We start from the raw sequence: 144179 nt of genomic DNA, 5'->3' as shown, positions 1-144179 counted from the left end.
CTTGACAACGTCTATGAAGCAAAACTGGTTTTGTACATCAAGCTAAAATGAAATGTATTTTTTAAAAAATATTTTGGTCAATTAGCTTCAGTGGTTTTCTATTATTCTTCTATTTCCGTGATATTTCACCATATTTCTTTTTCTTCCATCTTTTCAAAAAGCAAAAGATGATCCGATGCATAAATTTAAAGTATAGATATGGGGCTGATATAAAGTTCAGCCACAGCATGAAATGTGCAAAAATGTAGCTATCGTAGTAATCAAGGCCCCCATCAGACCACCACGCAGGTCCCCCTTCATACCCGCACGGGCTGAGACGGAACTCTTGACTCACCCAGTTCCCAGTAAGGTAACCACTCCTAGTCCACTCACCTTCCTCACCTACAGAAAAAAGCCCAGAGCTCACTTGCTACCTCGGGCCCGTCCCTCCCTCCTTCTTCTCCCCCTCCCTCTAGGTCCTAATCTAGGGTCCGCAGATGCTTTCCTAGATCGCTCTGGAGCTGTGGGAAACGGAGCAGGCAACTCTGTCTGCCCTCTTAGGTCTAAGTCATGAAATCACAGAAATGCTGCAGGGCCTTTTCAGTGAGGCGCTCTGTCCCTCTCTTTTCCTGAAGAGTGAGAGACAAGGCCTTTCTGCTCTCGAGCCCTTAAATCTCAGAGGAAGTTCTCTCATGTTCAGCCCTGGACTCATTGCCTCCGGACACCGCCACGGGTGGGGAAAATGTGCAGGGCTGCCCCGCCTCTGACTTGCCAAGTTCCTCTCCGTGCTCTCTTCCCTCCCTCCCAGCCCCAGCGCTAAGAGGCAGAGAAACCTGCTCAGATTGAACTTCCTCAAAGCTTCTTGTTTTAATGCCCAAACCTAAATTTCCAAATGTTCAAAAAAGAGATGTATATTAGTTTCAAGAATCTCTTTCAAAACTCACAAAGGCAGTGAAGGTGGGACTTTTTACTTATTTGGAAGAATGGAGGAAGCCAAGACATATAAATTTAGTAATATAAAGGAAACAAAATCTCTCTAATATCTCAGAATTATTATCCTGCTACAACTGTTTTCTGAGATTCATAAATATATATAAAAAAAGATTATTCAATCTTCAAAGAAGTTTCACTTAAATATATTTAAAGCATTAAAAGATGTGAAAATTTTCCTAAGTGGCTTTTGATTTGCTTACTTTCCTAATGGTGACTTACAACTATTAATGCAGCTAAGCTTTTATATCTTTGTACAAGACAATATCTGTCTTGTTAGGTATTTACTCAGAAAGAAATAAAAGTATTTCAGAATGTCCAAAGTAATTAAAAATTATTAGGATAAATTTTATTACTACAGGAAGGCTAAAACCCCTAAAAGAAACTAAATTTATGTCACATGATATATAGTATTTCAGAATAGGAAATGCAGATATATTTTAATTATATAGAATGTCTTTTGGTTTCCCCCATTTTATTATAATTACCAGTGTTGGGTCTACAAATATCACATTGATCCGTTCAGTTGCTTTAAAAGTTAATTTAAAAACCCAGTCAAACCAATTGTAAGTCAAAATCATCTCTCATCTCCATTGACATTAGTTCACTGACACCCCAAATATATAAAAGTACCTAAGTATTTTTGCTTTGATGCAGAATCCTCTTTTTTTCAATGAGGCATGTTGACTTGATAACAATGAGTAGAATAAGATTTTAGAAATGTGTTCTATAATATGCCAAGTCCTAAGTCTTACTCGGCAATCTCATCTTTTACATGTTACTTCTCAGGTCTTTCATTAGTCACACTGTTTTACATTTTAAAAATGGGGTGGGGGGACGCCTGAGTGGCTCAGTCGGTTAAGTGTCTGCCTTTGGCTCAGGTCATGATCCCAGGGTCCTGGGATCGAGTCCCTCATCGGGCTCCTTGCTCAGGGGGGAGCCTGCATCTCCCTCTCCCTCTGCCTGCCGCTACCCCTGCTTGCACGCTCTCTCTCTCTCTGACAAATAAATAAATAAAATTCAAAAAAAATAAAAATGGGGTGGGTATGCAAAGACAGCAAAAGGGAAAAAAGAAAAGAAAGGAATTAGAAAGAAAAAGAAAAAAAATATTTTTATTTGGCCCCTGATACTTTGGATCATAAAAAGTAACCATTTCTACATCTTTTGGTTGATCCTTCTCTTCTACACCTATCCAGAGGGTTGCTTCTTCATCTTTGAAAGAAGGGGTGACAGAGAGGATCTAGGATTCCAGAAAGAAGTATTCCAAACTGCTGACAAACCACAGGCCAAAGAAAACAGTCAATATCACAATAAAAAATAAAACATTTCCAAAAACATAATTGTTTACTTGTAAGATATGTTAATTGTCTCAGGGCTAAGAAATATTCCAGAGCAGATATAACTTATTATCCAATAAAGAAACATCCATAGCAAGTATGGCTTAATTCTTTTTTTTTTTAAGATTTTATTTATTTATTTGATAGAGACACAGTGAGAGAGGGAACACAAGCAGGGGGAGTGGGAGAGGGAGAAGCAGGCTTCCCGCGGAGCAGGGAGCCCGATGCCGGGCTCGATCCCAGGACCCTGGGATCATGACCTGAGCCGAAGGGAGACACTTAAGGACTGAGCCACCCAGGCATCCCGAAAGTCTGGCTTAATTCTTATTTAAACTTCCTAAATATACATAAAGATTGATCCTATACTTAAATGCTTCCCCAAATGGTTTTAAATTCCCCAAATCATTATTATTTGTCATGGATTACTGATACTGTTATAACTTTCTGACAGTAATAGCAGAGACAGGGTTGGTCTTTCTGTTAGTTCTTAAAAGGATGTTGGCAGTGCTCGCTCTCCTATATCTAGGCAATAAATACAAATATGGGTTGGTCACCTAATAAAGTGACAAATTCTGTAGGAGGATATCAAAATATACAATCATCAGAAAAGAGGTAAAGAAAATAAGATATACATGATCATTATAAAGGAGAAACTGAATAAAGGTCAGTAAAGACAAAATTTTACATGCACTCAAAGAAGGACACATAAATTTTGCCTAAAGGGCATGAAGGTGATGTTAAAATGCAGGTTAAAATGCAGTTCATCGGGCTCTCATGATGGTTAGCATGTGAGTAAGTGGAGCAAAGCAGGCCATTTCCAGCACAGAGAACTGACGAGGAGGGAGAGTGATTGTCTAGAACACACAAAATTCCCTAAATCACAAAATCCTCAAATGCTGACAAATCCTGCAAAGACTGTGGCAAGGGAGGTCCTTCTTAAAATGCAAATGAAATATGTAAGCATCCGGCCTCAATCATTTAAAATACAAGCCAACAAAACATAAACCTTTCCTAAGTTTCTGAGAAATAATTCATGTTCATCTTAACATGAACACAATAAAATGGACTAAAGTCAGTAGACTCAGTTCTGATTTGAATTCTGCCATCCATTTGCTGAGTGACTCAAGGAAAGTTACTTGACTCTCTGGGTCTCACCTGGACAGGGGAGATCATGAAACCTGGCCTCCCAACAAAATGAAGCTCTGTCCTCCCTCCATCAAACACGAGAAAGCCCGCCGTAACCAGGGTTCTGGATCCGCATTTTAGTTAAAGTTCTGTTGCTCTATAAACAGGGGCCACCAGACCCCCAATCCACAGGAGGCAACTGTGTGTGTGTTTCCTACTTCTTTGCAGCCTTGAGAAAACAAAGGATTCATTTCATTTCAGCCATCAATGAATTATGAATTAGTGTGCAGGATTGATGTGTGTTATGTGACATGAGGGGCACATCTGGAACATTCCTCACTCTGTATCACATTTCAAAAAGTATTGTTTAAATCATCATGTAATATAGTAGGCATGAAATTATTTGAATAATGCAAAGCACTATCTAGCTAGATGGTATTACTAACTTGTAGAATCCTCCAAAGAAGAAAAGCCTCTCTCTTTAAAGACTAAAAAATACAAGCATACAAATGCTGCATCATTGGCTCAATAATTAAAAGAAAATCATCTGATAATGAGAAATTAATGTGCACAGGATGGTCACATACTACTCTTAATTAAACGAATGGCATGATTGTTTCTTATTGAATAATTACTTTGTGTGTCAAGATGGATATTAACAAAGAAAGTTTTCTAAACACTCACTTTTTTCTCCTTTGCTTTTTTTCATCTCCACGCTTTAATTAGGTGAATTTTTGAAGAAGAAAAAAAAATAGCCCCTCCTCATTTGGACACATGGATCCGCGGTTGCACTATGAAATCCTGTGGTAACAGGGATGTTAATTTTCCTCCCCCCAAAGAACCATCTCTCCTAACATCTCCAAACGCCACCATTGCAGGCCAGCTCTTCATCAGCTGGACCACTGTGACAGAAGACAATGTGCAGCATCATCTGTTCTGCCACATCTGCTTGGTCTCTCACATATTTAACTAAGCTTTCATCTCTGAAGTGCAAAGATAATTATTTCCAGAAGTCACCGAAAAGAGCAGGACCAGTGGAGGACACGGGTGCTGGGGATTTGCTTGACTTTCAACAGTAAGAGAAGGTGAAAATCTCTGAAGAGAAGGATTTGTGAGATTCTCCAGGAAGGATGCGTTTTACAGTTCAGTTTTGTGTTAGAGAAGGAGAAATCTACTACACCTCATTGCAGGGGTGCAGAGAGCCAGAGAGGGAGGGCAAGGCCAGCGTCAGGACTGACAAGACAGGAGTGGTCAGGTTCTGGCTTAGGCAGAGAGCTGCCCACAAGCCCCATAGGAACAAGACAAGGTGACCTTAACAAAGAAATGTCAATTTAAACATTTCCATAAGCAATGTTAAGATCTCATTATTCTGCTAAAATGTATCATGTGATTATTGAATTTCTTTTTTATCACTTAAGCAAATAACCATAGTTCTTGATTGGCTTAGGATTTTGCAGGTGCTGTTTATTTTGTCTGTATCACATCGTAACATTCAGAAATTGCCTATTTTCTTCTTTTTACCTATTCTAGGTGACCTAGTGATGAAAAGATGAAAAAAAAATACTATGAGTAAGTTCTTTGTTTGTGACAAATAATGAAAGTTATATCTGACTCAAAATGGGGTAAAATTCATAAATAGCAGGTACATACTTGATGTTATCCTGTTAAAAATCATAACTTGTAAAAGTTAAAACATTGATTTTTTTTTCAAGTTTTTATTTAAATTCTAGTTAGTTAACATATAGTGTAATATTGGTTTCAGGAATAGAATTTAATGATTCATCACCTACCTATAACACCCAGTGTTCATCACAACAAGTGCTCTCCTTAATCCCCATCACCCATTTAACCCATCCCCCCATCTCCCCTCCAGCAACCCTCAGCTTGTTCTCTACCATTAAAACTTTCTTATGGTTTGCCTCTTCCCCTGACCAATGTTAATCTGTTTTGTTTCTTAAATTCCACATATGAGTGAAATCATATATTTGTCTTTCACTCTAGTTCCATCCACTGTCATTGCAAATGGCAAGATTCCATTCTTTTTGATGACTCAGTAATATTCCATTGGATATACATATACCACCTCTTGTTTATCAATTCATCAGTTGATGGGCATTTGGGTTCTTTCCACAATTTGTCTATTGTTGATAATGCTGCTATAAACATTGGGGTGCATGTGCCCCTTCAAATGAGTATTTTTGTATCCTTTGGGTAAACACCTAGTAGAGCAATTGCTGGGTCGTAGGGCAGCTCTATTTTCATCTTTTTGAGGAACCTCCATACTGTTTTCCAGAGTGCCTGCACCAGCTTGCATTCCTACCAACAGTGTAGGAAGGTTCCCCTTTCTCCACATTCTCGCCAACACTTGTTTCCTGTGTTGTCAATTTTAGCCATTCTGACCAGTGTGAGGTGGTATCTCATTATGGTTTTGATTTGTATTTCCCTGATGCCGAGTGATGTTGAGCATCTTTTCATGTGTCAGTTAGCCATCTGGATGTCTTCTTTGGAGAAATATCTATTCATGTCTTCTGTCCGTTTCTTAACTGGACATTTTTTTTGTTTTTTGGGTGTTGAGTTTGATAATAGAACATTGATTTTGAAGATGATATACTTACATCAGTATTTCACCATTTTCATGATGCTCATCATTACTCTGTGAAGATTACCATTACGGTAATTTATTTAATGCATACTATGTGCTAAACATTGTGCTAAGACCTTCACTTGCATTATCTTTTATCTTTTTAAACTTTTTTTATGGAAGTTTTCAATATATATAAAAATAAAGCTGTATTATGAACCCCATGCACCTCATAACACATCCTCTACAATTATAAACTCATGGCCAATTTACTTATTTCCACACCTCATCATCTGAGTCCTCATACCTATACTATTTTAAAGTAAATCCTAAACTTTATATGATTTCATCCATAAATATTTCACTATACCTTGTCTAAAAGATAAGGATATTTTTAAAGCAGCATCATTTTATATAATACTCAAAACAACCTTATGAATTTCGTCCCATCAATACCCCCATTTCCCAGATGAGAACACCAGAGTTCTGAGAAGTAGAGCATCTTGTCTAAAGTGCCCTGATAGTGCGTGGCCTCCTACGGATTCAAATACAGCTCAGTCTGAACCCAAAGTCAAGGCTCCCAAACTTTACATTGGCTCTCTAATGTAAGATAATTTCATGCTCTAGAATTTTTTTAATATCTCAATACTGACTGGTACTTTATGGTGACAACAACAAGGATGTAGAAATGCTCTTCAACACTTCGAGAACTGAGAACTTTACTCAGGGCACTAGATAACATGAATTTCTAAAAACCAAGGTGGTCACAGACATCACTTTATGCCTTTTTCTCTATTACCTTAAGTTCATCACAACCTGTGATTTAGAGATACAGACTTCTGAGAGTGGCTATAACATGAGAAAAGCATCTGGTCATCGGGGCTCTGAGGTGCTAAAGGCAGAGAGAGCTACAGCCAGCTCTGACATACAGCCAGGCAGGCCAGGGAGAAGGCTGACCATGACATGGGTAAGTCCCAGGAGGTAACACTTGCTACAACTTAACATTGTCCCACAGCACTGTGCACAGTCTGGTGATGCACGTAGGTGCCTCTGGCTGGTGACAGTTTTAGTGGTTGTTTCTTTTTAATGTTGCCACTCCACAAAGTTCTTTATTCCAATAGAATATACCCTTTAAAGATTTTATTTATTTATTTGACAGAGACACAGAGAGAGAGGGAACACAAGCAGGGGGAGTGGGAGAGGGAGAAGCAGGCTTCCCACCGAGCTGGGAGCCTGATGCGGAGCTCGATCCCAGGACCCCGGGATCATGACCTGAGCTGAAGGCAGACACTTAATGACTGAGCCACCCAGGCGTCCCTAGAATATACCTTTTAAAATAATTTTCAAGCCTCAATATTTTTCCCTAAGGTGAGTTGCTTTGTTGCCGTCCTATCGTAAAGCCAGCAGAGAGTAACTTTCAGGTTCAGCTACTGTGAATAATAACAACTATTACATAACATGGAATTTCTCAGTTGAAATAGGGCCATATAATCACTTTCCATGCAAATTATCCTAGACATTATTCTAGCCTAGAGAAACCTAACCTGCCACTTACAATTGCCAGATCACAAAGAAGTAATCATCATAGAGGCAGGCCCTTGGAAGAGTCAAGGATTCAGCAAAAAGAGTGGTTGGTTTGGGGATGTGATGATGTGTGAGGAGGCTGAACTGAAAGAAAAAAAAAAACCTGACAAATCTTTGCTTGGGATTTCTAACGGTAAATTTACATCCTTTCTATATTACACAGAATCTCTTCCCTTTCAGCACATTTGGACCTTACACAAACAAGTCAAAAATACATGGTGATTTTCCATTTTCCATTTGGTTCATTAGCCTACTTCTTTGTAGGATTTGATTCCATAAACAAGCACTATATGTGTACACAGTAGATACAAATATGGGTAAGTCAGACTTGCCATTACAATCTGGTAGAGAGACGTACACTGATGACTATGATACATTGTAGTATAAGATGTCTCTCCTATAAGAGGGAAGAAAATGTAAGTACAGTGCTACTGGGTTGGAGATGAGGGTCCAAAGGCAGGATTGGTATTATTCAACTGGGATGGAATTAAAAAAATCATGGCGTCTAGGCATTAGACCTTAGGATTCCTCCTATCTGCTTGTTTCATTCCTACTATTGCTAAGTCTCAAAGTGTCACCTTTTCTATTAATGCCTTTTTTGGTGATTCTAAAATGATGCTGCTAAATCACAGTATCTCCTACTACAGGGGTTCTTGGAATTCAGGGTCATTGCTTTATTCATCTTTGTATCATTTTTATAATCCTGGCACACAGTAGGTGTTCAAAACTTGGTTAAATCAATGAATCATGCTAAGTAAGATTTAAACTGGACTACACTTCAAAGGAGAGGTAATATTAGAGGTATAGATTGGGAAATCACCAGCGTAAGGGTACTGGTTGTAGAATTTAAAGTGGATGAGCTCCCCAAGGAATGTGGTACAGAGGACAAAGAGATGAGCTTTTGGTGGACTATCTTCCCAATGAGGCCTATTTTTATTGAATACGACCCACTTCCTGCTTTCAGTCTTCTGTACCCCCACTCACCCTCAGGATGCCCCTTATCCTGATTGAATTTTCTTTCTTTCTATTGACTTTTAAGATATTACATAATTTTTTACCTTATATATCATATTTACTGTTGCCGAAATCCCCTTGCTAGAATGTAAGTTCATGAAGTTTGGGATCTTTGATCCACTTCACTAATGCAGCCTAAACACTTAAAACAGTAAGCACTCAATAAATTTTTGTTGAATTAATGAACACCTTTGTATATTTAGGACAGTAAATAGTGAAGAAGAGAAATGCCAGAAAGAGCAATCATAACATGGGAAGATAAACACAAGATCACTTTATATGGTAGAAACAAAAGAAGAAAAGAAATAAGTTATGAGTAGGTAGGAATTGACATAGCCATTAGGTGTTTTAGGAAGGAGTCTGAGAAGAGATTTTTGGATTGAGTAAATCCAGATCATTGATAATGACAGAACAATTTCAGTGGTGATGAGTGAAGAAATCAGATAACAAAAGTTTGAAAATGAAGCCAATGTTGAGAGGGAGAAGGGCATCTAGCATAGACCACCCTTTTAAGAAATTTAGTCGTGATTAACAAGAGGAGTAAAAAAGAAGTTTGAGGTAGTAATAGGAATAAAAAATTGTACATAGTTTTAAAACAAGGGACAAATGACCATTTGGTAGAATGCAGGGGAAAATGCTAAAAATTAAGAGATAGATGTAAAATAATATTGGGGGAAAACCCCAGAGGAAGCAGGCAGTGATGATAATAAGAGCTTAGGTAAGTTTAACCTCTCCAAGTAGTCAGCAAACATTTTCCTCCAAAACATAATCAAGGGGATAAGGAAAGTTCTCTACCAACAAATTATTTAAGGGGAGTAAAGAGAATACAAAGGAGATCATGTTGTATGGTGCAGTTTTCTGTATCAGCTCATGTCCATACATACTAACTCTGTCCATACACAACTATCATCAACAATATTGATCATGAGCCTGGATCACAACATAATCCATTTAGCTACTTTCTACCTGTATGGATGCCAAAGATGCAATACAGCAAATTTGTTTGCTCAAAAGTTTTTGTGAGCTATCTACTATGGACCTATTCCTGTTCTAGGCACTGGGGTTACATCAGTGCACACAATAGACAAAACTCCCTGCTAGAGGAAACAATAAACAAGATAAATAAATTATATATTTGATAACTTAATGATGCATGCTTAGAAGAAAAACACCGAAGAAGAAGAAGAAGAAGAAGAATGAGGAGGAGGAGGAGAGGACAAGGAGGGGAAAAAGAAAAAGAGGAGGGGGAGAAGGTGGGAGGAGGAGGAGGAATAAGAAGAGGAAGAGAAAGAAGAGGAAGAGGAAGAAGAGGAAGGGGGAGGGGAGAGGGAGGAGGAGGAAAAGAAGGAGGGGAGGGAGGAGAAGGAGGAGGAGAAGAAGAAAAACAAACCAGGAAAGTGGTAGGAAGGGTAGTATCAAGAGCAAAGGGTCTGAGAATTTACCCTATTTGCAAGCTAACAATTAACCTGCAATAGTTTCCTGGGTGTTAGCAGAAGACACAGACTCCTGGGTCAGAGACGAAGGACTTTATTACTCAGAGTAAGCAGTAGCCAGAGTATCACTTGCACACTTCCTCACAGCTGAATTCCCACAGGGTGATAAGAAAGAAGGCCAGATAATGTCTGCACATGTAGTGGGTTACATTATAGGAAAGGAACTCTGAGCTTAGGGAAGCCAAATCTTTTAAAACAGTAGTGAGCCTGCCTGATCTTTTCTCCAAAGGAAACATTACCTTTTTTATATTGGAAGCAATTATGCCTTTTTGTTTGTTTGTTTTACAAGGCAAAACTCTTTCTATATTCCAGGGATATTAGCCATACAAACATTCTTTAAAAAATAGTCCAGATTAAACAGCTTTCAGTATTTGACTCACAGGATGCACAGAAATGTGAGAGACACATGGAGAGTTGTCTCCCAGAAATATCAGCTGCTCATTTCTACCAAATATGTTCAATCAGTTTCATACAGCATTTTTATTAAGGCTACGACCAACAGAATGCCAAGAAGCAGGATGAGGCCAATCTTGATCTCAACCATGCCACACAGGATCCAAGACCCAACCATATGAACAAATCCCATAAACAATCAGGGTCTACCAAGAAAGTCAGGTGATTTTCTCCCAAAGTTTTTTTGTCCTCTCACCTTCGCTCAAGGAATCAATCCAGGTACAAAAAGAAGTCTAAGGGCAGTCCTACCTTGATAAGCACCTTGATAATCTGAGGGCTAGTTAATCTATGGATGGTATTTCTCTAAACCCTGGAAGGTCATTTATGATCATCCTGATGAAGAAACTTACCATTTTAGGGAAAAAGAAGCAAGTTAATGCCTGGCTTCCTCACAATGGGTATAGCTCCCGGGGGTGCATGTGGTACCCCTGGAAAGGAAGTATTGCTGGCAATTGTTAAAGGTCTCTAAGTGGGATCTACATGCCTGACAAAGCACAGGATGACAGTGCCTCAAGTCAGCCTTCCAACATGGAGGGCATGTAGATAAAGTGAAGGGAAAGACAGAAGTTGGAATAAAGACCTGAAAAATGTAATATTGGAAGAAGCTTTGTGGATATCTGGAGTTGAATCATTCTCTTTTATTCATACAAAAACACAGTGAATAAAACATTGCTAAAGAATACTTGACCAAGTAGTAGGAAACTTGAATTAGAAGGCCAGCCTTCCTCCTGACTATTGTGTAAATAGAGTAAAATCAACTGGAATTTTGTGTTCTCAATCTTGTCTACAACATCAAGGGGTTAGACAAAGATTTTTCTGCCTTTGTGATTCTATGTTGATCTATGCCTATGTGGAAGAGTAAATCTTTAGACCTTTATCATCAATAACATTCCATACTTGAGAATCTACTCTAAGATCACTCCCTTGGATAAAATGGTCAATTCTCACCAACACTACCTCATCAAAGGCTATTATCCCACACGGATTTATTATTTCTCATTGTACTTATGGCAATCTGAAAAAATATATATATTTTTTATTATTTCCCTCAGTAGAATGTAGGCTTCACGAGGGCAAGAATTTTGTGTCTTTTTCACTTGCACATTTCTAGCAACCAACAATAGTGCCTCACAGATAGTAGGCTCAAACTTGTTGAATGTTATTGTTTAATTATGAAGACACTTGATATGTCAGCTTTCCTACTGAGATGCATGCCTACCTACTTAGAACCCATTTTCAAGTCAAGTAGATTCTAAGAACATTTCTTACTTGTAATTTAAATATCATCCATATCCTGATTTAGAGGCATTTTGTTAAGACAATGTCATTTTAATCACGTTTCTCACTAAAAGAAAAAAAGAATAAAATAAATTAGTTATGTTATTGTACTGCTCTCATTGCTTCAAACTATTTTTAAAGGCTCTTTTCTTTTTAAACAAAGATTCATTTATTTATTTGAGAGAGAGAGAACAAACAGGGGGAGGGACAGAGGGAGAAAATCTCAAGCAGACTCCCTGCTGAGCTTGAAGACCAACTCAGGGCTCAATCTCACCACCCTGAGATCATGACCTGAACAGAAATCAAAAGTCTGACGCTTAACCTACTGAGCTACCCAGGGTCCCCTCAAACTATTTTTTTAAATTTGCTAATCTTAAAAAAAAATGTATCTATTTAAATGAGTTGACATGAGGTGGAAAACCAGGTTGAATATCCTTGATAATCTAATGAAATAATATATTATTTGGGGGGATGTTTAAGATAGTGAATAAAGAATTGCTTTTAACCATCTACTTATATTCACATTTTTCTTCCCTCAGGGAAACACCAGTTTATTGATTTTGATAATTAATCTGAATTAACAGATGTCTTCTTCATTAATTGTAATAACATTATCATTTTTTAATATGTCCTCAGCTGTTGAAATGGAATCGATTTTTTAAACTTTCCAACAGCATGATCAAAAAACTAAATAAAATAGAAGTATACAAACAAAAATAAAAATTGGGGCAGACAATAGAGTTTATGGTCAAGCATATAAGTTCTGAACTGTGTAATTTGAATCCAGTTCTGACACTAACTCATGATCTTAGATGAGTTGTTTAACTACTAGGAACTTCACTTTTGCCACATGTAAAAACTGGGTTAATAGTAGTACCAACCATTTGGACTATTAAAAGCTAAAAGAGATAACAGTTGGAAAGCATTTATCACAGTATCTGGCAGGCAGTAAATTTTCACTAAATCTTTGCTATTATTACCATTTTAAACTTCAATTGGCTAAACATCTTTATCAAAGTATCTTTTGGTAAGTGTAAGTCTTTTAATCAATATCCCACATGGGTTTACCAAGAATCTACTAAGCTAGCAATATCATAAATATTCATTATGTTGCTGATATAGCCTATCTTAGGGTCATTCCCTAGAAACAGAGTCCAGGCAAAAGCAGATGTGCTAATGCTTTATTGAGGAATGCTATCCAGAAACATAGGCATGAGGGAAAAAGGGTGGGAGATCAAATACAAGTGATGCTGGACAGTTTCCTGATGAGCTGATTGCTCATTTTCACAAGATATCTTCAGTATGCATTTATGAAGCTACTTAGTCTCTAAACAGGCTTTTTATGATAGAGGAAGAGAGTAAAATTTATCTACAAGCCCTTTCATTGTTCAGAACTTGCCCCAAGGGCATTATTAACACTTGTAAGTTGCACATGCTTGGGTTCCCAGTGGATACCTTAGTATCTTGCTCCTCAGATAGAGAAGCCACAGGCTAGAGCAAGAGGTGTTCAGTGAGGAGGGTGAGCTGATGTTTTAGGGGCGTGCCCCTCAACAACATGAGGAAATAGGGAGCAGCTACCACAGTAAGCCTATAGAAGCAGGGACGCCTCCCATTAGACATCAAGGCAAGTGCATGGAATTGGAACGGTGAATAAACTGACTCTGATATACACTGCAGCTGAAGGAGCTCAGAGTTCAGGGAAATAGGACTGAGAATTCCTAGACAAATCAAATCATATCTCTTTCTCTTCTAAATTAGCTGGGTCTGGGGTATATCAAGTGTCTCTGAATATCTAAAGCACTCACAAACAAACTCTATATAAGCATCTCTATTAGACTCCAAGAAACCTGGTACTGTAATTGATCTTCAGGTTTTTTCAAATGCCATTCATTCTCTGGTGAGTAAATGAGCAAAAAAGTCAAACACGAACCAAAAAAAAAAAAAAAAAAAATTAACCGAAACAATAACAGTGCAGTTGAAAGACATGCTACACATGAAGAAAAGAACCTCATCAATTGTTTTCAAAAGCTATGCTAAACATTGCTCATATTAAATAATTTGTAGACAAAAGTTTATTTACGGCTCCTGTACAAGTTAATATTTGGCATATATTTTATCCAGATACTATGACCTCAAGATACAAACCAGAGCGATTTGGGGGTACATCATATAACTAAAAATTATTTACTCTACCTCAAAGAAAATGTAAAATAATGGGAAAGCTTTGAGAAGTATTCTGGTTAACTTTGAATGAAAAAAGAAGTTGGGGTGAAAAATATGAAGATTTTTAGAAGATGATGCTTAGCCCAGAGGGATTCTGCCTTAATCTGTTAGATCAGCTTCAACCAAAGGTAGATAAGTTGCCACTGTAGTAAGGTAAGTTTGACCATAAAATAGACAAAAATAACATCAGTTTTAGAAATTAGAAAGACTTAAAGGGACAGTGATAGACTAGGTCATTTGGAGTAGTTCTCTGCTATGTATTAGAAAAGGTGAACAAAACGTATAAAACATCTTCTTTAAGGCATAGGGGAACTAACCTATTAGTGAAAAGTTGCTAGTTTGGGATCTTGAGGTACAAAAGAGAACCAGAAAAGTGTGCCCAGCTTTGTAACCACTTTTCACCTTTTTTTTTTTTTTAATTTGAAAGAGGAAGAATGAGAGAGTGAGTGGTGCCTTTGATAGAACAGAAACAGTCCAGAGTCTGCCAAAGGGAGTTCCCAGTTCAATCCCTTACCTTGGGCTGGAACTCTGGAGGACTGTACATTCAGATGATAAGGGTGAAGGACAAGGATAAGAATGAAGTGTAGTGCACAGCACTTGAGGGAACTACAGCTCAGCTTAAAATCATCTCAATACATGAAGGTGGATTAAGATGATCCCCAATCTCGCTCATGCTCTCAGATGCTTGGAAATCCTCTCTGGAAATTATAACACTGTATTCTTTTCTAGAATATTTTTAAGGGAAATCTGTAAACACATTATCTGGGGGTGAAGGTTCGGGGGAAAGCAGACATAGAAAAGTAATGCTACTGAAAAATAGCAAAAACAAACAGTAGAAACAGACAAACAGGAACTCCAAATTTGGAGTTAATAACTCTGCTCAAGGACATAAAAGATAAGGGTTTAAACTTTAGCAAAGAGCTGAAATCTATTTCTTAAAATAGAAATTCCAGAACAATCAAAAAACTAATTACCAAAACTAAAATCTCAATGAACAGGTCTTACAATAAATTAAAAATACTTGAAGAGAGAATTAGCAAACAGATACAGGTCAGAAGAAAAAGTTCAGAATGAAGCATGTTGAGACCAAAGAATGAAAAATACAGGAAAGAAAATAAGAATTTTACAAAGATATAGTGTAAAAGCCTAACATAGAGATGCTTGGGTGGCTCAATCAGTTAAGCGTCTGACTTGATTTCGGCTCAGGTCATGATCTCAGGGTTGCGAGATTGAGCCCTGCCTCGGGCTCTGCACTAAGCATGGAGCCTGCAAAAGATTCTGTCTCTCCCTCACCCTCTGTTTCTCTCCCCTTCCCCTCCCACTGCTCACATATGCACGCCCTCTCTCTCTTTCTCAAAAAAAAAAAGCCTAACATAAATATAATGGGGATCCCAAAAGAACAGAAAGAAAATGGAATAGCAGTTATATTTAAAGAGAAAATGGCTAAGGGCTTAAGGGCGCCTGGGTGGCAGAGTCGGTTAAGTGTCTGACTCTTGGTTTCAGCTCAGGTTGTGATCTCAGGGTCATAAGATCAAGTCCCATGTCAGGCTCTGCTTAAGGGGAGTCTGCTTAAGAGTCTCTTCTCCATCTGCCCCTCCCCCACCATGCAGTGCTCTCTCTAAAATAAGTAAATAAATCTTTTTAAAAAAATAAAGAGAAAATGGCTGAGAATGAAACCAAATTGATGGAAAAAAGCCACATACTCAAGAAGACATATAAAGCACAAGTAGAAAAGACTAAAAAGAGATCAACACCTGCTCACATTATGGTTACACTGATGTTGAAAACCATGCTGAAAACCAATCCAAAGAGAAAATCAACAGCAATTAACAGAAAAAAGATCAGAATACTTTCATACAGACAATAGTTAGACTGACATCTGACTCCTCAACACAAACAACATAAGCAAAAATTAAAACAAAACCCAAAAAAGATCCAGAAAGCTATATATATTTAAAGCTATATTGAAAGTATTTAAATAAAATAATGATTTAAGTTAGAATTATATGCATAGCAAAAATATCCTCCAAAAACCAAGTCGAAATTAATATATTTTTTCAGAGAAAAATAAACTGAGAAAATTCACCTCCAGCAGACTTGCATTTAAAATATTTTGGGGGTTGAATGAAATTTATCCCTAAGGGAACTCAGAAATTTAAGAAATAATAAAAAATATGGTAGATATGTGTGTGAATCTAAATAAATAAAGTATCTGATAAAAGACTTCTACAGCGAAGGTCTCTGTGATGTTGCTATCCAAGGACTGGAACATAAAGGTATATATCAATTTCAAATGTGCCTCCAAGCTAGCATGCCATAATTATAAGTTCAGCTTTCTCACTTTATAGCTCTGCTGTATAATATGGTAGCCACTAGCCACATGTGGCTATTGAGCAGTGGAAATATGGTTAGTTTAAATTAAGATATGTTGTAAATATGAAGGACACATTGGATTTAAGGAACTTAATTTTTTTAAATATATAAATATTTTATTAATACTTCCTACTGATTAAATATTAGAATAATATTATGGATGTATTGGGTTAAGTAAAATCATATTAAAATTAATTTCATCTGCTTTTTTTTTTTACTTGTCCTAATGTAGCTATTAGACTACTACAAATTTAAAAATTACATATAGGGCTCTCGTTCTATTTTTATTGGATGGTGCTCCCTTAGAGCATGAATTCCATTACCTCAAAATGGAAAGTTCCATGTTTGATATCCACCCTCTGAAATCACTGAATCACTGAAATCATATAGAGTTTATTAACAGCAGAAACAATAGTAATTCACTAACACTACGTCTTCTTCTCTTTAAGATGGTTTCTTAAATTTAATTATCTCTTTGAGAGTTACGTCTGTCCTTCAAACAAAAGTCCTTTAAAAACTAGACCTACTTTTAAGGATATAGTTGGACATTAAAATGCAGATTTTCAATGGTAGGAGCAGCCTTGCACTCCACACATTCTCACCATGGAATCACCTTCCTGGTACAAGTTCGTCATGTCAGTGCAAGTGGAAGTTCAAGTACCTCTGGAATTATAAAACATTCAATTACCAGAAAAGGCAGTTATGGCATAGAGATGGTTCATGTTTGTTATTTATTACAGTACCTCGGTAAATACTTCAAGGTTTTGACTCGTGACCGGCACTGTGAACGGCACATGGGAAATGAAATGACACACAAAGACCAGCCCATACACTGTGAATGTGAATGTCCACGTGCACACATACATGATGATACCACAGAGCACAGAGAGATGCTAGGCAGAAAGCATGACGTGTATGTACATCGGTATATGTAATATGTATATGCCGAATTCTCCCCCTCTTGAGCCCAAAGGGACATTTACCGTGCTCTTCCTCCAGAATATTCAGTAACCAGATATCTGGAAGACAAAATTTGTTCTGTGACATTATCTTTTATCTTCGTTCCAGTTCCTGGTACCTTGTGGGTCAGTGTGCCTGAGATAAAGAAGTGATGCTATAGAAACTTTACCAACTATTTGTGAGAACAAAGTAATTCAACACTTCTTTCTCCTCCCAAACATGAAGCCAAGAATAGGATCCAGTTGGTACACTGCCACCAAACCTGGTACAGGAAGATGTGGCGAGGGGATAAATACTTGAGAAAATACTTTTAAGGTGTCCACAAATTAACCCCTTGAAGTATTCCAACGTCATTTCTTCAGATTATCAGCCCTAATATTTATGCTTCTATTTTGCATATTAAGGTCCTTCACACCCTCACCCATGCCAGCCATTCCAGCATCATCTCACGCTACTCTCACGCATGCCCTTCGCACTCCAGAAAGACCAACTTTCTTATACTTTCCTCAACATGCCGTCTTCTTTCCCACTTACACTTCTTCCCACATGCTTTCACTTCTATCTGGAGGGTTCTTCCTCACTTCCTCTGGTTGCTTAATTCTATTTATTCTTTATAACCAAGCTTATATGTCACACCTCAGTGAACCTTCGCTTCCTAAAAAAATGATTTGTGAAATCCAGTTTAAAACATTTTCAGACCAGTCTGTGAAAAACATGAGAAAATAATGTAATTTAATCTAGAGCAATTTCAAGGATTTCATCAACAATTACTCACATGTAACGATTGTGTAAAAACTTAGACTCTACACACACATACATATCTGTGAAGAGATAACGTACTTTTGTAACTGCCATCTGCAGATGGTATGAGGAATTCTACATACGTAGGTGCACATCAATATATGCACATGCAATATTTATATTAACCAAAAAGAAAATGTTGCCACTGTATTTGCAATGTTTTGGAAACAAAATCATCTTTTAATAGTAACTGGAGATACATGAACCGGTATTTTGTTGTTAGAGTATTTCCTCACCGAAATGACTAAAAAATGTTAGCTTATGATGAAAAAATAAACTACACGATATGCAAAGGAATACCAAATTACAATTTCAACTTCAGTCAAGACAACAAAAACATGTTTCTCTTCAAATTTAATTTCCACGAGAAACTATTCTAAATTAAAACCTTCCAGTGCAATGTCCTTCCATTTTTTGCATTTTTACTACCTAAAGATCAAACAGTTTGACACAGCAAAAATTCTGGTAAGTTAGGAAGAAATGCTGATTGGTTTGTTGGCTGGTGGCCGGGGGAATGTTATGACCGAGTAATTATGTGTTCTGGACAGATGCATTAACCAGGCTTGGGGCTGGAGCCACTGGATATTATTTTAGTCATGAGGCTAGAGGAACTGAATCATTTTCAAAGCGTTGGCTGGCTGACATTGCCTTACTGATGCCTGTTCCAATGACTCTTTGGCAGTAACTTCCAACGCTGCACTTATGACATGGTAAACAAAAACTACATTAAAGGTTTGCTTTTTAATCATGACGGAGTTCAACATTTCCACTAAGCTCTCTTGCTATTCATCAAGTCACATTGAAGGCTATTGCAGATTTTCATAGTCCCGTCTTACGACGGATGAATTGTAGCAACCTAACAGGCAGAGAGGCTTGATTTTTTTTTACAGCGATGAAAAGGCACATGATCAAAAATCAAAATGACAATACATCTTTACAATTGCTCTTAACTAGCAAATAAACTGAAAGTTGACAGTGCCTCTTACCTTTTACTGAGGACTTATTTCAATTCATAAAATGCCATGCTTTATAAAGTATGCATGTTTAATGATCAGATAAAAATACACATAATAATAAAATAATACAGTCGGCAAGATGGCTTTTGTCCAGGAAGACAGTAAGTTGCATAATAATCAATTGGTTAGCTTCAGGTAACTTTTCCTTTTGTGCCATTTAGACTTGAAGTTTTACTTTGACATCCGGTATTAATCATAAATTTAATAATAATTTAATTGGAACCATGCTTAGTTATTGCAAATATTTTTATACTGGTTATTAAAAAACCTAAATAATCATTTTAATATGGTTTAAAATAAAAGCATTCTTACTCTTGTAATGCTTTTGAACTATGAGGGTACAGTGACATTTCTCGCAAATGTAGCACTGTTAAAGTTAAATGCAAATAATAAAGTCAAGCTTCAGGACATGGAAGACTTGAATAGTTTTTTCATAACAGCAAAGGATTGATTTTGATGGCTACCAAGGTAGATGATGGAAAGATATGAAATTTCCAAGAAAAATACTTTATGAGATGATTATAAATTAGTAATGAAATACGTTAATATGATCGTTAAAATCATTACAACTGTCTTACTATTTTTATTAACAAAGCTCACTATTTTAAAAAATTTAAAAAAAGAATTTTTAATGAGCTCTAAATGCTATTCCCTTGTAGTAAAGAGTTACCGAAAGTCTGAAGGGGTCAGTTAATTGGAAGGCACTTAATGAACTTGTTAGGAAATATGTGGAAAAACTCCCTCCTAAACCATCAAGCAGCTCCTAAAACAATAGAAACTGACACTTTATGCAATGTCAAAGAACAATCTACTGAGAGGAAACCTTAAAATATATCTGAAAAGCAAAAGCTTAATAAATGAGACCACAATGGTAAAAATGATGGAAAATGTCTTTCCCAGACAATGAGGAATGCAGAAACAGGAGAAAATCAGGGGGAAAAGGAGGCAGAACAGAAATAACAATTTACTCGTCTTCAGGCAACATTGTATCATGTTTTAAGAAGTGGTTGTTTATGATTCCACAATACAGGATATATTGAAATTCACTATGTTAAGAATTGTTAACCAATCTAAATAGATCAAAATATTGAAATATATAATAAAATATATTGATACTATATTATAATTATACTGTAATGAAACATTTTAGCCCATTAGAATTTAACACATAAACTCTAACAGAAAGCTTTGACAGGAAAAGTATGTGCTGTATTTCAACACTGAGGACACACTGTAAAAACCTCTCATTTTAAATTTATCTTTTTTCCTTTGCACTTGGGACTCAGATATTTTCACAAAATAATTTTTTTCTTACTTTAATCATTTTAACAAACTTACTTTGCTCTAAATCGTTACTAATTCCACTAATAGCATTCCCTGGTAGAACTAATTTATTGCCATTTAAGCCAACGGATAAATGAATGGAATACGAATTCATGCTATTTCATCCTATGTGGTGTATTTAATTCCTTTCTGAAAAACAAGAAATTACAATAGTTGATAGTGTTTTTTAGATTGTAAAATTAAAATATTTAATGCAACATCTGCCAATAACGTATTTACAAAATATCATGACGAAATAAATTTTTTCTAAATAAATGGATTTGTTTTTGTTTACAAATTCTAGCATTCAGTATTCGTTTCACTCCCTTATCTTCCCCCATGCATTGTTTTCATTCAGTATATATATATATATATATATATCAGTTATAATAATTCCCTGTTTAAATGTAAGAAATTCTAGGACTCATTTTCTCCAAATGTTTTCATAATATGCATTTTGATTTTTGAAAATAATTCTATTCAATCAGATGTTCATTTTACTGAAGTACCAAAAAAAAAAAAAAAAAAGGGGAAGGGAAAAAAAAAGTCTTTGAATGAGAAAAGTGTAAAATAAGGTGAAAATATTGAAAGGTATTTTGTTACCATAAGGTGTAGTAAATGTGAATTTAGCATGGAGTGGCCTACATTAAATACAGACACGTGTACAATATTTTCAATGATGGACCTAATGAGAATACATTTCAAGCAAGCTTAAAAACAAGAGTACAAACAAAAGAATGCAGGTTAATGTGAAATGATCCTCCACTAATGATTTTCTTAAAAAAAAAAGAAGAAGAAACTTTCTATAAACCCTGAACAAGGCAGAAAAGACACACAGACACACATCTGTCAAATGTTTGCGGCTTTATAGTTACTGCTTTAAGAAAGGATGTGAGTTATGAAGTGAGTCCTTTTGTAAACATTCTAATAAAGTCTGGGTAAGATATACAAGACATCAGAGCCCTTCAAGCTGCTGCTCTCTAAATAATACTAAGAACTATGAGAGTCTCCAAGTTCCTTGTATAAATTGCTACACCGACTCAAAACGCTAGGCTGCTTTGCCATTTTGTAAGTCCTTTTAGAAAAACCTCTGTTACTCCTACACTTTGCAGAGAGGTGGGGAATCTATATTCTGTAAGATACCCATGCTTTTTGGGAGGAAGGAGCCAGTACATTCAACTGATGAGCCCTGATTTTGTTTTTCCTCCTGAAATCTCAAATCATTAGCTCCATGAGGGTACCAAGGATGGCATGAGCAAGAGCACATTCTAAGCGTTTATTCTTAAGAAAGACATCGGTGAAGGGGACACAGAAAAGCCAATTCACCTCTGGTCACTTTATCAACTGTTATCTTTAAAATCTAAAATGAAGACAATAGATTTTAGCAGAAAATCGTAGAACAAACAGTAGGATGTCTCCTCTTGTTCTCCCCTGTCTTTTCTCCTAAATATTTTTGAATCCAATCATTTAAATACTTTGTGATTAACTTCCACAAAGACTGTTTAAATAACTTAAATTCCTTCCTGTCTTCAGACTGTAGCATTGCTACTTCGACCCTACTCCTAGGGAATCCTCCTGACTTTTAATAGCTTATTTTCATTATTCCATTCTAAACTGAAACCAACTCCTGAAAAGGGAAATGTTAAAAATCCTAGAAATCTATTCCACTGGTTAAAGAAAAAAATATTTTTGCTTGGTTTCTAAAGATACTTAAATAGAAGAAAAATGTTACTATCGTGCGAAAATCTGAAGCTAAGTAAAAAAATAAACCTAACTCAAATTAACAAGTTGCTGTCAGAGTACTGATTGTTACCAAGCTTTAATTGTTTAATGACTATTTACAGTGTTACCAGTTGGGAGCAACAAAGAAATACAAACAAAATGACAGAAAAAAATAAATTAAAACCCAAAACCTAACAGTATAGATTATGTGCATTGGCTCATGTAGAGTGCGGAACTATAATCAACTTCTTAAGACTCTCTGATTAGTGTTTATTATTATCTCCTAAGGATTTATGTCCCTTAAATTTAATATTAAATTTAGTCTGTGAATCTAACATCAGGAATTTATTTATTTTTCTACAATACGAATCACTTAAGGACAAGAGTGGCTACTGCAAAATCAGATGTGAAAAAAAGAAAAATAGAGCAAAGCGTTTGAGATAATAAAAGTTAAAAAGATATTTTAATTCTTACTTGCCTCTCTCCTTACAACACCCAGCAAACCCTGGGACTCTCACCCTCTCTAACTGATGCTATATAATATTTATGCATGCATGACAACAAAATATGTTTCAATAAAAATATATTTGAACTAGCAGAGCAAAATTGCTTTAAGCTTTTGATCTGTCTCATAGCTCACATCTCTGAAAGTCTTTTCCTTTCAACAGTTACATTCAAAAAGTCAAAGATATACAGCTGACGATTCAAGCTGAATGACACCACGATAAACTATGGTTTCTCCTGAAGATAAAATACATCATAAATCGGCGCAACACTTACCTCATTTTAAATATTACTGTCTCCTTTTATCAGGTAACACTAGATGACCTCCTCTTACCTCCCTTCTTCCCATATTTTACATGGGATTTTAATTCTATACAATGATCACAACCAGAATTTTTTTTTTAATTAAAATTGGATATATGGCTTTAAAGGCTTAGGTTATCTGATAGATTTAATTTAAGAAAAATAATGAGGACAGACTGACTTCTGATGCCCTGTATAACATGGCAATAATGGAATTATATCTATTTTTAAACTGCAATAACTTTTTATACTTAGCTGCAGTTTATCACATGATATAAAATGATAGGCAACACGGTTTCATAAAAATGGAAATGCATTCACAACTAAATGGCACAGAGATATTTTCCAGGGAGTGTATGACAACATAATGTGTAGCTTTTACTCATTAAAATATCTATGCATGAACTACAGCAGCCCCCATCAACACTGTATTTCCAGTGAACTGCTTGATTTATACCGCCCAGCATCTAGCCAGAAGTTATTCTTTTTCTGGATACTCAAATCTGGATTACACTCCCCAAACTATTAAACACGTTAAATGTCCTAGTATAAATCCTGATTATCATCCGCACAGCTTTGGTTGCCTAGCCTTCATCTTCCCTGGCCTGTTGAGAGGCAGGCTTTCTTCTTTGGCTGAAGTAAAGAGGAAGAAGGGGTTCGCTGGTCAGGGGAGCAGATGTCAGGGAGGCGCCCCCGGGGCAGCAGACGGCCAGTAACCTGGCTGCCTGTCTGTCCTTTTCCTTCGAGGTCTGCCCCAGAGCCAACACCGGTGTGGCCCTTCCAGATACATCAGTCTTGTCTATCACTGGGGAACATCAGTCACCAAGGCTTTTTCCCATTTCACAGTTGCTTTTCTCGGAAACTGAGGCTCGGAATAGAAACCTGTGGACTCAGTCTCCTGACTCGGGCCCCCAAATCACTCCATCTTCTGAGTTCTTATCCTTCCAAGACACCTCAGACAGAAGCCACCTAATGCACTCCAAACCCTATCCTTTCATTGGCGGCGGGGGGGGGGGGGGGGCATTGCCACCATACTGTGACAATTATATCTCGCAAATTTAGGGAGGTTCCCAAGCCAGCTGAAAATCTCTTTATGGACTCAATCCAACCTTTTAAAAAATTATTCTTTTTTACTATACCAGGACTGCCTACTATGTGAGAGGTTTACAGACATGAGTAAATAATAGAACTTATTTTCATATAATATGAGAAAAGAAATAAAATGCCTCTTATACAATCCTATTGATTTTAAAAGTTCCCACTTAGGGCATGTTTTGTGAGCGTTTTCAATTAGTGGTAAAAGATTTGTGCTGACATATACCAAACCATTTCACCACCCCAGGCTCTGTGGAAGTACGCCTTCCATTCACCAGACCTCTGCCTTGAGTTGACATGGGGTTAATAGTGCGGTCTAGAACCCTGAAACAGAATGAAGCCAGTTCATCTCAGCATACTCCCCCAATGGCAATTCCAAACCCATATTCCTGAAGCTCTGACTATACTCAAAGGGTGAAGTACCCAGGCTTGAATACTGTCTGCTTTCTTCCTCCCAACCTCTAAACAATATTCCCTCTATACTACAGTTTTCTTTTCTCCCTTCTTGCCACAAAAAAAAACATGTCCTCTTTTCCACAAGTAAACTTCTCCACCTGGGCTTCATTCCCTCTCCTTTCACCTCCCCAAGGACTTTGCCTCATCAATTACCTGCTCTTGTCCTCATCATGGACTCTTTCCAATCTGCCTTCAAAGACACATGGATCCAGTTGGAAAAAAAAAAGAAAAAAATCACTTCATGTGTCCCTACCACTTTCTTCCAGCTATTTTTCCATTTCTATCCTTCTTTTCATTGCTGTAAACATCCCCAGCACCCAGGCCTCTCCTTCTGTGACACATAAGCCACTCATCTTAATTTCCTGTTTCATGTTTATATTCACAAGAGATCTATAAAGCCCATAGAGGCAGAGATTAAGTCGTCTTATTCCAGACTGTATCCTCAATGCCTAATACATTTGCTGACACATCGTAAACATTCAAACAATACTGATTATACAGGATTATTTAATTTTAATAAGTGTTTCCTTTTTTCTTACCACTTTCACCATTACTCGTACCCCTCTATTCTCACGAAAATGTACACTCATCAAAGATATATGGTCTATACTTTCTCAATAACTACTTACAAATCAGTAAATAAAATAACATTTCCTTAGCCCTCATTCTTAAGAATCAGATGCTGATGAGGACACTCTCTTTGGGGACCCTCTGGCTCTCTCCTCTCTCCTCACACTCCAATCACTGTGACTTTGTCCCAGTCTCTTTGCTCTGACCTTTACAAACTAACCCCAACACTTACACCCCAGCCTCCTTGCCTGGAATGTTATATTAGACTCCAATATCTCCCATCTCAGTTCACACAAAACATAAATCAGAGACCTGTTCAAAAAATGTCCAAAGCTTTTTGCTGTTTATATTATTAAGTCTAAGCTCCTCATCCTGGCAGTCAAGGACCTTCATAATCTGCACCTTAATCTCTCACCATAGTCTGCCCGATCTACCTACTAAGACCACAAGAGTCTTACATTTTCCACCTCAGGGCTTCTGCTTAATGGAATGCTTCTTCCTCATTTCAGTCTATTCAAATAGTATCCATCTATTAATATGCAGGCCAGATTACTCTTTCTTCATTAAGGCCCAACAAAAAATTCCAAGTATAATGGTGTCCACTTGAACCATTATTTCAGGAATTGACCATGAGCTTACTTACTTTCTTTTATTTTGTTAGTTTTGATACAGTTTTGTAATACATTCTTGGTGTTCAAAAAGCAAGGGGTGCAAAAGCATATTTAAAAAAAAGATGTCTCTCTCCCAACCCCATCCTTCAGCCAGCTAGGTTCCCTCTTGGAAACAACCACTGTTATCAGCTTCTTGTGTATCCTTCTAGAGATATTTTATTAGAAGCAAGTAAAATGTACTGCCTTTTAATATGCTTAGCATTTTGTACCAAGCAAATATGTAGCTATTTCTCTCCTTTATAGTTATTTAACATTTTAAGTACTTACATATTCTCTTCCCACTTATGGAGACTGTGTGCCTTGGCTTCTTTATAGCAATGTCTGTCACACAAACATTCCTTGATTGATTGTGCAATTCTTTCTTTCAAGTTTAGGATAGACTATTCAACGGTAAGACTGGATCTCCACCACCTTCCTCCTCAATTAAGAAGGATAAAAAAGTAAGAAGTGGGTTTTTTCAAACACTTCCTCCCCAAACACAGCCATTAAAGGAAAATTAAAGCATGACTAATCACATATGCAGATGTGCATTGTTTTACTGCAAAAGTTTAATGTGTTCCAGATACAAGCACATATTACCATATTTCCTTTGGTTCTGATACATCTGCTGATACAAAGATTAACAGAATCACTGATTTGTAATGGATGATTCTGTTTCATTTTAGAAATCTCCCATTCCTACAGCATTCCAAGTTCACTGAAGGTACGTTTGCACTCAAATTTTTGTTTCATCATTGCATCCACCCCATTTCACGTTGCACATATTAGAAATGACAAAAGAGCCCACCCACCTTGTTACTGCTTTCTAAATGCCCTACAGCTCCTATTATTTTCAACATGTATACCAAACTGGGAAAAAAATAAAGTCCCCGAATACTTTCTATATAAAGCTATAAAATAATACTTAGGGGTCAAGGACTGGATTCAAAGTAAGTTTCATTCATAACTAAACATTATACTTAGCAATACTAAGTCACAGCATTACCCAGTACATAATAGAGTACATATTTCTAATCAAATGGTTTACTGGGTCAGTAGAGAGCCAAAGCAGATAAGGAAGGATCCTTCAAAATCTATTAAAGGGTCTTAACTATCAAACTGGCTGGATCAAACTAATTAGGTAGGTGCCACGTATCCCCCTTAGTTCACACTATACAAAACAGAACTTTAATGTATACTCCACACATACTCCTTCAATTGGCATATTTCTAACTAATCTTGTATTTAAATCAATGTTCAAGGTTTAAATATTAATTATAAAGGCCCAAATCTTCTTAGGAAATAGTATCTTGAACCAATAAGTAAAATTCTAGTTTTAAAAAGTTTATCTAAATTATTTTATCCATATCAGCACCGATGCTTTTAAAAATCTGCATTGCTTTCCTCAGAACGCTCTGGAAAATACTAGTATTTTAGGCTTAAGAATTCAGTAACTCATTAAATCACCAGAACTGCAATAGAGTCCTGGTGTATGCTATTTTTCTCAATGGCATATTTCCTTCCCAACTAAACATACACATACAAAGTTATCATAAGCTTACTTTTATTTCTATGGGCCTCTCAGCTAGAAGAGTTTCACAAGTATAAAATTTGTAGCAAGTTACAAAATCTTCAAGAGTGAGGGAGCTTAAATGGGATTCAATAATTCTGATTCATCACAAAGATGGATTTTATTCTTTATCCTCAATTTTGGTAAATTTTGTTTTGGATTTTATTTCAGACTGTGGGTATATATTATCACCAATGGTTTGAAAATTTACCAGCGAAGAAATTCAGTAAAATGTAACAGTCAAACCTACTGCTCAAGTGAAATGGGAAGACACTGTTAAGGTAGGTTGGAAGCACTTAGTTTTGATAGGCATGATATATAGCTAGGGAAGTAGGTGTACCCAAATAATTATGCTGTCTTTGAAAGAGTGGTCTATTTATAGGTGGACTAGCCAATGAGACTGAGGTAGCAGTTGTCAGATTTCCAGGAAGTAATTAAAGAAGCAGAGATTCTCTCCTTTTTACTGGCTGTTTCTGGATTACATAGAGATTATGAGGAAAGACAAGAAAGGTGACAGGGCAGCCCGAACAGCCTGTCAAACTCTCTACTACGAAAATTGTTTTTCTCCAAGAATAAACTTCCTCATTAACAAACACTTATTGTTTTCATTTTGTACTCTGTGATGGCACTTTTGCACACAAAAATATTTGATTTCTACATTTTAGCCCAAACCCAGGGATGTGTATTCATTCCTCAAAGGACTGGTTCCGTGTTTCACCAGCATTTTGTAATCCTCTTCATCCCCAATTCCTTTGGTTGGTTGCCATCTGGCATTGTGCCTTTGATTTTATGAATAAGGTCCCCAATCGTTTCTGCAGCTGTTATCAGTACAGTCTGACCTGTGGCGAATGGGGATAACAGAGAAAAATATCTCCACAACTTTCACAGCGTTTCATTCCCGTGGCTCTCTTCCCAGACCTTGCCTTGTGATTTTCTCGTGTACGTTCCTCAACCCAGATGGTGACATTACGAGACCCTTGGTTCAAGGGAGATATAAAAGTGAACCCTTTCCAGTAATCATTGTTTATAAATATATTTATGAATCTATGTATGAATATGGGAATCTATTAATTCTGCACACAATACATATATATATATGTGATGGTCCTCACTCATGGCCTCTGATAATGCTTTTTATACAATTTCTCTCTACTTCCAACTGGTTGTTTCTTCTGTCTACAGCGATGTCTACATCTTCCAGATTGGCCTCATGCAAAATAATGATTTTCAAACTGGACTTCCAAGAAGTGAAAGAGACAGAGGTGCTGGGTTGCTACTAGCCTAATTTTTGGGTTATAAGTCCATCACCATCCTATCAACCGAGGCAGTTCTTTTTTAATTTCTTTCACCCATTGATTGGACTTCCAAGTAAAATTCCTTTTGGGGAAGGGGTTTTGCTACTAATTTAGAGAGTAACACTCTCTACTCACTACTAGAGGTGGCTCCAGGCCAGTGGAGCCAAAGATAGATAAGAAACTATTGTAGTTGAAAGGGCCTTTATTAGCAACCTCCCCACAAATATCTCTCCTTGTGACAAAGCCGCCTAGAATGTCCACTTCTGGCCCCACCTCTTTTTAAGGCATTGAAAACATCAGTTTTAGGAGAACTATAATAGACTGGACAGGAGAACACATTAAGCCATCCATTAGCACTTCCATATGAATAAGTTTATCTATCAACTCTTGGACCTAATGGGGCCTGGAGAAAACGTAATAAGTTTTGGTGGGGGAGGGGACAGAGGAATGTTTCCTAAGTCACCACTTCAGGGAACTATAAGTTACTCTGTGGCTGGGGAGTGGAGAGGACAAGAAGAAAAGGAATGGAATCCTGAGCAACAGAGGACAGGGAACCCAGGCTCTCCAAGTTGAGGCTTGTGAGTCAAGAGAGTAGGGGGGCTGATGTCTAGTAAAGGGTGGGGGGCACTCCTCACCTGAACCTCCCCTTTGTCAGCAGAGTATCCCACCTTCAGATCAACAGAAATTTTCTTTTCTGGTATGAGTACTTTCTTCTGATCATGTCAACAATACGTATTTTTGTTTTAACTGAAGTTTACTCTAAAAGGCTTCTGTCGTCACCGATACCGATAATAATGCCTAACATATATTCCTCCTGAGTTCTGTTTCTTTCATAAAGTATGTCCATTCTTCCCCAAATTCAGGTAAGAAAGTCATCAAATCTGTGCACAAAATTTTTTATACACACTGACATTTTGTGCCCCTCTTTTTGCATTGAAAGTTGCTGATAAAGGCTCTTCTAGGGTACAAAGGTAAAAAGTAATACCATACACTCCCTGATTGTATTCCCCCTCCCTGAGGCAAGGGAGAGGCAGAATATTTATTTAACTTCCACCATCTGTAAAAAGAAGGGAGAAAAAAGCCTACCGGGTCTAGTTTTTACATGACATTAAAGTAAAATGGAGTTAGAAGGATGACTCACTACGGGCAAATTATTATTCCTCATCTTCAGGCCTGCGTCGGAGGAAGTTTCCTTAAAGCATACCTCTGCACACACAGGAATTCCGTGCTTCTGAATGGAGGGTGAGCCTTGTCTAACTCTAAAGCCAAGTTTGCAGGCAGCTTACCTTTACAATGGGAGAAGGCAACAAGACTGTATATGATGACTACTGTGTAAGGTTTCTGTAAATGTCAACTTCGGGAGAGAGTGGGAGCTAAAGGAGAGGTGGCAGGGAATATTAATGAAATGAAACGGGAACTCTGCCAAGGATTTTCTTACCGATTGTCCCCACATTTGCATATGAAGTTTTCAGATGCACACAGTGATAATGCAACCTAATCCCTTTACAGTTGAAGAGGGGCTTTCACAGGCTTGTCCCCTTTTCTGCAGGCTGTGATGCCTGAACACTCTCGGGGACCCAGGAAGCTATCTGAGGCTGAAGAATAAATAGCCCTCCGGGCCCCCGCGGTCTTCAGGCACCACCTCTCTGGCAGAGGCCACCGCCGGCGCGCCCCCTGGGCGGGAGCTCCCTGGTCTGTAGGAGCGTTCGCGCGCCGCCGCGGTCTCTACTGCATGTGGCGTGGTCCAGGCACAGGGAACAGCTGTGACTTCCCGCAGGTAAGAGCCTTTGTTTTGCACCATCTACTGTCTGTCACGTTCAGAAAAAGCCACACGGAAATGCAAACACCTTTCCAAAGGTCTCCGCGCTACCTAGGACGCAGACATCAATGCCTTGCTGATTTATCCATTCCTTTGATGATCAAATAAAATTAAGCCCAGCTCCCCCGCTGTTTGATGTACGACTCCATCCAGGCTCTTAGGGCTGTCCGAGTCCGGAGGGGGGGGGGGTGGCGTCCGCGATGACTCACTCACTCCCCACTTCCCAGTCCCCGCGCCTCTGCGAAGGTACGACGGTCGCTGGTCGCGGCAGGCTTTTCCTGCGCATTCTGTTTCTTGTTCTAAAGCTCTATTTACGCAAATTACTTCTTCCTTTCATTAAGTAACCAGGCTTTATTTTCTTTGCTCTATGTCAACATGCACACATTCAGTGCTGGAGAACCAGTCAACGTTTTGTGTTATTTTTATTTCTGATGAGGCAGGTTCAAATCAAACAGCAAAGTCAGAGAAAATAATCAAACAGGTCGCCGTGCGCTTTTTGTTTTTTTTGTTTTTGTTTTTTGTTTTTTTTGTATTCCAGTTTTTCTTGGAGGATCGTTTTTAATTCTCTGCTTCATCAATGGGGCAGTTAAATCAATATCCTTGCGCGCAGCGCGAGGGCAGGAGGCCAGGGCCAACCACTCAGGCCCTGAAAGCTTCCTTGTCCTGGTATTAAAAAGGCAACTTTCCTCCCCACGGAAAGGAGGGGAGGCTTTCAGCTGGGAAAGAGCGAGGGACTGAAAGACCTTCCAGCAAAATCAGTCACTGTCTGCAGAAACCTGGCCAGTTCTGGCTGCCATTGAGAAGCTGCTAATTCTATGTCCCCTGAGGGGAGGAGGAGAGTGAGATCCCAGGTGGGTAGAGGATCCAAACACGGATGCTGATGAGAGAAAATCCCCTCTCTCACTGAGGAACATGGCCTGCTTTTTGTTTTGAAGTTGGCCTGGGGTCACTGAAGATTCATGGGGCCAAGATTCCTTAGGGGATACTAAAATTATTGAATTGTTGACTCCATGTCTTGAATAATGGCCAACACTAGTTGAGAGTGGCAGGCAGTACCCCTCTCCCCAGCACCTCACACAGGGAAATGGGCTCGGTGAGGGGCAAGAGGTGGAGTGTTATCTGCTCTTTAGTGCATCAGGTACATTGTAGAAAGACTGGGAAGGCAGTGTGATTGAAACACACATAATAAAGAAACCTCTTAGGTGACAAGAAGAGAGGTTTCAACCGAGTGGCTGGGACTGTGCCTTATGCTTTTATTTAAAACCACATTCTCTCAGGGTCCAACCCAAAGTGAGTTCTAATGTAAACTTAATCCTCCCTGCTAGAGTGGCAGCTCTAGGAAAGGTTTTTGTTCTTTTTTAATTGCTGTGTCCCCATCGCCTAGACCAGTAGGCTTTCAATAACTACTTGTTAATTGAATGATAGAACATTATAAGTCCTTCCCGCCTACACACAGGCCTACACATACACACCACCACCACCACCACCACGGAACAAAGGGATTTGCAAATCAAGACTAGTGAAAGAAAGGACTGGCCACCCAGAATAAATTCTGACTCAACAACATCTCTACCTTCTCTTTATAATAAAGAGAAGCAAAATCACACGTGGGATGCGGAGGGGAATGAGTGCTTCTAAGGATCCTTCCTTGGGTTCTTAGAAGAGATCCTGCGAACTGGGAGCTCAGACGGAAGGCGGCATAAACATCAGCTTTGTAAAATTAGACTTATAAACGCAAAACTGCAGAACTTTCAAACTACTGTCTAAGTAAAAGAAATCTACTCATTCAAAATACAGCTGATAAATGGGTTTTGGGAACGGCTCTAGTGAAGGAATTGTTGATCTTGGACCTTCCGGTTGGGACTCATTCGGCTTCCTTCCTCGGGGTGCTTGCGTAAAGGGAATGCCCCGTGGCGAACTTCCGCGTTCTCTGGGTCACCCGCAGACCAGACTAGACAGTGGGCTCTCTCACCGCAGCCCCATAGGAGATGTGGGTGTTTGGTGCCGGCGGCCCCGTCCACGCCCCCACCCCCTGCCGGGTGATCACACCCCCCGTCCTGGCTACTGACGGAGGCCACGTGCAGCTCAGCTGCCATAATGTGTATAAAAGAATCTCGGCCAGACGTTGGTTTCCTCTGTTCTTGGAATGCTTTTGGCAGATCCTCCACGGTTTCCAGGTCTCTTGGGAGGCTGAACATACATTTTCTTTATATCCGACTAGATTCCAAAGTGTTAACTAGATTGTGAACTTCCGACTACCTAGGGTCCTCCCAGCCGAGAGCTCGTCCTTTCAGCGGTCGGGGAGCAGGAGCGTGCGCTCTGGCAAACGGCCGCCTTTCCGATGGTCCGCGGGCCCAACCTCTTTCAGAACTAGGGCGGTTCAAAGCGCCCCTAGGTTGTGTGCTGCCTGACACTGAAGAGGCTGGTCTGGACAAATTAAGAGATGCCACGGACACCAGCTTTGACCGTCCCCAGGAGGGCCAGCTCCTTGGGGGCGCGCTTACGTCGCAGCGCTTCCAGGCTTCCGCACCGTGGTCTCGCCTTTTTTAGAGCCAACAAAAGCAACAAAAGCATCCCTTCATTGGATTTCAACCCTTCTACCCATGGGGAGAGGAGCGGGTGAAGCAGGGCCCGAGTTGAGGGTGGGGGGACTGGGGGAGAGGAGTCGGAAAATGGGAGAACGCGTCTGCTGACCTTGGGATATTCGCCTTCGGTATTAATCGGGAGAGAAGTTGCGTGGTTTCGGCCCCGCAACTCACAACTCACTACTCACTGGGGCAGGCTAATCCTGCAGCTAGTTACGGGTGTTAAACTGGTACGCGGGTGGGGCCATTCATTAGGCAAGAAATGGATTAGTTGTTTATTATCTATAAACATTCGAACCACAGCAACCAATCATAAAACCGCGGAAGGGCCTATAAAGTCAAGCGGCGGCGAAGCCTCCGTGTGGGCAGTGAGGGTTTAGCAGTTGTTCTAGTGGTAAAGGGTCGATTAGAGAAGGAGAGAGAAAGCAGAAGAGGGTGAGAGTCAACCATATAAAGCGATTTGTCGGGGAAATCATTTCCCAGATTAAGAATCACGATTTCTCAAAGTTTAATGGAGTGGGGGGGAAACTGGGGTGCCTTGGAAGCGGATGATGAGAGAAAGGAAGAAATGAGGAGTAGCGGGGCAACAGTGGGTCATTAGTGAGGTTGATACCAGCCATAAAAGCTATTGATTAAGTGGGGGCAGCAATTTCGTCTTTGGTTCTTGGTGAAATACTTAATCACCAACCATGAAAGCAGCCTCATAATATTTTAGGGAGGGAAAACAAGTATAAAACTGGCATCTTTCCGGCAGGAATTCCCTTTTGAGTATGGGTGAAATGCTTATTAATTCTCATTTGGGATAAAACATTTTCTAACAGGAGTTAGTCTCAAACAGTTAAATACTGTTTTAAAATACGAAGTCTGGTTGTCGTTGCTGTGAACCAATTAGCTATTTTATTTCTTTAGGTATTTTCTTAAAACAAGCCTAAACTTTAATTGTTTCTTTGATATTTTAATATATTAAGAACAATAATCCAATATTTATACTGGCTGCCAAAGGACTAATTCAATACTGTTGTCAATTTGATTCAGAACCTATTGCTTAGAAATCAACTTTTTGGTAAATATATTGGTTTGGAAACTTTTTAGGAATAAGTCTTAGAAGATAGTGACATTCACACACATCAAAGGTTTCCTATTTCTCATATTTTAAAAACATTTTTATTGAAGTATAACCATTCCCAAAGGGATACAAATCATAAGTAATGAGCTTGGAAAATATTTTAAAAAAATACTTCTCATGTAACTGCCTAAATAAAAAAAAAGGGGGGCGGGCAAGGGGGGATTACCAGTACCTCAGAGGTCCCCCTCATTTAAAAAAAATCCATTTATCAGATTTTTATTTGGGGATATGTTGTTTTTAAATTGTTGCTTATCAAATGCTCAGATTTCTTTTCAGTTCCAGTATTGTGGATTTTTTTTTTTTCCTGGGGATTATCTTCTGGAAAATAAAAATAAAGTGCTTTGAGCTTTCCTGTGTTGAGGAGGGAACAAAAACAGGCTCTAAATTCATTTTCCCCCCTCTGGCAACAGGCACCCCTACCCCCAGCTTTTCTTAGTTCACGCTGAGAGACATAACAAACAAACGATTACATGTTGAAAAACACATCTGAAAACAGAAAGGTCACGTTACCACCGAGTCCTGGGGAACATTAATCTGGTGTTTGGAAAACAGTTGACAGTTGAAGGCTGAGGTTTCTCTTTTCTACTCTTGCACTGGGAGGCGGAGACAGAGACAGAGACAGAGACACAGAGAGAATTTGAATGTGAAGAACAAGGAAGAGACCACCACCTTTGTGGCCTCTTCAGAAATAAATGCTTTGGGAGCTACCAACATTCTAACCGAGATTTTTAAAAATAAACAAATAAAGGAAACTGGACAAAGAGAGAATCCGAAATGGGTCGTGTTCTCCTTTACTCAAAGCGTGGAGGGGTGTGTGTGTGTTTTCCTAAAATAATTAATGTGAATAGTGAGAAATAATCATGATAACGTCAAGCCCTGAACGCCTGAGGGTGCCGTTTGCTGGACGAAAACCAGTCCCTTTTCAAATAGCTACGAGAAGGTGAAAGTTGATTGCCTGCCCACTTGCCTCACTACAGCATTTCTCTAAGCCCGCGCCCACCCTCCCCGACCCTCATTTCCCCTAGTCCTCCGGCTAGGCGCGGAATTCCTTCCCAGACAGAGATGGGTGCCGGTAACCCTTCGCCCACAGGCCCAAGAGTCCGGGAGGTGCCCTGGGTGTCTAGCACCCAGATATCTGTCTGAGATTGCCTGACATTCCTCTTATCTGAATTTGTGAGGTAGAAGAAGAAAAGATCTCAAGTACATTCCTGGGACGATAACTGGAGATATCACAATGAAAATTATCCTGATAATTTGCCATGACGGTAACTAGTGAATCGTTCTTTACAGGCATCCTTAGATCTGTCATCTCTAAAACAGAATGAATTGGAGAGGCGGGACGGTGGAAGGGGTCACGCAGTGAGAGCGGGAATCAAGAGACTTAGGATCAAGCAGCAGTTTTATTACAGCTTTGTGTGTCCTTGAAAACGTTACTTCAACCTTGCACAAAATGAGATCTGATGATGTGCTCTTGCGTGCTCTGATTGCTGAACAATCATCTGGCCATCGCGAGCAGACGCGATCTATTGCTAGAACCTTCTCCCCCAGCGCCTTTTGCGTGTCTGTGCAAAGCGCGTATTTGGAGCCAAGGTGACAGGGCTGGAAAGATTGGGGGCAAAACTCTGGGTCCGGAAATTTCGCGCGGAGCGCCCTGCAGTTAACGTGCCTCGGGTCGGAGTAGCCAGGGCATGCGCGATTGCTCTGCACCCTCCATCCGGGCTGACAGTGATTTACGCGCTGGTGACACAAGTCGGCCGTAAACCTGGATCGTTAGACTGTATTTGGGAGCTGCGGCAGAGTTAACGCAGGACTGCTCAGCCCAGGGGAAGGATACTTCGACCTACACACCTTTCCCCAACCTCTCCACCCGGTGCTCTACAGTTCCAGGGCAAGGAGATTGCAGCTTTTCCTGCTGGGCGGATTCAATTTCAAACCCCTCGGTTAACTGAAAGTATATCCATTCCTAGACCTGTCTGGCCCGCTGGCCCCTAGGCTGGTGGGGGGGGGGGGGGGCGGAGTCCTGGAGGCCGCGCGCCCGCAGAGCTCCGTGCGCAGGCGGCAGAGAAGCCATCGCGCGTCCAAGTTCCGCACACGGTCGGTGGGAACCGAACGCCCTAGAGTTCAACGCGGATTGCCTTGATAGCTGGGTGGGGGACGGGCCGTCTGCCTTGGGAAAGAGTTATTCCTGTTCATTTATTTTAACACGTGAACTTCTCCAGAACCCACCAGCGACTGCGCCTATAGCCCCAGCGCCAGGCAAGCGGCCAAAGTGCGCTCTCGAAGAAGAAGAGAAACTGGTTCCATCCGGTTACAAATATCCTTTTTTTTTTTTTTTTTTTTTTTTAAGCAATCAGATCCTGAAGCCCTTCTCTCGCCATTCACAATTCTCAGCAGGCTGCCTCCCCCAAGCTTGAGCCGCTCGAGCAGACGCCTCCGCCGGGCAGGCCTCGGGTGAAGGCCACGAGAACTCTAACATGAACAGTAAACGCTGACTCGACCTTTCCAGGTTCCTTCCTCTTTGTTTCTCAGCCCAGCAGTTCAAAAATTCATTTTATAACTATCGCCAAACAAAAACACACAACTAAGAAAGATGCCTAAGAATTAAACTGGCACCAATGTTTCGGATTTTCTCTTGGAGACGGACACGGAGGGACTCTCCCTCCCCCTCTGCAGTTCGCGCTACTTCTTCCAACTTTCGGATCGACTTGGTTCGCGAAAGCTACGCGGACGTGGCCTTGAAACGGATTGGGACGCAGCAGGTTTCTGCCATTCCCTTTAGTATTAAGTCCCCGGACCCCATCTCCACCCCCACCCCCGCAATGGGAGCAGAGACGCGGGAAAAGCTGCCAGACTCCGGGCACCAGGCCCGGCGGTAGGAAGACCATGAGATAAGGAAGGCTTTAAGTGCTCCTCGGAGATAAGGTCCCAGAATCTTGGAGGTATTTGGCCGTGCTTCCCTCCCTACTTGCCTCTTGTTTCAATCGCCCCGTTCCCGCCCACTTCCCCTCACACACTCCCCCTCCCACACACCTGTAGGCTGAACCAGTGGCTTGGAGAGTTAGTTGCACAAGACGTGCATCCCCTCGCCACCCCCACCCCACCCCCACCGTCAGAGTCTTCTAAGGCCACACAATCCGCTTAGGTCTGGTGGAGGTCAATTAAGAGGCTAAGAAGATCTATCAACGGTTCGGCGCAAAAAAGATGGAAAGGCGACAACCCTGCCTTCTTCATAAATATTACTCCAATTGTGTCAAAGACTTTAAGTGATTTTTTTATTCCGTTTGGAACCTCCGGTAGTACACTGAAGATGCAGAAAAAGATTGGGTATGGTTTGTGCAAGTCACACTCCAACACACTGTTAAAGTGAAAGGAAAAAGGAACTTTAAAGTTTTTAGGACACACGTAACATTTAAGATAACTATATACAAGATGCTCACATAATTTTTATGAGTTATAGGAATAGTTACAATGAAAAAATTACATTTTTTATGTATTTAATAACATTTATTTTAGTCGTTTGCACAGATTTCCTACATTGATGATGCTTGGTTATAAAACTTTATTTTGCAGAAAAAATACTGCTTCTTCCCTATAAAGTTATAACACCATGGCAGCAAATAGTATATTGGACTTTTAAACATACACGGTTATCTTGAAATGAAATGTTTTGACTGCCTGGCACATACACAAATCACTAAAAACTTGATTATATTTTAGAAATTATTATAATACATTCTCCTCAATGAAATAAAAATTTACCCCACTTAAACCAAGAAAAAACAACTAACTCTTTGGGTTAAACAGTCTTTTCTTCTTAGTTCCTAGACATGGATTGGCAAGTAATAAATGAATATTTGCAAGAAATCACTAAAAATCAAGATTAGAATGCTGTATAATCTTCCTTGTAAAACATAACTTACATACATTTCATATCTGACCATATGAAACTCATTTATAAATTTTACACTTTTATGGAATATAATTTGTTATATTTATTTTGCAGCAGAAAGGAAAGCCTTATTGTTTAGTTTAAGCAAATATTATAATGTCACTTCTGTTGGTTTACTTTTACTTTTAAAAACCTCCCTCCCAAAAGAGGGATGCTTTTGTTTAAACAGCACATTTCATCGAAATATAAAATCTAAAGAAATTAATTATTTGAAAGTATTTTGAAAACTTTAAAGATTAGTTTTGTTGGGTTTTTCTCTTCTCTCTGTCTCTCTGTCTTTCATAATTTAGAAGTGTGAATAATTGGGTGACCTTCACTGTCTTTTCCCTTGACCTTTCCAGGTTCCTTCCCATTTGTTTCTCAACCCAGCAGGTCAAAGATTCATTTTATAACTGTCTCCAAACAAAAACACACAACTAAGAAAGACTGCATTTAGTTAGGAATCCTGCACGTTAGGCAAGAAAATTGATTTTGAAACTCCTACTTATTTAAAAAGTTACATATCATCCTTGTGAGGTGAGTAAACTAAATGTAGAATTTCTTTTTAGTCACAATGGTAGAGCAAATATAAGTGGTACTATATTGTTGCTGTTAAAAGGCAAAACCTCTCAGCCTGTAAAAATCACCCACCTACCTTCTACTGATGTTTAAAAAAATGTCCGTTGAATTCTTTGGACAGGCTCTCTCTACAATCTGTGTCCTCGATAGCTTTTATCATAAATATTAATATTGAAATTCTAGAGGTAGCTTTATTCCAATTAAAGAGAGCTTATGAACTGCACAAGCATAAAAGGAAAAGACATCTTTCCTATATACTCACACCCTAAACTTCCTATCCCCAATGTAGCAGAAATAATCCTTTTATTCCATTAAAATGGTCACTAACCTTATAATGATAAAAGAATGTTTTAGTCTTTTACCTGCAGGAGTCTTGTCAGTGTAACAGGAACTGAAATTGGGACCTGGCCATGTTGTCTATTACAGTCCAGGGTTCTGTACTGTTTTGCCTTCGTGAAGGCTGAAGTAACAATGTCTGACTCTTGCCTCCTGGGACCCTTAGGAAAATAAGATAGATAGCTCGTTCAAATACATGCGATAGACCTCGACCTGGGATAGAGCTGAGAAAAGCAAAAGATTCCACATATATTAAAAAATAATTAAAATGCTATTCTAAACTTTGTTTTTCTTGTGCATGTTATTTATGTGCATATGAATGTTATACTCAGTTACACAGATATGTGAGAAATGATTGTACTTACAAAAATATTACTTAAGCCTTTTTTTTCTCAGAAGGGCAAAAATACCTTAGAAAGCAATTGCATTGTAACTTCCATTTTCAAAGTCTTCGATACTTGAGTATTTTAATTCATAAGTTATATCTTTATCATTCTAAAAAAATTTAGGCTTCTTCAAAGCTGTTATTCTAACATGTCTTGTGTGGTAGGCTATGTATGTAAGGTTGCATTTCCTATTGACTGGGTCAGAATAAAACCATTGCTTTGGATATAATATTTATTTGGATGTGTGTGCATATTTGTTTAAAACTATGAACCCTGGAGAGTTTTAATTCTATGCAACATAAATGAGTTTTATGTAAGGAATATAGAGTTTCAGCTAAAAAAAAGATTTGTATCCTAACAATATATTATTGTGTTAGGATATTGTCAGTCTAAGATCAGCTTGATTTGAAAACAAAATGATTAAGTTCTTTTAATGAACTACTAACATACTGCCATATGTTATATGTATACATATTTTGCTGTTTTAGAATGGAATATAATCCTCCTGAGAAAGAAATTTGAGGTAGATTACCTAATGATTTTTTTCTGGTCCAAATTTTAAGATGTTAAAACATAGGCATATGTTTTGCTGTTTAAAATATTTCCAAAAGAAAGTCTCAAAATCAAAATGATATTAGGGGAATACTCTATTTAAAAATTCTGATCATTAAAAATAAATAAATAAATAAAAATTATGATCATTATTCTGTTTTTTAAAAGCACCAGCCTTTATGCCAGGAGAAATATATTTAAGAGTCACTAACACTTTAGGCTCATTGAAGTAGAAACATGGAATGTTATTTTGAAAAAGAAATAACATATACATATGTATATATTCATATGTATACGTATGTATTCTTTTTAAAAGGAGAGCTAGAAGGGCTTCATATTTTGGGGCAGCAGAAAAAGGGAATAGCAAACATCACAGCCCAAAGCAAGAAGAAAGCCAGCCATGGTTTTTAGACAAGGAAGAAAGGGCATTTTCCAGGCTAGATTTAGTTTTATTTGGAGCAGCTGGGGTGAAAGAGAGGTAGGTTCTCACCATCTAAAAATTAAATTTTCTGGATTACCTGTCTACATAGAACAATGATGACATCTCCTGTTCCTAATGAGCTATGTAGATATATCTCTAACTCAACAACATAGAACCCACCACTTACTTTGGAAATAATTTGGAGCTTTCCATTTAGTTAGGAAACGCATTTAGCCAATATCATACTGTAACTATATTTTTGATTACATTCTCCATAAGAATAGTCTTTAAATGAAGTTACCTCCAGTTATTTATTGATTATCCACCAAGTACCAGGCACTGTTCTAGGAGCACCAATGAACAAAACAAACAAAAATCCTTGCCTTAAGTTGTTGGGCCATTCTTTCTGAAGAGTATGGAAATCAAGGGGGTGGGGGTGGGGGGGAGTCCTGTAGTTTTCATGTTGTCCACTAGGTGGCAAAGTGTGAAAAACTGACCACTTGGAGCAAAATTTGGTGCAAAGAATAACCTATTTCTATGAAAATTTCCACCATATTTTGCTTAAAATGTCTCTTTTTGGGCATTGCAGCTAATAGCTAATGGTAAGAATACATTCTGTTTTCAGTTTACAAAGCATTCCTGGCTAGGGGCTCATTATTTCAAGGAAAGAATACAGCCAGCTGCATTCCACAGAAGTCTGTCTACAAGATCCCCTAGCTTATTTTAAGAAATTTTGCTTTTTTCCTTCCCATATTTCTCTGTACTCTCAGATGTGTGGATTATAGAAATTTATCTAAGGGTCTGAGCATAATGTCCCACAAACCTTTGGGTCAATTTTATTCAAATTTACAGAGATAAATTTAGGTATCACACTGTGATTTCAAATTTGGGGAGTTATCATCCAAAACCTTAACATATTGGAATAACATCCAGGTCTATAAGCAGTCAAACACATATGCCAATGTATACATACATGCAATCATGCATATGTTTTGTTTTCAGAGACCCCTTAAATGAGACTCACACTCATCATGAAGAAATAAAATAACTTCATTTAATCAGATCTCTTCTTTGGGATAAAATGATGATATTATTCCCAAGTGAAATTGGACTTTTATTCATCTTTATATCTCCTAAAGAGATAAAAATAATTTTCTTATTAGAAAAAATGGTTTATACACCATGTAGAAATACTTCTAGTGTTGTTTAAACATAGAGTTGGAGGTTTTCCTGTGCTTATTTACTACATGAAGTTAGAATCTTTGTTTCCAGATGAGTGTTCTTTAAATATGAAAGCGAGATGTTAAAGTATTTGTCTATGTGAAGATGCTCTCTCCTACACACAAGGTAAGTCTCTGTCTTCTTTTTCTAAGGATGGAATTAGTAGAACGTTAACATATTAATATGCACAACTGAAAATTTTCTCATTACATTTTCCCTTTGGCCATGGTAATTCTCAATACATTTGAAATGCATGGATCACACTTTGGGCATGAGGTTTGACAACAGTTGCAAATAATCAAAAAAGAGAGAGAGAGAGAATATTTTAATACATAAACTAGAAATATGGGTGAGTTTTCTGGGAGATGTAATTGTTCTAGAGTTATCTGAATTCTATGGTAACTATTGTTTGATGGAAAGTGAAAACATTTATGTGGAGCTTAGCGCTTTCAATACACAATTGGGCACCAAGGGGGCCCTCCAGTATAGTTGATTTGTAATAACTTTACTGACTGATAACAATGATTACTTCATGCAAAAATCGTTTGTATAAAATTTATTTGTAGCTCTTAATGTAGTCAAGACAAGGTGTGGCATGGTATTCCTAGTGAAGGATCTATTCTTTTTTTTAATATATATTAAAAAAAAGTGGGGAGCCTGATGTGGAACTCGATCCCAGGACCTGAACCAAAGGCAGATGCTTAACCGACTGAGACATCCAGGGGCCCCACAATGTATTCTTAATATAATTTTAATTGTAAAAGAATTTCTCTGCATGAACAGAAGAAGGGATAATTACAAGGGATTCAGGAATATAAAGTGGTCTTAAACTGAAGATGGCAGCTAGTTGTTATTCCTACTGACAGCGAAATAAGAAAAATCTTCAAAGTTAAGCAGAGGGAGACTTGGGGACCTTATGTTAGAAAAAGGTGGAAGAATTTTAAGGAAATTAGAGTTAAAAGTATGGAGTGGATTATAATGGGAGCTCATGGAATCTCCTTCTCTTCAGGTCTTTACCAGTAGAATTTTATATCAATAATCTGAGTTTGATTTTATTTATTTATTTATTTATTTATTTATTTATTTATTTATTGTTCTCTACCTCTCTTCCTTCTCCCTCGACCCCTCATTACTTCTGCTCTGGATGTTAAGACCTCAGAATACAGCTTTTAGTGGTTTTAAAGTAATCCCATTATAAAATTCTTTAATGAATTTATTATAATGAAATTGTATTCTGGGTTGCATTCATTTTAGGCTTTTCTTATGGACTTACTGTTTGGTTTTTTTCTTAACCAGAATTTTACTTTTATAATATTATAATAAGCAGAGTAAAACTTTAAACTAAAATTTTTAAAAACTACAAAATCCCCAATAAATCAAAATTTTCATTCAACCATATTTTCTACTTATGTCTTTCAGTACACAAACATCTTTTTTTCAGAGTTGTAATTACTGTATACAATTTGTAGGGGTTTCTTTTTAGTTAACATTTTATCATAAAGAGTTCCCTAATTCTTAGCTAGTTTTTATATTTTTCTAATTGATAAACTCCTTTGGATTTCTTCTCTAAACATACTCCTTTCCAATGTTCCTCATCTCAAGTGAATGGCACCATCATCTACCCAGTTTTTAAAGCCAAAACCTTAGCAGCATCCAGTTCTTAAGATCCCTCCGGCCACCATCCTTTTCCAAGCCTCCCTGGCTTTCATCTGTCCAATGTCAGAAGCCTGAGAAAACTGGTCTCCTTACTTCCATTCTTGCTCCAGCCAGTTATCCATTCCTCACGCAGCAGTCAAAGTATTATTTCAAAAACATAAATTGCACCACATCACTCCCCTGTTTAAATCTTTCTGTACCTTTCCACGGCACTTGAATAAGATCCAAATGCCTTACCACCACCTACCAGGCCAGGCAAGATAGGACCTCTGCCTTCTTCTCAAAACCTGCCTTCCTTCCTGAATGAATTCACTTGTTCATTCGCTCCTGCATGCGTTCTCCAAATATTTATTGATGTTTTCTTGTTTCAGTGACTTTTTAAGGTGCTTGGAATAGAGAAGTGAATGAAACGGTGTCTTGTTTCCTGAAGCTTACATTCTATTGTACATGAATGCTTGTGCCTCATAGTTGTTGTATTTGCTGCTCCCTCTGCTTTGGAATATTCTTGTCCGGATCTTCTCAGAGATGGTTGTGTTTAGATAGATACAGAGAGGCATGTACATATGTATCACTATAGCCAGTATATGGTGACCTCTGAAGTCACGTTTATCTTCTGAGTGTACTTGTGAAGGCAAATGACTTGAAGAATACAAAGCCCTTAGCAGAGTAATTGTGATAGAGCAGTAAGATAAAAGTTCTCTGTAATTTTGATTTCATCATCAGTATTGTCAGTTAAATATTTCCTCAATCATCCCGGAGATTTCTGAGACTCAGTTCCTTATAGTGTTGAGCAAACTACAAAATGAGCTTCTCTACAAGAATCCTAAGTCACAAAATACATTTCCAAGATGCTGAGAGGTTATTTCCTTCCAGAGCCGAGGCTCTGCTGTGCAGCATGGTACAAATATCCCCAGCCTAACGGTATGGTTTTTACCATGGATGCCAATTGGAAAATAATTTAGAGATGTTCTTGATTGGAAACAAATTTTGACCCTTTGGTGCGTTACATTCACAACGTTTCCACTGAAAAGTGTTTAAACTTTTATTATTGCATTTATCACATTGTATTATAGTCATGGGTAGGGTGACCGTACTTCCTAGTTTATGCCTGGTGTCTTGAAGTACCATCTGGTTTAGCATTTTAGTACTCTCAAAAGTGTCCTGTTTAGATAATAAACTCTGTAGTCCCCCAAGTTATGAGGCAGGTGCCTGGCTGGAGAGGCTGAGGAGCACTGGGGTGGTCCCGAGCCGAGTGTGGGCCTGCTGGAGAAATTGGTGAGGCTGGTGAGGCAGAGATGTCTGGCCGATTTGCATGCTGAGAAGGGCTTTGGGGGGAAAGTTAGCCACTGGTGGCTAAAGGCAGAAGCAGTGCAGGAGTCAGGAGGGCCTCAAAGACTGTGGCTAAGTCCCGTGAGGCGGGGACTCCTCCTCCCCCCCCCCCACCACGTTTCTGCTAAGAAGACACTTATTCTAAGACAGTGAGGACTGCAGAGAACAGAACCATTTTGGCTCTGTGAGAGCTTGCAGTTATAAGTGTATTAGCGGGCAGTATCCTGATGAAGAAATGAAGGCAATGAGACATAACCTAGAAGAAGCTTTGTAACCCTTAACCACAGTGAGGTGTGAAAACAATTAACCAGAATTTCTAGGCATTCTGAGAAATATTCAGGTGGGCGGTAGGGGCGGATTTGCATGGGTCTTAGTTAACAGGGCAAGATTTAATTTGCTTTAGGATAATTTTAGTTTTGAGTATTCCAATTATAGGATCAATTACAGTCTATCAATTTACAAAGAATAGTCGATAAGTAGAACACCTCATGTGCAAGAGGAATATTTTCTGAACAGACAGTACCTTGGTTATTTAGTTCTAAAATTGTACTGTGAAAGATTTTTAAATTGAAACAGGATGAATTTTTTATATCCAAGCCATGTTAGAAATTTTTGGATATGTGGTTTGAGAAGACCTATCAATGTGTTCATTCAACAACTATTTCTTTAGACCCTACAATTTTTCATGCACTGTGCTAATTAGTCATGACAATATACGTATCTCCTCTGCTATTTCTTCTACATTTTTATGCCAAGGACTCTCCCAAAATGTTATCTCAGCTTTCATCTCTAATCTTTGCATTATTATACATTTCTAAACTAACTGCTGAATAATATTCATGTAATTGTCCTATTTGCACTTTACATCTAACTGAAAAAAGGGAGCTCATTCTCTCCTTCTAATCACCAGCTTACACTCAACCCAAGCAAACTTGCCCTTGAATTGTGTCCCTCTATTGTGTTGTAATGGCAACATCTTCTTCAGACTATTTGGGGTAATTTTTAACCCCTTCCTCTTTATATCCAACAGCCCATAGTTTGCCAAGACGGTTTACTTCCAAAATATCTTCCGGATCTTTCCTCCATTTGCACGCCCGGTATCGATGCTGAAGGTCAAGCTTTCCATATTTTGCTTGTGTAAGTACAGGGGCCTCTTCACTGATTTCCTTGAATGCACTACATTCTGTTGCATTTCGACTTCATGTTTTAGATGGGCTTTAGAAAGATCTTCCTGAGTCACAGATCAGAAATGACAGCATTCTTCATGAAACTTTCCAATTGCCTACACAACTAAAGTACCAACTCTATTTCAGCTTACTTTCTCCAATCTATATTTTCTGGTCATCTCTTCCACTAACTCATTGCTCACACCTTATCATCCAGTTCTAGCAGATTAGGGACCGTTCCACGCCCCTCCTCGGTGCTGTTGCCACGCCTTAAATCACGCACGCTATTCCCCCGAACCAGTAATACACCTATTGAAATAATATTCATCCTTCACAATCAGCTGGTGAGTGTTTTGTTTTTGTTTTGTTTTTTAAAGATTATTTATTTATTTATTTGTCAGAGAGAGAGAGAGAGCACAGCAGGGGAAGCGGCAGGCAGAGAGAGAAGCAGGCTCTGCTGAGCAAGGAGCCTGATACGGGGCTTGATCCCAGGACCCTGGGATCATGACCTGAGCTGAAGGCAACTGCTTAACCGACTGAGCCACCAAGGCACCCCTCAGCTAGTTGAGTGTTAATTGTTCACTTTTTCTAAAATGCTGGTTGTCTTTTTCTTTATTAAAATCTTTTAGCACATTTTCTTATGCTGTTCATTAAGGTTAGTAATATACAAAATGTACTTTGGGAGTCAGCCTCTCTTGATCCCTATAGATGTTCATGTCAGCCTCCAAAAGTCACATAACTTCTCCAGACATCTGCAAAATTGTGGTGTTATATATAAAGTATTATAGAACTGTATGGATTATGGTTGCCTTCCTCCCACTGAAACCTTTGATAGTAAGGGACAGTTTTCTTCCTTTTTGTCTCTTCATAGCCCCTGGTTAATTCCTTCTTCCCAAAAAAATGAGCCATCTTTAAATGCTTATTTGAATACTTAAGTTAAAACATCACTATATTGTAAAAAAAAAAAAAAAGTCCTAAATTTAAGCCATGTTATAGGTACTTGGGGGGTATAGTGCACTTGAATATGTGAGAAATGAGATTTCCCTTAAATAGTGAGAAAAGCACAAAATGCATGAGAATGGCTTTAGGGAGCAGGCCATGCCTGTAATGTGATCTACTATATTAAGGTTTTAAAGAAATTAATGTAATAATAATTGAAAGTCTTATAAAATAAATTCTACACTTGAAACTAATATTACACTGTGTGTTAACTAACTGACATTTAAATAAAAACTTGGGGAAAAAAAGGATTAGAAACGCTTTGAGTCAATGAAAAGGGAAACCGGTGAGGAGGGGAAAGGCAAAGCATTGTTTCACTTCACAGTATAAAATAAAAAGAAATATGGGGTGCCTGGGTGACTCAGTCAGTTAAGCGTCTGCCTTCCACTCAGGTCATGATCCCAGAGTCCTGGGATTGAGCCCCAAGTCAGGCTCCCTGCTCAGTGGGGAGTCTGCTTCTCCCTCTGCCCCTCCTCCTGCTCCTGCTCTTTCTCTCTTTCTCAAAAATAAATAAATCTTTAAAAAAAAATAAAAAGAAATATGAAGCCAAATCCTGGCCATACCTAGTGCAAAGGGACTTCAGCTATCAAACTCTAAATGTGCAAAAATCATCTCTATTGAGAGTGTGGTGCATTTGGTTATGCTGTTTGATACAAAATATAAAGTGTTTGATTCTGGTAACTTCCCTTGCTCTGACTCCATGATTATCCATCGACTTTCTGAAGGCTGGTAAAGAGAGAGGATGTACTGATCACACTCAGTAAGTTATTGTAACATAACCTTCAGTTTTAGATTTAAAAATCAATGCCGTGAAAAATACACTGCTTAAGGGCTATTGACAAAACCAGATTTTGAGGCTGAGAACCAGACCCAGAACCAACAAATTCATCATGGTATTAAATGCTACCCTGGGAACAGTGTTCCAAGGGCATTGGATTTCACCTAATCTAAACTGAGCTTGGCCTCACTCAAGAGTTTCATTTTTCTGGCTTATTATTGACAATGGCCATAATCTTTTTGGGGTGGCATTTTGGAAAATACTATGCATTATTTTCTTTGTTCCAAGATTAACTAAGGGAAGGAGAAAATATGTATATTTATTTTGAGTTACGTAGTAAAAACAAATATCTCCAAAGTAAAATAAAATGAGTAACTGAATCCCTTCATAAACATGATTACCTACATTGAATACTGCAGTCCATTTTTGGGGCGGGGGGGACATGTAACGAAGCAGCTAGATTGCAACACTAAAATTGATACTTATTAAAAATAGTGTGTACAATTTTGGGGAGTTTTAGAGATACAATCAATGATTTGATGGCCTCAGGATGGAAAATGACATTTGCCTTGACAGAAACTCACTGCAAGGCAATGTGATGGTTGAGGATGAGCTGGTATATACCCAGAGCTACTCTATTTTGCTCCTTTTATTGTCCTCCCAGTAAGAGCAGTGGCCTTGATTAACTTTTCTAGACATTTCCACTTTCCTGTGCTTTTCTCAGGCTGTCTCCAGCAGAAGCACAAGCAGATTCATTGGAAGTCTGGTCCTGGTAGAGGGTCTGTCTCCTCGGGTTGCATATATTCACCGTTCAGAATGGTAGAGTGAACAAAACATGAACAAAGAAATTGTTTAACATGAAAGCATTGTTTGTTCATGTTTTGTTTGGATAAAAATTGGCAAATATTCGTTCTGTTAAACTTCTACAAAGGTAGTCGTCAGATGTCTTATAATATCCTCAAACCTTCACTACCATTTTGTTGGAAGAAATTCCTTTTGCCTGAACTCTTTGAGACAGGCTTTTAAAGAAGATGATCAACACTGGTATCGTTTTCTTTTGCAGTTTTACACCAAAGCCAGAAACACACATTGCTTTAACCATCCATAACTAACCATATTCAGTAATTTGGTTTTAGCTAATCACATTGATTAGTTTTAAACTTAAGTGCACAAATAAGCATAAAAGGGTGTGTTAAGTCAGATCACCTTTCAGCTTATTTAAAAACTTGATAATAAAACTGGGTCATGCTGATGGCTAAGACGTGTTTTCAAAAGTGAAAAATGATTTCACTTTCTAAGAATGCTTCACCTTAATTCTTAAAAAAAAAAAAAAAAGAAAGAAAGCAGAAAGTAACCTGAGATCCTTGAATCCTCGTTTATTTTAACTTTTAAAATAAATTAGGGAGGAGAGACATTAGTAAAGATTTTGGCTTTACATAGTTTCCTTTGGAAAGCATCAACAACTTAAGTATATATATATTTTTTTGCCACTGAAATATTTAAAAAGTGATTAGCTACTTGCAAAGAGAGTGAAAACATTATCTTAGGTATGTGTGTCCCCGAAACTTACATATTTCTGATTCAGACCTTTAAACTGTCGATACCCAGGAGACAATGCCATTGACATGTACCTGGCACTACTTCTGCCAGTTAATTTTCTCCCCGGAGAGTGGTTTTGGGCGACAGAGTGGCGTCCGGGCTCCCTGGGTTGTTGCACTGACAAACTGCAGTAGTGGTAAAGTCAAGGAGCCTGACAAAATCTCATTAATCATTTTAAATTAAATCCAACCTTCCTGTCCAACCACGCCAAGAAGAAAGACATTTTTTTTTTTTTTAACAAATGAAAATTTCCTCAGTAAAGACTTGGTATCTTTCTCTTGTTTGTCTTTAATTTGATGAGACAAAAATAATATAAAACAATCCACTTTTTGAGGCTTGAAAACAAAACATTTGTCCAGAAATGATTTAACAGATCAACCAAGTGTCTTTTAAAAATAAAACAAATTTTCAATAAAAATACACAGAAACATTCTGAGGGGAAACTATACTGGTTAATTTAGGGACACCATTTATCTTTATTTTCTGAATAGTTCGGGGAATTTACTTGGTTCTATCTAAAATATATGATCCTTAATAATATTTGAAAGAGGAAATAAGATCATTATCCATATCTTGGTATATTTTACTCTAGTGTCTGTTTTCCGATCAGGTTTTTGCAGTGTTTTACATAGTAATTGTAACGTGTGTGTACGTGCACACATACACATATATACATATATGCATAATTTCATATCCCTTTGGCTTTCATCATGATTTGTAACTGCTTTCCCATATTATTTATAAACATCATAGCTTCGCGGTAATACATGATAAGGATGTCTTTTGGTCTACTTGACCAGTGCCTCGCATAGTGTCTGGTACATAGTTTGTACTCAAATATCTGCTAGTTATTTGTTTGTACAGCCCCAAGTTTTGGGCATTCCGGTTATATCCTTTTTTTTTTTTTTAATACCTTGAATTAAAAACAATTGCAAAACTAATGATGTAAGTACTGCCTTTTGCCTATTTTGGATTATTTCCTTAGGTTGGCTTCTCACAGTGGACATACTCAGTTATGAATGCTTAAAAAGAAACTAGGCAGTTAGCAGTATGATATTTAAGAAGTTCATTTTAAACACAGGAAAACAGACTCAAATTACAATAAACAAGTTGTTATCTTAAATGTTAAGAGTTCTGAATAAGCTTACTCTCATCAAGCACCATATTAATCATATTGTAAAAAATGTAAGTAAAAGATCAATTTAAGATCAACTTAAACTCTTGAAATTAAAAAAAAGTCTTAAAGTAGTGATTCATCCAAATATTTAAAATCAGAAGTCCTCTAGAGACGAATTTATATCAAGAATAATACACACATTGAATTTGTTTTTGAATATTTTTAAGAAGTTAAATCTAATCTGTTCCAATTTATAAATTGTGTACAACTGAAAGCTCCAAATATATTTTTAAAAAATGGACACAGTAAAGCCATCTTCCTATGTGCTTATGTACAAACTAAACCAGATCTAAAATAATTCAGTTGGCCAAGGTCTATGTTAGGTACTGAGGGAGATATAAGAATAAAATTTCTACCTGAAAGAATTGGAACAGTTACCCTGGAGAGGAAAGAATCTAAGAGGACTTTGAAGGGCGAATAACATTTCAACAGGTAAATGTGAGGGAGAGGTTACAAGCTTTCCAAAAAAAGAAAAATTAATGGAAGGATGAAAATACAGAGTTCATTGAGATTATGGAGTATTAGTTTTAACAAATGTACTTAGGGAAAATCCTGCTGATGATACATCTGGAGAACTCAAAGTTTTTGAGTACTTTTTTTCTTTGCCTTCTTTTCTTAAAAAGAAAACTAAACAAACCTGTATATTAGAAAACATAACTGGTAATTGTGTATAGGAAAAATGCACTAGAAGTACCCAGTTGGTATGGTTATGTTCTAGCCTTGAAACAGCACAGCCCTTCGTCCTTCGTGGGGATGGAAGGTGTAGACAGGCCTGAGTTGTGATGGACCATAAGTACCCTTGTGGGTTTCAGTAGAGCTCAGATTACGCACTGGGTAAGAGAATATTTGGTCAGACAATATAAAAGCCATCAGCACTACTGTAACTAAAGAACTCAGCCTTAAGTGGAAAAGGTAGTCTCAAAGAAGCTTGAGTGTAGATGGGAAAAAAAACTACTTGTTGAGCTGCACCAAATGCAAGCTCAGCCAGCATCCTTCTTGAAACTCCACTTCTAGCTCTCAGGACACCATTCTTCTCTGGTCCTTCTATAGTCTTCACAGACTCTCTTTTTCTCTACCAAAACCTAAAATGCTGTGTTTCCCAAACATTTCTTTTTACTTAACAAACTTCCTAGAGCATCTTTCTCCAGTGCTTCACTTAACAAAACACCTTTTAAATACTATTAAGACCCCCAAAGTTACATATCCAGCGCTGATTTTTTCTAGCCTTATTCTCTAGCTGCAACCAATGTTCTATTGATACTTTCAAATTAAAAATATCCGAAAGTTGGGATCTTATTTGTTCCATATCACTCCACTGGTTGCTTCTCTTAGTAGCTACCTTTGATAGTAGGACAACCAGATCTTTACATCAAACACCTTACTTCAAAATCATTAAATCCCATCAATTTTCAGTTTTTGTTTTTCATTCGTTCCTCCTCTCTAAGTCCTCTGCCACTTACCTAGTTCAGGCCTTATAATAGAAAGGCAGGCTTTGAAAGCTTTGCTAAATAAGCTATATTTGAGGTGGATCTTAGATGATGAGCAGGGGAACTTTAGATCTAGAAAGGAGAGCAGGATATCACAGGAAGACCAGCTTGTACAAGTCAAAGACAGATCAGATCACATTTGAGGAATGCTGGAGATGAGGCTTTAAAGGAAGATAAGCTGAGGCCAGATTGTATAACCTTTTTTGTTTGTTTTTAAAAATTTATTTATTTCAGAGAGAGAGAGTGTGTGTGCACGGGTGGGGAGGGGCAGAGGGAGAGGGGAAGCAGACTCCCTGCTGAGCATGCAGCCTGACTCAGGGCTTAATTCCAGGACTCTGAGATCATGACCTGAGCTGAAATCAAGAGTCAGATGCTCAACCAAGCCACCCAGGTGCCCCCAGATTGTACAGCCTTAAATGCCATGCTAAGGAGGCTTAATTTTGTAGAAAGGGAGCTATTGAGGACTTTAAACAGATGTGTCAAAAGGAGCTTGTGTTTTAGAAAGATAAATTTGTTTTATCAGAAAGAAGGTCCACTAGTTCCGAACTTCAGGCATTTGGAAACATGTGGGGACATTATTTATACGTCACAATAACTGAGGGATGCTACTGGCATCTAGCAAGCAAAATCCAGGCATGCTGATGTCCTCTACTGTAGGGAGCGGTCTCCCCACAATGAACATCCTTCCCCAAAAGCCAGTGGGACCTCCACTGGAAAACACTGAATTTCTAATTGAGTTAAGCATTCAGTAAATGTTTATGATGATGGGGTTTTAAAAAATACACATTTAAATTTATACACACCTAGTTTTTAAAATGCCAGGAATAAATCCCTATTCAGTAAGCTTAGAAAGTAGTAAAAAGAATACTGCCCAATTAAAGAGGGTTCTACTTCAGATGATGGCCCAGTAGCTCTTTCAGACCAATCCTTGAACAGATAAAACCACAAATACTGGACAAAGTACAGAAATGGAAAGCAACCCAATAAAGGCTGACCCAATAATATTTTTCAGGCTGACATTGAAGAGAATACTGGGAAGAAAAAGCTAGAGTTGGATGAATTTCCCATTTTATAGTTTTTGCCTGAGGGCAGCCCCCAGTCTGCATCACTGGAGCCTTTAGTTTTACTGACTTGAAGAACCATGGAGCAGAGTTTGGGGGCAATAGTAGCTGCAAGAAAATGAAGAAAGAAATAATGGCAAGAAAAGAAGAGTGAGCACCCTAATTTCTGTGTATGAACTGTGCCCCAAACTCTGGCTTCTCTCTGAGATATGTACACACAGAAAAGATTCCAGGTTAAAGAAGTGAACTGACATTTGAGCTACTTCAGGGCAGTAAGAGATTGCAACTGAGTTCTGCCAGTTAACTTCCAGCTTTAAAAAGAAAAAAAAAAAGTCTTTGGAGAAACTATCATAATACAGGGTTTCTACATATTTTACTTGCTGTGTCTAGGACGAAGTCTAAATTACTAACATATGAAGAAACAGGAAAATATAATCTATTCTCAAAAGAAGAGACAATCAAAGAAGATGAAATGAGCAGATAAAGACTTAAAGCAGCTATTTATGTTCAAGGTTGTAAGGGAAAATGTGCTTACAGTAAATGAAGATAGGAAATCTCAGCAGCACAGAAATATAAATTATAAAAGTGAAGGAATTTCTAGAATCAAAAAGTATAGTAATTAAAAAATTTCATTGAATGAGCTTAAAAGAAGAACAATTACAGAAGAGTAATGTCCTAGAACAGAGATCAAGAGAAATAATCCAACTGAAGAAAAGAGGAAAAAAAGATTAAAAAAAAAAAAGATCTGTAAGATGATATCAAAAGTTTTAGCACATGTGTAAAAGAGACTGAAAAATATTTGACAAAAGAAAACTGTCAGAGGAAAATGGAATTTTATACACACAGGGAGAAAACAATTTGAATATACCAACTTCTTACTGGAAACAATGGGGGCCAGAAAACAGTGGAGGAGTATCTTTAAAGTGTGAAAGGGGGGAAGAAACTGTCAATGCAGAATTATATATGCAGCAAAAGTACTCTTCAAAAAGGAAAACAAAATAAAGACATTTTCATGTAAAAGGAAACTAGGATAATTAATTGCTAGCAGACCAAAGTGTCATAGATGTTAGTATTTTTCAGGCTGACATGAATGATACTACAAGGAAACTTGGATTTTCAGAAAGGAATAAAAGCATTAGAAGTGATAATGTGGGTCAATATAAACGAGGGTTTTTTCCCCCTTGTTTAAAGTCTATACAACTACTCAAAGCAAATTATTACCGTGTGGAGTTTGTAATGTATGCTATCTGTAACTCATATGACAACTATAAAATAACAAACGGAGGAAGTGGGTAAACACTCCTGTATGGTTACAAGGCTTCTATATTTTATGTGAAGTGGTACAAATATTAACTGTAAATATATCTTGATACGGGCTTGGTTTACTCAAGTGTATGTATTTATTAAGATTCATTGATTAGTATACTTCACATTTATGTATTTCACTGAATGCAAATTTTACCTATACAGAAAAAAAAAATTTAAGAAGTGGATCTCTAGCTAACAATATACAAGTTGAATTCTATAGGAAGAAAGAGTATTCTGAGGTCCGAAACCTGTATTACCTGTATTAAAACAATAAGATAGGTTGACTGATGGGCAGAGGGATGGATAAATATGAGCTAAAGTGAATGCAGTAATATTTTAATTGTAGAATCTACATAGTGGTTATATACGTATTCTCTGTAAAATATTTTAATTTTTATATGTTTGAAAATTTTCATAAGAAAATGTTAAAAAAAAGAATTCTGCCAATCTACATTTATAATCAGGTCAGGGTGGAAAAAATAAAACAGGAAAAAGGGGGAAAACTGAAATGGAGCGCTGTGAATTGTGTAAGACTGTTGAATCACAGACCTGTACCTCTGAAACAAATAATACATTACATATTAAAAAGAAAAAAAAAAGAAAAAGAAGGTAGCAGGAAGGGAAGAATAAAAGGGAAGGAAATCGGAGGGGGAGACGAACCATGAGAGACTATGGTCTCTGAAAAACAAACTGAGGGTTCTAGAGGGGAGGGGGGTGGGAGGATGGGTTAGCCTGGTGATGGGTATTAAAGAGGGCATGTACTGCATGGAGCACTGGGTGTTATATGCAAACAATGAATCATGGAACACTACATCAAAACTAATGATGTAATGTATGGTAATTAACATAACATAATAATAAAAAATAAAATAAAAAAAAAAAGAAGGAAAGAAAAGAGTAAAGTTAAAACAGGGGTAGAAAGAACCCAATGGTAAGGGAGAGATAGGGATAGAAAAAAAAAAAAAAAGAAAAAGTAAAGGAGATAGAGAGGGCAAGATGCCTGCCATTCATGGGAAAATAGAAACGATAAAATGTTATCATTACTGTTGGTCTTCTGAAACTTTCCAATAAATTAGTTTTGAAGTTAAAAATTACAAAGAAGCATTTTGTCATGGAATTCAAAATTATGCACATGTGAAAATTTAGGTGTTTTCCTCAAGATCTGAGAACTTGTTTACTTCCAATCTAAAAGTCCCTTTGACTTCTGAAATTGTCTGATTATCTTATGTCTTGTCATTGAAAATTCTATAGGATATCACTTGTAGTTATAATATTACCAACCACTATTTACTTAGGACCAGATCTGGAAAGAAGCTGGGACTGTGCACTTCCAGTAAAAAGTTTCTAATCCTCCAAGTTCCACCCCCTAAACTAGCAGCTCTACTCATCACATAGTGTCTCATTTCAAAGCTGATGCTTTTCGCTTAGCAGGATTCCCAAGAAACTTCTGACTTACCATATAAATGTACTGTTCTTTATCATTTCAATGCTAAGTGTTTCATAATTAAATAATTGTTAATTAAGCTATGCTTTCTACATTTGCTCTCCAAGAAGCAGTATTTTTCCTTTTGTTACCAATCATGTAACATCTATGAAGGCAGGGCCCATGTCTAGGTATCGCTACTACCTAGCACAGTGTCTAGTACACTGAAGGTCCTTGGTAAATATTTTTGAATGAATGAATAAAGAAAATTTGTTCATTCACAATACTCCTTTCTCAACTGATTCTAAACAGAAATTTTCAAGTTAAGAGAATGGTAAATTTTGACTAATTACAAGAGATACAAGTTTTAATAACATTCTGTTCCTAGGTATGGGAATCCTAGATTTTAACATATTTTGCTATCTCAAATAGTTTAAAGGACTTATTGAGAAGTGACTAACCCAGAACTTTTAAAAATGGAAAGTCAAGTGATGAATTTATATTATAAAAATAAGTGCCTGTTTTGCTTATTACTAGTAATAAATTAATATTCTTTTCAAAGTTCAAAGGAAAGAGAAACTGGTATTGGTTTTTATCCAAGTCAGATCCAACTTTTATGAAGACAGTCATAAGCTCAGATCAGAATCAAATAAATTTCAGAACTCAGTTTGAGAGAAAAAGGAAAGGCTTTAGTTAAAATCTTTACAATAAAATAATTATGATTATAAATCTCTTTAGTTAAATATGTACACATTAAATGGTATTTTAAAAAAGAATGAAAATGAGTAGTTTTTCAAGCAAATCTAATGCACAAATATACCATCTTTAGAGTATAATGTCAGTTTAACATTCTTAAACAGCTGTGTCAGACAATGGCTCTGCTTTGTGCAAAACATGATAAGCAAAATTAAGAAAAGTTCTGCAAAATTATTTAGTTCCCCAAGGAAATCACTAAAAAAGAAAATAGTAAAAGAAAAAAATGGTATACACTCGAGCTTGATTGTATACAGAGGCTAGAATGACCAGCACTAATGTAACCCCCATATCTGCTAAGTAAGTCCTTGGGTAACTTTAGTTTGAAGTTAATAGTTGGAAGTCCTAGCAATTGTGCTTTTATGCAGCCACATGGCCAATAAGGTAGATGTTGTCATAAAGGTGCCCTACAAAATCTTCACTAATGTTTTGAGCAGCACGACGGGTATTTCGAATAAATTCTCTTTTTGACATTTTATTCTTCACATGAGGGCTAGTGAGGTCAATGGAAAGTAGAATCAAAGAGTAGCACAGGACATAGACAGCATCTGGAATTAAAAAGAAACACCTCAAATTAGTAGGTGGTTTGAAAAATGTGGTCCCAAAGGCATTTTAATGCAAAAATTTTCATAATTTAAAGAAATTGAGATTCGATCATAACTAAACAGAGAATGGCCAACTCATCCCAGTTTGCCTGGGCCTCTTCCAGTTTTAGCACTGAAAATCCCGTGTCCTGCGAAACTCTTCAGTCCTGGACAAATAGGGATGGTTGATCATCCTAACTGACCACCAGTTCGTGAGTATTTCCTTCAACTCATAAAGCATTTTAGAGTAATTTAGGAATTTATAGTGAAAGCTCATTCTAAATATAAAAATTTCAGAATTGGCTTTATTTTCATCTTTGCTTTCAAATGTGATACTCCCACTCAACTATCCAAAAAAAACACCTGTACCGTTAGTATATTTATCTTCCCATTCAAAAAAAAAAAAAAAAACCCCAAAACCCACATATATATTTACATAGAATGTTTTTTATAAAAATCTAATTGGAAAATATTTAATGACAAAGACATATATTAACAGTTCTTGAAAATAAAATGTAAACAACTTATAAGATTATTACATTAATATTCTCATTTGACATATGTATTTTTAAGGTCCATGGAATTTACGTATTAATTTCAGAAGTAAATTTTTAGGGAAAAGATTGCTAGACCTGAGCAGCATGCAACAACAACAACAAAATGTCTTTATATTTGCCCAAAGCAATATCTGATGTTTACTATCAAAATAGTAACAAACCTCAAGATACTTATTATTATACGCTACAACTACTTGCTACTACTATGGGGTTTTTATTTCAGAATCCTGCAGGCTTAATAAAGCAAAGTCAAATATTATGTTTTATAAAAGCATTTTCAACAAATTTCATATGATGGGTAAATGTTTTGTAACCACCACTAAATCAATACAATACAATTTTTGAGATGAAGAGGTAAGTAAAGCTCTGTCAAATGAAAAAATACGTAGAATACTCACGTTATATTGCACGTACATAGATATATACTCATACACACAAATTATAAAAATTAGTTGTATTAAAAATAAATTTTTTAGTAGAAAAAATCTAGGTGTTACCTATGTAATATGTGGACTATGAAAAGCTTTAAAAATAATTTCTCAAGTTTTTAGTTAAATTAGTAATATCCAATTCTCAATCAAGAATACTTTTAATAAATTTATAGCTAAGTCTAACTTTCTTCCTAAAACAGTGTTTACTACATATAAATGACAGCTATGATAAACTATTTTAAGCTCACATAAATGTTGTATTCTATAGAATTAGTCATTGCTGTAAGTAGTAAGAGAAGTATTTGTAATTACTGAAAGCACGTTTCCCCGTGGTGAGAAAAAAATGTCTCATATACTACTATTTTTACCTGGAGGTGGAACGGGGCTGGAAGGAATTCACTATATATATTCTTACCAGGACTAAGGCCAAGTTCTCGCATTAAATCGGGGTTACAAGCACAGAATCTATGTGAGAACTTTGTTATGAGAGTTTCAAGATACTCCCCACGCTCTTCAGGGGCATGGATATGACGAAAAAATTCTCTCAGTGCATTGGGCAAAAATTGATTTCTAAAATTATGCAACGTTACAAGGTCATCCAAGACATCCCTCCTAGTGGAAAAAGAAAAAGACACAGCTTTAGTTAACATTTCTCTACTAAAAAAATGATAAGGACTCAAATTATGTTTTGGATGAAAATACTTTATTACTGATTCTCAGATCAGCTAATCCTACAAAGTATACATAATCCTTAAAATTAAAAAATCCAACTCTGATTATTTAAGACATTAAATAATTTTTAATTTTTTTGTGCATAGGTTATAACAAAGCAAGGTGAAACCAGTAATTCTAATTATAAAATGAAGAAAAAATAAATTTTGCAATATTAAAAGTGTCAGCTTCTTTTCAAGTGTTTTTTTTGGCTAAATTCAAATAGCAACAGAATTCTTTATGTTTTTAACTCTGAAAATAGGAGTTTTCACTTTCCACAGCAATCCACACCACCAGAGGTAACAACTATTTATGTAGACTTTAAAAAGTGTCAACATATAGTATATGTTTTTCCTAGTATTTGCTTTTCTTATTTCATATGGTATACTGTGAACAGCTTTCTATGTCTTTACACACAGATCTAAATCATTCTTTTTAATGACTCAACAGTATTCCATCTTATGGAGGTAACAATTCTACTTATGTGCATTTGGATTATTTACAATTATATAAATATTTGTGTAAGTATATGTGTATGTGTATACATATTTTTTATCAATGGCAATCTAATCAGGAGTCATCCTTTGTAATACTATGCTTCAATTCTTGCTGAACTCAACCATGATTATATGATCATATCTTTAATTTCTATCAATTGTTTATGGTAGGGATAGGCAAATTATAGCTAGTGTGCCAAATATGGCCCACTCCCTATTTTTGTAAATAAAATTTTATTAGAACACAGCCATACTCATTTGTTTACATACTGTTTGTCTGCTTTCAGGCTACAATGGTAGTTATAAATAGCTGTGAGAAAAATTTCTCAACTAGGTGACTGCTATGTGGTATAGTTTTAAAAGTAAAGCTTAACTCATTAAAAGCATTACTTAACTCATTTCTGATGAAAACTTAAATTTTTTTTTACCTTTCATCAAGATAGATTCTCAGTTTTTTCCAATTTAGTGTTCTTGTACAGAAGATAAACTTTGCTATTTCCTTTGGTGAATCATCTAGGATACCCTTGGACATAAAGTAGTTCACTCCCTAAGGCAGAAAGACAAGTCTACATAAATAAAGTCAGTCTTTATTTATAAATTTTAACAATTAGGCAATAGCGGAACAATAGCCATAAATTCTGTCCAGCATTAATAGACTTTTTATAGCTTTAACATGCAAAATACAAGCTAGAACTTGAGCTGAAACTATTACTTGTGGTTGATAATTTACATGCAATGAAAAGTAGGAAATTCAAAGTTAAGACTCCTAAGGAAATCCTAATTCAATTTTCTGGCTCATGTCAGTTAAAACTAACTATATAGAAATACGGCTTATATGGTGCTGGTGGTTGGCAGGGGGAGGGGAAACTACTATGTAGATTTTAAAATAAGCCTTGTACCAAACACTTCCATTGCCTAATAGAAAACTTGATCTCTTAGACATATTCTAATACACTATTCAAGGAAAAAGCTTCTTGAGGAAAAAGAGATTCTCCAAATCAAATCAACAATTTTATTCTGTAAAGAAAAATAATTAAATTATTTAACTTAAAGTAAAGTAGGCACAGTTCCAGGTGGGTTTATGGTCTGTACACACTTTGGCTTTAAGCATCACTACATTCAATAAGAATTTAGCTTCAACATATAGTGAGGCAAAATATAATAAGACAAAACAATTTCAGTGTTTTTTCATAGGATTTATCTTTGAATTTCCTTCTCCCTGCATGCAAAGTTTTCCAGAGAAGCATTATCCACAGTTTGTACCTATTTTAGATTTAAATCAACAACAACAAAACATCAACAAAAAAAATTGAACACTGAAACCAACGTTTTCTCATGTATATGGAGGTCACATTCAAATAAATACCTTATGTGGATTTGAATGTGCAGTTATTGAAATAAAAGGCAGGTGTGTTTATTTCAACTCGTAGTTATCCAGATACATGCGTTCCCATGAATACTTATGTCTGGATAATAGCACACTGTGTGCAGTTAATTAGTAGAGAAAATGATGTATTATATACACGCAACATACTGTTTTCACACATAAATTCCTTCAGCATTTCTTCCCTTTTACAAACACATATAGTACTCAGAAATATTGCACTCATTAAGAATTCAAAAAGTTGGAAGAATTTTTATGAAAGACTCTTCAAGATAAAAAAGTCTCATAAAATTTTTGTATTAAAAAATTTAAAAAAGCAATCTGGTACCATGAGGTAATGCCTTTGAAAGGTTATAATTATCTGTAAATTATAATTCAAAGATAAGATTTTTTAACATAAAACTAATTTTATGAGCCATGAGGATAATGTCCTCATGACAATGTTATCAGTTTCTCATGTGAATCTTAATAGTACAAAAGCAGTGCTAAAGCACTGGATTAAAAAATGTGTCTGAGAAGAGCAGAACGTGATAATATGAAATGTTCTTGTCAACTCAATTGTAAGCTGTATTTCAGACTGCATCCTGGATAAAAGGTTAGGAAATGTAACATGTTCAAGACAGAAAGCCAAAGAATTTGTTTGGAATGAGGCTCTCAGCAACTGAGGGGGCAGGAACTAAAGAAACAGTAATCCTTGTTCCATCCTTTCCTCCATTAGTTTGAATAATCGAGAGTTGACTGTATGTTTTAATTCATCTACTTAGTAAAAATTGTCAGGTTTGATTTTTTCCAAAGTTCCTCCATTTAAAAGAATAACAATATTTCAGAAGCATTTGCAGCACTTAATTTTAAATCTAAGCTATTCAAACCCCAAGGAATGTCAACTAAATATTATTTAATAGGTTCTTTATCTACACCTACTTGTAAATCAATATTTAAGAGATGTAAAACTAAATCTAATCAATTTTTAAAATCATACAAAATAGTGGGGCGCCTGGGTGGCTCAGTTGGTTAAGCGACTGCCTTCGGCTCAGGTCATGATCCTGGAGTCCCGGGATCGAGTCCCGTATCGGGCTCCCTGCTCGGCGGGGAGTCTGCTTCTCCCTCTGACCCTCCTCCCTCTCATGCTCTCTCTATCTCATTCTCTCTCTCAAATAAATAAATAAAATCTTTAAAAAAAAAAAATAAAAAAAAAAATAAAATCATACAAAATAGTAAAAAAACACTAAATGATCCACTAAATAGTACATAATTCTCTAATTATATGACATATGCATTTTAATATCATTTGATGCTCCTTAGTTACAAATTAGCATTGGTATTTGCCTCATGTAAGCATTCCTAAAATATGTTGTTGATAATTTCCTTTTTTAAGGAATACATGCTTTAAGAATTTAATCCCTCGCCTACTTTGAAGACTCCATAATAAATCATATACAGAAGAGTAAGCAAGAACACAAACAGCTTTAAACCCAGTCCTGAAAACGAGGGACACAGCTTGAAATTAGCCAACTCTGTTGGTTTTATGAGGAAAGGAGGCATTAGCTTTCATGTCTGGGATTTCTCTGGAGAGGAAGATTACTTCAGAAGGGCTGTCAAAGTGATGGGTCGAGGGGTGTGAAATAGGAAAAGGCATGAAATCAGATTATAATTTTCTTCAATAAGCAAGCGGGCAATCGTCCAAATTCCTATCTTGTTAGGTAAGCAATGAACTACTAAAGAAAACATAGTATGAGATTGGTTGAATAACTCTACATTTGTTTAATAAGTGGTGTAAGTTTTCATTTTTAATATAGTTTTAGAAGAATGCCCAGGCCACATAGCATGTTACTAATCAGGACTAGAGCTCTCAGCAGAGTGAGAGTAAGCATGTAGTGTCTCACAGACAAAGGAAATCATGAACATTAATATTAGTCTATGCTAACATAGTTTCCAGAAAAAGGGAAGGCAGTAGCTCACTATTGTCCACATAATTCACTACAAAAGTGTCAGATTCTGGATGGCAGATTTTGTGGGGCATATTGACAAACTAGAATTTATCTGCATAAAGGAAATCAGGACCTGATTAGATTGTTGAAGGGTCAATCCCTGTTAGATAAGGAAGACTTGAAGGATGTACTGATATTAGGCCTAAAGAAGATACTTAGGAAAGAAGATTAAGACTTTAAGACATCTGAAAAGTTTTATCATAAGGAAAAAGAACAGACATTGTGTGTGGTTTTAGTGAAGATCTTAAGCTGATGAAAACTATAGAACTTCTTCCCAGAATAATGCACATACACATTTTTAAAATATACATTAAGTGCCTGAAGCCCATCTAAGGACTGCAGGTTAGGAATCCCTATTCTAGATGATGTAGGAGTATGGCTACTGAGTGTCCGTAATAGGGAGGGAGGTTAGTGCCATGTAAGGGAGGCTACACTTGTAATTACAGCTGAGTTGTTCAAGGCCAATGGTTTGTCATTTGCCTGATTCAAATTTTTTTTTTTTTACATCTCCAAAATAAACCTAATCCTCAAATTATTACTACTTAAGTTTTTTTGATTGCTTAATCCATATACATGTTAACTCCATTATGCAAACTCTACACGGTTCAACTTGCAGAATTATCTGAATTGTTACCGCCATAGTGTAGTTCCTTTTCTTTCACATGGGAATAATTCTAAGACATTTTTGTCATATGACTTGAAGATAAATCATGATGGTGTCAGTCCTATAATGAATTGGCTCCATAGCATAAAGGGAAGTTTTTGTCATCTGGAAGAAGACTATTGACCAAAATGGATTTTACTAAAAAAAAATAGTTTTAAAGGAAAGTTATATTGGGATAAATGAAATTCGTATCATGAAAATTGATTTGGTATATATATTAAGATTCATATTTCTCTCATAAGAGTAAACAATATTCATATTACAAATCCTAAATTCCTTACTAATGTAATTTTTTTTAAGAGAGAGAGAGAGAGGGAGAGCATGTGCCTGAGCATGGGTGGGGTAGAGAGAGAATCAAGCAAGCTCCACGCTCAGTGCATACTAGGGGCTTGACCTCACAACCCTGAGATCATGACCTGAGCCGTGATCAAGAGTCAGATGCTTAACCAACTGAGCCACCCACGTGCCCCAGAAAGAGATATTCTTATAAATAATCATAAATATTAATTTGGAAAAAAAATCTAAAATTTTAAAATCCACTCTATAACTAGACAAATGGGTTAGTCTTTTTAGCTGCTAACAGGATAGGTGCCCCAGTAATGTGATTTTTAAAAGAAGTATCCATTTAACTTCAGATTTAAATATAAAGGTGAACACCCAAAGACTAGTTTGTAAAGTAGATATATGTATATCTGTGCATATGTGTGTATATATGTATAGATAGCTATGTAGGTACGTACCTGCTTTATTTTTCTTTTAAAGATTTTATTTATTTATTTGACAGAGAGAGACACAGCAAGAGAGGGAACACAAGCAGGGGGAGTGGGAGAGGGAGAAGCAGGCTCCCTGCCGAGCAGGGAGCCCAATGCGGGACTCGATACCAGGACCCTGGGATCATGACCTGACCTGAAGGCAGACGCTTAATGACTGAGCCACCCACGTGCCCCGGTATCTGCTTTAAAAGCATTTCTGAAACATTGAGTCAAAACAAGTATATTAAAATTATCTACATCTTCATTTAAAATGTATTAAGTGCAAGGGATATATGCAAGGTATTTAGTGACAGACACTGAGAAGTATAAAACATTTTTGCTCTAAGAAAATCTAAAGTTTATCTGGGGAGATGAGACAGGGACACAAATAAGTAGAATATGCATATGTGACAATCAATGACACAAGGCAGTTAAATAGGGCCTAAATGAACAGGTATGAAAAATAAGCATTTCAGTAGTTCAGTGGAAGGAAAAATCACTGTGAGACAGGACATTTAGATAAGTTCTTCTGGAATATCTACTTTGAAAGAATCGTAGTGGTTTAAATAGCTCAGAATGAGGGGAACCCTGGAGATGAATATTTTAGTCAATGTTGTATTATATAAGCAAAAGCATTATAAGATAAAAAATCAGGCAATTTTCAGGAAAATAGGGGAACTATCTTGGGTTTGAGAGCCAAGTCTGGAACTAGACTGTAACAGGAATAGCAGTGAATGTTACGGTAAGGAGTTTATCTTCTCCCTTATATGTAATTGGAAGCCTCTGAAGGCTTTTTAACATAATGAAGCAATGGCCTGCAATATAAATTTGACAGTAATATAAAGAGAAATAATAAAAGGGAAATTAGACAGTAGGCTACTACAGTTGTCCAGGCTTAAAGCAACAGAAATGCAAAGGAAATAATCTATCCTAAAAACATATGGAAACCCCACATATGCTACGTATGTATATGAAAATATGAAGCGAGAGCACATTTTACCATGCTGGCTATCATGCCAAGGAATAATGAAAAGTGAAAGATTAAGTTAACTGATGTTTCTGGCTTAGACGAAAAGGGAAATGACTGACAGGGGGGAAAACTCACAGGTTATAGAGGGTGCTGATTTAAAGAAAACAGTAGTGAGTTTGGACTTCAAAATGTTGACCTTCAGGTGATGATAAATAAAACTAGAAAGGCAAAATAGGCAGCTGACAATGTAATAAGATATAAAAAAACAAGTGCGGGTTGAAGGTACAGACTAAGGATCCTGAATAAGAAGAATCGGTAAAGGAGTAAGCAGAGATGGAAGAATGGAGGGACAGAATCATGTCCCAGAGGCTAAAAGTCTTTGAACTGTAAAGAAAAGGGTATACAATGCAATTATCTAGTATAGTTGAAAGAGCATAATTTTCACAAGGACCAAATCATGGCTGTGTGATTTTGTGAACATAATTTACTCAAACTTCCCAAACCTTAGTTTCTTAATCAGTAAAAATCTTATTTAAGTGGCTACTGTGAAGTTATGAAAGTGTCTAGCATGGAACATGGCTAGTTTCCTTTTTCCTTTAGGTAGCTCAAGGAGATGAAAATGGGAAAGAAGGTAATGGATTTGGTGACTGGGAGAAAAGAAAGTAGTGCCTTTCAAGGGGTCTCTTTCCAGAGTGATGGGGACTCAAGTCTAGGAAGAAAGCTAAGGAATGAGCTCAAGGTAAGGAAATTGATAGCCCAGTCGCTTGAAAAATTTATTAGTACAAAGGAGGGAAAAATATTAAAGAACATTAGAGGTCAAAAAGAGAAACAACTGTTTTTTGAAGACAATTCTGACCCATGCACATCAGAAGACGCAAGAAAGAAAATCAACAGGGAGAGGAAAAGATTGACAAAGGAACAGTAAGAGATAATGAGAGCAGCAAGGTAGACAAAGGGGAGCAGGGGAAAGACTGAAAATACAAGTGGAATTAGAACTCGTCACACTCTGGCCAGGGTACAGACACTCTCCACTGCAGGCAAGGAGAAACCCTGCAGAGGACTGCCCTGAGGGATAGAGCAGCCAAAACACAGTGGCGGAGTGCACACAGCATACCCCAGAGACACTTCCTGAAGCACCAAGCCCTGGAGAGTATATGACCTCTTCTTTATAAAGCCATTACTCTCAGGAGCAGGAAACATAACTGGCCTTCCCAACACAAAGACAGAGACCTAGACAAAATGCTAAGATGGAGAAATTCATCCCAAAAGAAAGAACAAGAAAAGGTCACAGCCAGGGATCTAATCAAATCAGGTAAGTAATGTGCCTGATCCAGACTTTAAAGCAACAATCATAAGGATACTATCTGGGCTTGAGAAATGCATAGAAGACACCAAGGGAGTCTCTTACTGCAGGGATAAAAGAGCTTAAAACCAATCAGGCCAAAATGAAAAATGCCATAACTGAGATCTGAAGCCAACTGGATGCAATGACCACAAGGATGGAAGAAGCAGAGGAACGAATTAAGTGATATAGAAGATAGAATTATGGAAACTAATGAAGCTGATCAAAAGAGGGAAGGAAAAATCTTGGATCGTGAACGTAGACTTAAGGAGTTGGTAATGCTTTCTGAGACTGGAGGACAGGGCAGTAGTGCTGGTTCAGAGATAGGTATATTAAGAAACTGATAAAGGCAGAAAAGAGAGCGCATATTGATTTTCTTCCTAGGGTGCATGAACCATCTAGGAAGAGTTGGAAAAGAGCTGAATTGGATCCCACAGTGAAGTGGTAAAGATTTCTATCAACAATGGGAATCTACTAGGAATAAATTCCTATTCCCCGTTCTTAAATTCCACATGTGCTACATTGGGAATCCACTAGGAATAAACAAAAGGAGTGCCAAGCAGCAGGGAGAACCCAGGTGATGTTAATGTAAATTCATCCCATCTCATTTTAAGTTTTCTTTAATAGAACAGATGTTTGCAGTAATTAAAAAAAAATTAAGAAATTTTGTAAGGTAGACTCCATAGAGTATGTTACTAAAAACTTACGCAAACAATAGCCCTAAGACTTACACAATCAAATTAGAGTGGTGAACTGTTTTGATGTAATTTGTTTAGGAGGGAAACAAATAATTCAAGAAATCATGAAAGGATAGCTTACACCAATATTAAGAAGTAATTTATTTTTTTATTTGTATTTTTTTTAAGATTTTATTTATTTATTTGACAGAGACAGAGATAGCGAGAGCAGGAACACAAGCAGGGGGAGTGGGAGAGGGAGAAGCAGGCTTCCCGCCGAGCAGGGAGCCTGATGTGGGACTCGATCCCAGGACCCAAGGATCATGACCTGAGCTGAAGGCAGATGCTTATATGACTGAGCCACCCAGGCACCCAAGAAGGAATTTAAAATGAAGAAAAAAATGTTTTGGATAAATAAGATGTGGTGTATATATATACAATGGAATATTACTCAGCCATAAAAAAAAAAAAATGGAGTCTTACCATCTGCAATGACATGGATGGACCTAGAGGGTATTATGCTAAGCAAGGTAAGTCATTCGGAGAAAGACAATTATCATATGATTTCACTCAAATGTGGAATTAAAGAAACAAAACAGAGGATCATAGGGGAAGGGTGAGAAAAATAAAATAAGAAGAAATCAGAGAGAGAGACAAACTATAAGAGACTCCTAACTATAGGAAACAAACTGAGGGCTGCTGGAGGGAGTGGGGGGTTGGGTGATGGACAGTAAGTAGGGCACGTGATGTAATGAGAACTGGGTGTTATATACAACTTAGGAATCATTAAATTACCTCTGAAACTAATGCCACACTATATGTTAATTAATTGATTTAAACTTAAAAAATAAAAAGAAGAAATGTATTAGGTGTTAGTCATCTATTTTTTTATTATTGTAAGAATGGCCCTTTTCACACAATTCATGTTTTAAGATACATCCATTTTGTTTCATTTCTTCTATTACATCAATACCCACATTTTCTCTCCCCTTTTAATAAAGCCTTATTTCTTTGATTCAAGTCATTATTATCCACAGTGTGGTTCAAAAGCAAAATCTACCATACATATGTTCAGGACCAGAAATTATACAGGTAGCAAAGTGAATTCTAGAAAACTAGGTATGCAAAACCAAATGAAAAAGAAGCAACTGTTGTTGCAAACCTAAAACTGACTTAAAAAATATACATTCTTAATTAAAAAAAAAAAAAAACAACCCACTAACCACTGTTACTGAAAGTACTGGCTATTGGCACAGACAGTTGGCAGAAACATTATGTAGCAGTTTGTATCTATAACAGAAATCACTACGAAAACAAAATTGGTGGTACCCTTGTTTTCCTATAGAACAGAATAATAAAGATATTTAGAAAAAAACTTGGTTTAACTAATTTTGTTCAAATTTGCCTTTGTATACAATGTGAAATCCAGAACCATGGCTATACTATTTTTCAGGAAATGAATCTATCTTTAGAGCATTATATAATAGAAAGCAAACTGGACACTACATTTTTAAAGGACATTTGAAGACTTTTAAAATAATAATCCTTAAATTTTAACAATAAATATTTATAAAACAGACTTCAATCTAGATTTCTACCTTTTCTTTCAATGAGAAGTAATACAATAATATTCAAATAAGTATTTTAGCCACAGTGAAATGAACAACTGAAATGTCATCTTTTCACATTAAAAAATGTAAAAATTCAGAGACACAAAAAATGTTATGGATATTTGTTTTCTGGATAGTAGAAAATAATTAGACCATCACAGAGAGGGCAGCCTTCTATAGGTCAAATGGAGCGTTCTCATTGTCTTGTTTGAAAATAGCACCGATGGTGATACTATTTCTTCTTTTTTTATAGTGCTTTCAGAATCACTTAAGCAAAATGTAAAATCTATTAATTTTTGTTCAGTCGGCAGTTGTCACTCTCCCTATTTAATTAGGGAATATGTATTCTACAGTTAAGGGAAAAAAACACATATAAGTTGAACAGGTGAAATCCACTTGGGGATATATATACTGTGCAAGTAATAAATCAACACCTTCTTTTTAGTTGCAGCAAAGTAAATGCAGAAGATTATTTAATGAGCAAGTTGTAAGACTAAGTATGGAAGTTTTTGTTCTGTCCTTTCATTTCATTTCATTCTACCCACTAACTTTTGCAGGGTTTTCTTCTGTAAATTTCTATACCACTCTTCTCTATTGTAACACTGACCTTCAGCATAGACTTTAGAAATGTCACACATTGCTTTTTTTTCATGCTAATTTAAGCTGTTTATACATAGTATAATTGTTATTCCTAATCTAGTCACTAGAGTCCAAGACTAAAGTAAAAACTATGCCAAGGCTTTTAAAGTTGTCCTATATAAGGAGATTATAAGATTGACCAGAAACATTCTCCTCTTATGAGGTGCCTATAAGTAGGCTATTTATTCAATGGAAGCCCCTGTGTGACTTAGTTATAATTAAGAGGAAAGGACATCATGAGAATTGGGACAGAAATGTGAAGATGATTTTGATGTCAGTTTGAAATCTGACCTGCAGATTCCAGTCTTGCCTGTTCCCTAGGAAGAACAGAGAGCACACACTGTCCATGCTTATGTGGGGGAAGTGACAGCTGTGAAGAGACGTGCTGATATACTGCCGCCAATTCCTTCTTTTTTTGTTTTTTTTTTTTTGATTAATAGATTTTATTTACTAGAGAGTTTTCAGTTTTTCAGAAAGAGTGAACAAAAGTATAGACAGCTCCCATTTTGGCTCTACCCCCCCAATTTGTCCATCCCATTCAGTTTCCCCTATTATAAACATCTTGCATTGGTGCATTGGTCAGCCAATTCCTTCTTACACCGTTACTGAAAGTAGTCAGAATTAAACATTCTGGAGGATAATGAAGAATCATACTATTCAGTTTTGAGTATGAAATACGGAATGAAGTCAGCTCATTTACAGACCTTGTTTGAAGTGGCAAGGATTTCAGCTTTCCAAAACAATTTTCCATACATCAGGGTGTACAATGTAGATGAACTGCTAAGAATAGTCACACATACACCCTAAATTATTTTTAGCCAGAAGATGTCAATGGGAAATCTCGCATACAGGAGGGATAGTTCAAAGAAAATCTAAAGAAAAATGGAAAATCTTTCTAATGGAGTCCAGGGGAAATGGAGGAGAAATGTAAGACAGATCATTGTGCTTCTTTTTCATAGGAGAGAAAGCAATGACATCAGACAAAATCACATAAATGTCATCATCTAGGGTTTAAATAACAAATAAAAGTTAGTTCCTATTAGTTAATTTTAATAGACTCAAACAGAAGAAGAGTCACACTTTGACTTCTAATAGTCCCCAAAAGTGTCACTCTGCTGACTGGGATAGATCAAGAAGATGATAAGATGAAGAACATGAAGGTAATTCTTAATGATAAATTACTACTACTAATATTATTGACAAGTTGCTGGTAGCTAAAGTAAGCTTCTTGGAAAGGCCCCTTCTTCTCTAAACTGTCTGTAAATTAGAAAAAGAAAGCATTCTAGTCAAAATCTGGAAATAAAACTCTATTAGGTTAAGGTACAATTAAAAATAATTCAAACTAGGGGCGCCTGGGTGGCTCAGTCGTTAAGCGTCTGCCTTCGGCTCAGGTCATGATCCCGGGGTCCTGGGATCGAGCCCCGCATCGGGCTCCCTGCTTGGCAGGAAGCCTGCTTCTCCCTCTCCCACTCCCCCTGCTTGTGTTCCCTCTCTCGCTGTGTCTCTCTCTGTCAAATAAATCAATAAAATCTTAAAAAAAAAATAATTCAAACTAATGAGAAAGTGACACATTTGAATATAATATTGGCTAATACAGAATTCCTGCTTGTAAAAATCACATGCAAATAGATTTAAATGAACCACTTTGCTTTGATAAATAAAAATTAGTTTTCTCATATAACCTAGATTCTAAAATGTACATTTGTAAATATAGTTTAACAGCTCTGAAACAATTTTGAAATAAACAACATTAAGAAAAACTCCAAATCTTAATGGTAAACAAACAGAGAAGCAAGCTGGGATTTAAATAGTAGTTTCACTGCTAGCACATGTGTATACTCATTCATGTAATTAAAGTATCTGTTCATCCTACCACCATATTCAGCCACGACGCAGGTTTGAATTTGAACGTAGTTTTGGAAACCTAATTACTGTTTAAAATGTCCTCAAAAAGATTATACTAAGCATCACCACTGACACAAAAAGTTATATGCAAAAGATTGTTCATCACATGCTAGAAACTGAAATTAAAGGCAAAGGGTATCATCATTTAAAGCTAGCAGATGTTGGTGTGACTGATACATACATTATGAAGGAACATTACTCAGGTGTCAAATATTTATCTACAGGAATCCAAAAGTTCCAAGAGAGGATGAAGCCCAACGCCTACAGCAGTGCTTGGCTCTTGATAGTCTAAGTTGTTGTACCTCTAGCATAAATATAAAGCTACATTTTGGGGCGTACTTAGAGGCACTAGCAATATGTTAGTGTGAATATTAATTCATAATATTTAGTGTTAGTGTGTTAGTGTGAATGTTAGTTCATATTCGCACTAACATATTGTGTATCACAAATATTACTGTCCCCGTTTTTATAGATGAAGTTAACTAGATGAAGAAACTGAAGCCCAGAAGTTAAATAATTTACAAGGTCTAAGTCATATAATTAGTAAGTGGAGAGATACTTAATAAATACTTGTTGAATGCATGTTTAAATCTGTACAAAGCCTCCAGGTGGCTTTCAAGAGAAGCTATTGAGTTTTAAGGATTATATAATTAAACTAAGGGGTAAAAAATGAACAGAACAGAACCACAACAAAAACCTATGAGTTGGATCAAAACTCTAGTATACTTTGAAATGCCTCAAATTATAAATTCTCAAAACTTGGAGTCACCAGTACAAATAATAAAAAGCAACAGGTCACTCTGATGCTATCTTTACCTGCTAATGGCCAAAAGTGGTTCATAAAGATCTTAATATTTTTATTATAAGAAGACATCTTCAAAATCTTTATGACATGAGAGAAAATGTTATATAATATTAGGGATAAATGTATACTACAGTTAGTTGGTAAAAAATTTGTATTTAATGTAGTGTTTCCTACATACTTCCATATTTCAAAAGCTGCAATTAATCTGATGGATGCTTGACAACTGATGACATCCAAGAACTGAGGAAATATTTTTCAGATTTCTGATAAAGAATTCATCTTTTACAGTGACATTCAATGTGACATTGGTATTTGCAATTGCTACATTCAGACAAGATGTGTAGGAGAGAAAACTACCTTGGACATTAAAATTGAGAACTTAGGTCTAGAAAGTGCTGTCAAGTTTCACTGAAACTGTGGTCACATCAGATAACAAAGAACATGGATGTATTAAGATGGTCAGGATATGGTAAGGAAATAAAAGGCAAGCAGATTTTCTTTGAAATGTACTTAGAATATTAACACAGTATTGTAAACTCACCAGGTATCTTTATCTAAATTGGCAACAAAAGTAAAATTCAAGCAAAGAAAAAATCTTGGTCATTTCAGCACTGCACATTTTTAAAATTTGTAGTATGGGTGGCTGTGGTGCTCAAATATTCTAACTTTATTCTTTCTTATAGTTGAAAGTCCTAGATTAATACATTGTCCACTAATTTCTGTTTATATTTACCCTAGATAATTCATACTAAATGAGGTAACAGTATCTCCCATGATGTATGAGGGAAAACAAAAGCAAAATGCATCAGATGGCTTGACTGATGAATAAACTATACAATATTCTGGGTCTGAATCTCTTTTTCAATTAGATTAAGACAAAAGAAGGCCTGGGAATTTGTTTCCCTTTGAAGCTTCTAAAAGGTTTGCCCTGAGTCCACATACTTCTGTGGAGTCATTGTATTGGAATGACTCGGTGACAAGGGAAGGGGAGGGTAGTCAAGATCTATTATGGTCAGGGCAGTATGCAAAATGAAGTTGATCTGAAAGACACAGGATAAAGTTACCTACTTAAACATAAAATTAACACATGATGGATCAAATTAAAAAGAGATAAGATATATCCACACACACCCATACACCTACCATGTTGCCCTCAAAAAAGTGAATGGCTTCCAGTTTGGTATGACCTGACTGTTGTAACCAGACTGAAAATATTAAATTATGTAGCCAGAGGATAATATTCAGTGTCTGAGAGGCATAGTTTTTCACTTTGACTCTAATACTAATCAAGGGAAGGGGTTTTGCCAATTAACTTGAGTATTTTAGCTCTTTCAGGTAAATAATTCCAATAGAGAAGAAAGCTTTTTAAGCTATACACAGTGAGGGATTCTGCTTAGCATCAACTAGCTCCTTTGCTCTGACTAGATTCTCATCAGCAAATTGGGGATAAAATTACTTTGCTAATGAAAATTAGCACTGTTTGTTCTTATAAAAAATAATTTGTGTTCAGGATTACGTATCAAATTCTTAATGAGTTTGGGTAATAATGATGATGGTGATGATGATGCATTAGGATGCTCTTGATTGCAAACAACAGGAACCCTATTCAAGAAAGTAAAGGGATTTTATTTTCTTACATAACAAGAAATTTCAAAGTATTTTGGCTCCAGCCGTGTTAGGCTCATGGATCCAATTCTTTCTTCCCAATGTTCTACCTGCCCTGTGTTATTAATAGCCCTCATGGCTGCAAGATGGCTGCATCTGTTCCCATCATTATATGCTCATACATTAGTCCCAGAAGTATACACATGTACGCATGTGTATGCATACACATAGATACTCACAGTACTACCTTCTTTTGTCTCTTTCTGAAACTTAAAATTTTCTCTGCACATGTTCCTCCAATCTTATAGGTCAGAACTGGATTGCATGGATGCTAAGCCAAGAGGAATAATATTAGCATGATTATCTTGGAATAAACTGTGTACAACTCCTGAGGCTGGGAATGGAGCTACCCTTTCAGCTGGCTGAAGTTCTTTATCTAGTGAGTAGCTAAGTGATGTGATTTAAACCCTGCCCATACAGGGCTCTGTGACTTTTTTTTTAAATTACTTCTATGATAGGATATAGTGGTATTAAAAGTACCTCGAAGACATCTCCTGAGTTCCACTTCCATCCTTCTGTTTTCCCCACTTTGTTACTTCGTTACTTCAACCACAGCATAATTACTGACACTCATCCATTGTGTGCCCCCCCCTTTTTTTTTTGGTCATTTTTGCTTAGTGGCAGGAGGACCTAAAACCACAAGTAGGGAGCCTCAGCAACCAATCTGAATTGTTGTGCCACTTATCAATATTCCTCCTTTGGGTACTAAGGCTTCTAAACCAGTACAGCCCAGAAATAAGAGAAGCAGAAAAACAAATTTTGTAAGTGGCTCACTAGTAAAACTAGAGTTGCAGATGCTTGGGCCTGCCTCATAGCCATTTCACTCTTTTCATTGCTTTTAGCATGTCAGTTCACAGTTGCTAAATCATGATAACTCTAAACCAATCTGGTAATCCCTTCTATTCTGTTCTCAATAGGTCTAGGAATGGTCATGTGATTCAGTCTGTCCGTTAGAAATCAGAAGTAGTGCACTGAGGGCTCCAGAAAAGATATTTACTTCCTGATAAGCATACGGAATTTGAGGAGAGTTTCTTTGTTTTGCCCCCTATCTTTGTGCTGAGGATACTTTCATATGAGAATGTGATACTTTGAGTGGTGGTGGCCAACTTATTATCAAAAGAAGGCAGAAGTCAACACACCTTGAGAATCTTTGATGAGATCAGTCTATCACTGAAATAACTCTGGGATACCCACCTCTGTGTCTCTTTGGAGGTAAATAAATATATACGGTTAAGCCACTATTAAACTGTCTGATCGTTCCAGCCCAAACACCCTATGTGATACATACAGGGAAAAGTGGGCAGTACATTTGCCAAACTTAAAAGCATCTTAATGGCCTGTCAGCCTTCGCTGAAAATACCCATGTTGCAAGAGATAACAGAGTTAGTATAGAGAATGAGCTATCAAGGATGAAGTGATAAATGAGCTGTATAAATTATTTGATATGAATACTTGTATCAACGTCTAAAGGTAATTATTTGAATTCAATATTTCTATCAGATTTTATTTTACAAAGTAACATTTTCCTTAACAAATGAGATGATAATCAAAATATAGAACATTCATAAATCTCTCAGTCTTTCAAGGTACAACTCTCAGTTTTAATTTTTTTTAAAATACTATCAGACAAAAGGAAAGAGAACAAATATAAATTCATAGACTTTCAAAAGAAAAAGGATTACTGGTAAAATAGACATCAGATAACTGTCAGTGAACAAGACGGTAGTCAAGCTAGCTGTCTATCCATTTAGGAACACATTTATTTACACATAGTTAAGATACAGATAATCCATACTAGCATATCATAGAACGTGTCCCCTGGAATGTTACTTTACCAAAGGAAAAAACAAAAGAAAAAGACACTGTCAAATAAATTTAACACTTTATCAAATAAATTTGAATGATACTACATACAACACATACTCACAATGTGCATCAGTGTATTAAAGACTTTGAAAAGTTATTTAAATAAGCCAACTAATCATAACCTATCATGGTCAAATTTATTAGACTTGGGAACTCCTTTGACTATGTCCTTTATCCTGTGGAATAATTATTCCAAAGAACACAGTTGGAAAATGATTATCTGTACATTCTGATGATACCAATCAGGGTTTTCTATCCCTAGGAATAAAAATAAAAGTTTTTTTCATCACTGTTGCTATGCTATGAAGTAATGGTAATGAACATTTTGCTGCTGTATACTGGAGCAGAAAGTCAGTAAGATTTAATATCTGAGTATAAACTCCTGAGGTCCTTTTTAAAATGGAGAACTACAAATTTCCCATTTATATTTTAGCTGGTCCAACAACAAAAAGATTACATTATCACAAAAATAAATTGTTTATGCATTTCCATCTAAAATGTGTGCACAGTTCCAATTTAAAATATTTCTCATAATAGATTCTATCCCAGATCAATCTAATAATTATGCATAAAATTATATGCATGTATGTGGGTCTTCCTTTATGAAGGTAAGAAAATTGTGCTTATATAGTTTAAGACTGCTTTTACTGACCCACATGGGAATATTATTATTTTTTTAAAGATTTATTTATTTATTTGAGAGAGAGAGAGCACGCGAACATGGTGGGGAGGGTGGGGCAGAGGAAGACTCTCCAGCAGACTCCCTGCTGAGGGGCTCAATCCCATAGAGCCTGAGATCATGACCTGAGCTGAAACCAAGAGTCCGATGCTCAACTGACTGAGCCACCCAGGCCTCCCAAGAATATTATTCAGTAACATTTTTTTAAACATATTTACACAAACAAAAATAAAACCTATTAACATATTGAAATTAAACCATGTCTGCTCCCAATTTTTTAGACTCCAAGTTTAAGAATAACTAAGTCGAGAAAATGTTTCATACTAAATGGAGTTCAGGGAATACAGCTAGTCGGTTGAGAAGTTAAATTACTTTATTACAATACGGCTAGCAGAATAAAATCAACACACGTAAGTTGTACATGCAGGGGAAATACAGCCTAACGTAAAGGGATGGTTTTTAGCACATTCCTCGACTAGAATGTGGTCACCTGCCACAAAGTACACAAGCTCATGCACAAGATCAAGACTTGACATACAGCTGAGATCACAAGATCATGCAGATAACAACAGCGTGCTAGAGAATCGTACCACAAGCTGTGCGGAAGTTCTCCCCCACCCCATGAGCCATTGCCAGCAGCCGCTGTGGAGTTGGTTACCCATATCCGTGACATGAACGGTGTCCTTTGGAGAATCTTGTTCCCTGTGGCTGTAAGTATTCTCATTTTTATAATATTTTAATGATGCTTGCTATCAAAATGATAAGTACAGAACTAGAAATTATGGAAAAGTAGACTTTTTGTAATACTGAACAATTATACACATCTGACCTCAGGTAGTTACAATAAATGACACTTACATTTACACATATCATCAAAACTAATTTACTTCTCAGGCTTAAATGGACCCAAAATAACACATCTGATGATAGTGCTTCAATGGGGTGGGGTGGAAATATCAACCTCCAAAAAGTACTTCCTGATTTCTAGTGCTCAAAAATCTTGGCAAGAGTCATTCTAAGACCTGGCTAAAGTATGACTCATACAGATAAGTTCTATATAAAAACATCTATTAGGATAACTCTTTCAATTACATGATTTAATTCTGAAGGCTTGACTTGGATAAACAACCAAGTTGCTATTATTTATATTAGTCAACGAAATAAAATATAGAATATAGTTGTTAAAATACTTTCCCTCATTTCTCTGCATCTACAAGTATTTATTTCAATGTCCTTCTTTGCGTATTTATAACCTAGGTGCATTCTGGTAAAGACAGGATTCTATTTTGCTATCAGATCACACTTGCTAAGCTACTGATGTTCATAAAAGCATAGAATCAGAATTCTGGAACCACAAGTCACTCTGAAAGGTTCAGTTCTATGCCTCTTGACAGCACTGTGTGCCCCTTTCAGAATAGTGAATTCAACACTTCTGGAATGCTCTAGGATATCTTTAAGTTCGGCAAGGGAGTGAGTAAGAAGAAAATACAGCCAACTCTCAGTAACAATGGAAGGTAGGATGGATAAGTAAAATCTGAAAACCTAAAAATCTTATTTTAATTAATAACTTCAATCCCCTCTCTTAGAAAAGATTCAAGTTAAAAATTTTTTTTAAAGTTTTGTTAGATAAGAAGAGGTCTTTTAATTTTATCTTTTTTCTCTGCCCACCCCTCCAAACACAGCTCTAGAGGAGGTGTAACAAGAACTCTATAGTCTGATATGTGTAGCAAAGATGGAAACATATTTTGACATCTAGCTTTTCCAATTTAGATATTTAAAACTATCCATATCATATTCTAGTATAAGAGGGCCTATCTGTGGTTTCATCTTTGCATAAAAATGATGGCTTTATAATTTGTTTTAAAAACTGGTACTCTTTTAGCAAGGAATGACTACTTACCATAATCAATATCAGCAGTTACATCCAACTTTTCTGACTTGGTAAATCTACAACTCAGTACTTACCAAGTTATACTTTCCTTAGAATGTAACATTTGTAAGTGATATGAATTAAAGATGACAGTTTTGCTCATTATCAGTATAATTCATGACAGGAACCAGAATGCCTTGATAAATTGGGCATAATAAGACTGGGGCTTGTAATAGCTGCCTTTCCTTATGTATCTAAAGTAATATACTGTACTAGGTTCTCCAGTAATCATCATTAGACTAATGCAATTTATGTACCTTATTATAAAGTTATTACAAAGTTTGTCATATGAACTGTTTTAATTAGCTACAAGCAATGTCAAATTCTAATAAACAGAATAATGAAGGCTTTGAAACCAGGCCATTCTTCAAACATGTAAGTGTAGAAGAATCTCTTGTACAGAGTAGCTATGCTGTAGTGCAAGATCAAAAGTGACACGCTTACTGTTGCTATATATTTAGAAGGAACAGAACTTGGATTTGACCAAAAATAAAGTAAAAACAAGTGTATTTTATAATAAAATGCATCAGAAAAAACTTAAATCAAGGCATAAGTTACAAAACCTAAGTTTGACAGCTTATCTATTCATTTGCCTTCTAAATTAAGTATCAGTCCTCTATTCAATCTGAACGTCAAAACTCTTATTAAACAGTAGTGAGAGAACAAATTTCTTCGTTTAAATATTTATACCAGGCTTTATAATATATATATTTTGTTATATTTGTGGGGCTAAGGCTTAACTGATAATGGATGGTATATCAGTAAAGCTTTGCAATGGTGTTATATTTCTTAATTGTATACAAGGAAAAGTTAAGAAATCATATGTAATAAGTAAAAATCAATTTAATTTTTAAAATGTCATTTGTATTACATGCATATTTTTAAAATCAGTATTTGTTTAATATTCAAATATTTTACATGGGGGAAACAGGTTTTTAATTATAACATAGCAAAAGGTAAGATATTTAAAAAAAATATTTGACTGCATAATTTAAATAGTCCTTAATACCTCTACAACAAATGAAAAAAAGTTGGTTTTTGAAAATTAAATTAAAATAACTGCCAGTTAAATTTTTCCACAGAAAAGAATTCACCTAGAAGTAGTAGTTCTAAGTGCTGTATTAGGTTTCTAAGAATAAGCCTAGCAGACATTTAAACATTTCTGAGGAAAAAAAAAAACAAAAAACATTTCTGAGAATCTGTACCTTTCTAGGATATATACAAAAATGAGAATAGGGAAAATAAAATAGTGAAAGAATGGTCTTCATATTTTGATTTTTTGATAAAATTATTCAGTTTTATGACAATCTATAAGCAGTTTCTAGGGCAACATGGACTGTTAAAGGCATTATGAAGACAACATTTTGATGTATCACAAATGAACAATGTCCTTTGTGATCGTCTCTGATAAAAGTAGCATCGTTACTAAATAGAAAAATAAAACAGGAAGAAAATGCTGCAGATAAAATTTGATGACCATATTCTGTGCTCTCCACAAACAATGTAGTCATATTTTAATCAGGTCCAGTAGAGGACTGCATATATGTCATGGAAGCTGCCACACAACATGAGCAGGTGGAAAGATTTAAAATGTGAGCTGGTAAGGTAAAGAGAAATGACTGTTATATAGCATTAACTTTACTTAGCGGGCTTCTCAGTGATTTCTTCATTGAAAAGGAATATTCAACGACTTGTTACTTTACTTGCAAGTTTATTATATCGGAAAACTGCAGTAAGATAGTAACAAAGTTCAACTATTTCAAATATTCACATTCTTCACTTACCTCCTCTGGGTTAGCATTAAAGGTGAGGCTGCCTTCATCCAGCTGCATATACAATTTTCTGAAAGAAAATCCTAGAGGTGGGTTCTTATTATATATGGAACAGTGACCCCAAGTGGATTTACATAACCTATAAAAGATAAAATCAGACAAGAAAACATTACTATATTTAATTTCCTAAGTTAAACATGTACACACATGATAAAATAGTAACATGAAATTTATAGCTCAAAAGTTGAAAATGTTTAATTCCGTACTTGTTTTTTATTTGTTTACTAGAGTATGATCAACAAATGCTTTCAATTTAGCAACTCTGATAGTACTTAATAAACACAAGTTGAAGATTAATAATATTCCTGAGTACTATTTGAAGTTAAATAGAAAATATTACTAATAATATTACTACTAATAATAGCAATGATAGCTATTAATATATAACATTTACCCAGTGCTTACTAGATGTTAGGCACTATTTAAAACATTATACTAGTATTAACTTACTTTTAATCTTTACAACAATGCTATGATGTTGGTGCTGAAGATAAAGAGACACAGACACAGTAAAAGATAAAAGAGTTGACCTGAACCCAAGGAGTGTTACTCCAGAACTAGAAATCTTAACCAAGAAGCTAAACAGGATTAAGTAACTATGATCCGTTGCAAAGTAAAGTTGAATGGGGGCAAAGATCGCTAGGTAGGGGGAGAACTTTGTTTTTTTTTTTTTAACAATATACATATTGATAACAGGCAAAATAAACATAGAAATTATGCTATTAACTTCAGGACATACGTCAAAAGCTGTGTATGACATTAAGAGTAGCTGTTTTAAGATGCTGCTTCAAAACACTGTTTTTTTTTTTTTTACCATCACAGTGATACATGATTGTTTAAAAATCCTGTGAAACCTAAAATGCTAATAGTTCATATAAAACATACTGAAATCAGAGGGGGAGACGAACCATGAGAGACTATGGACTGAAATCGGAGGGGGAGACGAACCATGAGAGACTATGGACTCTGAGAAACAAACTGAGGGTTCTAGAGGGGAGGGGGGTGGGAGGATGGGTTAGCCTGGTGATGGGTATTAAAGAGGGCACGTACTGAATGGAGCACTGGGTGTTATATGCAAACAACGAATCATGGAACACTACATCATAAACTAATGATGTAATGTATGGTGATCAACATAATAAAAAAAATACTGATTTTTGCAGTTTGGGATAGTTGTGTCCAACTCTCTACAAAGGCATTAGCTACTGGTTATTATTTGAAAGCTAAAGTTTTATCTCATTTTATCTTATTATAATGCCTAGAAATTCTGGATCATTAGACCATAGATCATTAAATATAAGTGCATTACTCTAGAGATACAGAGAATACTGCAATTATATTTTAGTACACTTTTAATGACTATCTCAAAATTATCTGATTTGTGTGTTCACAAACACCTACTTGTAGTGATATTAAAATAGCTTCATTTTCTGATATTAATTATTGATTTTTGACTCAAATTTCATGTCACACACATACAGTGTATAGGGTAACAAGAAAGTTACTGTCTCAGCCTGTAACATCAAAAACTGTGAGGATAGTGGGTAAAATATGTAATTTAATGAGAATATCTTCTTAATATTTATATCCTTGCATTATTTTTACCAATCAAATGAAATCCCTGATTCTAAAATAGTGGGTTTAGGAGTTTGTTTAGAAAATTATCAGTATTTTAGCAGAACCTTTAGTCCTATAGCTTTTGACTTTTATTATTGAGCTATGTGAAAATAACAGAACCTCTCAACATTAAAAAGTATTTGACACATCTACAGTTAAAATAAAAACTAAGCTGGCCTTCCATTTAAAATAGAAGCAATTTATCACTAAGGAAAAAAAAAAAACAAGTGTCATAAAAATAGGCATAATTATGTGGTAACAATAAAGGAAGCATTTCTTTCAGAAATACACACCCAGATTTAAATCCCAGATAAAGAGGACATTCTGATTGAGTTCAGATAACTTAGAAATAAACTTTTTTTCTCAGAGTTCAAATACAGGATTACAAATTAAGTTTTCTGGTAATACTAAAATGCAGAAATTTTAAATAAATAATGAGCCAGTGTTAAAGTATTTTTATTTCTTCTTTTACCAATTAAGAAATTAATAACCATAAACACTACTAAGTTCCTCTCACTTTCACAGTACCTTCGCTATAACAAGACAATGAGAGAGTAACAGGGTCATGCTTATGATTTTTATTTATTTAGATGTTGAGAAATTAACTATATATTTAATACTGTAATTCTGTAGCATCAGAAAGCCTGCATTAGAAATATTATTGTTGGTAATACATTTTTACTAAAGTTTGGTTATTTGGATAATTTATGAATTCTCTCAATTAGATTTTCATTTAGAAATTATTTAAAGTCACAAAAAGGCCTTTGTTTTTAGACATGTTTTAAATCACTAGAAATGAGATTTAAATAAACCTTAGATACTACAAAGTTCAAGATCCAAAGATTCTTCTAAGTTTGGTAACATATTTACAACTCAAGTATATGATGCTATTTAAGGAGTACCTGAAGTTACATGGATTCTATTCCAAACATTCGTAAATTTATAGGTTAAATTTAAACTGATAGAATCACTGCTACAATTTCTATAGTCTACTTTCACTTCAGCAAGCAGATTATCTCCTTGCATTCTACTATTTTCCTACTTCATTGATGAAATGTTGGTTAGAAAAAATAAAAAATAGATGAAACATTCACCACAGTTTATATTAACAAGCACCTCTGTGATAGAAGTATATAAATTAGTAAGCACACAATCTTCACTTGGGAAGCACAAACTACCAGGGGTGTGAACACTTTAAGTTTTGGATTATAAATTCTCACTTGTATGTTTTTTTAGATATTTTATTATTTTGTTAGGTAATCTCTACATCTAATGTGCGGCTTGAACTTACAACCCTGAGATCAAGAGTTAGTTGCATGCTCTACCGACTGAGGCAGGCAGGCACCCCAACAGCTTGTATTTCTAGAATAAACTGGCACCTCTTCATTGGTAACTTCTCTTCTAACTGTAAAGTCATTTCCTTTATACTGTCCTTCTTTTCCCAATATCAAATTTGACTGTGATGATGACTCATTATCTTTCCGGGTTTTAATAAAGAACAAGTCAAAATACAAACCAAGGTTAAAAAGAAATACATCATAATACATTTATATATATATTATAAAAATAACATTTAAGCATGATTGTGTTTAGAGATATCTGAATTAAAGATGTTACGATGAACTTACCCTTGCCAGAGAAGTTCATCATTCGCAAGGTCCTGCCAAACACATGAAGCTAAGCAGAGGTCAGTTGCATTCAGGTAGGACAAGATGGTAAAGCTTAGCTCAGGGGGCAACATTTCCAAATTAATGAATCCTTCTTGTTCTTTAGATTTCCGTGCCTTCAAAAGATGATATATATCAATGCCTCCTTGGACCTGTTTACGATGACTGGTGTTAGAAATGTTGTTGGCAGCCATCCTCCTGCTCTGCTCTCTGCTGAGGTAGCCTTGTTCACTATAACCTTCTTGCTGTAGCTGCTGGTTTCTGGCCACTCTCCACAGCCCCTGACCCATCTGCAAGCCTGGGAGAAAGCCAGAATGTAGTAAGGTCAACTGTGACACGAAGCATTAATTTACCAGAATTAACATTCCTCATTAAAGCACATTAAAAGGAGTGGTATAGGGCGCCTGGGTGGATCAGCTGGTTAAGCGACTGCCTTCAGCTCAGGTCATGATCCTGGAGTCCCTGGATCGAGTCCCGCATCGGGCTCCCTGCTCGGCAGGGAGCCTGCTTCTGCCTCTGACCCTCCCCCCTCTCATGTGCTCTCTCTCAGTCTCTCTCTCTCAAATAAATAAATAAAATTAAAAAAAAAAAGGAGTGGTATATTACAAAGAATAGCTGGAACATCCTCAGTACAAAACTTGGACAGAGAAAGTTGCAGAAATCTTTGATTTGATCATCACCTTTATCCCAGTTTGCTAACTACTTTTAGAGTCCACAGGTGACATAATCATTTTTCACATGGTAAGATTTAAAAGTTACTGATGTCCTAAAGACTCTTACAAGTTATAATTATGTGGACTTATGGGCCAGTATTAAATACAGCTCTGATCAGAGCACAGGGCTTTAGTTAAAAGGCCTCTAGACCCTGCTTTTTATCACAACTCAGGCTAAGCTAAGCTAGTCCCTTTTAACCAAACTCCCAGATGCATAACAGCTGTGAAACAGGCTTTTCCTTTAATTCTGCCAGTCTACACTTAAGTTGTAGACTGTAATAAAATGTAACATAGGCCCTGAAGTCTAATTCAGAAACCTTATAAATTAGACACCTAGAATTCCATGATAAATAGCTTAGTAATGACTATTTGGTTTCGTTGTTGCTTTAAATAAAAATCATAATTTAGACTAATTTTCCAGTTCTTCTCCACACAGCCCTGTGGATTCCTCAGCGGTACCTGTGAAAAGGTAGAAAAGAGCATACTCCAGTCTCCTCTACCTTCATTTGACCTCCAACCAGAGTGGCTCTACATTTATCTGTTAAGAAATGCTGGACTGCCTAGTATACAAATATTAGGAAACTACTGGCCTAGACTTCCTATTTGATCTTGACTTTTTTTTTTTTAAAGGATTTTATTTATTTATTTGACAGAGAGAGAGAGACGGCATGAGAGGGAACACAAGCAGGGGGAGCGGGAGAGGGCATATGATCTTCCCACTGAGCAGGGAGCCTGATGCAAGGCTCGATCCCAGGACCCTGGGATCATGACCTGAGCCGAAGGCAGACGCTTAACGACTGAGCCCCCCAGGTGCCCCTGATCTTGGCTTTAAAATAAGTAACTTTTCCTAGGCAAATAAATTCATAGAGAAACATGAAATCAGGAAGAGCTATTAACTAATATAGATACTTCCACGATCTCTTTTCCAAACAAAATATTCTTGTTTTATAAATCTGAGTTGACTACTAATATGTGTGTGCATGTAATTTAAAAATGGGGGGATTGATTTTCATATAAAATCATTAAAATAAATTTCATAGCATGGGCTATCTATAAAATAGTTTTAATTAACTGTTTATAATGAGAACTAACAAAAAAAGAAAGGAAAAAAAAACTCCAGAGGTGACTGGAAATTTTAAAAAATTATTAGGAATTTCAAAGAATGTCAAAGATGCATTTTTTCAGTATTCAAAAAGGTATGTTCCACATGTATATTTACTGAGTTATTGGCTATTATTTGGATAATGACCACTGTAACGGGTTACTTGTTGATCAGAACAGAAAAACAGTCCAGGATAATTTTTCACTCTTCTTTACAGTGAACTGCTTGGAATCCCAAGAGCTTAAGGTATAAAGGGATGGGGAGTTCAAAGAGAAGGAACATATTAATAGTTTTTAAATGTGGGGAAATTAATTTTTTACAAAGAAACCACAAAAAAATAATCTTTTATCCCTAAAATACACACCACAATGGTAGCAGTTCTTAAATTAGTGATTAGGCTATAAGTTAAATTTGTATTTTTAATATAGGATATTAAAAGATTGAAAAGACAAGACACAGAGCCAGAGAAAATATGTGCAAAACACTTATCTGACAAAGGACTGGAATCTAAAATATACAAAGAACTCTTAAAATTCAACAATAAGAAAACAACCCACTTAAAAATTTGCAAAAGATCAACAGATGTCTCACCAAAAAATATTTATAGGTAGTAAATAAACATATGAAAAGACACTCCACATCATGTGTTATTCTACAATCTCAAATCAAAACAACGAGATAATAAATACTACACATACATTAGAATGCTTGAAATCCAAAACACTGACAACACCAAGTGCAGACAAAGGTGTGGGAATGCAAAATGGTACAGTCACTTTGGAAAACAGTCTGGCAGTTTCTTTTACCATATGATCTGGCATTTGTGATCCCTGGTATTTACCCAAGTAAGTTGAAAACTTAGTCCACATAAAAATCTGTACACAAATGTTTGTAACATCTTTATTCTAATTACCAAAACTTGTAAGCAACCAAGATATTCTTCAATAGGTCAATGGATAAACTGTGGTACATACATACAGTGAAATATTTAGAACTACAAGAACTGAGCTATGAAGCCATGAAAAGACATGGAGGAAACTTAAAATGCATATTACTAAGAGAAAGAAAATGATCTAAAAAGGCTACATAATGTATGATTCCAATTATTTGACATTCTGGAAGAGGCAAACTATAGAGAGAGTAAAAATGATTAACAGAAAACATAAAGATTATCAACAAAAATTTGTAAGGAATTTTAAGTTTGCTAAATGTTTAAACAAAGCCATATCATATTACAACGTAAGTATAATTTAATTGACACAAATTTAACATTTTAAGATTCAAAATCATAAAGAAAGGTATTTTATTTCCATCATGGCTATTTCCCTGTTTATCATAGCAAGAAAATATCTAGAAGCACACTGCTTGCTAAGGTCATTTAGCATATCTTGTCCCTTTTTTGATGATCAGATTTATTTTTCTCTTTTGTTTTTGTACCACTAAAGGTAAATAATACAACATGGTAACTATAATGTTTGCAGTCTCAAGATTTAAAGCATTTAATATCAATTTCTGTGTATTTCCCCTGCAGCATCTTTCTGGCTAAGCAGCTGTTAAGCAGCTGTTGTTATTCTCAGGGATGTTGCTAGGGAACACAGAATCAGGGTGATTTCCCTAGGCTCTGGACTTTAATGGGGAATCACTTAAATTGAGCACTGGATAATGTGATTCAGAAAGCATCCGGCAGGTAGAAAGAGGTAAAGCTAGCAGCTGGCTCTTGGAGGGGGAAAAAAAAAACTTGATGTGGAGGGTGGAAGTTTGAGGTTCATGTACACATAATTCAGAGAAAGGAAACTGCATTTTCTATTCTCCTACTGATGAGTAATACAACAAATTGCCCTTTTGGAATGTACCTTTCCCTTTAAAGCAGTTCTTCATACTGGGCAAAAACAGAGTATGATAAACCTCTTGAGGAAGCTTAATATCATAAATTTATGCTTTGGGGAAAGGAAAGGGTGTTTATAGAGTTCCATCCCCATCCTCCTTAGGGTAACAGTGATGTGAAATGTGGGTGGAACTGTCAGAAAAGTGATAGAACTCTCAAAACGACATGATATCCATTGCAGAAGCTGTAGAGTAAGTCATGGAGGGAGCATAATGTTGTGGACTCTGAAATCGAACAGACTTGAGTTTAAATTCTGACTCCACTGGTTATTACTTACAAGATCTTGGGGAATTCGACTATTCTAAGCTTTAGTTTCTTCATATGTAATGTGATAATTTGCATATTACATAATAATATCTATACTTCAAAAGGTTGTTATATTGGGAATGAGATAATGCATATAAGTTCATTCCACAGCTACAAAAATATTAGCTATTTGTTGTGACAAGATCATATTTTCATAAAATGAAAATGAGAAGAACTTGGTAAAATTTAATACTTCAGTTGTGCAGATGTTATGCCTGCTGAATAAACTCATTTGTTCATATTGATACACACAATTCTTCATCTCCTTTAGTTACTTGATATTTCAGCCATGGTTATTCTTTTGCTCATAAATGTAGTTCTTTTATAATTGATGGCCAAACCAACCAAACAAACCCAAACCTGAAAAACAAAAAAGCCTGTATTATGTTTCACAAAAAATTTAAAACCTCAGCATGTATTATGATAGTGCCAATAACAATGGCATGAAACAGATTCTTGTGTTATTATTAGTAATGTGTCAACATCTGGCTCTACAAGATACAAAATACGGCAGTTTCATGCTGGGCTCTTACATGATTTCAAAATTCTTTAAAATAGGTATTTGAACTGAATCAGAATCTGACTTCAAAGTATACAGTCTTCAGATTTCTTATTAAAGTTTTAATAAAATCTTAGTATAAAGATTTTCAAAATTAAAACATAACATTATAAAAGTTATAGTACTCTGTCATTTGTGCCAGGAATTCAGCCCAAAAAATACCAAGCTGCATAGTGGAATCATTGAATATTCAGAGTTTCAAATTGAAAAAAATTAAACACAAAAGTATTTTTTTGTATTTGAAATGAATAGTTTTGTTGTAAATATGGATTTTTGTGATGAAATCACTGCTGATAATTTGTTCACTCAAAACAGGTTGAGGAATATAGATACTTCTAGGAAACAATGCTCTTATAAGAGCATAGTTAGTCTATTTCATGTACAAATAAAAGAAATATGGTCAATTCTTGTAATTCCTGGTAGTTATGCTCTATAAAGTCACTACAGTGAATTAGCCAGTACTGAACCACTGTTCCTAAGAGATACGCGGCGTTAGGTTCCTGCAAGCTCCTGGCTACATTTTTGCCAACTGATCAATACATAATCTTGTTTTATGAGTGTTTCTGTTTAAAGACACCTTGTTTAATATACACTGTTGATTCATTATCACTGAACTCACCAAAGCTGATCAGAGCTCATCTAACACAGGCATTTTCTCTCTAAAGAACCATCACACTTAGGTTCTTGCACTTAGGATGCTACACAGCACTTCAGCAGTAAGCGTGGGGCCATTTTAAACAGTGAAATCATCAACAAAAAAGCACAAACATGTAAAAAATGTGCCACTAAATAGATTACAAAAAGGACACTTGTTCACTATATGAGAGCTAAAACAAGAGAGCAGAACATTGCCTTATTTGACCTTACGTGGGAAGAGCATGTCAGCGACACAAATTTTCTGCAGGTCTGTACATGTCTGAGAATGACTGTGAAAGTGCCAAAAGTGTTGATTTGGGGGATAAACATAAATTTTAGTGAGCAGAAGACTTCACAAATACAAAATCTGCAAATAAGAAAGATCGACTGTAATTAATACAATTTAAAATGCCCGATGCCTTTTCCTCCAAATTTGAATTTATTTTGTTTAAAGTTTATCATGTTCAGAGGATTTATAAAATTCTAAGGACCTTTAAAATGAAAGCAAAGATATTTTCTCTTGTTCTCCAAAGTTAGAAACAGTGCTTCACTATTTCTCAGCTGATGGAAATAATTAAAATTTCATAATTCTGTAGGTTACAGAGGAGAAATTATTCCAACAGAAATTCCATATAAGATTTCAAAGTTGAAACTCCTCCCTCCAGAGAAGAGAAAAAATTATGGGGGGAAAAAAAACCAAGGCAATTAGGATGCTATATTTTCTTATTTTTCAGAATGATAATGATTGATAATTATAAACAAAGATTTAGATACTATTTGTAAGTTTAAATTTACATTTTATGGAGAATGAGTAATGCAAAATAAAATAAATCTCAGAACTCCTTTTTAAGTTGGATGAAGAATCTCAAAGCAATGGCCAAACATGCAAATGAATATTATTCAAGAATTTCTATTTTCCTGGAATTATGCAAACATACCTATCAATTTAATTAATTTCGATAATTTTCATACAGTAGTCAAGTAATGCTCCCTATGTCTCAGAGCTATTACATTCTGTTTTTGTGTAAGGGCCAAATATTTATGTTCAATTCTGTACTGCTTGCACAAGTACTCATGTATTTAAGTGCGTGTATATGCAAATGTCTCACATGGATAGAAGACTCAAAAGCCTGGCACTCCTGGTTATGGGATGGGTAACTCAACTGAACAGCTCTGAACAATCAGTGGCAGTGTGGATAAATATGTCACATTAGGTGAACAAGACAGCTATTAATCTCATGCATAAGGAATTTCGTATTTTTGTTTATTATCTTACATTTCAAATTTAACATTGTGTTCCTAAAGTCTTATGCTACCATGGAACAGTAGCTAGGATAACATAAATGGAAATTAACATGACTTTAGGAAGATTCCAGCACTTTTCAAAAATAAACAGTCTTGGGGCGCCTGGGTGGCTCAGTTGGTTAAGCGACTGCCTTTGGCTCAGGTCATGATCCTGGAGTCCCGGGATCGAGTCCCGCATCGGGCTCCCTGCTCGGCAGGGAGTCTGCTTCTCCCTCTGCCCCTCCCCCCTCTCATGTGCTCTCTCTCATTCTCTCTCTCTGAAATAAATAAATAAAATCTTTAAAAAAAAAAAAAAATAAACAGTCTTGGAAAAATATCAATAAGAATGAATAAATCTTCTTGCTTAGCTAAAGGTCCATTTATGGAACAAACAGCCACTATCACCTCTAAATGATCTGTCTCACCTCTACCTGACAATATTTTAGGCCTGTTACATCCAGGATTATTATGCATATATGCTGCTTTTCCTTCTGAAAAAGCTCTTTCAGCATTACATAGCTTGATTTTTTTTTTTTAAAGATTTTATTTATTTTTTTGACAGAGAGAGACATAGCGAGAGCAGGAACACAAGCAGGGGGAGTGGGAGAGGGAGAAGCAGGCTTCCCGCAGAGCAGGGAGCCCGATGTGGGACTCGATCCCAGGACCCTGGGATCATGACCTGAGCCGAAGGCAGCCGCTTAACCGACTGAGCCACCCAGGCGCCCCACATAGCTTGATTTTAATAGTCTTAAACTATAAAATTATTTTGATTCATGCTAACATGATTTCAGGAATAGGTCTTAATCCAGGACCAGGATAAACATATATAGTATGGTACCATCTCATTAACATGATTTGTGAGATATCAATTAGATAGTACTAAGTAAAAGAAATATTCTAACTTGGTTTTGGGCAAATCTTTTATAGTCAACTCCTAACTTCTTGTTAAAATTTTAAGATTGAGCACATACATTTAATCATCTTTCCTTCTTACTACAATGAGAGAAAAGAAATTTTAAAAAAGGGAAAACTTAAGCCTAAAAGAGAGGGAAAATAGGCTGGTGAGTGGACAAAACATTTCAACAGATTTCTGTAACATGAAAGTGGAAGGAGTAGTGGTTACTAATGAAGCCAAGAAGAGGAAGGAGAAAGTATGGAATAGTGCAGAGAGTTAAGCAGAAACTTATGTACCTTGCAGAACCCTCAGAAAGCTTTTGGGGTTCGAAAACAAGAGCGTAAGTATGGGAATAATTGAGCGTAAAATGAGAAACAAAAATCAAGGGATTACTGGGTCACTGCTTCCATCTTTACACAATAATGAAAAAGATTAGCCCTTTTACAATCTTTATGAAAATAAAATAAAATAATATGGGACAACAGACCATAAGCTATCCCTCAACACACATGCATCAAGTGTCTAGAATGATTAGGTATATACTCTAACCCCTTTCTCTCATCCAGGTTGAATGAAGAAGGGTTTCCTCTAAAGAAATTGAACCCTAGAGAAAAGACTCCTGACTCTCCTTCTCTTCTAACATTTATAAGTGGCCCAGCATAATTGCTATCAAACCAACCATCCCAGAGCAAGGGCCACCAGCTCTATACAGGTGCATGTACCTACAAATCAACATGTTATTGTCTCAAAGATCCAATGTTCAATCATTAAAGTGTGGCTGAAGCATTTGCACAATGATTGCTTGGCTTATTTTTTTGCTGATTTCATCCAGTCACTCTTTGGCAAAAGTTAACAAGTTAATTTTAATCTTAATCTAATAAACAAAATCATAAACTCTACATATTACATATTTTTGAGAGTTTGCTTAGAGAAGGAACCAACTGAAGCTTTGTAACATATAAATATGGCAAAAAGATACATCCTTCTCCCAACTTTAATGTTTCCAGTCTACTTGGGACCCCCTCAAGGGCTACCAAGAAAATACTAAGACAGTGCTTCTTAAATGCAGATTACGAATGTCCAGTGAGCTGAAGAAAATCAAAATAAAACAAAACAAAAGCAATTAGATAATGTCAAAAGGGATGTTAGGAGCTATTGTGAAAAAGCTCCTACTGGGGGGCGCCTGGGTGGCTCAGTTGGTTAAGCAACTGCCTTCGGCTCAGGTCATGATCCTGGAGTCCCGGGATCGAGTCCCGCATCGGGCTCCCTGATCAGCCGGGAGTCTGCTTCTCCCTCTGACCCTCCTCCCTTTCATGCTCTCTGTCTCTCATTCTCTCTCTCTCAAATAAATAAAAATAAAATCTTTAAAAAAAAAAAAAGCTCCTACTGGTCAAATCTAGGACAATTTGAGCATCAAAATAAAAATAAGGACAGTAATAGATTATAATCCATCAAAAAAAAAAAAAAAAAAAAAACATAAGTTAACCCTAATGAAAAAAAAAAAAATAAAGGAGAAAAAAAAGGTATCCTTTATAGTAAAATGTCAAATAATAAATGTAAAAGGAATAATGGGTTAGAAGAATCATTTTATAATCGTTGTGGGAAAAATAATTCTGGCAAAAATTATGAGTGGATGCTGGATCTGGAATCTGATAAAGAATGGAATATTTACAGCATCTCCAAGTATCTTCTCACATACTACTCATTGATTACCAAAATTATGAAGATAGTTTTTAACCAAATGATCAAAATTAACATTTACCAGTAAGAGACAAATGGACTACATGTGCCTCTGGCCACGATACCCTGAGAAGGGCACATCATCAATTATGCAGTATTCCAGCCAAACATGTATATATAAGCTGAATCTAAACATGAGGCCTAATCAGAGGAATGAACCCAAATGGAGTCTGTAAAATGACAGAATTTATCTTCAAAAATGCTGTGAAGCCAAAGAAAAACTGAGGAAAAGTTCAAGGACATTTTTGGGATAATTGAAAAATAGACCTATGGGATGAAGATTGGATAAAATATTGTATCAATGTTAAATTTCCTGAATTTGATAACTGTACAGTGGCTGTATCGCAGTATATTCTTGTTCTTAGGAAACACACTGAAGTGTTAGGGCATAATATACGAACCTGGTCTCAAATGGTTCAGAAGAATAGTAACATCTATCTCTCTATAGAGAGAGTGATAAAGCAATGTTGGAAAAATTTTCAAATTGATGAATACGCGTAAAGAGTATATACTAGCTATTTTCATTATTCTTACAACTTTTCTGTAAACAGAAATCTGGTGTGGAATCCAGGCTTGTGAATTTGAAAAAATTTTTTGTTAGATGTGCACACAGTTTCAAAACTACCACTCGAGGGTTTAGTGTAATACACACTGAAAACCATCACTAAGGAAATAAATGCCCAGCATTATGGCTTAAGAGAAGTAGGAGACTCCTATCAAAGAAAATATCAAAATAGCAAGAATTATTTTTGCCATTTTTGATCAAAATTTTTAAAGGATGGAGGAAATTTTTTTAAAGAAAGTTGGAAAAAAATACCCCTTTTAACTCTTTCTGTGTTCATATTTAAGGCTTGGAATTCCTGGCTGTGTTCCCTCCTGTACATATTATGTATATAATATCTAATAAAAGATATTAATAATATTGTTTTTGTACTATAAACCACCATTTAATACTTTCTCTGTGCTAAGCACTCCATTAAAGCTTTATATGTGATCTCATTTTAATCCTCACAACAACCCTAATAGGTAGAAATTATTATTCTAATTTTATACCTTAGGACACTGTGATCCAGAGAGGTTAAGCAACTTTGCCTGAGATCTCCTAGCTGGCAAATGTAAAATTTAGGATTCAAACTTAGGCCTGAGTCCAAAGACTTTATTCTTAACCACCAAATCTTATGCCCAGAACTGTTAGAGCCCACAGATGGCAAAGGCAATCTACCATCTGTTTCTTCATCACTGGCTCTCATCTCTTCTGTCACTGTTTATTACCTCCATTGTTGTCCCCAGCTGCAGCTTCTCTTCTCATAGGCTTTGTTTTTTTTTTTTTTTTTTTTTTTAAAGATTTTTTTTATTTATTTATTTGAGACAGAGAGAATGAGATACAGAGAGCATGAGAGGGAGGAGGGTCAGAGGGAGAAGCAGACTCCCTGCCGAGCAGGGAGCCCGATGCGGGACTCGATCCCGGGACTCCAGGATCATGACCTGAGCTGAAGGCAGTCGCTTAACCAACTGAGCCACCCAGGCGCCCTTCTCATAGGCTTTGATGTGAAAAAAGATCTGGCTCAAACTTGAACACAGAATCTGATTCACATATAGTCTGTGGTCTTCATTTTCCTCATCAGTAAAATAATGGATAGTTTTTCTTTAAAGATTGATTTATTTGTGTTGTGGGGGGGGCAGGGGGAGAGAGAGAATCTCAAGCAGGCTCCATGCCCAGCACAGAGGCCCACACGGGGTGGATCTCATGACCCATGAGATCATGACCTGAGCCAAAACCAAGAGTTGGATGCTTAACCGACTGAGCCATCCAGGTGTCCCAATAATGGATAATTCTTATCCCATGGGACTTATAGAGTGTATAACATTTAGAGAACCTAGCCCACAGCAGGTAATTTATAATAACAGGTAGTTTTGTATTCATCTCTCAACCCTCTTTAAATGATCTTTAAATCTTATGTTGCTTTTTCCATTTCAGAGTACACCCAATTATTTTGGATTTAATTACCTGAGTCGTTATAGTCTTGTTTCTAAATTTCATTAATTTAAGATCTGTGAAATTTGGGGAGAGGCCATTTACCTTTGCTAGTAGAAAAAATTAGTAAATATACAAAGTAAGAAGCAGCAGCTAACTTGGCCTACATTTACATACTATATATAAAAAAAAAGTTTGGCAAGTAAGGTCAAGTACTTAGTCATCAGTCAGTGATAACAGAGATACCTTTTTGTCTTAAGTCCTAGTACTTAAGTACTACCATCATCTTCATCACAATCATTTCTAGAAATGAAAACGTCAAGACTTCATGGGAAGATTCAACATGTCAAAGTTCCTTTTGGCAGTATCACAAAATAAATCTGTCAATAAGAGGAAATTTCTACTATAGATCTTTACAACAACAGTAATTTAAATTTTAAAGTGCTTTGTGAATAGCATGTTAATTTTTTAGATCTTTAAAATCAATGTTACAATTGTTGAGATTCATATTTTAAGCATTTTAATTATAGAATACTAATATTTACTCAAACATGTTCATTAAGACAATCCTTTTGGAACTCACCTATCATATTGTGCTTTTAAGTTTTTTTAATTTATTAAAAGAAATAAAAATTTTAAAAATGTATATACACACAGACTTTGTTTTATTGTGTTTTGCTTTACTATACTTCACAGATAGTGAGTTTAACAAATTGAAGGTTTGAGGCAAACTTGCATCAAGCAAGTGTATCAGTGCCATTTTCCCAACAGTATTTGTCACTTTGTGTCACATTTTGGTAATTCTCCCAATACAAACTTTTTCATTACCGTATTTGTGATGGTGGTCTGTGATCAGTGATCATGACTCACCAAAAGCTCAGGTGATGGTTAGCATCTTTAAGCAATAAAGTATTTTCTAATTAAGGCATGTACACTTTTTAGATATAATACTATTGCACACTAATAGAGTATAGAGTAATCAACTTTTTTATGCATTGGGAAACCAAAAAATTCATTTGATTTGCTTTACTGTGATACTCAGTTTATTGTGACGGTCTGGAACCAAACCCTCAATATCTCCTAGGTATGCCTGTATAGAGGTAGTCCTTGCTTTGTACAGTATTGTGCTAACTATTAATAGTGACCATGAGACCATGCAAGGCAAGGCCACATCTCTAATATGCTCATTTCAGTTAACATAGTAACATGCAAAGTAAAAACTGACTATAGGGGCGCCTGGGTGGCTCAGTTGGTTAAGCGACTGCCTTCGGCTCAGGTCATGATCCTGGAGTCCCGGGATCGAGTCCCGCATCGGGCTCCCTGCTCAGCAGGGAGCCTGCTTCTGCCTCTGACCCTCCCCCCTCTCATGTGCTCGCTCTCTCTCATTCTCTCTCTCTCAAATAAATAAATAAAATCTTTAAAAAAAAAAAACTGACTATAAGTACTAAGACGAGGAATTGATTCCACACAATAGGCTACATGGATAAATCCGTACCAAACAGTGCCTTAGATCTATAAAGTGCTCAGTAAATGTTTGTTAAGTGAACAAATGGATGAATGATGAACAATGATAAAAAAACTGATTTAGATGAACCTCGACCTAAACTTCACATATCTTTTAAAAATTAAATGAAATTGCATCATGGCCTTAAATGTAAAGCATAAAATTGTAAAACCTTTTCTAATTTTTTCTAAAATTCATAGAAGGAAATTTTAAGGATCTAGGACTAGGCAAAGAGTTCTCATACTTGACATCAAAAACATGATCCATAAAAGTAAAAACTGACAAGGTGTACCTCTATAATCAAAAACTTTCTCTTTGAAAAACCATGTGAAGATGAAAACACAAACTATATACAGACTGATAGAAAATATCTGAAAGCCTCATATCTGACAAAGGACTGGTATCTAGCTTACATAAACAACTCTCAAAAATCAAGTAAAGAAATCAAAAATTTCAGTTAAAAAGGGGACAAAAGACATGAACAGATATTTCACCAAAGAGGATATAATAAATGGCACATAAGCATGTGGTAACATGTTCACCATCATTACCCAGGATGGAAGTGGGTCTAATCATAAAAAGGTAGCATGAGGGATCCCTGTGGTGTCTAAGCTGTTCAGTATCTTGAGTGTGGTGCCAGATATGTGAACCTGTGCAGAATTTCATACACCCATTACACATGGGAGTAAAAATAAAACTGGGGGAATATGAATAAAAAAGATGAACTGTATTAATGTCAATGTCTGAGTTGTGATAGTACATTACAGTTTTGCAAAATGTTACCATCCATGGAAACTAGGTAGAGTACAAGAGATCTCTCTGTATTTCTTGAAACTGCATGTTCATCCACAATAACCTCAAAAAAGGGGGAACAAAATTGTACACTTAAAATGGGGGAATTTTATGGTATGGGAATCATACCTGAATAAACTGCTTTAAAAAAAGAATCAGGGGTGCCTGGGTGGCTCAGTCGGTTGAGCGCTGACTCTTGATTTCAGCTCAGGTCATGATCTCAGGGTCCTGAGAGCCAGGTAGGGCTCTGCGGCTCAGCTGGGAGTCTACTTAAGGTTCTCTCTCCCTTTCCCTCCGCCCCTTCCCCTGCTCATGCTCTCTCTCTAAAATAAACAAATCTTTAAAAAATTTAAAAAAATAAAAACCTAGGAATCCTCTCTGACTTCATGGAATTTACCATATAGGTCAAAAGAAGACATGATCAAGGAATACAAATCCTTAAGGATACAAATCCTATGTTTTAACTATTTACATAGGCTGTATCAATAATTGGGTAAAGGTATAAATGCTAAAGAATTGGTATTTGTGTGCCTTCCCCTTGATCTCATAAAAATGTAAATGCAAAATACATTAAAAATTCATATAGTGACCTCATTAAAAATCAAAGTACATAAACTAATGTAAATTTGGATTGCTAAAATAATCATTTCTAACATATAGAAATGATTTTATTTATTAAAAATATTTTAAAAATCAGAGTTTGTTTAAATCTCCTAAAGTCTTATATATCCTGGTTTCTATTAAAATAACAGCAACATTAATAATAATAACTTCTATTGTGCATCGATGTAATAATTATTTGGAAGAGTCTATTTTTAAAAATAGGTATTCAGGCCTCTTTGACTTTTAAAATTTATTTCTAGTTTTATGCTGAGATTAGGGAATGTAGGCTATATGATGTCTGCTTGAGAAGAATGTGTAAGTTTTCTTGACACTGCTACTCTGGAGGGGGAATTTAAAGTTACAGCTCCAATTATGCCATATGCTATGTGACCTTAGATAGTTCAAGCAAGGTCTGTGAGCTTCTGATTCCTATAAAATGGGGGGAAATTACTCCTGTCTATTTTACAAGATTGCTGTAAGTCTTAACTGAGATAACATATCTAAAAGCATCTTTTATTTTTTTTTAATTTTTTTTTTTAAGATTTTATTTATTTGCGAGAGAGAGAATAAGAGACAGAGAGCATGAGAGGGAGGAGGGTCAGAGGGAGACGCAGACTCCCTGCTGAGCAGGGAGCCTGATGCGGGACTCGATCCTGGGACTCCGGGATCATGACCTGAGCCGAAGGCAGTCGCTTAACCAACTGAGCCACCCAGGCGCCCCTAAAAGCATCTTTTAATTAGTAAAGCAGTATGTAGGTCCTGACTCAACTTTTTTTCCTAATGCCAAAATCCAAGAAACAGCAATACTTTTCTGACATGATTTTGGAGGTAGTATTTTCATTTTTAAAAAGTGAAATACAATTTTAGACAAAAATTAATCTGAGGGTATAACATAGCACAATGATACTTCCACCTAAAATCAGTGTAAATTAATCAACAACTATACTAGTTACCAATTTATTAAAGTTTATAAGAACCATAACACTTTTTTTTTTTTGAAGATTTTATTTATTTATTTGACAGAGAGAGACACAGCGAGAGAGGGAACACAAGCAGGGGGAGTGGGAGAGGGAGAAGCAGGCTTCCCGCGGAGCAGGGAGCCCGATGCGGGGCTGGATCCCAGGACCCTGGGATCATGACCTGAGCAGAAGGCAGATGCTTAACGACTGAGCCACATAGGCGCCCCAGAACCATAACACTTTTTAAACCAGTAGATGGCTATGTTTCTAAAATAGATAGTACTTTTGACTGTGTTTGTAATGTCTTGTTCTCTTTTCAAGAGTAGAGTATTTCCACAAAAACATGAGACAGGATTTATTAATAGCTGTTGGTGTATCTAGTATAAAGCTTATCTGTAAACTGTGAAGCAACTTTAATCAAAATGTCTCTAGGTAACAAATTAAACATCAAATAAAATACTATTCTATAAGAAAAAGGTAACTGCACTAGTGCTTTTAGTAATTCCATGGCACCAAGCCTTCAAAGAGCACATGCTGTGGAGATGACGCTATGTAATAAAGAATGGTTTACATACCACTTAAGTAGAAAATACACTTGGAAGATGGGAAAAATAGAAATGAGTCTGTGGGATCAAAAAAGCATTCTTGTTTAAATACTTTTGTTTGAAGCAAACCACTTCCGTAAGTCTCTTCCTGAGCAAACACTGTTAAATCACTGGTATGGGAGGACTGACAAATAATTATCTAATTAAAATAACTCATTATAAAAAGTTAGTTTTCTTCAGTAATTCATAAACATCTGAAGAGTGGAATTTAGAAATAAGAAATTTCTTATCTCAGATAAAGATCTAAAATGTGTGCCAGAAGTGTTATGTCTAAAATGCTAATTTTATTAAGACTTAAAGATAAGAAAATTCACTTACTTTTATCTTTTTAGAGATTTTCAATATTTTTCAGTTAGAAAGTAACAACTAGATTGATTATTTTAGGTTCTAAAAATCTTTAAATGATGTGATATTACTCAGTGACATAAGAACATGAGAAACTCTGTGAGAAAATATTTTCCACAATACATTTAGAATCAAATGGGCAGTCCAGCATTTATTTCTCTACTTCCAAAAGAAGAGACCACCAAAGTAGTTTAGAACACACTAGGTGAAGAAATTTAAAAAAAGAGGGAAAAAGGGAAAAGAAAAAAACATGATAACCAATCACACCCCTAAAACTGAATGGCAACAATTGTAGAGAAAGAAGGAAGGGTAAGCCCACAAGGAGGTCTTTCTAAGGAGAAAAGGGAAATAGCTAAGTACTAAGAGGTCACAAGGTACATTAAACACATAAAAAAAACCCCACTCATTAAATTTAAAGATCTGGTCCTGCAAGAACAGTTTGTGTTACTAAAAAGCATACCATTTGTACATTTTTTTTTTTAATTCAAAAAGATTTACAATATTACTTTCTGAAGTTTTTTTCCAGTTCTTTAATTTGATTCTCTAATGAGTGTTACCAAATGGAATTTAAACAAATGCAAAAATTAAAATGTGTCATTTAAATGTAATCAAATAAGCTGAGAATTTTAGTCTTATTTATTTTGCGGGGGCTTGTTTTGCAACAAATGCCCCCACTGTTTTAATCTTTAAATAAATTTATCATACTTCTCACCTGCTTTAACTTTTAAAGTAAAAACAATTATACTTCTTACCAGCATTATTGTTACTTACACTGGTTCTTACTTAATTGCACTATTTACTCAAACCCCTGGTAATCAACAACTGCCACAGCAGCATATCTCAACCCACCTCCTTGAGGCACACCACACTCCATGCTCACTAAAGAAAATGGCCATCCCTATGAGAGTTGAGGAATTAAAAAACAAAGCAAAACAAAAACTATAATTCTCACTGAATAGCTTTTAGACAAATAAAACAAGATATTAAAATATTGAGGGAGGCCTGAATATAAGGAAAGTCAGAAATGAGATGAGAAAATATCTAGTAATGAAAAGAGACAGACACAAAACCTAGATTTGATTCCGGTTCCTTCTCTTTATTAACTGTATTGAAAAAGTCACTTAAATTTCTATGTCTCAGTTTCCTCACCTGTAAAACAAGGGTTTTGAACCTAACAATCAATCCCTAAGGTCTCTTTTAACTGTAAAGTTCTATGATTCTATAAAAATTAAATGAGAAAAAAAAATCCTAGAAATAAATAAATAAAATGAAGAGGTGATGGAGGGGTGTATGTGTGTGTATGTGTGTGTATGTCTGTGTATAAGCATCTGTTCTTTCTGTCTCTTTTTCCCTATGTTCATGACTAAACCTAATGCCTAAACTTGAAACCACAGATAACTTTTATCATCTCTATGTCACTAAAGTATTTGTCCCAAATACAATGTAAACTTATTCAAGTCAGGATGTTTTAGTTTTATTATAGAATATATACCAATAAATTTGTCAGAAAAACAAAATGAGAAAAAAAGAAACAGGGAATACAAATTCCTAGAAGTAGATATATTTCATTAAAGTTGTTTTAAAATAGTAAAATAATTCAATGAGAAAGCAATGAGTTAGATGTATGTTTCACAGACTTCAGTATTAATGATTCTGATGCATTAATCACAGGCCAGAAAAAGGATTAACCTCCGTTTCCAAATTTGAATCAAAATGTAGAAAAAACAGTTGTATATAGCACTTGGATAAGTAGTAAACTAAAATCATAAGTTTGAATGACTAACTTCAATGCACTGTGATCAAAGAAGATAATCTCTAAGTAAATCAATGGTTTTATATTGTGAAAAGAGGAAAATGTCTTTTAATCTACACAAAAGCACAGTAAACACAAAAATTCCCTATTAAACTGATCATATATAATAAATTATAATGTGTGTTTTAGCTTATTTAGCAGTTATTATCATAAGGTATTGCGGATGGAAGTGTTTCAACTGTGTTATTTTCTCAAGCATCTGTTTAAAATTTTGCAACTATATTAGGGCCCAAAATCACATTCGTTAACTGGCTGTAACCTATAAATGAAATATGTAAACCTGACAGGGAATCTCAATTTAAAAGCCAAACTTATAATTTGAGAATTGACACATGCAGGCTGGTGTTAAGCACTTAAGTTATAAAAGATAAACCTGAATAATACTTTACTAACAGGTAAGGCTTTACAACATCTTTCAAACCTGGAAGAAGCATATGCAGTTTTACTGTAGATCACGGCCAAAATAGTGTCACAACAAGCCCTGAAAGCCTGTACCTTTAGTTTGTAAGGTTATGCGATTCCCTGACAAAAGCTATGCTGATGATGGACAGCCAGGGAATGCTGATTTAAGGTGGTACGTGCCACCTAAGAATAATGATGAAAACAGACATGAAAAACACGTCTATTCTAAGATATCTCTTCCATCCTTACTTGATCTCACACCAACATAAAGACTGCCACTGACTTGCATTCTTTCTATACTAGAAAAGCATTACCTCTAGCTTTTCTAACCTCTTTCCTCCTTAAGAGCTATCTTTGCTCATGTTAATTTTGGTACAGTGTCAACCTTATAAAATGGCAATGGGTAAGGAATACACAATCTCCACTTGTGATATGCTTTGCTCATGTAGACCCTAAAAATACAAACATTCCTCTCATGCACATAATCCCTCATGAGGCATAATTTCCAAGGAAAATAGTAAACCCCTCTTCAGATAATTAGTAGGGGGAAAAAAAGACAAAAAACAAAAACTTTTTTCCAGGAGAGATAATGCTTGTACAAACTTATTTCTTTACAAGTTGGCATTGCTTCTTGTCTGACTACATTTCTCTTTGATGCATTTTTGATCAGTTATTCCTATCTAGTAACTCTTAAAAGTTATCAGCCAAGCTGGGTTAGGCAGTCTAGAGGATAGCCCCCAAAGACTTCTGGTTGGATTTACTACTCACTTCTAATACAATGGCAGTAGTGGTGAGATACCACTTCTGAGATTAGGTTATAAGAGACTATGGGCAGTCTTGGGTACTCTCTATTGCTCACCCTATGGGAAAGCAGCTACCACACTGTGTGAAAAGCCCATGTGTGGAGAACCTAGGCCTACCAACCACCATATGAGCGTACTTGGAAGCAGATCCTCCTACCCCTCAGTGAAGCCTTCAGATGAGATCACAGCCCCCAACTGTAGCTTGACTACAAACTCATGAAAGACCTTGGGTCAGAGGCTCTTTGCTAAGCTGTAACCAAATTTCTGACCCACAGAAACTGTGAGATAATTAACATTTGTTGGTTTAAGCTGCTAAATTTTGGATTAATTTGTTACCCAACAATTGATAACTAACACAGTACCTCAGACAAATTATCAAATTAACTGGCTAAAAATGGGAAGTTTCCTACTCAACTGGAAAAAGAGAATAAAATTTTTCCTTCATTCTCAGATCTGCTCAATTTTGTAAGCCATTTTCTTAGGGGGTAAAAACCCTCCTATCTCATAAATATGGTTACCATACTCCAAATATTAAAAGGACAAGGAAAGCAGAAATGAAAAACATAAATTAGCTTCACTTTGCAATAATAAAGATCATCATATACTGATTTGGAGAGAAACATCTAGGATCCTTGAAAATAAAAATTCAATTTGTTAAAATAAGTAGACTCAGTTATTAAATTACTAACTATATACAGAACCTAAAAATAAAAACAAAAAATTTCAATGAGGATTCGAATTTATGTAACTTCATCTAATATTTAATTGGAACACCCGACATAGAAGAGAGCAGAGACCAGTTACAAAGAAACAAACAAGAGACAAATTAAGAATTTGCCAAATTTCTAACACAAGTTTGATGGCTGAAGCACCTGGCAAAGCCATCATGTCCTTAAGTGTTTGCATTCATATTACTGAAAAGTAAGTAAAGAACTGAAAACTGCCTATGCATCAAGAAAACACTCTACTTGAAAAGCAACACTTGGGCTAGAAAAGAGTAATCTTTGCCATTTCTCGTCTTTATTCCATAATGAGGCTAGGACACCACCTGGGGTCCCAAGTTAACCTAGATACTCCATGGCCTAGAAACACAAGGAACACACCTACTCCCGCCTCCTGATACAGATTCCACATTTTAACAAGCCATTACAGCTGTCACTCAAAGTGTTCTGCACTGCCATTGGTCCCAAAGTCTTGCTGGTTGGCAAGTTTCTGCCAACTGGCAAACACCGGTTGTCTTTATTTTCGAGAAGAAAAGGGTATGCAGAGAAAAGAGGCAAGAGCTCTGAAATCTCTTGTACCTGAGCGACCTGCGATCCCCACCGCCGCCGCGACGAATCGGCCTCTGGGCGGGGGCTTTTAGTAAAAAAAAAAAAAAAGGCTCAGCCAGGAACTGGTGCCCAGGCCATGGAGAAGCCGGTTCAAACTTTTACTTGTTCACGCCGGTGGAGGTATCAGCAGTGAGAATACCAGAAGCAGCACAGGATCCCTCTGAACTGAGCGCACGTCAAGCTGCGGCAGCCAGAGCCGCCGACTGTCCGACTTTTGACGTTTCCTATTGTTGCCGGAAGTGACGTTAGGGTTCTAAGCCTTAGAGAAGAAGCATTTTTATTTCCTGTGTTTACGATTCGCTATAGATTCCCTGTTTCTCACATAGCACCCCGAGCCACTCTAAACATCAACACTAGACAAACTTTTATTCTGCAACTTGGGATCGGACAGGCCGTTGAAAAACCTCTCCGCAGAGTCAGTCTCCACAGTGGTCTGGACAAACGTGGTGCGGAATCTGCAGCGAGGAATCGTGAAGCACCGAGGAGCCGGCAGCTTGTAAGGTCTTCCCGCGACGCGTGGCGGGCTTCGACCCACTGTTTAAATACAAACGGTCGACTCGAGGGGTGCGCCCAGGTGCAAGCATCCGGTTGCAGTGACTCGCTGCTGAAGGCTGGGTCCCGGTGGCTATCTCTGGTCGCATATGCTACCTCCCCCTCTCCCTGCTGTGCGGGGCCAGAGGCCTTCGGGGCCCTCTTCTTTGCTTGGCGGCTGCTGGGGAGGCTGCTGAGAGTGCGCCCCAGATTAAGCAGGGGAAGCCTCTCCACGCTGCCCTTACCGAGACCACGGGCGGGAGCGGATGACCAGGTCTGCCTTTTCATCCTTTTAAATCAAATGGAGGGAGGGGAGTCCTAGATATTGCCTTGCCTATATACCCAGCTGGTACAGCCTTATGATAAACAGCGAAATAAGAAGAATCGTGGCAGCGAATTCTCTCAGTTTAGGGGTAGGGTTGGGAAGTTACAGACTGATTTCCTTCAGTTGGAACCTATGAGCTAAGGAAAGATCCTACTCCGAAACGCTGACTAGAAGGAAGGGGTGAAAGTAGTGAGTTTTCCTTGCTTGCCTTTCCTTGGGTTTCCGTATTTCTCTACCTTCTAGACAACTTACTTTTTTTTCCCCTCGCTGCGAAAAAAATCAATCTTGGCATTTTGATTCCGAAATTATAGGTACACAGGACTATTTTTCTAAAATTATCCACGAATATTTTGTATTTGTGAGCAGTTTTAGGTGAACACAGCAGTCCTACTGAGCTCTATTCTTGTCCCATACCCCCTTTTTCTCCCCAATTTTCTGTGTTTTCCCTTTTACAGACCTTTCTACCTATCTCTTAGAGCAGTATTTCCGCTAATATCTTTTGAGAAAATTTCATAAACTTAATTTTACCTCATATCTACTCTATTTTTGATACACGGTTTTTAAATAATATGTAGTGTTGCAAGATACGTCACAAACTCTTAGCCATGGACCGTAATAATTAAAGTCAGTGTACTTGCTTCATTCTGAAGAAAAATCACTCTCAGTTCAATGGCAGTCCATTCAGAGGCATCCTTTAAGACCTCTAATCGCAATGAGATTGAGCTAGATTAAAAATCATAAACTGCAAAAAAAAAATCATAAACTGCTACTGTATACCTTTTTCACTACATCTCCCCCAATAAGTTTAGTCGAACAGGTCTGACTTGCAGAGAGAACTCCAGAGAGGATGCTAGGAAGCAGTATTGAGTCCATCTTAATGGTTGAAACTATGCTACAAGCAGAGTAATGACTCCTTTCTCTTAATTTCTTTTGATAAGGGTTAAAAGTGAAAACATTAATCATTTTTAAAATATAAGTTATTTTTTCATTTCTTAAAGTACTGTGCTAAAATGTGCATAACTTGTAGATTGTCTTCTTTTAATGTCTTAGTGTTTTTCACTTTTATAGTAGATTTAGCAAAGTCTTTCATGAAAATGTAGAACAGTAGCTGCCATTTTTTGTACAATTCTCACTTTTATTTATCCCTTTATTTTTTCTGTCCTGTTTTATTATCTCCTTCACCTACAGATCCAACCTGTACTTGTATCTTACTCTTCTCCAAAATACTTATTCTGCTGATACTGAAGAGGATGTGTTCCAAGGACATACTTTGTTGTCAGAAAGTCCATTATCAGAGGTAGAAATAATATGAGACATTGATATATGTTTCAGGACTTCAGGGAAAGGAAAGATACCATAAAGTGTTAAATAAAACAAAATTACATGTACTAGAAACATGGAATATACATTTGGAAGAATTAAACAAAGTTTGTGGAGGGAGATACAATTTATATTAAAGTTTTAGAATGTCTTAGGAGGAAAAGGTACCCTAGAAGAATCATATTAAGATAGGTGGGTCTGGAACTTAATACAATACTACATTGGCCAGTGGCAGTACCTAAGAATACATTTTTTTGCAGTTACAACCAGATTAGTTCCCACTTCATCTTTCCCAGGAAAGTAAAGGCTGGTCTTGGGAAGTCCTTTCTTACTGCTTCCCTATGTCCATCTCTCCCCTAGTCATCCTGAAAGGTGTTAAATAAGGCTTAATATCTTGGCCAATATTTTGTATAACGTGATTTCAGGATCACTTCCTCTTTTTCTAGTTATCTCCCATTTGGCAGTACCTGAAATTCCCTCTGCCTAAAAATGTAAATATTTAGAAGTAATTGATTAATGGAAAAATACTAAAATCTGTGCATGAATATATAAATTATACTCAATAACCTGTTCTTTACCATGTTGCTAAAAGAGAGGAGTCTTGGAACAGGAAGATACTGTGTTCCTAAAGAGAGGGGGAAGCAGAATTCAGTAGCTAGGGGCTTAAAATAGAAAGCCTACTAAATTTAGGATTTTGCAAATTGCTGACCTTATTACCTCTAGTTATGCATAAATACAGAGAAAGTGTGTAAGGAGTTAATTTTGTATCCTGGGCAACTACTAGAATGTTGACTGGGGGAAAAGATTATACTAACTCTACCTGATTTATGAATTGTTCTGTTTTGTTTTTAATGTCAATGACTTCATTTTAAAGGAGCTTCGTTCCCAGAGGATTCATTATTCAAGGTATTGTTACATATTTTCCTTCTATGAGGTGTCCATGAACAGTTACAAATAGATCTCTTTTAAGTGTGTTATTGGGCTTGCCTTACTGATTGACTAGACTTATAGTTTAGAAGCCTTTTAGCTCTTTCTAGCAAAGATTCTTAACCATTTATTTACCTGTCAGTATTTATTATATGAACCTCTTTGGGGAATAATCTCGAGAATTTAATAAAAGACCTACACCATACAATGAGTCATTTAAAAATATAATGCCATGGTATTTTCTTTGGAATTTAAAAAATGAACTATTTTATTTAAAATCTCAAATATTGTTCCTGTCTTTTGGTGCACATGTACATACCATACTCTGTTTCGTACATATATTCTCTGGAGTTGTATTCCTATTTCGTAGGCCCTTTATATGTCAACTTTAGTAGATAACGCCATAAAGTTTTCTAAAGTAATTGTACTAATTTACCCTTCCAGAGCATTGTGTGAGTTTCACATTTTGGGTTTACTTTGGAATTTCCTAATGATAAATAAGATTGAATATCTTTTCACTTGCTTACTCTTCCGTAAAGTTCTTGTTCAGGTCTCTTTCCCGTTTTCTATTGTTTTTCCTTTTCTTATTGCTTTGAAGGAAATTCTTTACATATTCTAGATATGAATCTTTTTGTTGGTTTTATAGATCAACAGCATCATTTTCTCTCAGTGGTTTATCTTTCCACTCTCTTGAAGGTGTCTTTTGATGAACAGAGTTGCTAATTTTAAGGTGGTTCATTTTAACAGTCATAAGGTAAGAAATCTTTCTCTACCTGAAGATCAAAGATATTCTCCTCTATGATCTCCAGCAAGCCTGGTTGTCTTACATTTTATGTTTAGGTCTTCAATAAACCTGGAATTAATTTGGTAAAAGATGTGAGGTACCATTTACATCAAGGGGTGAAGATTTATTTATTGTATCTGGATATTAAGTTGACATGGTACCATTTATTGAAAAACACCATCCTTTCTCCAGGGCTACTCAGCGTCAACTTTGTCATAAATCTAGCGTCAATATATGCATGGTCTTTTTCTGGACTCTTCTGTTCCATTGTTCTATTTGTACATATTTTCATTAATTCCAAATGTAATTTTATAATGAGTCTTGATATCCAGTGGTTAAATCTTCCAATTTTGATTTTTATCAAGATTGTGTTAGTTATCCTTTATCTTTTGCATTTCTGGATACATTTTCGAATCAGCCTGTCAATTTCCATCAAAAAAAAAAAAACCTTGAGAGATTTTTTTTTGGGGGGGTGGGGGGAATTCATTGAATCTGTGGATCAATTTTTTGAGTCTTCCAATTCTTAAACAAGTTGTATACTTTTTCTATTTAGGGCTTCTTTAATACATCTCAATAAAGTTTTAGGGTTTTTTGTTTTGAGGTCTTATACATCTTTTCTAGATTTATTCACATGTTTATGATACTTTTGAGGCTACTTGGTTTATACATAGAAAGTTTGTTTTAAAAATTGTATAATTACTTGAGGGATACAGAGAAATACAACTGGTTTTTATGTACTGGCCTTCTACCCAGCAGCAACCTTGCTAAATTCACTTATTTTTTTTGGACTCTTATATACAATTACGTCATCTGTGAATTAGGACAATTTTATTTTTTCCTTTTTAGTGTTTATTCCTTTTATTTCTTCTTCTTGCATTTTTGTGCTGTCTATGACCTGTAGTACAATGTTGAAGAGAAATGATGAGGGAACAAGATTCATTCCCAGTCTCAGGAACAAAGCTTCTGTTATTTTGAAGTATGATGTTTGCAGTAGGTTTTTTTTTTTTTTTTTTTGTAGATATCCTTCATCAAATGTACACAGTTCCCTTCTATTTCTAATGTTCTAAGAATTATATTACGAATGAATGTTGAATTTTATGAAATGTATTGAAATGATAACATTTTCTCCTTTATTTGTTAATGCACTGAATTATAGTAATTCATTTTTTGTTTTGCTTATACTTTGGATTATAATCCAATAGTATTAAATTAATTTTGTTGTTCAGGTAGTTTTGCCTTTGACCATTGGGAACTTTTTCATTTGTCTTCTATGTCCTATTGACATACCCCATCACTTTGGGATTGGTTTGTGTGTGTACTTTCTCACTTTCTGGAACTATGTAATACTTCAGGCTCATCTTGTATATGTTCTGTTCCAGTCTTAGAATTTAACCATTTCTACAGGGAGTCCTGGTTTCTTTTATTGGAGAACATTATACACACTAAGATCTGAATGTGAGGTGTGCTCTTTACTGCTGAGGTGTTGTTGTTTTTTTTAATCACTTTCAGCTGGCAGAGAAAGGAAATACATGTATACTAGCTGTCTATATACACATATCTAGAAATCCTTCAGTATATAACTATCTTTATCTATATTAAGCTGAACATGACTTCATCCTGGAATTTTCTAACTCTGATCGATTAGGCAGGCATGGCTCATGCTAGTCTCCTCTCCTTACTCTTCTATAAATTCCCACTCTAGCAGTAAGAAACTTCGACTTCTGTTCTGCCATATGTTTACTTAATTGTTCAATTCCAGTGTGTATGCATAGAAGTATCAGAATTAATTAATTCATAAGTACCTGGGAAACAACTTTATAAACTAGGGTACAGTGTTTATATGCAAGGATATTGCACTCATTTACAAAGTTACTTAGCACCTTGTCCACCCATCCGCTTCTATGAGGTTGTTTCACACACTGGTAATACAGTTAGATTCTGTTGTCACAGTCTGCATTCTGTCCTGGGGTTTCCCAGCTTCTAAATGGGTTTTTTAAAGGTTGCATACCTTAGGGTTCTCTTTGTGCTATCCAGTTTTATGGGTTTTGACAAATGCATACTGTCATGTATCTACCACTACAGTATCATACAGAATACTTTCACTACCCTAAAAGATTTCCCTACATTTACTTATTCAACCCTCTCTTCTCCTTCCCTCTGAGTCCTTGTTTAACCACTGATCTCTGTTGTTTTCACTGTCACTACAGTTTTGCTTTTTCCAGAATGTCATATAATTAAAATCATACAGTATGTAGCCTTTTCAGACTGGTTTCTTTCACTTAGGAAGATGCAATAAGGTCCATCCATGTCTTTTTGTTGCTGCTCATTTTCTTGTTGCTGACTAAATATCCTGTTGTATGTATGTACCACGATTTTTTTCATCCATTCACCTACTGAAGGACATTTTGGTTGCTTTCACTTTTTGACGATATGAATAGAGCTCCTATAAACATTCGTGTGCAAGATAGTATATGTACATACCTTGTTAGCATGATTGCTGATTGTATGGTAAGACTGTTTAGCTTTGTATCTGCTAAACTGTCCTGCAAAATGATTATACCATTTACATTTCTTCCAGCAATAAGTAAGAGTTTCTGTTGTTCCATATCCCATATATATTTGGTATAATTAGTTTTTTGGATTCTAGCCATTATAATAGGTCTGTAGTGGTATCTCTCTCTCTTTTTTTAAATTTGCAATCACCTAATGATATGTAATACTGAGCATCTTATATGATTGTTGTCATCTGTATGTCTTTTTTGGTGAGATGAATGTTCAGATGTTTTGCCTATTTCTTAATTGGCTGGGTTTTTTGTTTTTTTTTTTTTCTTTTATAAGAGTTCTTTGTCTATTTTGGGAACAAGTCTTTTATTCAATGTGTTTTGTAAATATTCTCTCCCGGTCTGTGAACTATCTTTTCATTCTTTTAACAGTGTCTTTTTAGAAAAGAAGTTTTAAATTTTAATGATGTACAGCTTATTTAAAAATTTATTGATTGTGCTCTGATATTATCTAAAAACTCATTGGTAAACCTGGGGATGCAGAGAGGTAGTTGCCTAGCTGAACAAAATATGTGGGAGAGGGTGAGGGGGGAGGGAAAGTAAAAATCTAGGGTTTAGTAGCTCCTTACATGGACTTTCGAATAATCATCCGTATTTCAGCCCCCTTGGTCTTACCCCTTAGCCTTTCATAAGCATTAAGGGCCCCTCATTTCTGAACTTATCTTGCTGCTGTTTGTTTCCTCTTAAATGGGCAGATAAAATTAGCCTGTCTCTGCTCTGCTAGGTTGGTTTTCACTTATTCATCTGCTTTCCATCTTCCAAACTTTTGTTGATACTTCTCCTGTCATGTGGAATCCCCTCTAATTCATTTTGCCCTGGTGAGTATATATGGTTTTTAATCATTTACTTTCATTTTAGTGATGTTTAAAACAAAAGAAATAAAGATAACATGAACTTAATCCACCATATTTTACAAGCCAAATCCTAAATTTTTTTTAACTCATCTATTTTTATTTTTTAAGCAAAGCATCTTTTTGGCAACTATGAGGTCAAAGCCCTGGAAATCTGTAATAAATTCCTTTGTCTCCATTTTTTTACTGAGTTTATTATGTAACCATTATAAGCATCTAAAATAGTCATTGATGGAGATTATTTCAGGTTGATTTCTCTTCCCAAATGGTACTTTGTTCAGAATAAACAATTTGGGAGAATATCATGAGACACATTGTAAGAATATGAACATAAGGCAAACATTTTTTTTGGTAAGGGAAGTATTTGGGGGAAAAAGCATATCTTATATTTGGGAATATACTGTAGATAGACGATCGTACTGGACCAGTAGGGAAGATAAGTTAGCACAGAAATAGCTAAGATAAGATAAATATGTTTAGTGCCTGTAAGAGATGTGAACAAAATAAAGTCAGAAATTGACTTAACCAGTGTTTTATGGATTTTTATTTTTAGGTGAAAAATTAGATTATTTCAAAAGCTGGAGCTGAATGTAATGTTAAATAATGGCAACAGGTGACTTAAAAAGAAGCTTACGGAACCTAGAACAAGTGCTTCGCTCACTAAATTATCCTCAAGAGGTGGATTGTGTTGGGTAAGCTCTGTATCAAACTTATTTGTTTTCTTTTTGATAATTATTTGAGGTAAGATTTAACATTGGGGGTGTATGTAAATAGAGACAAATTTTACCTGGGTTGTTTTAAAATTTTCCTTGAAATGATTAAATATTTTAGAAGGCAGGGAATTACAGGAGTTTTTTTATAAGTATGAATCAATGAAAAATTCTAACTTGAGGTTTAAAACACCTTTTAGAAGTAGAACCACAATATACATCTGTACCAGATATGGTTTCTATACAACTTTTTAACTCATTGAAGTATAATGGATCTCATTAATTATATAATTTGCTATCCTCTCACATTCAGTTAGATGGTATTTTTGATGTGGAAGATTCTAGTTAATGGGCTTCTTATGACAACTTACACCATGTGCAAAGATTGTTATTAAGCTAACTCATTTGATAGACCCCACTTGAACCTTTCACTGTAGTTTTCACTTTCCAAATAGGACTGACTGGCTTTGTAGTATGTAGCAACATGCATTTCTTCTGCATTCATGCTAATCTAAATATGGTACCCTTCTCATCTTCTATCCCTTAATATTTTTTTTTCTTCTTACCTGGGATTATTCATTGAAAGTATTCCCCACTAGAATATAAGCTGAAGACTGGTACTTTGTTTTGTTCATTGCAATATCCTCACATCTAGAATTGAGCCTGGCACATGTTAATAGCTAACTAGACATTTATTCAATGAGTAAGCATCAAGGGACAAGTCCAGATTAGCTATATGTTCAAGTAGTAGAGTAAAACTTGGTTAAAGAGTAAAAAAAGAGAATCCTGGAATAATGTGCATGACATGTAAGAGTGGATGTTCTAGGGATGTGCTTTACATACACGTGTGGATGGACTGTAGGGAGATCTGTAACCCCAAGGGATGGCAAAATGAAAGGATAGTGAGGACCGTGGGAGAAACCTGAGCTCTAATGACCGATTCCAGGCCTTCTGTGTGAGAATCAGAAGGTGCTCCACAGCATGTACCAATCATCCTGCTTGCTTACAACAGGGACATCTCTACTTTCTTGTCTTGCTGGGACTTAACCAGTTTGAATAGCCACATTTTCTTCTTACTACTTGAAGCATCATTTTAAGATACATTCTGGATAGGAATACTTGGAAAATATACCGATTATTCTCCTGTCTTTTGAGTTTGGAATCTAAACATTTGATTTTCTAACTGACTGAAGAGTATCATTAAGAACAGTAATTTTCAGACTATTTCACAACATAGCACTCTGCAGGGTCTATTGAAATAAGTAACACTACTTGCTGCTGCTTATTCAGGTTACCCCCCTCACCCACATACACACTCCCCCCACACATATTTTGATTCTTATATTTCTTATCCATTTTTAACCTTTTTTCAGCATCTCCCTTTTGTGTCAGTGTGCCAGTTTATAATATCTGTTTTATTACTATTTCTAATCAAAGTCCCTAGAAACTAGATAATCAAGATTTTTAAATTAAAACAAGAGGTATTAAATGTTGACCCCGGCTGTCTTCTAGTCAGAATGTGCATAAAATGGACAGATTTTGCTGTTCAAAAGTATTGTTTTCATTTCCTGTTTTGAATTAATGGACAAGGTTGCCAGAACAGTTTTCTCACTGGGTAGAGTATTACTGTACCCATAAATATAGAAGAAACAATTTATATTTGTCCTTAAATAAAATGTAATTCTAGCATTATATACTTGTTCTCTGCCTTTTAAAAAAAAATTGGGGTGAGGATGGGGAAATTTATGTATGTCTTGAATTTTGTGGAAAACAAATGTTTTCTGTAAGTGCATTTTTATGTCAGTTGAACACGTATAACTGGCTAATTGAACAAATACCTCCTTGCTTTGTTGTGGGAGAATCAGTGAAGATACTTCACATTGAGAAAATAAGGTCCATATGTGTAGACAAGTAGAAAACAGTACAGGACAGAGCATGAGGCACCAGACACTGAATGCCCTGAGACTCATTCTGTAAGAGATCAGTGTGGATCAGAAAATTGAGGATGGCTTCCTGGAAGGCTTGAGAGTTGCCAAATTATTTATTTATTTATTTTGAGAGTTCTTTTTTTTTTTTAAAGATTTTATTTATTTGTCAGAGAGAGAGCACAAACAGGGGGAGCGGCAGGCTCCCCACTGAGTAGGGAAGCTGAAGTGGGACTCGATCCCAGGACCCTGGGATCATGACCTGAGCCAAAGGCAGACGCTTAACTGACTGAGCCACCCAGGCGTCGCTTGCCAAATAATTTATAAGAGTGAATAACAGGCAGAAAAGAATGGGATACCTTTCTAGACTGGGGGAATTAGCATACTCTACTAAGACACAGATTTCTACTGAACTTGATACAAGTGGAAGATTGCAAACTGATAAGCCCAGTTACCGTAGATGCCTTTTCCAGCCCTATTTTCCCCTCTGTAACGTAGAATTCATGATATTTTACCTTCGCAGGTTTATTGTAAAGAGCAAATGAGGTAATGTAAAAAGGGTTTGCAAAACCATAAAGTGTACTCAAGCACTATAAGGTGGTACATTTGTTTAGAGAAAATGGACTGATCAAATAAGACTAAGCTTTGGAAATTCAAATACTGTGGTGAATAGACTGTACTGTTACTAAAGAGCTAACTGTTCTGGAAAATAAACTTATTTCATAGTAATTTGGCTATACTGAGTTAGAGTAGGGGATGGAATCTAGAGGGTTTTATCTCCTAATTATTTGGCTGGAGTGTTAATTTACAAAATTATTGACATCATATTTTATATTGCCTTTCTTATCTAACTTTGTGTAATTATGCTCATTAAATATCCTTTTCTTTTTCTCCCAAACAGTTTGGTAAAGGGAGATACAGCAGCATCCTTGCCCATCATTAGTTATTCCCTTACCTCATATTCACCTTATGTAGCAGAACTTCTGATGGAATCCAATATAGAGCTCATAGCGAAGAATGACTTGCGCTTTATAGATACCGTCTATAAGGTATTTTTGAATTTATGAAATAATTTCAGAAGTCATTGGATGATTTTTAAGAGTAATGTTTTATAATAACCCCTTATATATGTGCAACACATATAGTTGACAGTATTTTCATATGCATTTCTCATTTAGATGCAGTCCCTATTATAATCAAGATAATTTAAGCTCCCTTTATGTTTTATAATCTAATAAGTGGCAGTTGGTAAAAATGTCATTGGTTACCATTTGCTCTTTTTATATCAAATTTCAGTATAATTTGGCATGTTGGCAGAAGTTAGAAATGTGACTTTGAGTAGTTTGTGGTTTATAGAATTGTGATTAATTTAATTAGAGGGAACTAAAACTTTGAGATTTTATGTTCCTTGAGGTCTCGGACCATGTCTTATATCTACTCCAGTATCTACATTTGTACTCTGTGTATACTGAACTTCATCTCATAAGATTAAAGAATACCTCCAGATTATCGTTAATTTTTACTCAAGCACTGGTTTTCTCACTGTTAAAATAGTAAAACCCATTTATCAAATCAGTTTTTTTTTTAAGTAGTAAATTACATTTGATGAAATGGGAGCTTTTATGTGTATAGAGTCTGTTTAATCTTCCCTGTCTTTGCCTCTAACCCCAGCAAGCTTCCATGGAAACCTAAGAAGCACTTCTAAGAAATCCTAGGATTTTATAATATAGGCTTTGAAAATTGCTGGTCTAGTTAGTCTATTTCTCTCATTTACAAATGAGATACTGAAACTCAGAGGACTACTGACTTATCTAATAAATCATGTCGTGTAAGAATTAAATAAATTATGGTTTTCTGACATCTGGTATGGTATTCTTTATTATCTAGTAAGTTAAGGATTTTTTCTAGTACCAATGAGGATGTTTGAACTTTTTGATCATTGGCTATATTTTTTCATCTCCTTAGACAGCCATCTATTCTCTGCTACTTCCTACCTAGCTGTTTTCTACGTGAATACCTCTCCTACCTGGTCATGACTCACACCACTCCTATGAATCTCTTTAGTGCCTTTAATCTACTGGCATGATCCTCCTTCTCCTCTCAGAGATGTTACTACGTTCCTGAACAGGTGGCCATTTATCATTTTGGATTTTGATCTATTCCCTCTTTACAGCTTCTTCGTGATCAATTTAATTATAAACCTATCTTGACAAAAAAGCAGTTTCTCCAATGTGGATTTGCAGAATGGAAAATCCAAATTGTTTGTGATATTTTGAATTGTGTGATGAAAAAGCACAAGGAATTGAGTGGTCTTGAGAAGGTAATTTTATTAATTGATGTTAACTTATTCCAAGTGGCCCAGCATCTTAACATAGAAAGTCAATACCCTAGATAGACTAACACAGAAATACAATTACTGCATTGTTCACAGATTTGGGTAACCATATACCTGATGTTTCTTTTAAATACTGGTCACTTGTTTTCACACATTTGTGACTTTGAGCTACTAGTCCTAAGCTAACAGTTCAAACATAACACATTTTCCTCACTTCTTTAGTTTTCAAAAGACATGTCTCATTAGGTTCTTACCATTTGGCAGTTGTATTTCATATATGAAAATTTAAATTATATAATTTAAATATGTCAGCTTTCACGTAAAATTAAGTCTTAATACTTTTTTTTTTTAAGATTCCATCACAACAAAGAAAGAAAATCAGTTCAGTTAAGTCAGAACCTTCTTCAAGCACTGAGAAAACATCCACAGAACCTGTTGGCATTGACATCACTGGCAGGTTTATGACTTCAGGAAAGGTAAGAAAATACAAAGAAAATGTGTCAGTGCTAAGAATTATCTACCTAATTAATGTACAAGTTTCACTTTTCTGACTAGTAGCTAGTAAAACATTTTAGTCAGATATAGCATAAGGATTTTTAACAATGTATACTATATTATCTGGCGGACAGTCCTCACATTTTAAGAAGATAGAAATGTAAAATTGAACAATTTTTCTCTTTATGTTTCTAATCCCTACTTCTGCCTCACTTCCCAGGTAGAACACAGTGATTTGGAAACGCTGTATTATGTGGTCTTGACATGTACTCTAATGTATCTAGTCTTTCTAAAACATGGGAATGTATGAAGAGCATTCCATTAGCTATAGTGATAGGGTATATTATCCAGTGATTGATAGTCCTTAAACCTATAATCTGGTTTTGGGGTAGGTTTTTGAATATTTTCTCTTTGTTAATAAATATCTTACCTACCCTGTCTCCTTGGAATACTAGTGGCTGAATGAGTCCAGTGCATTTAGAGATAGCGTTTCTATCTCCAAGAGACATTGAGGGCAAAATATTACTTTATAACAATTAGTATATTTGCAGCTGTGTTCCACTTTGGGCAAACCATTTCTGAGATCAAAAGATAGCATATCAGATAAATAAGGTGTCATTAGATAAAAGATATGAATAGTTTCTGGCTGAAGTAAAATCTAGAGAATTATTTCTCCCCAGTCCAAACTGCATGAGTTGTATTAATAGAATCTATTAAAGAGATACTTTTATGTGCTTATAAAAAAGTTAACATTTTACTGAAGGGGAAATGTTAATTACTTTTTTTAATATAACTGTTTTGCTGCAGGTAATAAGAGCAATAAGAAAAGGAATTAAAAGATACATGGTTTCTGAATAAGTGCCCATACTTCTTGTACACTTGAATCTCTAACTTACCTAACTTGTTAGTTTTACACAATTTTATTTTCTAATTTCTAAGTGGTTTATATACAGTATCCTTCCCCAACTCGAATTTATATAAACAGGAATTTTCTTATACTGCTTTTTTGTAACCTTCCTGTGCTTAGCACAGGCATTGTAAGCACTTACTAAATATGAGCTATTATTATAACTAATATAATATATTAGTTGTATGATATATATTATAATATACAGTATTATATAATATATTAGTTATAATAATTATTATAACTAGTATAACTAAATATTATTTATATGCTAAATATATTTTTCAATCTTCTATTTCAGTTTTGGTGCTGAGTAATAATCTAAATTGTCCTAATAAGGTGCAAAATTTCAAGGCATTAAACTTTTTATTTTTTTAAGATTTTTTATTTATCTGAGAGAGAGAAAGAGAGAATGAGAGAGAGAGAGTGGGTGGGAGGGGGGAGGGATAGAAGGAGCAGCAGACTGCCCACTGAGCAGGGAACCCGACGTGGGACTCGATCCCAGGACCCTGAGATCATGACCTGAGCCGAAGGCAGGCACTTAAGGACTGAGCCACCCAGGCACCCTAAATTTGTTTTTAGTTTTCTTAAAACAAGTATTCTTTGTTATTAATCAAAATTTAATCAATGACACCAGATCTTTTCAGAAATTTGAGTGACTTTTAAAAGTATTCCAACTTATGGGGCGCCTGGGTGGCTCAGTTAAGAAACTGCCTTCGGCTTGGGTCATGATCTCAGGGTCCTGGGATCGAACCCTGCATTGGGCTCCCTGCTCCGCGGGAAGCCTGCTTCTCCCTCTCCCCTCCCCCTGCTTATGTTCCCTCTCTCACTGTCTCTCTGTCAAGTAAATAAATAAAATCTTAAAAAATAAATAAAGTATTCCAACTTAGAAAAGTTGGAAATAAATAACCTTTCCAACTTAGAAAAGTTGGAGTCAGTACTTTATAGGCAGAGATTGAGTCAATACTAAAGCCAATGGTCTCTTTTCCCAGTACCTTCTATAGAGTGTGATTTGTGAATTCTATCTTACATTATATGACATATTTATAGTGCATATGCAGTCTGTCTATAGTAAAGGAAGTAGGCAGAGAAGAGTCTTGTGTGAATGCATGGTTTGACCTCATGCCTTACTCTTAGGACTTTCCCTTTGTTATTATTAAGTTTGAATTATTAGCTGAAGGTCTAATATTTTCTGGCTTTTTTATTAGAAAAAAAATTGTAATGGGTCCTCCTCACAGAGCCAGTTCTTGATTATATGTTAATTATGTGGCAACCTATTATGAAATGTTCCAAACATTTATAAAAGTACTCATTCCCGGGGTGCCTGGGTGGCTCAGTTGGTTAAGCATCTGCCTTGGGCTTGGGTCATGATTCCAGGGTTCTGGGATCGAGCCCTGCATCGGGCTTCCTGCTCAGCGGGGAGACTGCTTCTCCCCCTGTCTGCTGCTCCCCCTGCTTGTGCTCTCTCTCGCTCTCTCTCTCTCTGTCAAATAAATAAATAAATAAATAATCTTTAAAAAAAAACGTATCTGTTCCCATCAGCAGTGTATCAACCCCTTCTTAATCTTGTTTCATCTGTATTGTAACCACTTTTCTAGCATCTTTCCCCCCAAATCTGAAACAATAGGAATTAAATCCCAGACATCATTGCATAGGTATTTCAATTTTTCTAGTACATAAGAATGCTTTAAAAATCAGAACAACAATTTCATCACAGAAAATATTAGTAATAGTAATAACAGTTTAATCAATAGTGTTTGATATATACCTTAATATGTTATTTAAACTTTGGTAAATCTTAAAGGGAAGATGGATATTTCTTCTGCAAAGTTACTATGTCTATGTTTAAAATAGTTGTATGAGGAAACCATTAAGCAGCTCTGACATATTTCTCTCTATGCAGAAAAAAGCTGTGGTGATCCGTCACCTGTATAACGAAGATGGTGTTAACATTCCTGAAGATACGATAAGTACCGTAACAGATGTTAGTGGAACATTTGATGTGTGTGACTTAAAGACGACTGAAATAAAGATTCCTGAAATAAAGTTCCCTGAAATCAAGTCTGAACAACAAGTAAGAATTTTGGACTTCTTTAACAGATGCCAGTATTTCTTTGATGTACATGATTACTTCAGCATCTAAACTTTGGAATGTCTCTGGCCTTTTGAATTATTTATCATAATACAATACCTTTGTTACCATTATTTAAGAATAAATAAGTGTACTGTATAGGATTCAATGGATATTATTTGCTGCTTATGTTTAGGGTACTGGGCCAGGTGTTATGGGTAAGAAAAAGATGGATAAGAGATAGTACTTTGCTTCAGGGAATTTACAGTCTGGTGAGAGATGGAGATACACTTCTTTGTACAGTCAGGGTTCTCTACTCTCTATTCCCTTCATTAATGAATGGAAAAACTACATTCCTGCCATTTCATTTTCCTTTTTGGGCCCTTGCCATCCCTTTCTCACTCTTAGAATACTTTTTCTATTACTTTATTGCCACGGACCCTATTAGAGTGTCTAGTCTGTACTGCTCCTGCTAAACATTTTCTGTCTTTCTTCTGTTTCTTGTAACTTCTGTACATCACATTATACAGTTGTCCCTTATAAAAACTACCACGTGGTCATGAAGGTTATTTTCTTTTTATAGCAAACTGAACAGTCTCAATGCACTGTCATTTCTTTGTCACTCCCTCTTAGCTTTGTGCTAGGGGCTATTACAAAAAAGTTAGTGACAGTTTTCTCTTACCACCAGGTGTTGTTCTAAGAGCTTTATGCAAATTAATCCTCATAAGAACCGCATAAAGTAGGTACTGGGGTTTTTTGGGGGGTTTTTTGTTTGTTTTTTTAATATATAAGGAAATTGAGACACCAAGGTCATACACCTCAGATGAGGTAGTTTTAGGGTCCAAGCATTCTGCTTCTACAGATCACACTCAACTCTCACGGTATACTGCCTGTTGTTAACTACTGAAATAACACAGTGCAGTGAAAATGGGGATACACTGAGTTTTAAAGGAATTTCAGTTCGTGTAATATAATTTTTAACCTCTCTATTCATTTTAGGATATTAAAATTAATCCTGAGATTACTGCACTACAGACTATGCTTGCTCAATGCCAAGAAAAGCTTCAGAAACTGACTTTGGTAGAGAGTAGATTAGACTCTTTGGAAGAAAAAATGAAAGGAAGAGTGATGGTAAATGAAAAAACGTGGACTAATCTTCTAAGTCGTGTCACTCTTCTTGAAACAGAAATGCTTTTGTCTAAAAAGGTATTATCTTTCCTTAACATTTATAGGATATCTCAGATACAATCAAGTTTTCATTCATTGTTAAGTGTATATTCTTTTAGAAAAGCGAATTAAGTTAATATTAAGGTAGTGGGAAAATGTTTAGTTGAAATGAGGTCCTATTTAGGTCCAGCCTATTTTATTGCTGTTGTGGTTATTGTTTTTCTCTTTATCAACTAAGATAACCTGGCAAAACTCTCTAGGTTCAGCTTTTAGAGCTGTTAATACTTGAACAGTTCTGAACATTTAAAATAAGGTAAGATAATGTTTGATTTTTTTTTTTTAAGGTTTTATTTATTTATTTTTGTGAGAGAGAGCACACGCACACACAAATCAGGGCTGGGCAGGGTAGAGGGAGAAGCAGACTCCCTGCTGAGCCTTGAACCCGATGCGGGACCCGATCCCAGGACCCTGGGATCATGACCTGAGCTGAAGGCAGACGCTCAACTGACTGAGCCACTCAGGCACCCGATAATGTTTGATTTTTATGAGAAGCTTGAAGTTATATTCTTTAATAGCACAAATGGCCTATTTTTATAGGGAAAAGAAAAGATGGACAGGAAAAATTAAAATCATGACTTCCTGTTTTCACTCATTTACTTTGATCAAATTATAAATTTCATAGAAACGGTTAACCAAATTTGCCATGGCCTTGTCAGATCTAAGAAATTTGTTTTTTTATTTACTTAGGATTTCAATTTCTGGTTCAATTAAAAATGTTTAAACATTCATCATGTCATCTTTATATTTATGCTTAACAATAAGAATATAAAACGAGTACATTTTTCTTTTCATTTTATTCTAAATACTAATCTGTATTCTTCCAGAATAATGAATATATAGACTTCAGTGAAACAAATGAAGACTATGAATCTAGTAATGACATGGATATTCTGAATCCTGGTAAGTTCTAATATTATGGCAGTGGTATTGGTGGTATGATAAGGAGTTTTCAGGATGATGACTTATATAGGTATTTGACTATTTTAATATTCCAAAGCCTTATTTTTTAGAAACTGCAGAACCCCTAAACATACTGAAGCCTAGGATTGCTAAAAAAGCCAGCTTACATATCTTACATGACATAGTGGTTCGGGCACTAAATTTATTAGACTACACATTTCAGATTGGTAAAATGTTTCCTCTTTGCATTTATCATTCATTCATTTATTCAACAAATTCTAAAGCTTAACTCTGAGATCCTTGAGATTAAGATCTTACCTTGTGTTCTGTCTAGCAGACAGAAATTAGGCCTGTATTTCTATCCAATATCTGTATATAGTGGAGCTCAATTTTTTATATAGTGAAAGAATATTGAATGCCTGCTATTTGCAAAACCTTGCCTTTTCCTGGGATGCCTGGGTGGCTCAGTCTGTTAAGCATCTACCTTTGGCTCAGGTCATGATCCCAGGATCCTGGGATCAAATCTTGCATGGGGCTCCTTGCTCAGCAGGGAGCCTGCTTCTCTCTATTGCTGCCGCTCTCCCTGCTTGTGCTCTCTCTCTTTCTCTGACAATAAATAAAATCTTAAAAAACAAAACAAAACTTGCCTTTTCCAACTTTGCTTTTGCATTTTCATGGTTATAATTTTATTAACATTATTACAGAACATACCTTTAACCCATTTAGCTAACACATATACAAGTTTAAGCCACTGTGCTAGGACTTAGACTGATGAGCAGACAGGCTACCATCTGAAATGGGTTTATAGATTATGAACAAGGTAAATGTCTGGTCTCAGAGTTTATCATCCAACTGTGATCAATTAAAAGAGTCAAGTTTATATATAAATTCTTACACTTTGCACCTTACATATACATGCTACATGGAAGCAGAGTTTGATCTCACTTGGAAGTTGAGAGCAGTAATTCACCAACCTGACTTTAGGATTGTATTAAGTTGGGAATGGTTTTTGTGAAGTCCGTGATTTCTTTTCCTTTTATCAGAAATGTGTTTCCATGGGGGCCTGTAAGGCATCTCTGTGTCTTGGTAAAAAATCAGTGAGAAGAGGCTTTTATTGTAAGGATTGGGTTTATGTTGGGTGATTTTGGAGACAGTTTATTAAAGAAGTGATGGTTCTTCTAGTTTGGGTGCTATCAGGAAGCAGGAACAGTTTGATGACCGATAAGAATGAAAAGGGGGCTGAAATTTTCAGTGGAAAAAAAGAAGCACTCATGTTAGTTGGGAGAGCTGGTCATTTGTGTGTTTACTGCTTACATGGTGTCCCTGTCCATATTCATACATGACAGTGGTCTTATTTTGTTTCATCACGGTAATGAAGTGGCTTCATATGATGTTCATTTTTTATGAAATTTTTTGTGTTCAATTACAGTTCAGTAATTGTTAATTACTAGATAGGGCATGATTTAATAGCAGCATGTTTTATCTGTGATGTTTATAATTGATTGAGTTGTAGGAAAAATTTGCCATCATTTTGTTGAATGAATGGTATCAGCATACTGGAACTGGAAGTTTTTTCAATTCTTTAGGAAAAAAGAAATCGGTAAACTCTGAATTTTAATCATTGTTTTTTCCATACACTTTAACTTAGGATAGAATGTTTCTTGATTTTTAAAAAGTATAGTCAGTGTTAGTAATAGTTACCACCACTTTAAGAAAGGAATATACCTGAGTCGGTAGCTTATACTTAAAACTTACGAACTTGTCTATTTATTCAATTGATTGCTGTGATAAAGGTAATAGTACCTTTTGTCATTTTTACTGGCCTACTTTTAACATCTAGATCTCTATGTCTAGGTTGTTATCTTAAAAGAATAAAAATTTATCTGGATCTATACCTGTAGCCATTTCATAGTAAAATATCTGTTTTTCTTCAATTTATACATAAAATTTTTAGATATGACTCCACTGTGAAAGGAAGATAACCTAAAAATGAATTTCTCCACAGATAGAAAAAGCAAAGATGAGAGGCAAACAAGTATTCCTCTATCCTCTGGTTATAGTACAGTGTCATCAGATTCAACTCCCAGAACCTCAACTGGTAGTTACTGTGGTTTGAAAGAGAATTCAGAGGTAAGAAAAACTGGCAACTGTTTAGATGATTTCCTTTCTAAGGTCAGGAGAACAAGCAAGCATTAGATTTAGTTGGAGATGCCATTGGCAAGAAAAATAGCAAAACTATAAATCTTAATCTCTCGTAAAAATTCTTTATGATAAGTAAATAGTACTTAATGCAGTGTTTTAGAGTGTGTTTTACATGTTCAAGGTCCATCTTTGATGATGGTTTACTTTGAGAAATCACCTAAATTTGTTGCTTTTTAAATTAAAGGAAACAACAATCCAGAAAATGGAAAGGATGAAAAAAATGTAAGTAACAGAAAGGGGCAACAGAAATTCATTTCTCTATAGGGAATTGTATTGGATTACAGTATATATAGAAAGTGCATATGTGTTTTAAACCTTAAAGGTCTCTCAATCAGGTGTGGAATTTCCTTCAGGACTCTAGTGGATAATAAATCCACCTACAGTTAAGTGTTTGTGAGATGAGTCACTGTTTTGGTTTCCAACAAGTGATGTAAAACATTGTTAATGGAATTAATTGTGGGATTAAACAGTGCAGAGATATTTTTGGTTGAAAGTTAATCAAGAGTATTATCTACTTTTGATTACTGATTTAGCAAAATAATATATGTTGGTGGATGGTTTGGAGACATTTTAAGTATTATTAAAATATTGCCAGTCTTTCAGACAGTTATTGGTAAAGCACTACTAAAAATGATACTTGTATCTTGTACAAATGTGAAACGACAAATGATTAAAGAGCAATGAAAAGGAAATATGAAATGAACTTGCGTAAGTAATATGCAGGCTACTACTTTAATGAACTATATTGTTTTGAAATTTCATAGTTATTAAAATAACTTACACTCTAAGAATTAAAGACTCATAATTGACTTTGGTTGCAATTTCTCCCCTCTGGCCATAGTATCTACTTAAGTTATTATTTATACCTATAGATAAGAAAAATACTGAAATTTATTTTAGGTTCAGAAACATAATTTCAGCCATTTAAATCCTATGCCTCATTATGAACTTTTTTTTTTACTTAATATTATTTGTTGTATTGCAGGTTTGAAGAAACCGCAGAGTTACTGAAATGTCCAAATCACCAGTTATAGAATTTTCTGCGTGAACTTCTCTAGGCCTTTGGCTACTGTACATGTTGTATATTTTAAGAATTCTCTATAAATTTTAATATACTGCAATATTTTTATGAAGAATTTGAATTCCATTTGGTATATGAGTTTTTTCAATATTGAATAAATACTTATTTTTATGCTATGATTACACTTCTTTACTCTGTTTTACTTTTTTAAGGAAAACTTATGTGCCAGTACATTTCTTTTACAGAGTGAAGTCATTACAGCACTGTATTTTTGTGTTGACATTTGTTGGCAGTGTGCTAAGTAATATGTTTTTTAAAGTACAGACTTGTGGACCATGGTTTACATCCTGTTGGAAACATTCCAACTGGGACTTGTGTATTGTACCCAGGAGGCTCTCATGCACACCATCTTGCCATCTGTACTGACTAATATGTTGTAATGAAAAGGCAGAAATGCTCATTGAAAATTAAATAAAATACAATTTTATGTTTAATAAGAAAGGAGTTATACATTTTCAGTTAACACTGAAAAGAGTGAGGGTATGATTTTCTTTTTGTATTTAGCAACAGGTCAGAAAGTTCACCATGAAAAATGTGTTGAGTATTTTAGTGCTCTATTCCATAACACATTTTAAGATCAGCAGCACAGACACAGATGGTGGCCATCCAATATTACAAGATACACAGTATGGTTTTTGTTTTCTTTTAAGTGATGGGAAGTTACATATTTTTCTAGAGAGAGAAAGGTCTTAGATGAAGTTAAATCAAGAGAAAAATGAAATTCACTTTCAATTACTAGATATGTTACTAGACAAATGATCTTTTTTTTAACTTTATACATGAAAAATATAATAATAACCCTGGGTAATCTTTAAGAAAATTGATTCCATTATTTGGAAGGAAAAAAGGTGTTTTTTCTTTTTTATTATTATTTAGATCATCTGATTGTATTTTATTATCTGTTTATATTCTGTGTAATTTGATATTGTCACATGAAACTAACATTAAAAGTTGATGTTAAATTCTGTAGAAATAAGGCATTTTTAGTATTGTAACACGTTTACTCATTAGACTTTAAAATTTATGAATTTTTAAGGTTAGCATACAAGCTTAAATTTAGTAGAATTTCAGTAAATATTTCTAGAATTAATGAACCCACTTAGGTTTTTTTTATTATAAAAAATATAAAAATCAAGATATTAACAGTTATAAAAGAAAAATCTGTTAACTTCTAGAATATCTGTACCAGCATGGAATTATAGCACCACCTTGTGGTTCATATACCAGTATTTTACCTTTTATTAAAACAAGTGATTTCCCATAAAACTTACTTTATATTTTCAATTTAAGAAAAGAAACATTTTTCAGGTTTTCTTGTACAACACAGAAGAAAAAGTAAGTCTGCTTTTTCTCTTTGTGTCTTTCTTCCCTCCCTCTCTGTGTTTTATATAGCATACGTATGCAGTTGACCCTTGTACAACACAGGTGTGAATGGCCCAGAACTGTGCAGGTCCACTTGTACATGGATTTTTTTACAGCACAGTACTGCAAATGTATTTTCTCTTCCTTATGATTCTTCTTCTTTTTTTTTTTTTTAAAGATTTGAGAGAGAGAGAGAGCACTGAGAGAGTGAGAGGGAGAAGCAAACTCCCTGCTGAGCAGGAAGCCAATGTAAGACTTGATCTCAGGACCCTGGGACCATGACCTGAGCCGAAGGCAGACACTTAAATGACTGAGCCACCCAGCTTCCCTCTTCCTTATGATTTTATTAATAACATTTTCTTTTCTCTAGCTTACTTTGTTGTAAGAATACTATGTATGCGGCGCCTGGGTGGCTCAGTCAGTTAAGCATCTGCTTCAACTCAGGTCATAATCCTGGGGTCCTGGGATCGAGGCCCACATGGAGGCCCACATGGGGCTCCCTGCTCAGTGGGGGCTCTGCTTCTTCTCCCTCTGCCTCCTACCCCCTGCTCATGCTCTTTCTCTCTTTCAAATAAATAAATAAAATCTTAAAAAAAATAATACAGTATGTGGTACATACAATTAAAAAATGTGTTACATCGACTTTATGTCATCGGAAAGGATTCTGGTCAACAGTAGGCTATTAGTAGTTAAGTTTTTGGGGAGTCCAAAGTTATATGCAGATTTGACTGCATAGACAGTAGGCTCCTCAACACCTGTGTTGTTCAAGGGTCAACTATACATACAATTAGATGATTTGAAACTTCTTCAATCCTAATTTACATATAGCATGCAAAATATAAGGAGCTATTGAAAATATAGTAAAAGTTATATTAAGTGGGAATTTGGAATTTTTAAAATATGTTTATGTAACAACTTAAAACAAGAGTAAATCAACTCATAATATTACACATTTACACTTACAAAGAATATACTACCCTGACAACATAATCTTTGCAGAAAACAAAGCTATTTTGATTTTATTAAAGAAAGAGCCAAATTATTTCTTAACTCTTAGAAATAGTAGAAAAGTTTTCTCTCAGATAATTTGGTAAGTAGCTTGTACCTTGAAACCCCTTTTAATTAACTTGAGGGTCTTGAGAAAGTGAGAGAGGGGAATCCTGGAGAGATTATTTGGAGCTAAATAATTTGTTTTTAAACCCTTAATTAATTGGAATTTTCACTAACTCCATCATCCCCTTAATTCTCCCATAACCTGGATAAAAGTTCTTTATTATACTACCAGCAAAGGCATCTGCAGCTTGTGCTGCCCTATCTGTAGTATACTTTGTGAATAGGTCTGGATAAAGATTATCTAGGAACACTGTAAAGAACGTATAAGGTAAAATATGAGAACAGATTAAAGAAAAGTAACATCAACAATGCGAAAATCCTAGATAAAGATAAGGATTAATAAGTTGGAAAAAGTAGCTCTCTATTTTTTTTTATTCTAGCATTTTTAACATAATGTACATGGAATAAATATATTCACTAAAAAATAAAACTTAAAGACTTTGGAACAGCATTTTATACCATTCGTTATGCACAGCTTTATATAATTGACAGGCACTTGGGGAAGCATTAAAAATTAAAGGAGCTTGTCAATTTTACAAACAACAACACTTTTGGAGCTCAAGTAAGAACATTATACGTTTAATTTTTACTTTTTAACAATCCCAAGGTTCATCTCTCCTCTTTCTTTCAAACTGAAAGTTGTAGAGGGATCAAGAGGTGGAGTAGTGTGAAACTTTAAAGTTAAACTACAAAATTAAAACTTTAATTGTTGTGTCACTTGAGTTTTAATGTTTCTAGTGAAAATGGCAGGTTTCTTATACTATTCACAGAGAGAAGGAAGCTGGAAAACCAGTACTGACAACAGTAGCAACACTGAGAACATTTTTTGGGGGGTGGTGGTCGTGAAAATTTATATCAATTTCATAATTTGTATTATAGTTAATAGTTGTAGGAATGGGTGCTATATATTATGTATGCCTTATTTTTCTCTCTGAAGCCAACTAAATCACTCAGAATATTGTAATTTGATTTTTTTTAAAAAGTGTTTTAAATGCAAAATGTTCAACTCAACATTTTAAAATATAGAACAGAGGACTTAAGTATCCCAAATGTATAAATTATTTGAATTTTATATTATGGATAGGTGGTAAGAAAAAGCAGAAAATCAGTATTAAATACCCAAGAAGGTTGAACAGTGGGACTTAGGTGGGAAAGCTAAATATTGTGGAATAAGTCCTAATTTGTAGATCCAGTCATTCAGTTAACTGAAGTTGGTGTGTACTACTTGGATAGGAATCAATTTATGGAATCATTGGGTATAGCTCTTCAATTTCTTTGGTATTGAAATCCTGAAAGACACTAATGGATATGCACTAGAACTATTCTATACCTGTTTTTTTTAAATGTCTTTTGATCGTCCCTATGGATGGAACCATAGGTCTCTCATCTACTACCGCTTTTCGCTTTTGTGATATATCAGTAAAATTTACCCCGACTAGGTTCCTTCTTTCTGGGTCCTCAATAGATCGTGTTTCTACTTATTTAGTTATTTTGCTGCCTCTGAAACTAACTTCTGAGATTCTCTAAGAATGTATCCCTGTTAGGATATTTATGAAAAAGTTTTAAAATAAAATATGGACTGGTTAATGATTGTTATAAATGTAAAACTACTCATTCAAATTAAAATGGTGCCAGGATTGATCAATCATTTTTAGGCACATTACTACTGACTCACTTTCCATTTCTCTCATCCCCCGCTTGGGTGAAGAAATATGTATTAGCTTCTCTAAAACCTAATTCAGGTGGTTGGTTTTGTGTTTGTTTTACAAAGTGCCAGTTGCTATCAGGAACACAATACAGAATCTCACTCAGCCAGAGATTACTACTCCTCCCTCTGCGAGTCCTACCCTTTATTCTATTTTACCCGTTAATCTCTTTTCCCACCGCCACTGCATTCCCACTTCTATTTTTTATTTGCACTGTTCACTGATCTCTCTGCTATAGTCTTGCCTCCTTTAACGTAGCCACACTGCTGGGAAAGTGTGTTTTTTGAAGTGTTCCTTTGATTATGCTATGCTGCTGCTTAATATTAAAAGTTTCTCTTATTCCTACTGAGCAAAGCCCAAACTTCTTACCCTGGACAGTGAAGATCTTTTTCTTTAAAGTCTCATCTACATTTCCAGAGTCCTCATCTACAATTCTACGGTCTGTATACAAAGTATTCTCTTTAGTACTGCTTTTGCACGCTATTTCTTTTGCTGAGAATGATTTTCCCTCCATTTGGCTTATCTTCTAAGACACTGTACCTTCCTTAAAAAGGCCTTTCTCAACTACAGAAGCCAAATTATATGCTCCTCTTTGTTGCTTTAATGCCATGTTTATACTTTTGATTTTTACACCAATTTCATAGTTACTATTTGTTTATGACTTTAATCTCCATTGGCTCTGTCTTGGTTTTCAGTCTTTCTTCCAATGTTTATTTCCCCCTAGTGCCTAGCATTTGATTATTTGCTTGTTTATTCATTACAAACTAAGTGGTACTTAGTCATTATTTGTTGAATGAATGAATACCAAATCATAATGAAATTATAATCAAGGTTTCCAGATAAGTAAGATTTTATCAAGTTCAAAGTTGCAGTCTGGTCAGTCATGCTATATCCTTTCAATGGAAGGAATGTATTGAGGGAAGAAAGATCTAATCAGCATGTGTCATGAGCACTGGGTGTTACATGCAACTAATGAATCATTGAACACTACATCAAAAACTAATGACGTACTCAGTGGCTAACTGAACATAATAAAAAAAAATAAAATGACATCTTCAAAATAAAAATAATCAACATGTGTTCTAGAAAAGAGTCATCATACTTTGTTGGTAAGTTAATGAATGATTTAGACTCAAAGTTGATAGACGTGTTTACTGGGTCTCCATCGGTGTGCCTAGGCACTGGCCATAGGCAGAGAACAAGATAAAGATGGTTCTTGTTCTCACTGAGCTAAAAGCTGAGCAGGAAAAGACAAATAAGTAATAACATCTAGTAAGTACTTAAAAAGGAAGTATGATGAGTCTGACCAATCTGGGGGGGAGAGAAGTCTTCTTAAGAAGTGCTGTTAATCTGTGCTGTTAATGTAAGTCCTAACAGATGAATGAGGGATAGCCAGGGAAGGTTTAAGCAAAAGGGCTGGCATAAACCAGGTCTTGAGAGGAAGGTCATTTGAAGGAAATTCATTAGGACTAGCATGCATTGTGTGTAGGTGGGAGGAGGGTGGTGAGAGGTCATACAGGCTCCAGGGGCAGTTTGTATTTAGTGGAAAAGGTAAGCAGCAGAATATCTAACCAGATTTGAGTTTTTGAAGCATTTATTTTAGTGCTCTATTCTGGAGAATGAGTAAGAGGTGGCAAGGCTAGAGGCAGAGAAACTGGTTTAGGCGGCCGTTACAGTAATCTACCAAAGAGATAGTAAGGATGCCTCGGTTTATGAGGACATTGGAGCTGGAGGGAAATAATGGGATTGAGAAAATGTAGTTCTCATTTAAGACTTAAATTGGATTTAAATTGATCTTGTTTAAGAACTATCTGCAATTTAGTATCTGCATGGGGGGTGATACTACATTAATAATTGGTCTACAATTTTGTCTAATTGGTCCTGAACTGGAATCTTAAACATACAAAATCTTCAGCCATTCACACCATCTGTGAATCAGATTTGCACTGCACCAAGAACCCAAAGTAATTTGTAGGGACCTTAAATTTGAGGAGCACTAGTTTCCACTTACATACCTCTTGCTTTATTATCATAATCAACATTTGAATCTAAGCTTTCAAATTCTGATTCTTTTGAATTGCTTTCATCTAAATGCAACTTTTTATAACCCATGTTCAATATCTTGGGTTCTTTCCCCTTTCAAATGGATAGTTTAGGGTCTTGAATGCATTTAATTCTTTTTTTCTTTACTCAGTTGAATTATGTGTAAGAGTTAAAACATTCTTTTTCCAAAATTAGGTGTAAAGTTTGTACAAATTAATGTTTGGTGTCTCATCAGAAATGATTCTTCACTAAACATGCATAGGTCATACCAATATGTTCTGTCTTTGAAATATCTGTGTGTATGCTGAGAAATTTCCCGGTTTTTTTACCTTAATTGTATTGCCCAAAGTGTAAGGAGCAACCCTCCTCTGCATACATACTAACTTTTCAGTATTATGTCCCAGAGTCAACTTCTTGAATATATGGTAAATGATTTTGGGAGTCCGTATTTTACATTTAAATTAAAAATCAGTGATAAATGGTCTTACTAACTTTTCAAAAAAACCATTTGTTATGTACAATCCAATTTGAGAAGTGTTAAAATGAGAGAGGAAAAAAATGCATCTTATATTTAAGAAAATATATTTAGGAAGCAGTATCAATAGATGGATTGGGTTTGAGTAGAGAGGAAAAGAAGGCAGGAACCATGAAGCATTCATCAACTTACCCAATCAGTATGTCATCTTCTTAGTAAGTGATTCTGACTAGTTTAGAATCACTTGTGTTTTCAAATTCTGATTATTGTTAGTCTGTTGACATTCAAACTAGAAAACTAAAAATGCCACCACAGTTGAAGACTTGAATGAACGTTAAGAAAAAAAAATCAAAGTGTTAAAATTTAAAAGCATTTCAGTATTCCATTTATCTTTTTCTAAATTTTGCAACATTTTTTGAATCATTTTCCCTCACCCTTTGGGTTAGGATTAGTTTTTTACCCTTTATATATTGTGCTTTTTCAGTTTTTGAATGTGCTGGACTTTCCATGACCTTATACTGTTCCATCTACCTGAAATGCTCCTTATTCCCCAGTCTTTGTTTCTTTTTTTTTCTTCTCTTTAAGATTTTATTAGAGAGAGAGAGAAAAGGAGAGCACAAGCAGGAGGAAGGGGATGATGAGGGGGAGAGGCAGAGGGACAGGCAGACTCCCTGCTGAGAATGGAGCCTGCCATGGGGCTCAGATCCCAGGACCCTGGGATCATGACCTGAGCTGAAGTCAGACGCTTAACTGACGGAGCCACCAGGGCGCCCCCCACCCAAGTCTTTGTTTCTTATCCTCTCTGCCACTTCTAGGGAACTTCTACTTACCCCATGGTTTCAGATTAAACATAACTTCCCCCAGGTAACATTCCCTAAGTCCTTAGCATGCTTTAGGCTTCCCATTACATACTATTAAAGCACCCTGTGATTTTTCTTCATTTCAATTTGTACGTTATTAAAGCCATTATTCACAATTGTTGCATAAGGTCTGTCCTCCCTACTATACTGTAAGCTCTGTGTGAGAAACATGCTGAGTTTTGTTTACTGATGTACCCTCCACACTTAGTATGTGCCTGCTATGTAGGACATTCTCAGTTCATTTTGTGGTTTGATAAATGAACATTTAGACCCCCTCTAATCCCCATGTTACTATATGATTAAAATTATATAGACAACTTTTACTGATTTCTAAATTCAACATCTTAAACTAATTTCTATTTAAAATCACCTGTTTATTTAGCTATTATATTTCTGTATCCGGTAATGTATTTAAATGTGAGATATAGTATGTAGCATTAATTGCCAAGTTGGTAACTTCTAAAATCATTCTCCATATTTTAAGCATTGATATTTTTTTAGCCCAAGTAGAAGTTTCTCCCATTAAAAAAGGTGAGGAAATTTTGCACAAAATACATAGGTCTCATTTAAAGCACTAAAAGCCAGTGAATTTTGAGAGAAAAAGATTTCTGCTTGTAGCAATATGGTAGACAAGATATTTAAAAAAATTTTAAAAACTCCTGCAACAAGTCATCAAATATTCAATAGAAAACACAATAAATACCACAGGAAATGAGAAGAAATTCCTACAGGACAAATCTCCAACTTGCCTAAAACAGCACCTGCCCTGAGGTAATTTGCTGATAGTAGAATCCTAAGGCCTTGAAGATTTGTTCCCCTCATGTGTTTTCATCAGTCTTATTATGGAATAATTTAAATACAATCACATTCACCAACCTAGGCTCTGACAAATGTATACATTCTTGTAACCATCACCCTAATCAACATACAGCAGAACATGCATCTTTGAAATTATTCCTCTCCCTCCATCCTTGGTCCCTAGCAACCACTAAATTTGTATTTTGTCATTTTAATTTTGCCATTTCTAGAATTTCATGTAAATGTAACCCTATAGTATTTGGCTTTTGAGAATCATCCATATTGTGTGTATTAGTAGTTCATTCCCTTAATATTGCTGAGTAGTTATTTTATTATGTGGAAATACCACAATTTCTGTATTGTGCCATTAGTTGATGGTTATTTCCAGTTTAAGGATATTATGAATAAGGCTGTTCGAACATTTGAATACAAGTCTTTGTTTGAATACACATTTTCATTTCTCTTGGATAAATAGCTAAGAATGATAGCTGAGTCACATGACAAAGTTATGTTTAACTTTCTGAGAAATTGCTAAACTGTTTTCCAAAATGGCTGTTCCATTTTACTTTCCCCACCAGCAATTTATGAGTTCCATTTCTCTGCATCCTCACCAACACTTGGTTTTATCAACATTTTAGTGGGTGTGTGCGATGAAAGACTGAATGTAAGGCTGAAATTATGTGCTGTCTTGACATCTGGTAAAATAGGGAGGGCCTCACATGGCCTCACATGGCCTAACCATAAATGGCCCTCCCCACTCTGCTGCCACGGATAGGATTCTCCAGCCAAACCACCCTCCTTACCCGGGGGACCAGGCACATTTCCTGCTTGTTCCTGAGTAGCAGGTTCCAGTTTCATGCCAGACAGTTATTCAGAGAAGCCAATCACATCCTTATGTAGCAACCAGGGGGCACCTCATAATGCTATGAAGCTTACCTCCCACAGCCCCTAATTTCTCACTGTTTCCAAGTGTTACTCCCAGGTGACCCTGCATGGCATGCAGTGTCCTTCCCCCACAGGCTGTGAGCACATGTAACTTAAATTGTTGATCCCATCTATCCTGTGTTCGGTGTCATATGTTGGGCGATCTCCACTACGTTAGGGTGGTAATCTTTCCCTCAACAGTGCAGTAAATAGGACCTGATTAAAGCTGTGCATAATGGTGTCTCGTGGTAATTCTAGTTCACATTTCTCTAAGATGTTGAGCATTATATACTTACTTGCTATCTGTATATCTTCTTTGGTGAAGTTTGGTTCAAAGCTGTTCCCTATATTTTTTTAAAGATTTATTTATTTGAGAGAGAGAGAGCACAAGTGGGAGGGGCAGAGGGGGTGGAGTGAGAATCTGAAGCCAACTGTGTTGAGAACGGAGCCCCACATGAGGCTTGATCTCAGGACCCTGAGATCCCCATGTGAGCCAAAACCAAGAGCCGGACACTTAATCCACTGTACCACCAAGGTGCCCCATGTTCCCTGCTTTTTTTCCCTCCTGAGACACAAATGAATTGAGTGTAGGAGGGTACATAAGACCCTTACCCTACCTCTGCCAAAAAAGTGTGTGTGTTGGGGGCCCATCCTGGGACTGCTTGGATGGTCTACATGTTATTTCTCTGCCAGCTCTCTGTCATCACAGGTCTAAGATCTTACTGCCTCCTTCCTCTGGCCTCATCCCCTAGGCTAGCTGGTTTGGAATAGAATGGCAATTAGTTCTTATTTTTATTTATTAAACATTTGGTGTTTTGGTTTTAAAGCCAGAATTACAGCTAGCACCTGGCATTTCAGCAGAGGGACCACTTCAGACCAAAATGTACTGTTAATGGGTTTTTTTTTTTTAATTAAAATATATTAAAGATTAAGTAAAACATAAAAAAAAAAAACTCATCTTCTGAGTGAGCTGTAAGAGACCTTTGTCAAGTATATGTTTTGTAAAGATTTCTCCCAATCTCGCTTCTCATTCATTTCCTTAGCTGTATTTTAAAGAGCAGAAGTTCTAAATTTTAACATCCAATTGGTCTATGTATTAATTATTAAGAGAAGGGTGGCTTGAAATCTCCAACTATAATTTTGTAGTTGGAGGCTACAAAAAAATTTAGTTCTCTCATGTATTGGGAATCTGTTGTTAGATATAGAAATATTTTGACTATTTCCTCATGACAAATTGACTATCATTATGAAATGGCCCTGCTTATCTAGTAATATCCTCTTCTGAAATCTACTTTGACATTAATATAGCCACTCCAGCCTTCTTTTAGAAAGTATTATTATAGTAATTATTTCCCATATTTTAAAGTATCTGTGGGTGGACTTCCTGAAGGTAGTATATAATTTGGTCTTGCTCTTTCATCTAATCTGAAAATCTCTGGAGTGTTTGGGTCATTTACATTTAATTCGATTATGGGTATGCTTGGGTTTAAAATCTACCACCTTCTTGTTTTCTGTTTCCCATTTGGTCTTAGTTCCTCTTTTGTTGTTGTTCTGGCTGCTTTTCCTGCGTTATTTTGAACTAAATGAATTTTTTATGTTTCTATTTTATCTCTTTCATTGGCTTATTATAAGTATACTTCTTTTGGTTTTGGTGGTTGCCCTAAGGTTTGCAGTATAAATCTTTGACTTGTTACAGGCTATCTCCAAATAATATTACACTAATTCAAGTAGTACAAGAACATTGTAACATACTTCCATTCCCTCTCAAGCTTTTTGTTATATATTTTACCTCTACATGTGTGGTATACACTCCACAAAGCATTGTAATTAATTGTGCTTTAGTCATTCCTTCTTTTTAAAATAGGTTTAGGGGCATCTGGGTGGCTCAGTCGGTTAAGCGTTTGCCTTTGGCTCAGGTCATGATCTCAGGGTCCTGGGATCGAGCCCCGGGGTTGGGCTCCTTGCTCAGTGGGCAGCCTTCTTCTAACTCCCTCTGCTGCTTCCCCTGCTTGTGTGCTCTCTCTCTCTCTCTCTCTCAAATAAATAAATAGATAAAGAGGTTTAAATAATTCTTTTTAAAGTCATGTATATCCATGTATTTGCCATTTCTGGTATTTATTCCTTTATGTAGAGCCACATTTTCTCCTGGTATCATTTTTCTTCTGCCTGAAGGGGCTTCTTTAACTTCTCACTAGTTTGGTAGTGATGAATTCTGAAAAAGTCTTTCACTTTCATTTTCAAAAGGTGTTAAAAAAAGATGTTTTTGCTGGGTATACAATTTTAGGTGAACAGGTTTGTTATTCTTCCTTTCAGGAATTTAAAAATGCCTCTTTACTGTTGTTTGGTTTGCATTATTTCTGATGAGAAGTCTGTCATTTTTGTCTTTGTTCCTTTACAGAAATCTTACTCTGCTTTTTTAAGATTTCTCTTTATCACTGATTTTTAGCAATGAGAAGGGCTATGTAGAAAAACCAAAATCAATTAGATAAATTTTTATAATTAATAAAATTTGGTGGATTTGGGTGTATTATATCTATGCAAAAATCACTTTTATTTCTATAGAGGAGCCATGAATGGAGATTTTCATATATATGTATATATTTATATATATGTACATATATGTGAAAGGAATAGAAAATGTGCATAGGTACAAATGTAATAACAAGATGTGTGAACCTCATGTAGGAAATAAAACTTATGTAAAGTAAAAACAAAGAAAACCTAAATTAATGGAGAGACCTACCATCTTCATGCTAGGAATACTCAATAAAGATTGTCCATTCTCACCCAGTTTATAGTTTCTTCACAATTAATTCCAACCGAAATCTTTAGTATTTTCCTCCAGAACTTAAGATCATAGAGATTAAGAAAGAAGAAGTCCCCAAAGAAAACTAAGACAATTTTGAGGAAAAATGGAGTGTGGCTTTTATAAAACTATAGTAATTATAACAGTAATTAGAATTCTTAAACAATTGTAGTAGTTCAGGGCAGTCAGGCTATTCGAGCAGAGAGCCCCCAAATAGGCTGTATGTAGAATAAGATCTAGAACAAATATTGCATTACTGATTAGTGGGAAAAGGATGGATTATTCAGTAAATAGTTGTAGGAATACATGGCTATCAATATAGGGGGAAATGCAGTCAAAGCCTCATTTTACACCATTCAATCATTTTCAGGTAGATCAAAGACATAAATATGAAAATAAAAAAGTAAGGTCTGTAAACGCCAGTATCAACATCATCTTTGAGCTATAGCTGCATGTTAAGAATATGCCTATTAAAGTTGGAGAAACACTGATATAAAAGATTGTCTTTATGACCTTGGGGTAGGGAAATAGTTCTTGAAACCAAAATGCACAAGCCATTGAAAACAGAAAATAAATTTGACATTAGTACTAAATACTTGAATTACTGCCTGGAAAGATGGGGGCTTCCTGAAGCATTGGTAGTTCACACAGAGGGTAGCCCTGCAAATATGTCAGACTGGAAGCTACTTGACCATATTTTCAGCATCCTGCATCTATTACACAAATAGCTTAACTTATACTAGCTTCACTACAAAAGGGAATTTATTACCTCATTGATTTGATGAGTAAAGGAAACCATGGATGTGCAGAGGCCCAGAAATCTCACCAAGGAAGGAAAAACAGCTAAGTTGTAGCCAAGTGGGAATTCCAATCCTGAACACTGTAAGAACCAGGTGCTGGAGCTAAGGTCAGTGTGTACCCCCATCGTGTGCATGAAGAAGATGCGGCTCGTGACTGCCCAACCCCCACCCCACCAATCCATCCAAAGTCCAGGTGTGTGTACTGAGGGACAACTGTCTGGACCTGTCTGAGAAAATGCCAATGTTAAAAGGGTTTAACAGCTCTAAAACCAACACCTTTGTATCAGATAATTTAGATGTTCGTATGGACAAAACACAGGGTCAACAAGAGGCATGTCCTAGCAGTTATGGCTTGGCTGTCCAGCCTGACCAACTCCAGAGAGCTGTTCAGCTGCTTTATAAGAACTGGAGATGGTCTCCTTTTCCACATGCAACCTGGAAAGCCTTTCAGCCTCAACTGGCAAAGGATTTCAACCTGCCAGTCATGGAGAAGGGCCAGATCATTCCACATCCATGTTTTCTACACTGTCCTTATCCACATTTTCCGCTCTGCAGGCCATGGTTTCCCCCAGTAGAGTCATTTAGAAAGTGGTGCCAGTGCTCAAATTCCTTCTTTGATGTTATTCATATCCACAGTGAAGCCAATGAGATTGAGAAGGGGAGCTGGCAGTCTGGATGCCAAGGGTACAAGGTCAGGTGTGATGTCACACTGGCTGAAGCCCTCAATTTTCATACCTGTGGGGCCGAACAATCGCAGTGGCCCTTGTTGGAGGCAGACAAAGCCTGAGATCAAGGCCACCTTCTGAGCACCCATCCCACTCAAGCATATTTTCCTACCTTTTCCTTCCTGATGGCATTGTTCAGGGGTTTCTGGGGCAAGTAGTTCAACCACTGAGCTGTGGTTTCTTCCCCCAGACAAAGAAATTTACCTCAGGGCCCTAGTTCTCAAACTGGGCACCATGGAACTTTGGGAGGTTCCAGAAGTTACTGCGGGGATTTGGTAGAAAACAAAAAAGTTCCAAGAGGAACCCCAGGGGCTCTGAGCACATATCCCCCATGACTCTCAGCTAATACTTATTCATGGTATTCATAGTAGCATTGCATGAAATTGTTAAAAAAAAATGGTGGTAATTCCTGGTGAAAAGTGAGACTGGAGAGGTAGAATTTTGTGTATCATCGTAAGGAGCATTACCTTGTGAAACAACGGAAAGCCATGGGGACCAGAATTTCATTTTACAAAGATTCCTGGGGTGGAGAGTGAGTTTTAGAAGGGGAATTAGAAGATGACAAAGGTAGAGGTACAGGACTGGTTAGGGAGCTGTTACACTGTCCAGGAGACACACAGGCTTGCAGCAAAGAAATAGTACTGGAGACAAAAGGGAGAGAGAAGGGTGCCTGGGTGGCTCAGTTGGTTAAGCGACTGCCTTCGGCTCAGGTCATGATCCTGGAGTCCCCAGATCGAGTCCCGCATCAGGCTCCCGGCTCGGCAGGGAGCCTGCTTCTCCCTCTGACCCTCCCCCCTCTCATGTGCTCTCTCTCTCTCTCATTCTCTCTGTCTCAAATAAATAAATAAAATCTTTTTAAAAAAAAAAAGGGAGAGAGAAAAGAGAAATACTGAAGAAATAGAATCAAAGAATGGTTGACTAGTGGGCTAAGGAAAAGAAAGGATGTTTCTATCTCAAATGGATGATAGTCATCAAAGAATGTTGATATTAGTCCTGTGGAAAGTCACTTTTAGGGGCGCCTGGGTGGCTCGGTCGGTTAAGCGTCTGCCTTCGGCTCAGGTCATGATCCCACGGTCCTAGGATTGAGCCCCGCATCCGCCTCTCCACTCAGCCGGAAGTCTACTTCTCTCTCTCCCTCTGTGATCTCTCTCGCTTTCACTCTCAGATAAATAAAATCTTTAAAAAAAGAAAGTCACTTTTAAAAAGCCATGCCTTCAAATGGGTCCAATAGGATAAATAATCTCCCACCTACAATTCCAGATAATTAAATAAACATACTGATTTGTTGGTCTTGTTTATATACAATTGATCTAAATTTAGTGCAATGTCTACCCCAAAGAATGATTTAGTTTCTGCATAAGTCGTAATTTTCTGGCAGTAGTTTCATAAAGTTCTCCCACGGGACGGAAATACAATGGGTTTTCTTAGTACTACCTAAGACGGTTTCTGATACGTCATGGGACTATCCCTGTCTTCTTTGCTCTTCCAATCATAGGAAAATGCAGGCTTTGTGGATTTGTCCATCTGGGACTTATTTTCAAGTCAAAAAACATTTTACATTGTTCACTTCGGTCATGGAGTTAAAGACCATAGAATTAGTTGTTTTGGTTGTTTTCCCTGAAAAGTGAGGAAGTATAACAATTATTAACATAAAATAATCTATGTAATTGTGATAGATATAGTGGACACTTATTTGCTATGCACTCTCATACTTTTTGGGGACTTCACCCAAATTTCCTAATGGGCAACAATGCCTTCCCTTTCTGAGGTGCGTAGTTTTAAGCGACATGAATTCAGGTGTGGGTCTACTTACGTTATAACTCATTCTACTTATTCTCAGATACTGTTTGACAGATGAGCAGGTAACCCAACTGTGGACAAGGAGTTTGGTTTGTTTTATTCTGTTGTTTTGTTTTAAGGAGTTTGGTCTTTTTGAGAAAGAGAAACCTCTTTCCTTTTCCACGTTAGCTACCAGGAGAGACTCCCTCTTACTCTGTACAATGCAGTATGAGGATTCAAATCTGGAGCTGATAGTTATTTGTGCCTGAGTGAAAAGCTGCCATGTGAACCCAAAGAAGAAGCCAGTATCTTAAAGGGCACAATGGTGAAAAACAGTATTTGAATTGCTGGAAGAAGCTTCTTCCAAAGCCAGATCTACCTATGGACTTTTCATTTGTGTGAACCAAAATACCACCGTTATTATTAGAGACTGTATGGGTATCATGATGTATCCAGAAAATTGTGTGTACTTTTTAGGAAAAGTCATCTTTTTTTTTTTTAAGATTTTATTTATTTGTTTGAGAGAGAGAGAGACAGAGCACAAGCAAGATGGAGGGGCAGAGGGAGAAGAAGCAGACTCCCTGCTGAGCAGGGAGCCCAACCCGGTGCTTGATCCCAGGACCCTGGGATCATGACCTGAGCTGAAGGCAGATGCTTAACTGACTGAGCCACCCAGGTGGCCCAGCCCTTATTTCTTTAACTATGAGTTTTAACTATAACACTTTGAAACATGCAAAAGCTATCATACTGTATTATTACACAACTCAAGCCAGTTGAATTCTACATAGATGGTATCAATTGCTCTTGACTTCTTTGGACCAAAGTATCATTTAACATTTCATAAATGAAAGTGGCTTTTTAAATCTGAAGTTAGTAGAAAAATTTATGACAAACCACTATCATTTAAGACTGGAATGTGGGCGCCTGGGTGGCTCAGTCGTTGGGCGTCTGCCTTCGGCTCAGGTCGTGGTTCCCGGGTCCTGGGATCGAGCCCCGCATCAGGCAACCTGCTCTGTGGGAAGCCTGCTTCTCCCTCTCCAACTCCCGCTGCTTCTGTTCCCTCTCTCGCTGTGTCTCTCTCTGTCAAGTGAGTAAATAAAATCTTAAAAAAAAAAAAAAAAGACTGGAATGTAAAGAGTATTGGCAATTATATACTTTCCGATTTCATTAGGAAGGTGAATCAGGATGAACAGAAAAATACCCAGGAAAGCGCTTTGCTCAAACACACAAAAATTACACATTTTAACAACGGTTAATCACAAGAATTTTCAAAAAAGTTGTTAGTCTTTTGCCTCACGGTACAGTTTTAGTTGATTAAGTTGTAAAAGCTGAAGTTGAAGGAGACCTGTTTAATTGTTTTGGTATATCTTCAAAGTTATGAAATGGTCAATGTTAAAATATATTTGGTGGTTTAACAATAATATTTTGCTTTCAGGATAATGTTCTCACACTTTATAGCTTTGAGCATGTACTTTACTCATGGGAACTAAAAACGTTATGCTGTGAGAAACTGAAGGGAAAAAGTTCAAAAGGTATTTCATGAGATTCTTTTTTGATTTTTTTGTTTTGTTTTTAGGTTTAAAAAAAGGATAAGACTGTTTGGATTATGTTGTTCTGATATTGTAAAAAAAAAAGTTAATGAATATATGTTAACCTTCAGGTTATCAACATTCTTGCTTAAGATAGATTTATGGTAAAAATAGACTACTGAACTGTCCTGTTAAATTTTTGAAGATGAATTTGGAGGAGTTACAAATAACATCCTCTACCCTTAGGTCAAAAAGAATATGTAAACTTGAATTTTTTAGATAAGAGTACTTGTTTTAGCTTTAACTTTCATACTTCCTATAAAATGACTATATAAGAATATACAATCTTTTCTTATTCTGAATATATATATCACATGTTCATTTTTCAACATGTTAAAAAGACCATTTTCACTTGACAATTTTTAAAAGTATAAAGAGCAAATTTGTACTAAATTCATAACAAAGAAATAACCTTTGTTAATGTTTTGGTGTATCTATTTTTAATTTTTTATCTATGTGTATTTATGTGATTCTATGGGTTATTAAAAATAAATGTTATATTTTAGATGTAACTTATTTTCATGAAACTCAAGGGCTTTTCCTACATTAAATATGTTTTCAAATGCACAATCTGGATTTTAGTAGCTACAAAATATTCTCTTTAAAAAGTTGAACATTTAACCTTCAACATGCCAGGTACGACGCCATAATCTTTTAAATAATTTTCTCTTGGCATATTTTGCTGATTTATAAAGTTCCTAAAAACAGTAAGTGCCATGATAAACACTTCTACATGGAGCTCTTTGATGATATGTATTATTTCCTTAGGAAGTCTTTTCAGGGTAACAGTGACTTAGGTAATTGGTATCTATTTCTGACTTTATGTCTATAAGTTATACTCGTCTATAATGTCTATACAGTTTAAGTGGAAACCCACCATTCATTATGGAACTTTCCTTGGCCTTCCTCCTGTGTTAAACCTTTATTTCTTGGATCGCATGTCTTTTTATCCTTGCCATACTCACGTTTTTGTTTTTTTTATTATTAACATATAATGTATTATTTGTTTCAGGGGTACAGGTCTGTGATTCATCAGTCTTACACAATTCACAGCGCTCACCACAACACATACCCTCCCCAATGTCTATCACCCAACCACCCCATCCCTCCCACCCCCCACCACTCCAGCAGCCCTCAGCTTAATCCTGAGATTAAGAGTCTCTTATGGTTTGTCTCCCTCTCTGGTGTTTTTGTGGAGCTCCTTTACTAAGTCTAGAGGCTCTCCAGAATTCTGCCTGAAAAGCTCGCTCCCTTCAGAGCTCCAGCTCTCCAAATAGGTATACCCCATCCTATGGCTTTTTTATTCCTCCTGGACAGGTAACACTGTTCATCTGATTTCCATTTGCCAGATATAAACCTCTGCTGATAACCCTTCACCCATTCTCTTCATGTGGGTTTATAGCTTTATTGTCGTGGTAAATGGGAGCTATAGAGGGTAGAAAAAAATACATGATTTCTTAAAATAGAAGACCTGCTTCATTAACTTAAATATTTGTAACAACTTTAGAGGAAAAATATACAAAGTTGGTACAAGACAACTAGAGAAAAATTCAAAGTTACAGAGGTACCAAAGTAGCCCATCCTTACTTTCCTCTCACTGCGTATTAGGTCTAGACGTTAAGTGTTATATGTATATATCCAGAATAGCAGAAAGGGCAAAAACATTGGCTAAGCACGGTGAGAATTAACACATAGGTTAACAATGAAAGCAGCAGAAGGAGCCGGGCAGGAAAATGTTTGTTGTAGGATTGGTAGCCACACTAAGGTCAGAGTGTTCCACATAAGCTGGAGGGATAAGAAAATAAATGAAGTCCTTTGTATCTAAGCTCACTAAGATGTGATTATACATTCCAAATTGAACCATGCCATTCATTTCAGTGGAACAGGAAAAAGATGTGGCAATGGAAAGAAAGGAAGATAATGGGGACAACATTTGCTTTCTCTTTGAACGTGCAACATTGGCAACACTTTAGATTCATTGTGTTAATTGCATCAACCACATCTTATAAACCAGTTCCATAGGCTGGCCGTATCTTATAGGCCTGGGCTGCTTTCATTGCATTTATTGATAACTCAAATTGTTAACATATACTTTTTTCACATCCTTTCAATCAAACAAAATTCACTTTTATTTTTATGACCATATTTAAGACAGAAAATATCTCCCCAAGTGGTCTGGGTCTCAAAATGACAGAGATTTTATGTGCTTCACATTTGAATGGCCAAAGATTGCAAGTAATGTATGCATTAATCACAACCACTTACTGTTCAGGTTCAGATGTTTGTTCAATACACAGGGCTAGAATCAGAGGTGCCTTAAAGAGAAAATTATTCAGGTTGAACATATCCATAAATTCTGGCTCCAGCAATCTATTTTTGGAGGAATAAATGCCATTTTGTTTCTAATTGGAGGGAAATAACGCTTAGGATTGAACCTATTGCCTTCTTGGAATTGAAGTCTAGAACACATGGAGACATTCCTCTCTAAATAATGCATTTGCTAATAGAAACAATGCACCAGGATGTTGAGCCAACACTTCTTGTGGAGGGTAGAGTTCTTTGGAATTTACTGAAAATGGAAAATTGATTACATTGGGCACAGAGGACTTTTTTATTTATAGAAACCCTTTAGATAAGAT

General features: G+C 36.1%; 2 protein-coding genes across 5 annotated transcripts; one reads left to right on the top strand and one right to left on the bottom strand.

Moving 5' to 3' along the window:
* Positions 1 to 56319: 56319 nt before the first annotated feature.
* On the bottom strand, positions 56320 to 104207 carry FBXO8 (F-box protein 8). The gene is made up of 6 exons (XM_021698723.2): positions 103379 to 104207; positions 83118 to 83454; positions 79825 to 79951; positions 59593 to 59711; positions 58372 to 58568; positions 56320 to 56932 (listed from the first exon to the last, which is right to left on the bottom strand). The coding sequence occupies exons 2-6, from the start codon at positions 83444 to 83446 to the stop codon at positions 56745 to 56747; spliced, it is 960 nt and encodes a 319-aa protein (XP_021554398.1). The 5' UTR covers positions 83447 to 83454; positions 103379 to 104207; the 3' UTR covers positions 56320 to 56744.
* Positions 104153 to 125233, top strand: CEP44 (centrosomal protein 44). Of its 4 annotated transcripts, none has more exons than XM_021698721.1 (13): positions 104153 to 104213; positions 105453 to 105561; positions 106459 to 106490; positions 111261 to 111399; positions 114244 to 114391; positions 115516 to 115662; positions 116031 to 116153; positions 118983 to 119153; positions 120150 to 120281; positions 121202 to 121277; positions 123283 to 123407; positions 123664 to 123701; positions 124465 to 124607. In XM_021698721.1, exons 4-13 carry the CDS (start codon positions 111311 to 111313, stop codon positions 124511 to 124513), a joined length of 1098 nt encoding a protein of 365 aa, XP_021554396.1. In that variant the 5' UTR covers positions 104153 to 104213; positions 105453 to 105561; positions 106459 to 106490; positions 111261 to 111310; the 3' UTR covers positions 124514 to 124607. The 4 variants fall into 4 exon arrangements, with proteins under 4 accessions (XP_021554396.1, XP_021554394.1, XP_021554397.1 ...); XM_021698719.1 differs by having other exon boundaries at positions 120150 to 120356; XM_021698722.1 differs by lacking the exon at positions 123664 to 123701 and having other exon boundaries at positions 120150 to 120356; positions 124465 to 125233.
* The last annotated feature ends 18946 nt before the right edge of the window (positions 125234 to 144179 follow it).

This window comes from Neomonachus schauinslandi, chromosome 2 (assembly GCF_002201575.2).
Source record: "Neomonachus schauinslandi chromosome 2, ASM220157v2, whole genome shotgun sequence".
NCBI lineage: Eukaryota > Metazoa > Chordata > Mammalia > Carnivora > Phocidae > Neomonachus > Neomonachus schauinslandi.
Note: the sequence above shows the minus strand (reverse complement) of the source record. Positions and strands in the feature narration are given on the sequence as shown.

Coding starts and splice junctions, on each gene's coding strand:
- FBXO8 (XM_021698723.2), bottom strand. CDS start 83,446: ATGGGTCAGGGGCTGTGGAGAGTGGCCAGAAACCAGCAGCTACAGCAA. Junction 59,712..79,824: donor TTAATGCTAACCCAGAGGAG/GTAAGTGAAGAA, acceptor TTTCTGCCTTAG/GGAGTGAACTACTTTATGTC. Junction 56,933..58,371: donor AGAACTTGGCCTTAGTCCTG/GTAAGAATATAT, acceptor TTTTAATTCCAG/ATGCTGTCTATGTCCTGTGC.
- CEP44 (XM_021698719.1), top strand. CDS start 111,311: ATGGCAACAGGTGACTTAAAAAGAAGCTTACGGAACCTAGAACAAGTG. Junction 114,392..115,515: donor TTATAGATACCGTCTATAAG/GTATTTTTGAAT, acceptor CCCTCTTTACAG/CTTCTTCGTGATCAATTTAA. Junction 115,663..116,030: donor AATTGAGTGGTCTTGAGAAG/GTAATTTTATTA, acceptor TTTTTTTTTAAG/ATTCCATCACAACAAAGAAA.